Source organism: Schistocerca piceifrons, chromosome 2, assembly GCF_021461385.2.
Source record: "Schistocerca piceifrons isolate TAMUIC-IGC-003096 chromosome 2, iqSchPice1.1, whole genome shotgun sequence".
Lineage (NCBI taxonomy): Eukaryota > Metazoa > Arthropoda > Insecta > Orthoptera > Acrididae > Schistocerca > Schistocerca piceifrons.
Window position 1 is genome coordinate 239,595,674 of NC_060139.1, and position 144,179 is coordinate 239,739,852.

Sequence of the window (144,179 nt, forward strand, 5' to 3'; positions counted from 1 at the left end):
TAGTGTGGCATAAATTTCCTAAAGAATGATGCTAATCCTAGAAATGCCTTAAGCTGTTTCTTTGTTTGAGGAGTAGGACAATTCCTGATTGCGTCTATTTTACTTGTGTCTGGTCTTATTCATTCCTCAGAAATGATGTGGCCCAAAAATTTCACTTCCTGCCTGGCATATTTTGACTTTTTAAGATTTACAGTAACTCCATACTCTGAAAATTTTGTTAACACTTTGTTTAGTAAATCTAAATGTTTCTCCAAGTGGCTGTAGCAATGAGTAAATCATCTACATACACTCCTGGAAATTGAAATAAGAACACTGTGAATTCATTGTCCCAGGAAGGGGAAACTTTATTGACACATTCCTGGGGTCAGATACATCACATGATCACACTGACAGAACCACAGGCACATAGACACAGGCAACAGAGCATGCACAATGTCGGCACTAGGACAGTGTATATCCACCTTTCGCAGCAATGCAGGCTGCTATTCTCCCATGGAGACGATCGTAGAGATGCTGGATGTAGTCCTGTGGAACGGCTTGCATGCCATTTCCACCTGGCGCCTCAGTTGGACCAGCGTTCGTGCTGGACGTGCAGACCGCGTGAGACGACGCTTCATCCAGTCCCAAACATGCTCAATGGGGGACAGATCTGGAGATCTTGCTGGCCAGGGTAGTTGACTTACACCTTCTAGAGCACGTTGGGTGGCACAGGATACATGCGGACGTGCATTGTCCTGTTGGAACAGCAAGTTCCCTTGCCGGTCTAGGAATGGTAGAACGATGGGTTCGATGACGGTTTGGATGTACCGTGCACTATTAAGTGTCCCCTCGACGATCACCAGTGGTGTACGGCCAGTGTAGGAGATCGCTCCCCACACCATGATGCCGGGTGTTGGCCCTGTGTGCCTCGGTCGTATGCAGTCCTGATTGTGGCGCTCACCTGCAAGGCGCCAAACACGCATACGACCATCATTGGCACCAAGGCAGAAGCGACTCTCATCGCTGAAGACGACACGTCTCCATTCGTCCCTCCATTCACGCCTGTCGCGACACCACTGGAGGTGGGCTGCACGATGTTGGGGCGTGAGCGGAAGACGGCCTAACGGTGTGCAGGACCGTAGCCCTGCTTCATGGAGACGGTTGCGAATGGTCCTCGCCGATACCCCAGGAGCAACAGTGTCCCTAATTTGCTGGGAAGTGGCGGTGCGGTCCCCTACGGCACTGCGTAGGATCCTACGGTCTTGGCGTGCATCCGTGCGTCGCTGCGGTCTGGTCCCAGGTCGACGGGCACGTGCACCTTCCGCCGACCACTGGCGACAACATCGATGTACTGTGGAGACCTCACGCCCCACGTGTTGAGCAATTCGGCGGTACGTCCACCCGGCCTCCCGCATGCCCACTATACGCCCTCGCTCAAAGTCCGTCAACTGCACATACGGTTCACGTCCACGCTGTCGCGGCATGCTACCAGTGTTAAAGACTGCGATGGAGCTCCGTATGCCACGGCAAACTGGCTGACACTGACGGCGGCGGTGCACAAATGCTGCGCAGCTAGCGCCATTCGACGGCCAACATCGCGGTTCCTGGTGTGTCCGCTATGCCGTGCGTGTCTGACCGGTGTCAATGTGTTCTTTTTTCCATTTCCAGGAGTGTATACTGTTCCACGACTACGTAATTGAGGCCCAAGTACTTGATCCAAGGCTGTTATAAATACTCCTGCACTGACATTCAGGCCAAAAGGTACCACACAAAATTGATAGCTTCTCCTATCACATACAAATGCTGTGTATTTACGGCTATCTACATGCATTACTATTTGCCAGTACGACGCTTTCAGATCGATAGTTGATAGAAATTTTACACCATAAAGCATTAATAGTTGCTCGTCCAACTTACCTGGTTTTGTTCTTACCGGGATAATAATTTTATTGATGGCTCTATCATCCAAAACAAGTCTTACTGTACCGTCAGATTTGGTAACTGGCAATAGGGGACTGCAGTAAGGTGACTGAGATGGCTCCATAATTTTCCATTTCAGCATTCGTTCTATCTCTTTGTTTACTGCCTCCCTCTTGGCCCATGGTATAGCATAAGAAGAATGGCAAAAGGTTTCATGTGGTTTAACGTCCATTCTGTACACGTAATCCTTCACTACTCCTGGTCTTTTACTAAATACTTGTTTATGTGTACACAGTACATCACAAAGTTCACGTTGTTGCTCAGTTGTTAAGCTGTTGCACTCATGTACCTTCTCTATAATTTCTTGTGTGCTCACATGTTCTGTGTCCAGGATAGTGTTGCTGTTGATTTGTAAATAGAATTTTGGGTAGTGTTAGCTCGAGATAAACCAAATGACAATATCTACTATGCATTGCAGGTGTTCTTATCATGTCCACAGAAAATACCTTTCCCTCAAACTGAAATGTGCATTTACCTATGGCTATGTCCAGTGTAACTTGGTGTTGTCTGAAAATTTCCATTCCTAGGATACAGTTTACTATGAGCTTTTCAACTACTAAAAATGAGCATTTTATTTCTATGTTCGCCAGTATAACAGGTGCTAGTGTCTGTATTTTAACTCCCTTTGACTTATTCCCCATAGCACTTAATATTTTGCAATTCTGCACTGGAAAGGTAGGCAATACTGTTGTCTTGTTAATCTGTTCAAACAAGCTGGTTGACATTACATTCACGGATGCACCTGTGTCCATAACAATTTTCACAGGTACGCCTTCTAGTGTCCCTTCAACCAACGCTTGTACCTCATATTCTTGTCGATGTGTACAAATTGTTCCGTCAAAACACAAATCTTCCTCCATCTCCGTGTCCATGTCATATCTGATAAGGTTTATTGTTTTCGTGTTATTGCCCCCTACCCCACTGTCGACTACTGCTGCGGGGGTGAGCAGTGTCACGTGCTGTTCTCCGCGGTGTTGGCAACGCTGCCGTTAGCTAGTATGGGTGTACTGGCTGTGTTGTTCTCATTCAATTCAATAATATTTACACTTGGCGTTTGGGCTTGCCACGCATTGCCAGTTGCTGGATATGTGGCTCGCCTGCTTCTTCCAAAAGTGTTGTTGTTTCTGTTATTGTTCTGTGTGTTATTATTTTGACAATGTGGATTTGGCAGAAATCTGCCCTCGTTCCTATTTCTGCCGTTTTGATACCCAGGATTGTATCTGTTTTCCCTGCGGTTCCACGGTTCGTTTCCATATGTTTGACCATTCTGCCCCTGCGGGTAGTTAAGTTGTTGTGTTTGCCCGCCGGGTGTATTATTATTATTGTGATTGTAATTACCGTTACGGTTATTGCCGTTGCGGTTACTGTTATTGCTGTTGTTGCTATTCTGCCTTCGACCGTCTTCCTGAATCAGGTCAAAGGTGTCCAGTACTGATAGAAAATAGTCAACATTATCTGCCAGTACTGTGGCGAGTCTTTCTCTGATCGGAATTGGTAACTTCTCTTTAAGAATTTCCAAAACATCAACATAAGATATGGCTTTATCCCAATATCGAGTTTTATTTAGATATTTTTCGAAATATTTACATAATCCTCCCTGAATTCCCTGGGATCAAAATTTGCCTAGGAATGCATTTTCGAAATCTGAATAGGTGTGGCAGTATTCTGCAATTTCATTCGCCCATAGGGCAGCTTCTCCTTGTATGTACCCAATGACATATTGTATTTTCTGGTCCTCACTCCAATATTGTGGCAAAATGTTTTTGAATGATTTGAGGAAGACAACAGGGTGAACTTTTTTATTTTCCGCAGAAAATACCTGGAACTGCCTGTACTTCAGTAAGCTTTTGTCTATGAAAGTTGCATGTGGTGTTGATGAATGACTACACGAGCAATGCGGTGTATAATTGCTACTTGACGGCATGTTGTGTAAACAGCTAACAGCTGGTGAAGTTCTATCTTTCGCTTGTGGTGTGTACCGTTGCTGTACCTGATCTTGTACTCGTACAATACTCTTTTCATTACCAAATTCAATGCTTGGTGGTTTGCTTATAGCAGTGTCAGTAGTGACGGTTCAGGTGTTTCTGTTTGTGTGTTTGTCTCTACAGATGTTTCTTTGGTTTGTTCTAGGGCAGTCTTAACCTGTTTCGTTACTCTGTCAACTATTTCTGTCTCCTTTTCAGCTAGATGTCTTTCGAAACCTGTAAGCCATGTGCCGTATTCATGCACCACCTTTTGTGCCATTGTAGTGTCTTCTAGACTTTCCTTTACTAAGCTTAGATCTTCCTTGATCTGTTTTTGCTCTAATTCTAGTGATCCTATTCGATCTGACAGTTTTGTAACCTCTGTTGGAATGTTTCTGTAATTCTCCTGTATACTGTTTACTTCGGTTTTCATGTTTCCTATGTCAGTAATCAGTTTGTTCTGTGATGACTGTAATTGTTTTTGTTGTTGATGTAGTGTACCTAATTGGTTCTTAAATTCATTATGCTCCACAGTGAGGTGTTTGAACTGCACTGTGAGGCTCTGTACTTCGTCCTTTACCCCTCTTATCTGCTGCGTTATATCCCACTTTGATTCTTCTCCCTTCAGATTTAACGGTGTTAAGTCTCTATTCGTTTCATCAATTTTCTGTGTTAAGTCATACCTAGTTTTCTCGCTCGATTCGTCTATCTTTTGTGTGATCTGTGCGAGTCTGTCTCCTAGGAAAGTGAGCAAGGCCGCAAACGCTCCATTTCCTGCTACATCGCCTAACTGCTGTGCAGAATGTGTTGTGTCGGGTTGTGAACTTACAGGTTGTGTTTTCTGCAATTCACATGCACTCGAAATTTGTGTTTGTGTTTGATTTCTGTTCGGTACATAAGTTATTTTCTTTATTGTGTTGGGACTATCGTAAGTTTCTGGGCCAAGCCCGTTACGGCTACTACCAGAACTTAACGTGTCCGAATCTGTGTTAATCAGTTGCGTATCTTTGTCAACACTACACACTTCCATACTTTGTATGTCCAAATCAGTAACATTGACTGTCGCGTCTGTCATGTTGTTTACATGTAGGTCAGCTGTGTCCATAGCAACACGTTCGTTGACGTGGCCTGTGACGCCACCTGTAGTGCGCAACATGGCTTCCGAATCGTCACTCGACAATTGCGACATTATTGATGTTAAGATTTTTTACGAATACACAAATTTTGCACTACAAATGATGTTTTTCACTTTCAAATTTGTCAAAAATATGAATGTAGGTGTTACAAAACTTCACTGCACTCGCGTATTCCGCCAGGCGTGTTCTAACACTGGGTATGTAAGGTACTTCTTTCACCGTTTTTTCCGTCTCCTTTTTAATATATTACTAATTTTCCTTTTATATTATGTGCATTGCTCATCCAGAAATGTTGCACTCAATTTTGAAGTTGTTACATGTAACAGAAATTGACGTTATGTTAACAATGACAAAGACAGAATCAATAAATACCTTCTTTAAGTCTAAAATTTTTATAAAATTTTACACATTCTCATATTCGTGTCCTGTCAAAAGGTAGCCAATTCTGTAGTAAATTTGTTTTTTTGGTAGGTAGTTTATTTTTTAAAGTTTAGGGGGATAGGAACTCGTGAATGAAACTACGCCTAATTCTCGATTCGAAGTAAAATTGCCAAAAGAAAATTTATTTCTATGTGAACAAATTTCTATTAAAGTTTTCTAAGCCGCCAAAAGAAAGTGTTTTTAATGCAGTATTGAGAATGTAACTTTTCACGACCGTATAGGACAATATGGGTCAATTTACTAAAGAAATAACAACCTTAGATAATTTTTGAGATTTAACAGAGTGAATTTGCTTTTAGAATCCCTTTTTACCTACAGTAGGCTGTGTAGATCTTCGTTTTCTCTTGATAACTGCTGGTCAGGCTATTGTCTCCGTTGATTTTCTCCCTCCGATTCTTGAAGTAGGTAGGTATGGAAATGATTTTTTTCTAACTCTTGTTCTTGCTGTTTTTCATATTCATTTATTGCTTGTACTTATTTACGACCATACGAAATTGAGTTGCAATGAAATCTGACATTATCGAATCTTCAAACTGGTCAATATCATTTACAAGAATACATCACTCACTTGCACTGTTCCTATGAACTGCTCTACGTGTTATCACAGTAAGAGATCTTAATTGCAACAGCTGCCGCTCTCGACTGGCATACGTCTATCAACCTTCGACCATAGATACCAATATCTATGGTCGAAGCTATCAACGCTACCGCACCTCTTTGGTCAGAGATAGCAATGCCTTGTCTTCGCAGCTTCCGACCAAAGAGCGCGTTTACAAGAACATTTATTTATTTATTTTAATATTAATTTACAAAAATTATAATTTAAATAATTAATTGCATAATTTCATTTGAATAAAAAAAATAAACATTTTCCTTTTTCGTCATTTGCCTCAGTGGGATGGGGTCTGTTCCACTACAGCGGGTCGATAGTCGTTTGTTCGCTTGTTTTGAAAACTAGTGACCACTTGTTGGCGTTAGTCATTCAGTCAGGCAGTAGTAGCCGACCGCGACAGACACAGCAACAGATAAGTAAACCGCTTTTGTGATATTTACGAGTTCCTAACCAGGAGTGAATTTTATTATATCATCCGTGTGCTTTAATATTTTAGTTTCTTGAGTTTCTGCATGTAAATTTAAAATCTAATAGCCACAGTTCTCGTGTTTTAGTTTGCGTCAGAAAGTAAACCGATTTTGTGATATATTACAAGTTCCTTATCAGGGGCAAATTATTTGGTTTCACATGAGTGCTTCGGTAGTTAGGTTCTTGAATATCTGTGTATTACTAGACACAGTTCATGCGTTTTGTCAGGGTCTACATTAGAGTTGTGCAGCACGTGCCGATAGTCCGTTTATCTGCATAGTTTAGTTTTCTATGGTCTTTGGTATAGACATGGACTGTGATTGTTTTGTGCAGATGCGAGCCGAGTTGGTGATACTTCGCTCTCAGCTTCAAGTTGTGATGTCTTTGGTTACACAGCTTGAGGCTGCAGTGGATGGGCACCGCTGTTGTGGGCCAGCCGTGGCGATCCAACGGACGTCCAGCGCGTCAGAGTCCTCCGATCGGTCCTCACCGGTGGCCAACCCAGTTACTGCTCGCACTGAGGCTGACTCCTCACCTGTGATCGAGTGGGAGGTCGCGCCGCGGCGAAGCAGGCGGCGAAAGACTTCCCAGGCGGCGGTGCGTAAGGCCTCCCTCGTTTGTCTGACAATCATGTTCCAGGTGCTGTCTGTGGCTGACACTGTCGCTGAGCCGGATGCTGTCGCCTGTACTGTTTCAGAGGAAACCACTCAGCCTGCAAGGTCCGGGCAATCGCAGAGGGTGGGACTATTGGTAGTTGGGAGCTCCAAAAGGCACATTGTGGGGCCCCTTAGGGACTTGGCTGACAAGGAGGGTAAGAAAACCAATGTGCACTCTGTGTGCATACCGGGTGGAGTCATTTCAGGTGTGGAAAGGATCCTCCCGCATGCCATGAAGAGCACAGGGTGAAACCAACTGGACGTGGTTGCTCACGTCGGTACCAATGATGTGTGTCGCTTTGGATCAGAAGAGATCCTCTCTGGTTTCGAGCGACTAACAGAAGTGGTAAAGGCTGCCAGTCTTGCTTGCAAGATGAAAGCAGAGCTGACCATTTGCAGCATAGTCAACAGGACCAATTGCGGGCCTCTGGTACAGAGCCGAGTGGAGGGTCGGAATCACAGGCTCAGACGGTTCTGTGACCATGTAGACTGCAGATTCCTCGACTTGCGCCAAAGGGTGGTTGGGTTTCGGGTTCTGCTGAATAGGTCAGGTGTCCACTATACGCAAGATGCGGCTACATGGGTAGCAGGGGCTGTTTGGCGTGGACTGAGCGGTTTTTTAGTAGGTTAGAGCGTCTCGGGAAAACAGAAGATGGGCTTCAGTCACAAAGGGTACAGGCTGAACACAGGAAGAACATAGATACAGGAACCTTTGGTATAACAGTTGTAAATTGTCGTAGCTGTGTTGGTAAAGTACCAGAGCTCCAAGCACTAACAGAAAGCACTGATGCTCAAATCTTTATAGGCACTGAAAGCTGACTAAACCCGGATATAGGCTCAGCCGAAATTTTTGCGAAAAACCTAACGGTGTTACGAAAAGATAGGCTACACACGGTTGGCGGTGGTGTGTTTGTTGCTGTTAGAAGTAGTTTAACTTGTCGCGAAATTGAAGTAGATACTTCCTGTGAGTTAGTATGGGCAGAGGTCATTATTGGCAACCGGATTAAAATAATAATTGGATCCTTTTACCGACCTCCAAGTTCAGATGATACAGTTGCTGAAAGGTTCAAAGAAAACTTGAGTTTGATTTCAAACACATACCCGACTCATACGATAACGGTTGGTGGTGACTTTAATTTACTCTCGATATGTTGGCGAAAATTCATGTTTAATTCTGGAGATACGCATAAAATACTCATTCTCTGAAAATTATTTCGAGCAGTTAGTTCATGAGCCCACGCGAATAGTAAACGGTTGTGAAAACACACTTGAACTCTTAGCAACAAATAATCCTGAGTTAATAACCAGCGTCAAATCCAATATAGGGATTAGTGAACACAGGGTGGTCATAGAGAGATTGAATATTGTAATCCCCAAATCCCCGAAAAATAAGCGAAAAATATACCTATTCAAAAAAGCAGATAAAGATTCACTTGGCGCCTTCCTGAGAGACAATCTCCACTCATTCCAAATTAATAATATAAGTGTAGACCAGATGTGGCTTAAATTCAAAGAAATAGTATTGGCAGCAATTGAGAGGTTTATACCAAATAAACTAACAAACGACGGAGCTGATCCTCCTTGGTACACAAAACGGATTAGAAAACTGTTGCAGAAACAACGAAACAAAAATGGCAAATTTAAACAGACGCAAAATCCCCAAGCTTGGTGATCCTTTACAGAAGCTCGAAACTTCGCGCGGAGTTCAATGCGAGATGCCTATAACAGTTTCCACAACGATACTTTGTCTCGAAACCTGGCAGAAAATCCAAAGAGATTCTGGTCGTATGTGAAGTATGTTAGCGGCAAGAAACAATCAATGCTTTCTCTGCGCGATAACAATGGAGATACTATCGAAGACAGTGCTGCCAAAGTAGATTTACTAAACACAGCCTTCCGAAATGCCTTCACAAAAGAAGACGAAGTAAATATTCCAGAATTTGAATCGAGAACAGTTTCCAACATGAGTGACGTAGAAGTAAATATCCTCGAAGTAATGAAGCAACTCAAATCACTTAATAAAAGCAAGTCTTCTGGTCCAGACTGTATACCAATTAGGTTCCTTTCGGAGTATGCTGATGCATTAGCTCCATACTTTACAATCATATACAACCGTTCGCTCGACGAAAGATCAGTACCCAAAGACTGAAAGTTGCACAGGTCACACCAATATTCAAGAAAGGTAGTAGGAGTAATCCACTAAATTACAGGCCCATTTCGATAACGTCGATATGCAGCAGGATTTTAGAACATATATTGTGTTTGAACATTATGGATTACCTCGAAGGAAACGGTCTATCGACACACAGTCAACATGGGTTTAGAAAACATCGTTCCTGTGAAACCCAACTAGCTCTTTATTCACATGAAGTGCTGAGTGCTGTTGACAAGGGATTTCAGATCGATTCCGTAGTCCTGGATTTCTGGAAGGCTTTTGAAACTGTACCACACAAGCGGCTCGTTGTAAAATTGCGTGCTTATGGAATATCGTCTCAGTTATGCGACTGGATTTGCGATTTCCTGTCAGAGAGGTCACAGTTCGTAGTAATTGATGGAAAGTAATCGAGTAAAACAGAAGTGATTTCTGGCGCTCCCCAAGGTAGCGTTATAGGCCCTTTGCTGTTCCTTATCAATATAAACGATTTGGGAGACAATCTGAGCAGCCGTCTTCGATTGTCTGCAGATGATGCTGTCGTTTATCGACTAATAAAGTCATCAGAAGGTCAAAACAAACTAAAAAACGATTTAGAAAAAATATCTGAATGGTGCGAAAAGTGGCAGGTGACCCTAAATAACGAAAAGTGCGAGGTTATCCACATGAGTGCTAAAAGGAACTCGTTAACTTCGGTTACACGATAAATCAGTCTAATCTAAAAGCCGTAGATTCAACTAAATACCTAGGTATTACAATTACGAACAACTTAAATTGGAAAGAACACATAGAAAATGTTGTGGGGAAGGCTTACCAAAGGCTGGCAGGACACTTAGAAAATGGATCAGACCTACTAAGGAGACTGCCTACACTACGCTTGTCCATTCTCTTTTAGAATACTGCTGTGCGGTGTGGGATCCTTACCAAATAGGACTGATGGAGTACATCGAAAAAGTCCAAATAAGGGCAGCACGTTTTGTATTATCACGAAATATGGGAGAGAGAGTCACAGAAATGATACAGGATTTGGACTGGAAATCATTCAAAGAAAGGCGTTTTTCGTTGCGACGGAATCTTCTCACGAAATTCCAATCACCAACTTTCTCCTCCGAATGCGAAAATATTTTGTTGACACCGACCTACCCTGTACGGAAAGTTATAGGTGTTCATTCTTTCTGTGCACTATAGGAGATTGGAATAATAGAGAATTGTGGAGGTGATTCGATGAACCCTCTGCCAGGCACTTAAATGTGATTTGCAGAGTATCCATGTAGATATAGATATAGATGTAGTCTGCTTTTTATGTCAACCTTGCTTCATCTGTCATGGATTATTTTACTGCCTAGGTAGCAGTTTATCTTAACTTCATCTACTTTGTGATCTCCAGTCCTGATGTTCAGTTTCTCACTGTTCTCATTTCCGCTGATTCTCGTTTCTTTTGTCTTTCTTCAATTTACTTTCAATCTGTAGTCTGTACTCATTAGACTGTTCATTCCATTCAGCAGATTCTGTAAGTCTGGTTTACTTTCACTGAGAATAGCAATTCATCAGCGAATCTTATCATTGACATCCCTTAAACTTGGTAAATGTGGATGTGCTGTAATATGTCTCCCCAAAGCATCACATATATGCTCAATTGAATTTAAGTTGGGGAAAAAGTAGATCACTTCAGTCGCTGAATATCCTCTTGTTCCAAGTGCTTCTTCACATATGCTGTTTGATGTAATTGTGTGTCATCCATTAAAGTGAAGTCAGGGCCGAATGCTACTCTGTGAAGGCACATATGGGGAATTAGTAAATTTTCACAATTACGCTGACCAGTGAGTGTAGTGTGTTCAAAGACTTTAAGGTCTGTATTCCCCTTGCAGTATTTGTCTCTCCACACTGTAACACCTGGACCATCAAAACTGTTATGTTCTGCAGTGTTAGACTTGCCCTCATATGATAAGAGACGGGAAAGCCTAATACACCCAGAAACAGTGTCGAACATAATAGTTTTATTTTAAGAATTAACGTCCTTTGACTGTATATTAATGTACTTTTCTTCTGTACTATGTAGATTTCGGCTTTTACACCATTATTGGCTACAATTCAGAATGTTCTTAGACGATTAACACATCATATCTGGTATAGTCAGCACAAAGGAGCTCTCATTTATCTATGATGGGCTGACTTTACATGATACAATGATTTAATGGCCTAAGAAATTTTATAATTGTACTCGACAATGCGTAGCAGCTCAAATATAGATACTACACAAGATAATCAGAATAATACAGAATCAAATGCCGGTTTATTCTTAAAAAAAAACTACATGACTTGCTCAGCACCAACAAAAATTTTTAATTATTGTTCTGGTTGGCCAAGTCAAGTGTTATGGTGTGAGGAGTCAATGTTATATGAACATACTGACCATCATGTGCGTCTTTTCAGGAGTGCATTCAGCACTGATTTTATTTTTATAGATGACAATGGGCAAACACATCCAACTACACAGGCGGAAGAGCTCTTGGAACGACAGGATATTTGGCAAAAGAACTGCACTGCCCATTCCCTGACTTAAAACCCCTCGAACATGCACTAGGAAGAACTATTGCAGCATGTCCACATGCACCAAAGACCTTCCAGCTGTCGTCAACCATGCTGGTGCCGGTATGTTCTGTAGTACATACGTTCCTCGATCCTACTGTAATCATCAGTGGAGACTTTAATCAATTAACAATTAATTGGGAAAAGTACAGTTTCGTTATTATTGGGTGCGATAAGAGATCCTGCGAAACTTTACTGAATGCTGTCTCTGAAAACCACCTGGATCAGATATGTAACCAGTAGAACAGTTCATAATGGGAGGGAACGTCCATGGTACACAGTCAGTGTAAAGAAACTTCTAAAGAAATAGAAATTACTGCATAATAAGTGTGGAACAAAGCGCAGGGCTATAGATAGAGAGATGCTGAATGAAACGCATTTGGCAATCAAGGGGACAATGCATGGTGCCTTCAATGACTACGTTAGTGGAATACTGTCAAATGACATTTCACAAAATCCAAATAAATTCTGGTTGCATTTAAAGGCTGTTAGTGGCATCAAAGTTCGTGTCCAGTCCCTAGCTAATGACACAGGAAAATTGAGGGTAGCAAAGCAAAAGCTGAAAAGCTTAACTCCATTTTAAAATGTTCCTTTACAAAGGAAAACGCACGAGAATCGCACCAATTTAATCCTCATACCACTGAAAAGATGAATGAAATAAGTATTTGTGTGAGTGGTGTTGACTAACAGCTGAAATCGTTAAAATTGAACAAAGCTCCAGGGCCTGATGGAATCCCTGTCAGATTCTATGCTGAATTTCACAGCTGAGTTAGCCCCTCTTCGAACTATAATCTGTCGCTGATCTCTCGAACAAGAAACTGTGCACAGTTCTTTGAAAAAGGTGCAGGCCACATCCATCTACAGGAAGGGTAATGGAAGTGACCCACAAAATTACTGTCCAGTATCCTCGACATCAAAATCTTGTAGAATCTTAGAACACATTCTGAGCTCAAATGTAAAGAGGTATCTTGAACAGAATGACACATGCCAACCATCATGGTTTTCAAAACCATCGACCATGTGAAACCCAAGTCACAATCTTCTCACATGACATACTGAAAGCTTTTGATCAAGACAACCAGGTAGATGTAGTGTTTCTTGATTTCCAAAAAGCATTTACCTCAGTACCACATCTTCACTTATTATCAAAAGTACAATCATATGGGGTATCAAGTGAAATTTGTGACTGGATTGAGGACTTTTTGTCAGGGAGGACACAGCATGTTATCATGGATGGAGGGTCATCGTCATATCTGTGTGCCACAGGGAACTGTGTTGGGACCCTTGCTGTTCATGTTGTAAATTAATGACATTGCAGACAACATTAATGGTAAAATCAGACGTTTTGCAGGTAATGTGTTTATCAACAATGAAGTACTATTTGAAAGAAGCTGCATAAACATTCAGTCTGATCTTGATAAGATTTCGAAGTGGTACAGAGTTGACAACTTGCTCTTAATGTTCTATAATGTAAAACTGTGAATTTCACAAAACAAGAAGGTAGTATCCTAAACAATAATATCAATGAGTTCACTGTTGGAATCGGCCAACTCATAGAAATATCTGGTTGTAACCCTTTGTAGCGATATGAAATGGAGTGGTCACGTAGGTTCAGTCATGTGTAAAGCAGATGGTAGTCTTCAGTTTATTGTTAGAATACTGGGGAAGTGTAATCAGTCTACAAAGAGATTGCTTACAAATCACTTGTGCAACCCATCCTAGAATATTGTTCAAGTGTGTGGGACATACAACAGATATGACTAGTAGGTTATATTGAAAGTATACAGAGAAGGGCAGCACAAATGGTCACATATTTGTTTAATCAATGGGAGAGTGTTACAGAGATACTGAAGAAAGTGAATTGGCAGGCTTTTAAAGATAGACATAAAGTACCTTGAGAAAGTATGTTAACAAAGCTTCCAGAACTGGCTTTAAATAGGAATACACTACAACTTCCTATGTATCGCTCACATAGTGATCATGAGGATAGGATTAGAATAATTACTGCATCCACAGAGGCACGCAAACAATTATTCTTCCCCCATTTCATAAGTGAATGGAACAGAAGAAACAGTAATAACTGATACAATGGGACATACCCTCTGCAGTGCACCTCACAGTGGTTTGCAGAGTGTAGAAGTAGATGTAGATGGCACTTCATATCGCAAGAACTTCTATCAGTCTTGTGGCCAGCACGGAAACACATTGCAGAACTTACACTGCCGTCCGTGCTCACCACACGTCATGTTAAGAACCATACCACATCTTTTACCATGTCCAGGGGACCATCATAAATCGCAATAATTTAAGTGTAGTTATTGTTTTTGAAGAAAAGCGTCATTTCTGTTCGTCTCATGCCTATTTCTCTCAGTTATCTTCTGTACTATGTTTTAGCAATTATTTCTATGTATGGGCCAAGTTTCATTGAGCTATGCTACTTGACAGTGGCACATCAAGCTAAAGTTACTTTCGTCCTGAAGTTTAACACAACAGTGTAGATGCACTAAGTAATCAAATCTGACACAAACCCCTCTTGGTTTAATGCAGGTATTCAAAGAATGCTCCGAAAATAGAGAATACTACAGTCTTGCTATACAAAAGATTGCAGAAAAAGTGGTGGATAAAACTTAATGCTAACTTGTGTTTCCGTAAGAATTACTATATATTTAGCAAAGGATAATTTCCATAGTCATATTCTGGCAAAAGATCTATGAGAAGTCCAAGGAAGTTCTGGTCATAAGCAAGATAATGGACAGATCCAAACCATCGATTCAGGATCTTGTGGATTAGCATGGTTTTGAAACTCAAAGCAGCTGATGTAAAAGCAAAATTTGAAGTTTCACAATTGAATAAGGATACTACTTGTGCCTACCAACGTTTGGCGGGCCCACACAGTCACAAATTATATATATTCGAATAACACTCACAGTTATGTGTATCCAAAGCGAAAATTGCACCAGGCAGTAACCAAATTCCTATTAGATTCTACATTGAATAAGCTGCGAAATTTGCTTTTTTTCCTAGTTCATATTTATTGAGAATTTCTTGTACTGTGAACAGGTGCACTTAGATGACAAAATACTGCGTCACTCGTGTAAACGTACATATTAATAGAATTACAGACCAATATCTTCAAAGTCCATTTGTTGCAGGATGCTAGAGCGAATTATAAATTTTAAAATTACAAATTTTTTGAGGGGAAAGTAAATTTTCCCAGACAGTATTATTTGGGAATAAACCACTCGCTTCAAATGCAGCTTGCAAATGATAGATGCTGCTAAGTACAAATATTCCACTATCTCACAATTACCAATTGTATTGGACAATACGATCTTATAGAGTATATGCAACTGTTTCGGTAAATATTTGACTAATATAACCCAGTACGTTATCCTGGACAGCGAAAGTTCAGTAGAAAAAGGACACTACATCGTGTGCCCAAGACCTTTAACGTTCCAAATATAAATTGTTCATACAGGGTCAGCAACACTGTAAAATTGTTTTGTGACAATGTCCACGAGAAAGTGCAGAGGTATTTGAAAAAAAAGCTCTAATGACAGCTCTCTTTAAATGCCGATAAATGCAAGATAATAACCATAACAATGAGAAAGAACCTGATACTATACGAACGAAAAATAAATGGTGATCATATAATGGCCACAACAAAGACCCCGACATCAAACGAATAAAGAATAAACGGTGATCATCTCAAAACACGTCACACCGTATAAATATTTAAGGGTTTATACTAAAAGCTGCTGTGATACATAATAATTGAGTAAATTCTGTACTATGTAGGGAAGACGAATGGGGTTTGTTGCACAGTTCCTGTCAGGCATCTGTAAGGGAAATTGTTTATAAAGCGTGTAGATAGTCATCTTTCACTCATAACACAAAAGAAATAGTGTAGAGCTACCGTACAATGCATCTTCAGCCATGCACTATGCAATGGTTTGTGAGATACGGAGGTATACGTAAAAGAGAATATTTGCGTTTCACTGCCTCATTCAGACGCTCAATATATACAGGACTTGGTTTGAACATGCTGAAGCCAGAAGCTCTAACTTAGGAGCTGTCGAGTATTTTGTAAGACTTACTGACCATGTTATACAAGGATTCAATAGTTACGTAAATTCGGGTAAAAGCCTCTTACAAAAATAGATTATCTTCAAGAAATAATCATATGCTAAGAGCAGGAGGAAGGTTGTAACCATTGCCGAAATTTTTCATTGGTATTAATCACGCGTATCAAGTGAAGAGAACATCAAATATGGCAGAGCCATTGGGGCTGCAGCGCCATTATCTGCTCGACTACAAGAGAATAGAGGAAACTAACAATGTAACTGATTTTTCACAAACTCTGAGGATCAGGAAAGAGTATTATAAGAAATGTCGAAGCTCTGCAGATTTTAGCTTCACACTTTTATTCGGTACGTCGATACAGAAACTTCTAGTAAAAATCGAAACATTAAACATAGTAATCCTATTCACTCTACAACGCAGAGCATACAGCAAATGGAAACACTATATAACATGGAGCACACTCCTAGGCATAAGATTAGTTCTACGGAGCGCAGATCCACCCCGCATTGTTGCGAATGAGCCGATTGTACTTCTGTTGAAGCTTAGATGTCGTCGAATATAAGCTTGATTCCGTTCTATTAGATTTCTACTCATGAGTTCACCTGACCAGGTAAGAGCAGAATTTTGCTACTCACGCGGATTCAGAATCATAGAACAAGCGAATTTATGCCACGAACGGAACTTCTGTTGTGCACAGTCGCAATTTTTTTACGCCTTCCAAAGATTTTCTTCCTGTGTAGCAGCCGATCCAACAATTTATAGTTACACTACAGCATGATAAACAAGTACGTCTTCTAAACACGAAAACGAATTAGACACTGTGTGAGGGCAACTGCAGTTTTGACAAAAGTAAATGTTTTTATGTAGAGTGTTGCGTGTATTGTTGTGTAACAAACATCTCTTAAGCTTCATACAAAAACATTTGGTGTTCATTTCAGTCAGCTGTTTAACACTTACGCTGCAAGTACAGCTGTTGGAATATTAAACGGAATTATAATTCCATGATTACAGTGTTGCCAGTGATTGAACTCAAAATAAAACCGAAGCATCCAGTTTATTGATCACCAGCTGCATACTTATATAACTGTTACAGACGACACGGGGTATAGTGCCTTGTGAGTCCTGCATACGCCAGCAGTCCATACATTGTCGTAGGTAATGTCAACATGCTGTATTTGACTATAAAATAAGGTATTTCTCGGACAGACACTTAGCTGTAATTCGCCCCTTTTTACTTTTTAGCTGATTATTCATTTTGCAATTGTTTCAACAGCTATGGCAGGAGGAGTGAAACGGAATGTTACAGTTCATTGGTTTCGGCATGGCTTGCGCTTACATGACAACCCAGCCTTGCACGAAGCATTGAAAGAAAGTGAAGAATTTTATGCAGTATTCATCTTCGATGGAGAAAGCGCAGGTAATCATAGATTTTCATAAACAACTAAGTTGGACCAATGTCATGCTGTGTGACTAAAAGAACTCAGAATTATATTTGCACTGTCAAAGCGATAGTATCCCACCTTTTCCATCCACAGATTGAAAATGGGATTTAGAATTAGCTGATGTGAAAGTGACTTTATAGCTAATGTTGTCTTGGTATTTAGTTTAATTATTATTTGAAAGAAACTGCATAAACATTCAGTCTGATCTTGATAAGATTTCGAAGTGGTACAGAGTTGACAACTTGTTCGTAATGTTCAGTAATATAAAACTGTGAATTTCACAAAACAAGAAGGTAGTATCCTAAACAATAATATCAATGAGTTCACTGTTGGAATCGGCCATCTCATAGAAATATCTGGTTGTAACACTTTGTAGCGATATGAAATGGAGTGGTCACGTAGGTTCAGTCGTGTGTAAAGCAGATGGTAGACTTCAGTTTTTTGGTAGAATACTGGGGAAGTGGAATCAGTCTACAAAAGAGATCCTAGAATATTGTTCAAGTGTGTGGGACATACAACAGACGTGACTAATAGGGGATATTGAACGTATACAGAGAAGGACAGCACAAATCGTCACATGTTTATTTAATCAATGGGAGAGTGTCACAGAGATACTGAAGGAACTGAAATGGCAGACTCTTGAAGACCAATGTAAACTGTCCTGAGAAAGTCTATTTGCAAAGTTTCAAGAACCAGCTTTTAATGATTACTCTAGGGATATATTACAACCCCCTATATATCGCTCACACAGGGATAATGAAGATAAGATTAGAACAATTACTGCACGCACGTAGGCATTCAAACAATCATTCTTTCCACCCCCCATAGGTGAATGGAGCAGGGTGAAACCCTAATAACTGGTACAATGGGAGGAACCGTCTGCCATGCATCTCACCGTGGTTTGCACAGTATGGATGTAGATGTCAGCTATGGCTCGTGGTGCACCACACCCACTTTTGTGCCAGTTTTGGATAATGCTATTTTGTGATGCATGGTGTTCTTTAATCATGGCAGCATGCAAACCCATAGAAATTTAGCCATTTTGGCAGTGCTTCCACCCTTGGCCGGAAAGCCAACAATCATGCCCTTTAGGATGTCAGATAGATCGGCCCATTTCCGCATTATGACAACGACTGCATTGTTTTTCATTTCTCGCATCTGTGTTTTATATCTTAGAAGGACCACAGGGCTTTACGTGTCTGACTTCTAGCATGGATTTGATGATGTTTGGAATGGCAGATTGTATGATTTGAGAGTTTGTCCTCTAGTTATCTGACATTGTTTGGGTGGCCAACAGCTCGGTTTGAATGGCTGCCCCCATAGTCTCCTGCATCACTGCAGGGGCCACAGCAGTGGCAGGCTGTTCAGTTTGTGTGGCTGTCTCAACATGTGTTGGTGTGGTTGCAGCCTTCTTGTGATTGGTTGCAGCGTGTTCTGCAACTGTGAACATCTTGACGGGGTTTGCACTAGCTGCAGCAGCTTCCTAATTGGTGGTGCTCAGTGTGGTGCCTATTTCTTCACTGGTGAAATGGCAGCCAACACAACTTCTGCCAACAGTGGGTTGGCTAGCCACACAGACGTCTCGGTGATTGGCACTGCAGCACACAGTGTTAGGTCTCTAACTCCCACTCTCAGTGGGTGTTGGGTGCCTCCTCTCCAGCACCACATTGGTGTCCCCGTCTGACGGTCACTTGCTGCAGCTGTGTCTTTGATGTAGTTTCTTCTCAGGGGTACCTTGGTGCTTGCTGCAGCTGCACCAGCTTGCCACAAGGAGGCCAATGCAATTGGCACATGTGGGGCAGTGTCAGGATCCCTTGGGCAATGTCTGCTATTGTGTTCACTTGTGCTCAGCAGTAGCATTGCAGTTATTTGTCGAAGTCCTTGATCAGTTTCTAGGCCCAGGTGGGCCTCTTGTCAGCTGTACCCCACCAGAAGCCCAGCTCATCAAAGAGGTTGACTGCTTCTCATCACTCAATCTGCGAAGGTAGACCCCAGATGAGCACCTTCAGGTTGCATCAACAGTTGTTTCTGCTCTTATCGGTAGTTGGCTTCTTGACTGCATGCTCTCTGAAGCTCCTGGCCATATGCTGTCACTCCTTGCTGTTTCTGATGCAGACTTTGAGAACTTGGTTTTGGCTGACTACTCTGGTGCTGTTTCCTGCCTTGGCTAACTGCATCACATTGGTGCGCATTTCTTTCCGTGGAATGTTGCCAATGTAATGGGTGAACACCTGCGGCAGGCCTTCTTCTACCGGTGCGGGTGGGGGGGGGGAGGGGGGCGACAGCTGGTCGCCCCTCAACTCTGTTTTGGCGTTTTCTTCATCTTTGACTGGTGAGAGCGGCCAGTCTGTGGTGATAGACGATTGTGCTGCTGTTTCCAGCTTGCTTGTCTTGGTGTCTTCTTCAGTGGTTTCCTCCATATGAGAAGGCGAGGCTACACCTGTCTCCTCTGATGCCTGAGGCTACCAACGCACGTTTTGCCATTGGTGCCTTCTTCTCGTGTCACCAAACATTGATACTCGACAAGAGTCGTAGTGTGCTGTGCAGTAGCAGTGATGTGCACACTTTGATTGCTCGAGCCAGCCTCTGTTTCTGCATTATGACAATGCGTTTTCCGTGCCCCCCAACATGCATTATATACTCTCCACTACTAGTGCTGCCACCTGCGATCTTTGAGTGATTACTGCAAGTTGACATTAAAAATAGATGGTAATTATATTAATGTGACTGGACGTGTATGTTAGATTTCAACAAATTCTTCTCCTACAGAAATGCTTTTCTTACTGTTGCCAGTTTGCATTTTATATTCTCTCTACTTTGGCCATCATCAGTTAATTTACTTCCAAAATATCAAAACTAAGCTAATAATGCTTGTAATTTCTCATATCGTAATCTAGCTCCCCCAGTATCACCTAACTCAATTTTAATTAGCCTTGTTTTACTTTTGTTGATGTTGATCCAATGATCTCTTTTCAAGATGCTATCCTTTCCGTTTAACTGTTTTTCCAAATTCTTTGCCCATTTTAAGAAAATTACAGTGTTGCTGGCAAATCTTAAAGTTTGTACTTCTCCTCCATGAACTTTAATTCCCTTTCCAAATTTCTTCTTGGTTTCCTTTAAGGCTTCCTCAATGTGCAGATCAAAAACGTCAAGGGTAAGCTACAACCCTGTCTCATTCCCTTCTCAACTATGACTTCCCTTCCATGGCATTTGATACTGATGATACCAATCTGGTTTCTGTAAAAGCTGTAAATAACCCTTCAGTTCCTGTATTTTATCCTCACTGCCTTCAGAATTTCTTAGAGTGTAGTCCAGTCAACATTGTCAAGAGCCTTCTCTAAGTCTCAATAGCTGTAAACATAGGTTTGTCTTTCTTCACACTGCCTTCTAAAATATGTCACTTGGTCAGTATTGCCGCGCATGCTTCTACATTTCTCCTGAAGCTGGAATCCACCAGCTTTTCCATTCTTCTGTGAATAAATAGAGTCAGTATTTTGCAACCACTACATTAAACTGATGGTTTGGTAGCATTCACACCTGTCAGCTCCTGGCTTCTTTGGAACTGGAGTTATTGCACTATTCTTGAAAACTAAGGGTATTTAGCCCATCTCATATATTTTGCACGCCAGGTGAAATAATTTTATCATGACTGGCTTTCCCAAAGGTGTCAGTAATTGTGAGGGAACATTCCAGGGGCCTTGTTTCCACAGGTCTTTCAGTGCTCTTGTCAGCTTCTTCTCACAGTATCATGTCCCATCTTATCTTCACCTACTTTTTCTTCCCTTTTCATTATGTTGTCCTCAAGTTTTTCCCCATATATAGCCCTCTATATGCCTTCCACCTTTCAGCTTTTCCTTCTTCACGTAGTACTGGCTTGCTGTCTGAACTCTTGATATTCATCCAGCTGCTTCTCCTTTCTCCAGAGGTCTCTTTAATTTTGCGGTAGGTGACATTTATCTTTCCCCTGGTTATGCAGGCTTCTACAGCCTTTCATTTGTCCTCTAGCCATTCCTGCTTAGCAACCTTGTAGCTCCTTTCATCAGTTAAATTGAATACTTCCTGTATTATCCAGGGATTTCTAATAGGCCTTGCCTTTTTACATGTGTTGTCCATTGTTGCCTTCCAAATTTCATCTCTCAAAGCCACTCATTTGCCTTTTATTGTATTTCTTTCACCCATTTCAGTCCAGCGTTGCCTGATGCTCCCTCTGAAACTCTCAACAACCTCTGTTTCCTTCAATTCATCCAGATCCCATCTCCTTAATTGCCTACATTTTTACAATTTCTTCAGTTTCGGTCTGCTGTCTGTAAACAGTAGCGTGTGTCAAATATGACGCTGAAATATCTAGTTTACCATTATTAAATCAATGTGAAACCTTGCAATCTCCCCAGGTCTCTTCCAGTTTACAGTCTTCTTTCGTGATTATTGATCCAAGTGGTAGCGATAATAAAAATTATGTTCTGTGCAACATTTTACCAGTTTGCTTCCTCTGTAATTCCTTTCCCCCAGTTCATGTTCTATTATTTTTCTTTCTCTTCCTTTTCCTATGACTAATTTTCAGTCAACCATCATAATTAAATTTTCATCTCTCCAACTATCTGAACAATTTCCTTTATCTCGGCAGACGTTCTTCCAGTTTCTTTGTCATTTGCAGAGCTAGTTGGCGTATCAACTTGCACTACTGTGGTGGGTATGGGCTTCAGGACTGTCTTGGCTATGACAATGTGCTCACTATGTTTTCATACTAGCCCACCTGCATTTGTATTTTCTTATTCAAGATCAGTTGTTCTCTTGCTTTACTGCTATAATTGAAGTCATGAACGATGGCGGTCGAGTTTAGGCTTGCTTCGTGCACATGCATCACGCATACTCTGACAGCCAATGAGCGTTCAATAGTGTTCTGAGCGCTCTGCTGTGAATTCTGTAGCTAATGCGAGCATTAAATGTGATCTTAGTGAGTTGTTTAGTGAATTTCTGTTTCATTTGTTGCGAGTTGTCATTGCTGATGGTAGTGGTAAGTGATAAAATTCTGCATAACCTAGCAAGAGACGTAATTTGCAGGATATAAGCTTCCTTCAAGTGGAAAGCATGCACACGTGTGTACTGCAACTGTCATTTGGAATCGTCAACAGCGCCGTTCCCATCCATGCCTTGACATGGGTGAACTGCCATCGTTCGTGGATCGGACTGTAGTTGATTTTGTGGTGATAACCCTTCACTAATGAGACTTGAAGTCCTGTCCTTCCTGGCATATATTTCTCTGATTCCTACTACATCTAATTTCAACCTTTCCTTTTCCCTTTTTAAATTTTCTGATCTACCGGCCCAATTAAGAGATCTAACATTCTTCATGAGGAAAAGGTGAAGAACATGCAAATCAATTTCAATAGTAAAAAGTTTTATTAAAATCCCTTGACCTAGTTTTCGACATCCTTAAAACATCATCATTAGAATGATCAGTGATTGACACTGGTTACATAATGTTGGAGGGTGTACGATAAACAACATTATGTGACAACATTATATATCCAGTGTTAGTCATTGATCCTTCTGAAGAAGACATTTTTAAAGACTTCAAAAGCTAGGTAAGGGTATTTTAATAAACTTTTTTACTATTGCAACTGATTTGGCTGTTTTTCACGTTTTTGCATTCTGCAGTAGCCTCCATCCATGTTCAAGATTTTGAATGATAAAAGATTCCACATGACATCACGCATACTCTGACAGCCAGTGAGCGTTCAGTAGTGTTCTGAGCGCTCTGCTGTGGATTCCGTAGCTAATGTGAGCATTAAATGTTATTGTAACAAGTTGTTTAGTGAATTTCTATTTCATTTGTTGAGAGTTGTCATCGCTGATGGTAGTGGTAAGTGATAAAATTCTGCATAAGCAAGCGAGAGACGTAAATTGCAGGATATAAGCGTCCTTCAAGTGGAAACTATGACTTCCCTTTCATGGCATTTGACACTTATAATCTCAGTTTTGTTTTTCCTGAGGACGTATGATGCTCTCTTGAGTAATCCCTAGCAGGAGGTCCGAAAGAGGAACTCTTTTTACCTCTGGAATATTTTACCCAAGACGATGCCATCTTCGTTAAGGCATGCAGCATAGGAGCACAGGAGGGGTGAGGGGGGGGGATAACAGTTGTACTTTCCCCTTGCTGTGAGCTATTTGCAGTATTAGCATAGCAGTGCCATGTTATCTGATATTACAAGGCCAGATCAGGCAATCATCCAAACTGTGATGCTACATCTGCTTAAAAGGCTACTGCCCCTCTTTGGGAACCACAGGTTAGGCTGGTGTCTCCACAGGTATCCCTCCATTGTCATTGTTCTTTGGTGTGGTCATATGTATTGTTGAGGCACCCAAGCATCTCAACAAGGTCCATGGTTCATGGGGGGTTTGATAACTTAGATTTGAATATTCATTGGCCTTACCCTATCTAATCTGGGAACTTGCCCCAAGTACTCGACTTTTGGCTTGAGGATGGCACATCATAGATTGCAAAGCAAACGTATGTGTTGCAAAAGGAAGAAAACATGGGTAGATGGCCAATTTGATTGGTTCCAGTTAATGAGGTAATTCTTGAAATGTGAAATCTGCAGAAAAATGTTTCATGTGCTGATAGTGTTGAAAGAGAGTTTATGACATTGATCAAGCTTGAACTAATGTTATTCATTGTCAACCACTTGGTTAGTGTTTTTAGGTAGTGACTGCCTGCCCAACAGAACAACTACTTTTCTGAATGTTACATGATCTATTGAGGATAGATTGACAATTTTCGTGATGGTATCACCACAGATTCACATGTACCCTTTTGCAGGTGTTCAGTATTGAACATGCTCCATGAAAAATAGTGCCCATCAGTGGCAGCAGAAAAGGGGGTTCTTGCTCAAATAAGAGGGAGAATTCCTTGCATAGACCACTGAGTCTATTATAGTGTATGATCTCAGATATGACCCACACTAAATTGACTTTTGAAAACCTAAAGGTAATGTGATGACAACAATGGTCACAGTAACTTTCAAAACCTTCAGGATTTAATTTGATTTGACATATCTTAAAAATTGAGAGAATTTTATTCAGAAAAAGCTACTGTAAAGAATCAGAGGACAGATAACTAGAAGGAGCTTGCTCAAACTGTAATCATGGGTTGGAGCTGTGTCGCCAATTTGTATTGTATACTTTAGGGTGTAACTGGTGACTGCTTGTGTGATCAGTACAGTGGTGCTATTCAGGAATAAAATGGATCTCTACTGTCTGGTAGGTTGCTGGTGAACTCAGCGTTTTTGTTGCTGTGGTATCCAATTGAGAAGGGATCTTTTGATGTACTGTGGTAGTATCCATACACAACTGCCTATCTCTGGGTACCCCACTGGGTGCTTTGTGCGTATTGCATGCATCTACATCTATAACATGGGCTTTGTTGCCTTCCTGCTGCTGCTATGATGCTAACACAGTCACAGTCAGTACTAGAGGCATTACAGTATGGGCATGCTGTTCTTTTGTGTTGCCAGATGCTGTCATAGATTGAATGCAAATCACTGCATTGCTTTGGGTGTGAATTAGGATACTGTGTGCTGTTGGTTTGGATGATGTTGATTCAGTAGTAGCAAATAGAAAACTTCTTATTGGTTGACACAAACAAAGTTATTCAGGAGGAATGTCATATAATTTGTGAAGTGATTCTACATGTGAAAATAAACCAAAAAAGTCATATGAACATGTGTCGGGCTTTTGATCATTGTGGAACTGGAGCGAGTTGAAGACTACACACATCAATGAAAGAATAGGAAGACAAATGTGAAAATTACTTACTGAAATGCTGTGTAGGTGCTGAGGTGGACAGAATAATGGTGGAACAGATGACTGATCCAGCCCACAGGAGGTGTGGGGGTTCTCCAGCAGATGGCAGCACTGTATCGTTGCACCAAGGCAACAGCTGGAAGCGTATCCAGTGTACAATCTTAAATTGGATCAGTGAGCAGTTGTGAGGCCATGTGTGTGTTGTGCTTGAGTGTTATTTAATTGAGCAAGTCCATTGTGTTCATGGTTCATGCAGAATATGCAGACATGTTGTTTGTGTACAGGTATTGTAATTGTAGTGGCTGTGCAGCTGTGACTGAATGCCAGAGACATTTCCCTGGTCAATGAATCCCTGTGCCATGGTCTTTCCCAGGGTTTTTCGAACATTGCGTGAATCTGGTACACTACCCAATGGACACATAACATCAGAATGTGAGGTCGTCCACTCAATTGAAAAAAGGGAAGACATTATTGCAATGGTACAACAGTGTCTCACTACCAGTACACTCAGCTCTATATTCCACAAATGCAAGTGTGGCATGTATGACATTCTGAGGGCTTGTACCCATTCCATATGCAGCCCGTGCAATATCTGTGTCTAGGTGACTCAATAAGCAGAGAACAATTTTGTAAATGGTTGGCTGTACACAGAGACATCATGCAATACGCTTTATTTACAGATAAAGATACATTTACACTCAGTGGTATTATGAACATCTGCAGTTCTCATACATGGGTGATGCAAAATCTACATGACACTAGGGAAACAGGATTCCAAGTTAGGTTCTCAGTGAATGTCTGCTGTAGTATGATTGACGATCTGGTGATAGGTTATGTGTTCCTGCCAAATCGCATGACAGCCGCAGCGTACACACATTTCCTGATAGAAGACCTCCCAGCACTTTTAGAAGGCATGACATTTGAGTGACAATGGCAAATGTACCTGCAACATGATGGATCACCGATTCACTGTATCAGACAAGTATCCCAGTATTAGGGTAACACATTTTCTCAATGATGGATTGGCCATGGCGGACTCATTAACTGGCCTGCCAGATCACCTGACCTAACCCCATTAGATTTCTGTTTGTGAGGCTGGTTAAAGGTGGATGTGTACACTACAAAGTGGATACACATGAAGAATGTATCGCTTGCATCACTGACACTGTTGTGTGTATTAAAGCCCGCTGAGATGATGCTCAGTGCGCAACACAACACTCCCTCCAGCGCGTTGACAAGTGCACTGAGATGGGTGGAGGGCTTCTTGAACACATCTTGTAGGATGGATCAGTCATCTGTCTCACCATTAATTTGCCCACCACAGCGCCTACCCACCATTTCTGTAAGTAAAAGTCACAGTTGGCTTCATAATCATTCATGGATGGCTGTAGTCTTCATCCTCCTCTAGTTCTGTAATGATAAAAAACTGGACACATATTCATAGGACTTTTTCAGTTTATTTTTGCATGTAGAATCACCTCACAAATTATGTGACATTCCTCTTGAATCACCCAGTATAAGAAACTGATACTTTAGGTGTCATGCTTGAATTTTTTTTATTTCAGGTTTGTTTACAAATAAAATCAATGTTAGTATACTTGCTGAAATATGTACTTCTGTAAAGAATGTATTTATTTTTTCAGGTGCTTTCATCATTGCATAATTAGTTTGTGAGTCTGTATAAAGAAAGGTATCCCCGGCTGAAGCACACACTGTATTTTATGGCTCCTGCATTGCAAGCCAATGTTGGCAATTTGTAGTTACTCATATGGTAGCCAGTGAGAATTGCTAAATCTAATTATTTCCTTTGGCAGAAGATACAAATTGACTACATTTGTTTTTGATATGGAGAGCGGAAAGGAAACAAGATATGCTGAAAAACTGATCTGTAGCATAGTCCTAAGGCTAGGTTTGGTTGAAATGTGACAGTTTGATTTAGGGTTGATAAGGCCAATGAATATGGAGGGGGGGGGGATGTATTGACATTTTGACCTGTAGAGAAGTGTAAGATCTAGATTATGATAGAATGTGACAATTTGCTTGTGAATGGAAGAGAAAGAGGTGCTGTCAGACTGGCCTGTAGCATAGCTCAACACCAAGGTTGGGTTGCAATTCGGCAGTGTGGTTGTGAGTTTGTGATGTCAACTGATGTTAATGGGGGAAGGGGTCTAGATGTGCTCACAGACTCACCTGTAGCCCAAGACCTAAGTTAGTCTGGTATGTGACAGTTTGCTTGTGAGTTGGCAGAGTCAGTGAATCTCAACACAAAAATAGGATTGCTGTAATAGGTAGAAATGTAGTGTAGCCTGGGATATACATTAGTTATTACAATAACATAATTGTATGTCTTATATTTTGATGAAAATTATGACAGTGTGGTTAAATTCTTTAACCTGATAGAAAAAAAAAATCCCAGGTAGCTTTATTTATAAACCACAGGAAATTAAAAACACGCATTGTGATGGCAGCTGACAACCAATTCACATTTCGTTTTGCTCAGTCCCATTTATAAAAAAAAATAGTCATCAGAATGAAACTACAATTAATTAGATAGAAAAATACCTGCTGACTAAACAACAGCAGTGACATGTAGTGTAGCTACCTGTTCTACAGGCACCATTATTGACATATTGAGTGGCACAATCCATAAAAATGTGTTACCAAAAAACTGAGTGTTATTATTTAGGATGTAGTGAGCAAATAATGAGAATTATTGAGTTATTTGTTTCCCGTGAAGGCAAGAACAGCCCAAGTTTTCACTAACTTTAAGAAGTATTAAAATTTGCTGTATTATAAACTGTAATTGTAGTTCCTGAAGTCCAAAGAAACGGAGCTTTTTTTGTGTTTTGTGCATGCGAGTAGGCAGAGTCTTTGGAAAAGAGAACTTGCACTGTCCATACGGGCAGGTCATTTCTTACCTAAGACATGACATACTCACTGGTGAGGAACCACGCTTGCTTTAATGACATAGTAAATTAAATCAGGTAATATGATTCTTGTAACATTTTACAGTCACAATATCAGAAGTGACATCAACCAAGTTCTTAATTTGCTTCCACATGAAGAGATTCACAATAACACTGAATGCAGAATAAAATGGTACGAAGTGTCATAACTACAGAATACATCAATGTACAGTCTTGTAAGTGAGCATACAATAAGTAAGTAAAAATAGTGAGGCCGAGGGCCCGGCACACCAGGCTTATATTGGGTATTTGTGCATGCGGCACAGTACTTGCCTTGCTGTATGTACAGGTTGCGAGGCAACCTCTCTGTGCTGTTCATGGAGGCACTTGTAATGCTTGTTGTTTTATTGTGCACACTCGCACTGTAGGGTTAAGACAATGCTTCGCCCTTGGGGAAAAGTGTTTGTTGTGGAGATGTCCATATCTTCATCAATAGGTGATGACTGCTGGAGCAGTCAATAGGTAATGACTGCTGGAGCAGGAGTTGTGCTGGCACAGGAGAATATGGTTTGAAATGGTGTGGATGTGGGCAGGTGTTGCGCCCACTCCCCTGACAGAGGCCATAAGGGAGCACTTGTGATGCTAGTGCTGTATCCATGTCCACACACAGGAAGCACTTGGTGATAGAAGCAGCAGAGAAAACAGGAGCCAGAGGAGGTGTGAACTGCACCGCAGGAGCGGGAGGAGGCATGGACCGCACCGCAGGAGCCGGAGGAGATGTGGACCGCACCGCAGGAGCTGGAGGAGGCGTGGACCACACCGCAGGAGCCGGAGGAGGCATGACCCACACCGCAGGAACCCAGAGGTGGTGTGGACCGCACCGCAGGAGCCCGGAGGTGGTGTGGACCGCACCACAGGAGCCCGGAGGTGGTGTGGACCACACCGCAGGAGCCCGGAGGTGGTGTGGACCACACCGCAGGAGCCTGGAGGAGGTGTGGACCACACTGCGAGGGCCAGTGCAGATTGTGGAGGTGGCTGCGATTCGAAGAGCTCTCTGCTGCATTGTCAGTCACACGTGGACAGAGCTGGTCAAGGTGTTGTGACATCAAGCCCAGTGGTGGACGACTGCTGGTATCCCCTTAGGGCCCTTCGCAAATCCGCAGGCCCAGACGGCAGAGCACAGATGGAATCTCTGAGAGGCAGGTACTGGTGGGTGGCCAGGCATCAGCGAAACTAAACGAAGCAGTGTACAGAGCTGGCGGCTGTGAAATAGCTCCACAGTGCTACGGTGACTGACTAGAGTCCGCCTATATGAACTTAAGAAAATATTGAGGGCTTCGTTGGTAGAAGGTAAAGTAATATATTTTTGCATGTGGGTTTAGAATGTACGGACCCGTCACTCTGCCTCTCCATTGGACTGGGTCTGAAAGGGAGGAGCCGTAACATGTCAGATGCAACCATTTATACAAAAATTTTGAAAATCTTGTGACATAAACTGTGAGCCGAAGTCCGTCGCAAGCATATTCGGCTATCCTTCTAAGGAAAAAAATTTTTGAGGGGGGGGCTGTGACTGTAGCTGCCGTGGATGTTGACAGGCAGCGAACCACATATGGAAATTTTGAGAAAATGTCAACTACTACAAGAGATTGGAATTAAGGAACACACCTGCAAAATCAGCATGAATACACTCCCAGGGGCAGTGGGAGGCAGGCCAGTGCACTGTGGGCAGGCTTTCACAATGTGCATGTTCTCATTGTCAATACCTGGCCAAAACACGTGGTGGCAGGCCAGAAATTTTGTACGAGAGATGCCCCAATGGTCCAGATGGAGGAGGCGCATGCCATCCCACTGCAACGTGGACAGGATCACAACCCTGGACACCAACTCTTCAGTACCCAACAGTAACACATCATCAGAACGTGAGAGGCAGTGGCGGAGAGCATAATAATCCAATACTCAGCCCGGTGGTTTATCTGGCCGTACATGAACAAATTGAACAACCTGATGTAAGACAGGATCGGCTGTGACCAGTTGCAAAAATCCAAGAAATGGTAGTGGGAAAACCAGACACAATTGTTTTTGGCTTTGATGTCTAAATGCAGACACAACTGTTCATCCTGATTAAATGCTGGATTGGGGCCAGTCTGCAATCGAGAATGAGCATCTGCATTAGAGTGTTGTGCTGTGGGTCAGAAATGAATCGTGTAGTTATAGGATGACAAAAAAAAAGAGCCTAGTATTGCAGGCGATGGGCCGCTTTGCCTGATAAAGATGATGAAGGACTGAAAAGAGAAACCAGAGGTTTATGACCAGTAATCAAATGAAACTTAGAACCATAAAGGAAAACATGAAATTTTTTGAGCATTTATACAACAGCGAAGGCTTGTTTTTTTACCTGTGAGCAACACTGTTGTGCCTGATTCAGAGTCTTGGAAGCATATGCAATAGGACGATCGAAACTGTCCATATATTTGTGCATGAAAACAGCCCCAAGGCCATACTGGGAAGTGTTCATGGCCAAAACAAGATGTTGGACTGGTTAGAAGATAACCAAGCAAGGTGTCAAATGTAATTTTGTCCTTAATAGGTTAAAAGCACACTCACAGGTGGGCAGCCAGTGAAAAGGAACACCATTATGAAAGAGAACATGAAATGAGTGGGCCAGTGTGTATGCATCAGGAAGAAATTCATTGTAGTTCAGTATGATTCCAAGAAAGGCTTACAACCCTTTTACGTTGATAGGACGCAGCAAAGCTGTAATGGCACCAACGTGCTGGTGTAAAGGCTTGATGCCAGCATACGAGATTTCAAAACCAAGATAGATGATAGACAGCTGAAGAAATTGTGTGATTTGTCCAAATTACCTTTCTAACCGTTGGCTTGTAGTACCGTGAATAAGGCGCAAAGGTTCCACAAATGTTAATCTGTTGAGGAACCTGAGACCACAGTATCATCCAGGTAGTTAATGCACTCCAGCACCAAGGCAGTAAGTTGCTCCAAAAATCATTGGAAAAGGGCAAGGTGCTAGCCACACCGAATGGCAGGTGCTGGTATTGATATAACCTGAAGGGTTTGATTTTGAATCGTCATCCAGAGGCAGTTGTAAGTATGCTTCTGATGGGTCTATTTTGGGAAAATGTTGGTCCCTGGAAAGTTGTGCTAAGGTTACATTCTGATGTGGTAAGGGACAAGTATCAATAGTTGACTGTGAATTTACAGGCACTTTAAAATCAGCACAGAGCTGAAGGTTGCCATTAGTTTTGTGACAACTACGAAAGGTGTAGACCATTCACTAGAGGAGACGGGTGTGATAACATCCAAAGACGTGTGTCGATGTGGTACCAATTTGTCTTGCTCCTGTAAAGCTAATAGGACTGGATAGTATGAAAAAAAATGGGGTCGTGCCATTGGTTTTATTGTAATGTGAGCTTTGAAGTCAGTAGCACACCCTAAATCTTCCAAAAACATGAAGGAATATTCCAAGCAGAGTGTGTCCAGTTGTTGGTATGGAACCTGCCTGATACTACGTACACTTCATTGGAAATAGAGAGCCCAAAAATTTTGAAGGTGTCTAATTAAATAATTTTTCAGTATTGGCATCACCCAGCACTTGAAAAATCAAAGGGTAAACAACTGTTTTGTACATACGTAAGTAGAAAATTGCCCCAATGTGGGTATTTGTCATCATCTGGCAAGATAGAGTGGACAACACCATTAATCCAAGATCGACACAGGTTTGAGAATTTAACAAAGTGAATGCTGGACCTACGTCCACTTGCAGTTCTAACATCTTGTCCATCACATGTACTTCAATGTAGTATTTGTTTGTTGCTACTGTCACTTCAGAAACACTGTTCACATTCATGTTCATGTCTGGTGAAGGAGGTTGAGAGTTGCACATAGATGCAATATGTTGCAATATGTGTGTGTGGTTTTTTTTTTTTTAATATAATGGTTCACATTGCCCAATGCTTTGGGCACATAGCCCACTCATATTGATCAAATCAAAAAGGGCTCAACAGAAGAGGAGCGTGCGACCGCTGTTGAGATGCTAACTGCCGCTGCTGCTTATCACGACACTGCCCTGCGTGGCATGAAGGCTGTTGCATGGCTGCAACATCGTAATCTACCTGTGAGCTAACCAATGGCAGTTGAGGAGGAGAGGAAGCACAAATGGCTACTCAGCCTGAGCAGCTGTAACATGAGTACATTTGCAATGATAATTAAAGAGCAACTGACACAGTCTGTCAAAAGAGAGACAGGCAGGCTCCTGAAGAGGGGCTAGTGGGGACACAAGGTGATGAACATGAGGGGAAATTCATGGCAAAAATAAAGCCTTGCACAAATTTGGGTCAGTGACTCCAAAAGTTTGAAAATTTTGCTGATGGTGTTTTTCATGTGTGATCCCATCTTCTGTAGAATCATCATACAGAGGAAAGGGCTGTGGAACCTGGCATGTCAGTGAAGCTGCCAAATTGTTAGTGCCACGCAGAGAGCCTTGTCAGTTAGAGCTCACTTTATTCAACAAGAGTTTAAGAATTTGTTCCACTGATATGTTGGTTGTATCTCGAACCAAGAAATGAAACATATGGAGTAGAATACTGCACTCAACGCCAAGTTGTTTTAACGTTGTATAGACAAATTATAAGTAACACCAACCAAGTTTTATTCTGCTTCCACATGAAGAGGTTCACAAAACACTTAATTAAGTATAGAACAGTGCAAAGTCTCATAACTATAGAAGACATCAACGTACAGTCTCATTATTGAACATACAGTAAGTAAGTAAACAGGACCGAGGCTGAGGACTCGCACGGTCGGCTTACATTGGCCTGTTGTTCACACGACACAGCGCTTGCTGCACCACCTTTCCAGATGTGAGGCCACCTCCCACGGCCGGCAATGGAGGCACTCGTATTTGCAAGGGGTTTGATTGCGTGTGCTTACATTATAGGGTTACAACAGTGATAAACATAACTTAATGTTATTGTTTTAAGTACTTGAAAAAATGTAGTAAACTAGATAAATTACAGGCAGTCTGGCAGTGGCAGTTGATGTCAGCGGGTTCTTGAACTGGAGCTTGCACTGGCTGATCAGTTATTTTTAGTTTGGGAAGAACATAGATATTCACAAGTACAGTACTGGGAGGAGAAATGATTGACATTACCCTTCAAATGAATCTAGCTTTGGCACAGGAAGTTGTGAAATATGCAATTAAAACTACGAGTAGTTGACAATCTACGAATGGAAATAAAATGTCCGTCTGTGATAGAAGTGTTTTCAAATTTGCACTGAAGACATTTCTCCTTAACAACTTCTGCTCCACATAAGTATACTTAAGTAGCAATAATTAATCATTTACATAGAAGATAACTTGTAAATGGCCAACATGCAGACACACAATTTTTTATTTAAGGTGTGTCGTGTGTTTATTCAATTGACATGTTACATATAGTAACATTTGTCATGACTATGATCTGTTTAACACATAACTAACTAAATGACTAATTAAGTAACTAATGTCTCATTGGTAACTGCATTTGCAAAGTTTATTTATGATATGTGGCAAAGAATGAGATCGAGTTTATAAACTTTTTTTTTTGTGGCCATAGTATTGTGTATAGTGCTAGTGATGGTACACTAAAAGTTTATTCAGCATTTCATTATGCAAAAAGTAAACTCTATCTGTAGTTGAACATCCAACTGCTATGTTAAGGTGTGTGCAGATACTCTCAGTATCAATAAAGAGTAAAGGTCTGAAAGAATTGTAATTAATTAGGAATTCATTAGGGAAACTATTTAGGTCAAGGGAACAAATTTTCTTTCCTTTTGGTATTGCTTCACATTTGTTTTACACTGATGTTGCTAATCAATTCCTGTTAAATCTCACTTTCCCCGAGTCTCATCTTTTTTCAGACGAAGAAACCTATTATTGTGAAGGACAATAATTTACTAAACAGTAGTCTGTGCTTGTTGTTCAGATCCTGTTTGATAAGTAGATATTTTTTTTCTCTTTTGCAGTTGGATTGTTCATTTTTCTAAAATAATTGAATCTTAGAATAATTGTAAAAAAAAAAAAGAATTGTGTAGTACCACATGCTAACCATGGTGGCACTCATAGGATAAAGACTGATATACTTTGTGTGAACATTGAATTATTTTTGTGTGATAGTAATGTAAAAAGTATTTTCCAGGCACAAAAAATGTAGGTTTCAACAGAATGAGGTTTCTGATCGAATCCCTCAAAGATATTGACAGGCAGCTTAGAGCAGTTGGTGGACGATTGTATGTCTTTCACAACAACCCAGTCTCTGTGTTTAAAGGCTTGCATGAAGAGCTAGGTCTTTATAAACTTTGTTTTGAACAGGTATGTATGGCTCAGCAGCTTGATAACCTTTTCTTTTCCTTGCAGTTCTTCTGTTGTATAGTCTTTCATTCACTTTAGGCTGTAGTAATGGTAGCATTAAAAGTGTAATTGCTTAGGACTAGATATATTACTTCCTCTTGTGTGTTTTATTCTTCAAATTTTTACTGTCATGCATTAGATTCTGATATGGTTTTCGGGAATAATATTTGTCATTTTGGGCAGTTGATTCCTGTGTTTCTTGTGGGTAGTCAGTTATTATTCGATAATGCCTTTAAATGTTGAAAATGGATCTGAAGAACAACTGAAGTACCTCGTCCAAAACAGCGTGTTTCTCTAAAAACATTTTTGTTAACATGTAAAATTGACTGCAACCAACACACACTGTTAGTGATAAGAATTGGTGTCCTCTCGTCCAAAGCTACTGGATAAAAAGTAAGTACAAACCACGCACAGATTAGGCCTTAGGCCCGTTCTGACTGGTCGACTCCTACCTACAAGGCAGTGCAGGGAATGATCTATGGTTGTGGAAGATGTCACCAATCTCTCCAGCATTATTGCCAGCAGATGAATCCTAATGATGCCGCTGCTTCCTTATTCAAGCAGATCCTCATTCACAAGGACTGAGTGGACCCCAACTGGTGCTTTCTACCTCAGAAAATATCTGAGGTATTGCCAGGAATCAAAGCCGAGTTCTTCCACACTGAAGGCAGTGACGTTAACCATTCAGATATGGAAGCATTTCGTTACTGGGTAAACACTGTTTTAAGAAACAAAATGATCGTTGTAGATTTGCTTGTTCGATTTAATAAAAATCCAAAATGCAAGTTTATATGGGTCAAATTATGTGCTAAAAAGTCTGCATCCTCTTTGCTTAATAGTCTGTGAAACTCCTCTCCTGTGTGTCTTTGAATAAAATAGTATTTATTTATTTATTTACTCAGTTGTGTACCCATCCCCTCTGCAGAAGACACCACCTTCAAGTAGCATTGTCCATCTGGACAGGACAGAGAGGTTTGTGTGCTCATATGACAGTAAGAGCTATGCTGGTGGTAGCGTAACCTGCTGGGGAGATCTCCCAAGCCAGACAAGTCTTAGTTATGAACCAGATGAAGTGGGTTTCACAGCACCGTATCTTCCCATTCCCTAGCCTTAATCATTTCACATTTTTAAGGAAAGAGGAGATAACCCTCAACAGCTGTAGAGAAAATTATTTGTCTAGAGAAAAGTTACCCCTAAATCAGAAACCCCTCAACAGCTGTAGAGAAAATAATTTGGCTAGAGAAAAGTTACCCCTAAATCAGAAACCCTAGTCCTCCAGGTTGGGGTTGGCGATGGATTACCACACCATCATGAAAAACTTGGTAACAGACTACAAGAAAGCCTTGGAATTTCATAGTAAAAAATATATGAAAAGGGCGAGAACAAGGAATATAATTTTGAATGTGAACTATTTATAGTTTATAAAAACAGGTGTTTCAACCAGTCTAGTGAAGGAGATTGAAACATATAGGAAGGATTTAGTTGCTTTACAGGAAGTTCACTGGGGAGGGTACTGATACCCTTGATGTTGAAAAGTATGCAGTCTTTTGTGGGAGCTGTGAGGCAGGACACAAACTGGGTATGGGGTTTTGTGTGAGTGAGGCTTGTAGAGCTACTGAGTTATTAGGGTTTTTGTCAGTGACCCCTAAATAGCATTACTAACAATATGCATGAAGATATGTAAAATGTCATTTGTGAACTGCCAAGCACCCACAGAAGGAAGCACCTCCCAAGTGAAGGATGAATTCTGACCAGAGTTGGAGGTAGTCATGGATGCCATCCCCAGTAGCAACTGTAAGGTCTTATTGGGCAATATGAATGCTAAAGTGGGAAGAGAAGACATATTCCATTCAACTACTGGAAGACACAGATTACATGAGCTCAACAACAACAATGGCGTCATGTCCATAAGGTTTGCAACTTCAAAAGCGATGTTCATCAGCAGCACAAAGTTCCATTGGAAGGATATCCATAAAGGAACTTGGGTTTTGCCAGATGGTAAAACAGTTAATCAGATAGATCACATAGGAATTGACATGAAAGCAAAGATGTAGGTGATGGATGTAAAGACAGCAAGGGCTACAGTCCTAGCAAAATGCTGGCTACAAGTACAACCCACAGCCAGAGTTAGAAATAATCCTAAGAAAGTTGTACATGACTATGTGGATTTACTTGAAGATACTGCAAAGAAAGATGAATTTCAGCTCTGACCCAGCAACAGTCTTGAAATTCTTCAGGAAAAGGATTCAAAAAAGAACCCAGTAGAAGTGTAGGAAGAAGTCTAGGATGCAGTAAATGAGGTGGCAAACACAGTCATTCTTAAAGAGGCCAGTGATTTTGTTGGGGGACAAGTGCATTAAGACTTTAGCAAAGAGAAAAGAAGACAAGATGAGCTGGCTGCGAGACACAAATTTTGCATGAGGCAAAGTACAGTTTGAAGAAGTATGGAGAACGACCAAACACTGATGAGAGCAAAGTAATGTACAGCAAAGGAATGATGGATGAGGTTCAATATGATATCTTGGCAAAAGTGGATTAAAAGATGAACCAGAAAGTTCACTTATTCGGGAAGGGATATCGGAGCCATCAAAAGTTTGTCTAAGACAACATACTCACCAGTGATTTCAGCATTTCTGAGAGATAGAAACAGTACTTCAGGAAGCACCTCAACTATGATGAATTTGAAGATCTGTTAGAGTTCCAAGCCCATGGCGTGGTAGATTGAGGCGTTCATCCTGAGGCCTGCAGGCTGCATGTGGCTCAAAACAGGTAGCAGTGTGACCTAAGAAGTAAGTGTCTATCAAATGATCAGGAAAAAATCCATAAAGTTCTGTTTAGTTATGGTAAATTCAATATTTTTAATTTGAAACCCCCACCCACACGATGAAATGTTTTAACTGTATATACCTCCAGCTATTCTACCACCCCCCCCCCCCCCCCCAACCTCACCCCCAGCAGTTAGTGTTAAGTACATCAGGTAAGATAAAAGTTTGAACACCCCCCCCCCCACCCCCTCACCCCCACCCACTGATTTAGATTATCCTCTGCATGCTCTGGATAAAATAAAGAATCATATAATGAAGCTGGAAAACAACAAAAGTCCAGGAGAAGATGGAATCCTGTCAGATGTCATTGAAGTTGGAGAGGAGGGACTGCACAAGAAAATTTAACAACTAATCAAGAGGATCTGGATTGTGGAGAAGGTCCTATAAGATTGGGAGACAGTGGTCATGTGCCCTATGCATACACTAGAAAGGTAGAGGATACGCTCTTCTGAACATCTGCTATACCTTGTCCAACTGTATATTGGATAGAATGCAACTGTTTGCAGAAAAAATATTTGGTTAATATTACGGTGGTTACAGAAATGACCATTTGCTTGTGGACAACATCTGTGTACTGCGACAGCTCACCGAAAAGATATGGGAATGTGGCAAACATTTCATGTATTTTTCATAGATTTTAGGAAGGTATATGACTGCATTCATCGGGAGAGCCTCATTAACTTCCTATCTAAGTTGAAATAACCAAGAAACTTGTCACCCTAGTTTGAGTTTGTCTGAGTGATTCAAAAGGCAAAGTGAAACTTGTGAGCTAACATTCCATAGATGTTCGGGCAAACATGCGATTCCTCTTTGTCAAAATGTCTTGGCTCAAACTCATCTAGGGGTTGAACCACACGTGTCGCCGTACACGCCCTGAATTAGACACTTGTGACCCTTTGGTTAAAATGTCTGGCTGATGGCAAGTTTGCAAAATACAAAGTTAACATAACATTTAATAACAGTAGTGATAATATCGGGAACTAAATTAATGACCCATAAATGATGTAGGCCTCACAGTTCACATTTAGTTAGAGTAATGTTTATTCAGGAAGAAAACTAATAGTGAAAGTGGCTGTATTTAGAATTACTATTACACTTGAGCACATATCCATTTGACACAGTTCAATCATTCACAATCTCATCGTGAAACAAGTCCAATACTCCACCTTGATATTTACATGAAAAGTTAAGAGTTCACACCAGGTGCGCGGCTACTCACCGCTCAGAGAAGTCCTGCGATACCACACAAAGTGAAATTTTCTAAGTCGTTTTGCTTCCTAGCTGTCTAAAGACTGATTGTCGGCTTTCGTGTCTCAATCCGAACCATGACCTTTGGTGTCTCGGCCAGCACCGCTATCTGCCCGTTTCCAACAGTGTTTCCCGTGTGTCGAACATCTTCGCTCAACTGACTAGAGCAGTTCCCTTTCCTGAAGCTGTCCATATGATTGGCTGCAGCTTATTCTACATTACTTTACATTTTAACATATTTAAATAATCAAAGCTTGACCACTTTCATGTTCTAAATAAAGTAACAATAATATCCATTACATAATAAACGTTAATTTCTTTTACATAAAACCAATACAATTTCTTAACTTTGAATGTCACTGCCAGTAGCCTTGCACCAATGTGCTTTCTGATAAATTAATAAAGAGCAAAAGTAACTATTATGCACTAAACTTTTCAACAAATATTCTATTACCTAATGATTCAATATGGTGTCATGCTGTCATCGTTCAATGTGTTTTGTGTGGAGGAAATGATGATCTGATGCTTAACTGAAAATAATGATAATTTAAATTTACTGTATATCTTAAACAAATGAAGTTACAGAGTTGATATTTACAACGCTTGTAATTTTAATGATGTGCTTCTGTATGAAATGCGGATCGTTAAGATCGACCAAAGTGTTCATATTTTAGCATTCAGCTCTTTGTTACAAAACTTGTTAATTTCACTATAACAGTAAATCTTAAACTATTATAGAAATGATCAATATTCAAGTTTTATTGGGTTCACCATGAAATTTTAGGGAGGATGGCAGATTAAATTTACTGTGGCTTAATTCCCTGCATTACTACAGAATTAAATAGTTTTCATAAATGTTTCCCTTTATGGCCGATCTTCAGTCCGGCATATTTAACACTGCTACGTCTCCTTGGCCACAAAAGCCTTCTACTGGGTTTCCCTATGACGTAGGTTGTCATCTGTCTCACTCGCACACTGCAGCGCTTAGGCCTCAATAGACAATAGACGCCTGTGAGTTTCCCCATCTCGTGGTGAATCTGTGCTCTTTGTGGCATCTGGTCCTGGACGATAGGGTTCGTTTCACAATTCCTGAAGGCTGACTCTTTCGGCCATATACTTAAATGAGAGCAAAATGCTCGTTAGCTCACAAGCTTTGGATCAAAGGCATGGAGAGCTTTAACTTAAACACATGGTTGAGACAAGGACATGACGTGTCACTGATATTGTTCAACATGGTGCTCAAAAAGATAATGAGAGGGTAGCTAACTCTCTATAAGAATTTCAATGGGATTGAGATAGAGAGTCAGAAAATCACAGATCTCACATTTGACGATGATGTGGCCCTATTGTTCAGATCTAAGGAAAAATTGATGCAAATGAGTGACAGCATGGAGGCGTCATTGAGCAGGATTGGTGTCCTTGTGAATACATCAAATACTGAATATTTGATGATAGGCCCCACGCTCATTCAAGAAACTGCTCCATCCATTGGGTCATAATCAGATGCTTCGAAAGTGTTCATAATTTTAAATATTAGAAGGTAATCTTTACAAAGAATGCTTCACATTAGGCAGAAACCAAAGCAAGGTTCCAAGCTGCTAACCAGTCATACTTCAGTAGTCTGAGTCAGTTTTTGAAAACTTACAGTCAGTCGAGGAATTTCAAACTCCAGCTGTACAGAACACTGTTCCTACCTGTAGGGCTATATAGTTGTGAAACTTGGAGTGCCCGTAAAAAAGACTTAAATCATATTCTCATTTTCGAATGGAATTTCTTAACGATGATCTGTAGTCCAGCAAAAGGTGAGATCACTGAGGAATTGAGGATTTCTCATAATTGTGAGCTGGATGAGATCTACAACATACCAAATATTGTAGGCCTGATGAGAACCAATTGACTTACAATAGCAGGGCATGTTGCTCAGATGGTTAAACGTGGATGTTCTTTGAAATCAATGGATGTGACTTTCTGAGGAAGAAGACCAGTAGGCAAACCAATGAAAAGTTGGAGACATGGAATCCATGAGGACTTGCTGCAGATAGGCGTAGAGGGTGATTGACAGCAGAAAGTAGGAAATAGAATTCAGTGGAAGAGAAGCTTGTTCTCTGGGCCGATTGTGTAAAAGTAAAATGCAAAAGCATACTCCACCATCTTTGTTACAAATTTCATACAAAAGTGTCATTCGTCCTTATTATAGAGTTGTGTAGTTTTTGCTAAGCAAATAACTTGAGAGTGCAATATATGTTAGCTTGTCACTGCAATTGTGGTTGTGACAACAAGCAGATGGTGTTTGTGCAACATTGTTTTGCACTAAAAATTAGTGATGCGTGTATGCTGTGTTTGCCATCCTTGGTGACCAGACAATATTATCACAGAGCTTCTCCTTAGGTAGTATGAATCACAAGACACAGCTCATTTATATCTTTCAGATGTGGAAGCTATATATCATTATTGGAGAAGTATTAGAAAAACCATTCTTTATCAGCCATCATCTCATTTACCATTGATTGGCAATTAGTTAATAGTTTCTATGATTCATGGACTATGTTGACAGTATTTTGAGTGATAGTTTATTGTGACTTATTTAGTATCCCCGCCAGCAGATGCCCCGATGGAGGTAAATGAGCTGGCATAGATAGAACAGCAGAGTACTTCAGAAGTCTTCCAGGCACATGTTGTGTCATATGGGCAGACCCACTGATGAAAGTGTTTATTTGTGAGCAGCAGTAAACTGAGTAGGCCAGTGCTCCTGCAGAGTTAGATGGCCATGGACCTAGCCCAGCGCTCGTGCTGAGTTGTCATGTGCTAAATTGTTAGCTGTCAATGTCAGATGCATGCTGAGTTGTCGTACGCTTACCTAAGCAGTTATGGGCGCTCTGCTTCCCATGGTTTAGTTCACCTGACGAGTTCGGTATATTCACGAGGTTCTCTTGCTCGGTTTTTACCAAGTGACGGTCAGCCTTTGCAACACTGTACTGATTGTATCGAGTAGCAGCATTGCCAGACCTTGTGCAGGTACTAAAGTGGTATGAGGCACATTGTTACGCGCGTAATGCCCCTGTGTTTTCCTTTTTGTTTTCCTGTTTTCATAGTGTTCACTTTTGCCAACCACGGGTCCACTTTTTCTGCAGTGGTGGCAGGAACAGTTGTGCCTGTGGAAGGAGCAACAGCAGCTGGAGCAGCGGCGGCAACGGAAGCACATGCAGAATGCGGACTTGCTTTGCACCCTTACCTCGCCGGTGGGAGGCCACCTGCCTGCGGGGCAATTTCCTTCTCTGCCCTTATGACCCTTGACACCATTTGCCGGTTTCGATGAGTCTGTGAAAGCTTGGAGGATTACTTGTGCTGATTCTTCTGTCACTGTCAGATAAGGCATATTGTCAATCCATTTGATAGGGCCACTTTGTTGTTGTCCAGCAGTGTGGGTTTGTATGAAGCTGCCCAAAATTTGAAGCCCTCCACTGAGCCTGAGAAGCATTCCTTTGATGAGCTTTGTCAGTTGCTTACCCAATATTTTGGCCATCAGACACATGTGATAGTGGTACGGTTGCAGTTTAACCAGCACCAAACACGCCCTGGACAGTCATATGTGGCTTGGATCGCAGATTCACAAGGCCTATCACACAAGAATGATTTTAAGTGTCCCAAAAATGCAGACGTGCTGATAAGGGATGTGATTGTCAGGTTAGCTCCTGAGGTGCAAACTAGGACATTGATCTTGTCCAACCTGTCTTTGGCCTATGTTGCCCAAATCGGGGAATTGCATGAGCTTATGGTGGTGGCAAGGGATGTCCCTCCTGATAACTGGCAGGTGACTCAATCGGGTGTGCATGTTCAATGCAACTGCCCACATGTGGAGGCCATGTGTGGGGGGGTATGCTGGCAGGTAGGCCATTTGGCAACTGTCTGTGACAGTCGACGGGCCCTATAAATTAGTCATCAGGGTTCCCTGATGTTTTCACTAGAGTCTGGGGCTGCCTCTGATGCCTTGCACCTGTTGCCCCAGCATATTTCACTGATTTTGATTATGGATGGGCAGCCGGTTCGTCAGTCAGCCTTACTTATTTGGATGCATACAAGATCTTGAGGTGCCCCGAGCTACAATGGTCACTCCATCAACAGTGCTCTCTGTTGTAGGGCAATTCTCCATCTCTGTGCATTACAAGAATGTGGAATGGCCACTTACATCGTAGTGGTCAGTTCACTGTTAGCGCAAAATATCTTTGGGCCCAACGCCTTTTCTGTTTTCAGCTTTCAGATCATGGTTGAAGTGCATTTAGTGTCTCAGTCCATTCCTTTTCACAATTTTGACTCCTTACAGCCATCCTGTAGCCTTCTGTTTGAGAATACCATGGGCCGGGCAGAAAATTTCAAGGGACATGTTTCTTTTAAGCTGTTACGGGTTCCAAAATTTTGTTGCCCACACCCCGTTCCCTTCCCCTTGTGTAACAAGGTCAAGGGTTGGGTTGGGTTGTTTGGGGAAGGAGACCAGACAGCGAGGTCATCGGTCTCATCGGATTAGGGAAGGACGGGGAAGGAAATCGGCCGTGCCCTTTGAAAGAAACCATCCCGGCATTTGCCTGGAGAGATTTAGGGAAATCACGGAAAACCAAAATCAGGATGGCCGGACGCGGGATTGAACCGTCGTCCTCCCGAATGCGAGTTGAGTGTCTAACCACTGCGCCACCTCACTCGGTGTCAAGGCTGAGTTGCAGCATTGGCTTGATCATTGTGCCATTTCTCATGTTTCCTTGAGTCAGTGGGCCACTCCTTTGGTGGTAATTCAGAAGCCCAGCAGCAGCTTGCTACTTTTTGGTACCTTTAAACAGATGGTCAATGTGCAATGTGTGGGGGGGTATGCTGGCAGGTAGGCCATTTGGCAACTGTCTGTGACAGTCGACGGGCCCTATAAATTAGTCATCAGGGTTCCCTGATGTTTTCACTAGAGTCTGGGGCTGCCTCTGATGCCTTGCACCTGTTGCCCCAGCAACAGGAGTTTTTCGCAAAGTTGTCAGGGGGGCTGTTTTTTTCCCAAATTGACTTGCATGATGCTTATCTACTGTTGCCAATGGACACAGTTTCTCAGACCTTCTTGGTCCTCAAGACCCATTTTGGCCTCTACTAGTTTAATCGCTTACAATTTAGAATCTCGTCTCCACCATGAATTTACCAATGATATTTGGAGCAGTTGGTTCAGGACATTCCCTACTGGATCAGGTATCTTGTGACATCTGTGTCACAGGCCCTAGCCAGGAGAAGCATTTAAGGAACCTTCAGTCAGTTTTCCGATGCCTCCTGGAGAGTGGCCTCTGTCCCAAGCGGGAAAAGTGGAGGTTTTTTTTTTTTTCTTCTCGAGGTGCAGTCATGTGCTTAGTCATAGGTGGTCTCATCCCCATGGGTGACTGCATCAAGGCTTTCATCAATCTATCAGCTCCCAAGAACCTAAAGGAATTCCAGTCTTTTTTGGGTAATATTTCATAATTCTGCTCAGTTCATTCCCCAGGCTGTGCACCTCTGCAGCCTCTCAACCGTCTTTGCCTGGAGGGTGTTAAATTTGTCTGTTCTGCGGACTGCCATCAGGCTTTTCAGTCTCAGAAACAGTGTTTATGCCTTGTTCACTGCCTGGCTTCCTGTACACCAGGTAAGATTTTGACCTTGGCCTGTAACATGCCCCAGTCCATCCTGTCCATCGAACCCAAATGGTACCAAACAGCCCATCACTTACACTTCGAAGATGCTTTCTGCTGTCCAGTGGAACTACTGATTAGTGTTACAAACCAACAAAACTATTATTAGAAGAGGACAGAGAAGTACGCTATTGAGAACGGCGGGCACTTTCAGCACAACACATGTGGAAGCTCAGGGCTGCCTCCTACTGGCTTCAAAAAGGAAGAGGAGATAAGGTGCGGGAGATTACTGGGGAAGAGATTATGGACAGACTGGGACTTAAAAAATGGCGTAATGAATGTGGCAAAGGGAATGGGAATCCTCTGACAAGGGTCGTCGCATCTACTTCTTCTTTCCGGATATTGAGGAAAGGCTGAGATTGACACATGTAGATCCAAGCCGTGGGATGGTCCACTTTTTAATGGGCCATGGGCCATACCCAGTACATCTAACATGTGTTGGATTAGTTGGATTAGTGTCTGTGGTGATTTGGGGACCCCCGAACATGTTACACTTAAGTGTAATACCCTTACGCACATAAGGCAAGTACTAGATGATACAGATATAAAACAAAAAATACATAACCAAGAAACTTGGAATATACTCAATGACACAACAGATAAGGTCTCTACAGAAATGTATGATCTTTTTAGAAGACAGAATCCTAATGGTACGAGGCAGGAGCATCATGCAACACTAGGCCAAAATTACACTAAAGATACAAGTACTGACACTAACTCTGGAAGTGACACACAAAGTTAAATGGATCAAGAATGAGATTTAGTGTCAATATGGAGAACATACCTGAATTGAACTATTCAGCCTGGAAGTAATTATGAAGTCTTTTCGGTTATATGAAAATTCCGCACTAGCAACAACTGGAATTATACATATAAACAGAGGGCTGGAAATGTCTGTAGTCATCAGTACCTTTTACACCCTTTGCAGTCATACTACACTAGTAGCTGATGGCTGACGCCCCAAAAAGGAAGGGAGTGCACATACTTCAGCTAATGTGTGTAACAATTACAATTCAAAAGTACCTCCATTTAAAGGGCTTGTGCCCGCTGTTACAGGTGGTATATATAAATGTGCCACTCAGAGCCTTTAATGTTTTATATCTCCTTAATGTAGTTTTAACTAGATGGGGTTAGGACCCTATAGAAGACTAATTGTATAACTTTCAGTAAATCTGTGTAACTATTAGTAATTACTTGTAACTATTTGCAGTAACCAATTTCAAAACTCATATATTGTCATGTTCACATGCTTTAGTTTATCAATCATAAGTGAGTGTGACATGCAGTGGCTAATACCAGTATGAAGTAAATTATTAAAATCTTATTTTAAATGTTAAAACAATATTATATAAGACAAGGGTGTATGTAGACCAATCATAATACTGTAGTGCTTGTGCTGTGCTTAGCCTCCTTTTTGAAGCAGATGAAGTTGTCTGTTTGTGTTAGTAATTGTCTGTTTGCACTTAATTCAGCTTTTAAGCAACAAGGGCAAGCAACTGTAAGAAAACCAGAAGTTCATTGAACAATTAGTATGTTTGAAGCTTCTATAACAAGTAATAATAAGAGTATTCTGAAACGATTGTTAGCACACTTTTAAATCAGTTCTATTCGAATGAACATATCCGAGATCAGATTAATGCAAAGGCCCATAAAATATATATAACTGTATATTGGTAATGTTGTAGTTTGCCTTTTTTACAATATAAAATTCAGAGTAGTTCTCTCACATGTAGTTCTGTTGTAATTTCAAATCATTATGTAAAATTGTACTGCAACCTGTAGGATCACGCCTATGTGGCATGTGTTGCTTTGTTTAAAACCTTAATCCCATTATTTGGGCTCACAATTTCACAAAAGATATGCATCAAATAAGACAATATGTGTATAAATCCATGATAGTGTGTGCAAATATGGAAGTACCATCTCTTAAAACTCACAAAAGGCACAGATGTTGCCTGTTCTTACATCCTTTCTGGGTATTTTATGATTTCTTGTGTATTGTGTTGTGTACTGAGATAAGTATTTCTTTGTAATATGTAATTAATATGTGTTCTGTATCCTTGAAAGTAACATAAAATTAATATGTCAGCATTGTTTTTAGGAGGTACACAATGTATACAAGTATAATACTTCAGATACACGAAATCAGTCTAAGGAGTAGGACATGTGATAAATTATCTTGAAATAGAAAGTAGAACTTTGCTGTGGTATTCAACACAGAGCCTAGTAGTAAGAACAGATGTAATTATTGGAAAAGTGTAGTATATGTGTCCATCAGCAGATATCACCAATGTAAATCCTTTAGTAAATTTGTATGTCAGTAATATGCTAAAAACATAATATAAAATACAGCACAGCACATTTTCAGGGCACACACGTAGTACGATACGCTCACACCTTTCGAGCTATCATACGATTTTTGGGGAAAGGGAACCTGTTACTTTCTATACTCCTCTACGTAACTCTAGATCTCCAACTATCTCTTTTCCATAACCACTACAAATAGATTTTTACCTCGTTATGTCAATCCTCACTTTATATCTTAATTAATTTTGTCTTCCCTCTTCTCTGCAGAACTCCTATCCATCTGTCGTTATATATCTTCCTTCTCCTCCAGAATTTTTATATTTTATTTTTGTAAAATGATATTGATTTTAATTTACTATGTTCTTATTTTTTTCTTGTTTTTATACATTTGCTAAAAGTTTATTAACATTGTAATACTTTTGTAATGTAACACTAAACCATGTATGCAGTGTGTGATAGCGAAGATCTGATCTGCCTCCTTGTGGCTAGGTATGGAAACTGTGCAGTCACTCGCAAACAAAACATTTTGAGTGCCTGCAAAGGTGGAAAAAGAGCCTCTAGCTATTATTTATGGGGTTAAAAAGTTTCTCCTTTTCACGTTTGAGGTGAGGTTCCTCCTCATCTCTGACCACAAGCTATCAGTTTCCTTATTTGACCCTCATTCCGAGCTGCTGGATAGCTGCACACTGGTTGGAGCAGTGGGCCCTCTTTCTCAGTAACTGTTCTTATGACATTTGTTACCGCTCCACCACCAGCATGCCAATGCTGATGCACTTCGGTGGCTACCGGGAGGGGGAGGGGGGCATCGGATGACACCCTGCAGCAAACACTGCCGCATTTTCTATTTTTTTTCTATTGACTGTATGAAAGATCACGACTACCACAGCTGTTGACCCATTTTTCCAGAAAATTATTTTAGCAGTCCAGATGGGTTGGCCACAGCATGTTTCTTCAGTTGTGGATCCAGCGTGTCTTCTTCATGCTCAACTCAGTGTTGACCAGGGGGTCTTCGTGGTTGCCACAGAGGAGCAATGCTGTTGAGTGGTTGTTTGGTTGTTCCCTGGCAGTGTGTCCTCGCATACTCGAGTTGCTGTATGTGTCACAACGGGGTATGGCTCAGACGAGGCATTGGTGTGACATCTTATTTACTGACCAGTGATTGAGCTTGACGTTCAGCACCTGGTTTGTGCTTGTGGGGATTGTGCTCAGAACCAGGCCGCTCCATTGTGCCAGTTCTCTCCTTGGCTGGTCCCAGAGCGGCCTTGGGACAGTGTGCATGTCGATTTCACAGATTCAGTTTTGGGGTGCATATGTTTGTTGGTAGTTGATACATTGTTGAATTTCCCATATGCAGCCAAACTGTCTTCCTCGTAATGCCTACCCTTTTTTATTTGCTATTGAGTGATCCCATAGGACCCTTGTGTCCAGTAATGGTAGGCAGTTTGTGTCACGGGAGTTTGAAGACTTTTATATTTGCGATGGTATTCACTCAGTTTCTAACTCAGAGGTGGAGCGCTTTGTGCATACATTTGAGACCGAGAGGCAGAAGTGTGTGTCTGCCTCATCCCATGATGATGCATAGTCAAGTTTCTTGCTGTGTACTGGGCGACAGTGGTCAATGAGGGCATTTAGTTGGAATGTTTACACGGGTACCATCTGCAGGGTCTCTTGAATTGGCAGACCACCATGGCCTGCCATGTTTTTCTCCTTGGGCTGCCAATTGGGCCTATTCCTTCAGCTGGTTGGTTGGGTGGTTGCCTGGTGTCATGGTAGGCCACAAAGATCGGCTGTTGTTTGTAGTGGATATCAGTGGGGAGCAGCTGACTCATCATGCCAATCAGTTGCACTTTTCCCGGTTGGAACGTCACCACTACAGCATTCTAGTTGCCTGAGTGGCAGGATTGATTGCTACATAGTTTCTGGAGTCGCTTGCAGCATTGTGCCTCATCATTGCCATCCCCTTCGTAACCTCTACCTTCTACAGGTTGCCTGCATCCTCAGGTCCTAGTGCAGCTCATGCATCCATGTGCCATAGTGGAGCCTGTGCTTTTCGACTCACCCCTCTCCTGCTGTGCCTCCTCTCCGCCACTGCCACTGGTGGACACTTTGTTGCTGCAACTCCATGTCCTTCCACCTTTCTGGCGGAGCTAGTAGATACAGTTTACCTCCTGTGGTGGTCAGTCCATTGCCAGGTTCTCCTGTGCTCTTTCTGGTTCTGCGCTGGAGGTCGCGATCCGAGCCTGGTCTTTTTTGGCCCTATGTGGCCTTTTCGGGGGTGGGGGGATTTAGTATCCCTGCCAGTGGATGTCCTGATGGAGGCAGATGTGCTGGCGTGGGTAAAACAGCAGAGTAGTGCAGAACCTTGCCAGGGGAGGTGCAATCTTTGCACTGTATGGGCAGACCTGCTTGTGGAAGTGTTTACTTGTGAGTGGCAGTAAGCATAGCAGGCCAGTGCTTCTGAGGAATTAGACTGCTACAGACCTAGCCTAGGAGTTGTTCTCAGTCATTAGCCACCATTGCCAGCCATGTGCTGTGTTATTGTTGTGCACATATCTGCATAGTTCAATTCGTAAGGGAGTTTGTTGTATTCACGAGGTTCTGTTCTCCGGTTGTTATCGAGTCACTGTCGGCCCGTGAAGTAACAGTCCAAGTGTGTCATCTAGTGGTGTTTTTATGCCTTCTGCAAATACTAGAGCGTACAACATAAAACATTCTATCAGCGACGAACACCACCATCAAGGTCATTATGGATACAAGAATGAGTCAGATGTTGTGGAAAACCATAAAACCCTTTGCTCAGATTTGTATATATTTCTTCTGGGTAAAATGCACCAGATGTTCACAGCACTACAATTTACCATCATCATTAAAAGGATTCCTAAAATTGTTGTTAAAAGTAGTCTATGCTTTATGGTGTTATACAGCATTGTATCAAGGATGAAACATAAACTGGCATAATCTGAAAAAGGCAAGGCTCTCTCATTACTTTGTTGCTTCAGAAGTGGAGCTGACCCCCTTGCTTTTTCCAACAATCTGGTTTGCTCTCTTGTGAATTTATTTTTGTTCCCTTTGAGCAGTAAATGTTGACAATTCAGTGCCCACCAAGTGGCAAATCACATGACTCCCAACTCTAAAGATTTCTCTGCCTGTCACTTTTGACACTGTCACTATATCTGCTTCACTGACCTTTACCTTACCCATCTTGTATTAGACTTTGTGACGTTTGCCTGCTTTATTTCCTCATTGATGGTCCTCGGTGTCGATGTACTGCTTTACTATATGGGCTGAAAAAAGGGGGAATGGAAGTAAAACATTGACTACTTTAAATGATGTACCCGATAGGTGTACATTTGCATTTCACAGTTCTCTACTTTCACTTTTCACAACTCCCCCAATAATACGCAGTTATGTGCCCAGTGCATTGTTGTTTAACTTTCGATAAGCCTCATTAATAGTTTGCAGGCAAACATCCACATACTGCTAGAATAGTTTACTGTTGAACATCTACGAGCAATAAAATCCTAACAACACATTTCACAGTTCTTGAAGAATAAAAAGGTATGTATGGAACAGACACTGTCATTGTTTTAACACACAGCCTAATTGTGTTACACTTATTTCACAGTTACGTTGATGCATTGTTGTTGACCTAACCATTACAGGTTTCTCGTCTGAAATTTCGCCATGGACTGACTGTCTTGGTACCAAACTTTGGGCCCATATATATCCTCACAATAATAGGCACTGAAACTATACATTGCTCGACGTTTAATTTACACAAATTACAATTGAAACTTAAATCATTCGATTAACTGAAAACATCGAAAAATTGGTTCTTTTTAACAGTTTCTTCTACTATGGAGAGTTAGGCCAAATTATTTGTTTAAATGATGAAATTAACAGATATCATTATGCAAACAATACTTTTGACAAAACTGTTAGTTACTTTGAAATTAATTAGGCACAAAATTAGATCTGATGTTATATTCTTTAAAACTGAGGGCCAACCTTTCTCTTAAAATGAAAATGCAGATTACACTCATGTATGTTAATAGTAATTAGTCAAAGATGAAAAGAATGGATTTTTAAGGAGGCAGATGACAAAACAAGAGGGGAAGTAAAAATATCCCAGCTTGCTTCGTCACATCATCCCCTCATTAGATTGACCAGATAGATATTGCAAATAACTAACTGGGCAATTCAGCGACTACAAGTGACCCCAGACATTGGGTTTTACCATCTACCCACAAATTTATACTTATATGAACTGGCCATATGAAAATCCTTATACAAAATATTTACATACAGTGTATTGTAAAATTGCACAAAATATCCACAAGTTTTACTTTTTTTAAAAAAAAGTCAGGCATCTTCGTCATAAGTGATGTCCTTTTTTGGTAAGCAAAGATTACATTTTAAGATACATTTCCCTTTATACAAGTCCTGTCTTGCTTAACAAAATAAATCCTCATCGGTTGCAAAAAGTTAAATTACACTGCATATTGCAGTTCACTTTTTTTAGACAGAAAATTTCATGTGCTCCATGTTCAGTATTTTTCACAAGCACTTTCAGACTTTTAATGACCTTTTACACATTTTCTCACCAAGTTGTCCATGCCTTCAACAGGTCCAAGTGGCAGGTAGGAAGGAAATGCACTGCCATCGGTCCCTTGGAGGTGGTTCTCCTCTGCCACAGCACAGGAAAAAATTAGACAAAATACCCTACTTCAGTACACTCACTTTTACTTTTAAATGTAAGGAAAAACACTAATGGCAGATAATGGTAATTACTTCATAAATAGATACATTACAAAGTTCTCATAATCTCACAATAATTAGCACTGAAATTGACTGTAGTATGAAAGGTGTCAAGTAGAAAGAAAATTAAAATCAAATGCACATCACACTGCAAAACATTACTCTAAGTAATAACTGTCTGAAACTGGTTAGACTTGAAAGATTTGGGTGTCTTTCCCATTTGCAAAATAGCAAAAACTCAAGATGTGCAGTAGCATAGATATACTAATCATGATGTTATGAAAAAAGAATAGCATCACCATCATATAACTTAATTACTACTCAGATCAAAATTAAGGGAATGGAAGTTGTACCAAATCATTGTCCCACTTCTCAAATCAACTCTGAACACTACTCTCATTCAACCAGAAAATAAAATCATCACAAAATCACAAAATGTTACCGAATATTCACATCAATCTAGCAACACAGTTATCAGTTAATCAGCAGACTTACTGTTCTTCATTTCAGTATTACCACTTTAAGCTCATAATTCCTCAGAACACAAACAGAAGTTTTCAGATTACCTATAGATCTCATAATGCAGCATTGAATGACTCTTATCTCACTAAAATATTGTTCTTTCTGGTAGGCCCTCATTCCCAGCTGCAGTGTCATGAACTGCACAATATGCACAGTACCCAATGTTGCCTGGTTCAAAATTTGATCACCCAATACAGTTACACCACATTTATTTGTACACGGTTATCTTTTTCATTATTCCTGTCTGTCAGCTCCATTATTTTACTTATCTTTCTTACCTTATTAGCTAGTGGAGTGGATGCATTCTCAAAAACCATCTCTGCTGCAGAGACAGGCTCCCTAACCATTAAGATCCTAACATCATTCATTATTTTATTATTTCATTATCTAATAAATGAACACCTTCTCTGCTTATCCAATTGAAAATTGATTCTACTGCAGAAACATTCCACAGTAACAGATCCTTATGCTAAAGCAAACTTAACTCTCATTACTGATCAGACAAAATTATCACTTAGAAAAACTGTTATCTCACTGTGTTCAATCAAACTGCTTAAGCCTGAAGGATGATAACACATACCAATCTTACTTGTTCTTTCCACGCATATTACTCCAGGCAACTATGTTTGCAGTTGTAATTCCTTAATTTTAGAAAGGGCTGTACCATGACACACTTCTATAGGTAGACAGTTATCTCTATACAACGAATGCATTGAATACAAACACTCCTATTATACCACAATTAATATTAATAACTTAGTATTCAAGATGGTTTTTACTGCATATTGCCTCTGCTGCTGCACCAGTGAGCTGGTTACTTCAGATGCTAATTATCCTCCACATATGCTGACACCTTCCATTTTCAATTTACCTTATCTCTTTGTTAGACAGAAATTCTTTAACCATGGTACCAATTTACTTTCTTCCATCCTCTTATGATTCCATTACTTATAACTAACACAATATAATATACATATACACACAGATAACACTAGAGAAACCTTTTGCATATTATTTCAATACTAAAGTATCCTGCTGCACAAAATCACATGAAAGTAGGAGACAGAATAATTCTGATTCACTTATAAACTACAGCTAGGATAGGAGAAGAGTTTGACTACCTCAGGAAACATGAAAAATGAGACAGACAGTTGGGGTAAAGCATTAAGCCACATAGTGAATTCAACACAGAATGTTGAACCCCATACTTGCTAATTGCTCAAGGAATTAGTCCCGCACATTGCATCTATGTTGAGATTTTGGATCACCAACAAATTGCACTCCAACAGCCACCCTGGCAATTCCACAGTTAATAGTAGCTCTTGTTTCACACTCTTTGATAGCTTACCAGTAGCACCAATAATTTTTATTCCAGAAACATGCATCACTACTATACCCTCAGTGTTCTTAATAGATTCAAAAAATGCCTGTGAAATACCATTCAAATCACTACCACTGTTCAGTAAACACTTAACATGAATACCTTGTACACTTGCTGTTATTACAGGGTGTCACACTTCCTTTTTACTGACCATGTGATCTTCTTCATACAACAAATCCTCTTTAATCTTTTCCCTAGAAAAACTGTCATCCTGCTTACCAAAATAATTATTAGACACAGTCAAATGACATATAGCATGGTTCTCTTCCTCATTACCACTTTCAAACTCTAACTCTTCATTAGACCTAATATTATCCTCCTTTATTCTTTCTTTACTTAACACGTTGCCATCATTATTGATTATAAATTTAAATACCTCGTCCCTATCACTACTGGATTCATCATAGCTATCAACTGCTGTCAGAATCAGACCCACTTTCACTTTCTCTATGGTTTAGATTTTGTACCTCTTCCATCGTTTTCTCCATTTTACTCAGTTTTGAATCTAAATTTTCATTTACTTTTACTGGTTTTTCGTCTACCACTACTGCACACTTAGTTTCAAAATCATTTTTAATCTGATCTATTTGGTGCTCTCAAGTTTCACCCTATTTTCAGCACAGAATTTCCTGGCTGCTTTGACTACATCTTTACACTGTTTTTCGGAAGCTTCCAACATCCTACCTTAGTCATCACAAAGCTTCTTTCTCTCTTCTACACATTTACTACTCATCAATGTTAATTTCTCATTAGTGTTATGTGCTACTGTCTTTATCTCATCAATGTTAATTTCTCATTAGTGTTATGTGCTACTGTCTTTATCTTTTCATCACAATCTTTAGCTACCGTCTCAACCATGTTATTTAGCTCTGAAAGATTAGAGCTGACTGCCTGAATCTCCTTTTTAATTTCTTTCTTCAGTTTGTGCTTTAAGCTAACCATGTCAATTCTGATGCTATAGTTTTCTTTTCCACTCTATATACAGAGACTACTCATAATTTGCCTTAACATAGCTTTGAAATTTCCATCTGCCGCAAACTTTTGCTCTTGCTGACTTTCGCTACTAGGTTCCTCCTTCTTAACCGTAACGATCTCACCCACTTCGGTACTGTTTTCGTCCATATCGCTCACATCACCAAACAACGTATATGACACTTTTATCATTTCATCTACAATAGGACTTTTGTCCCCATCGTTCAAAGTTACATTCATATCTGATTTATAACCACCATGGTCTACAGACCAGTCTCCTGTTGTTCCATGTCTCCCATCACACTGTCTTGTTCGTTAAGGCCAATCATTATGTATCACTTAATATGAAATGGCTTTTGCTATGAATTACCTTGTTTTTAATCACTCGTCTGCTGCTGCTGCACTGGTCATCTCGATTTATCTTCTGCACGGCTGCTGCAAGTTGTAATTCTCTTGGTGAGGCGTCTTGTTTATCCCGGTCAGCTGTGTCCACCTGTGTGCTGATTGGCTGCTCCTGTACTCAATGGTTGCTTCCATAGAACCTGCTCTCTGATTGGCTGCTGTCATACTGCGGCCATGAAACCCAAGCACTGATTGGCTGTTGCACCTCCTCCATTTAAATCACTGTCACTCGCATGAGTTCACTGTCAAAGTTTGTGAGTCCCAATTTATTGTGCCCACATAAAGTAGTCCTCACCTGGGACACCACATGTGATGTTCGCCTACTTTATTTCGTCGTTGATGGTCCTCGGTGTCGATGTACTGTGTTGCTATATGGGCTGGAAAATGGAGGGTGGAAGTCAAACACTGACTACTTTAAATGATGTAGCCGACAGGTGCACATTTGCGTTTCACTGTTCTTTACTTTCACTGTTCACAACTCCCCCAATAATACACAGTTACGGCCCAGTGCGCTATTGTTTAACTTTCGATAAGCCTCATTAATAGTTTGCAGGCAAACATCCACATACTGCTAGAATAGTTTACTGTTGAACATCAATGAGCAATAAAAGCCTAACTACACATTTTACAGTTCTGGAAGAATAAAAAGGTACGTATGGAACAGACACTGTCATTGTTTTAACACACAGCCTAATGGTGTTACACTTATTTCACAGTTAAGTTGATGCATTGTTGTTGATCTAACCATTATGGGTTTCTCGTCTGAAATTCGGCCACAGACTGACTGTCTCGGGACCAAAACTTGGGCCCATATATATCATCACAATAATAGGCACTGAAGCTATACATTGTTCTATGTTTAATTTACAGAAATTACAAATGAAATTTAACTCATTTGATTTACTGAATACATCAAAAAATTAGTTCTTTTTTACAGTTTCTTCTACTATGGAGAGTTAGGCCAAATTATTTGTTTAAATGATGAAATTAACAGATATCTTTATGCAAACAATACTTTTGACAAAACTGTTAATTACTTTGGAATTAATTAAGGGCTGGCTTAACCAACATGTTTTCGAATAGACCCAAATAGATCCTTTGAGAATACTACTAGTTGTTCCTCCAAATGTTTACAATTATTACAGAATTTATGTTTGTTTATACGTCAACAATAGAATTTAAGTTACAAAACAATCACTGATTTCACCCTATAGTGAAAGTATTAACTAGGAATAATAAAAATAAATTAGAAAATCAATTACATACATAAAACTAAGCACAAAATTAGATCTGGTGTTATATTCTTTAAAACTGAGGGCCAACTTTTCTCTTATATGAAAATGCAGTTTATACTCACATATGTTAAGTATCATGTCCTCCTCGCTGTGTCCGGCGACAGTGACTCCGTCAGTCGTTTAGTCCGTATTGTGGTGGGCTCGGATGTGTATTGCAAAACCGAGCTTTGCTTGAAGATCCGGTCGCACGAAACGCAATACAGTTGCCCAGTGGAGTTATACATATAGATGTAATTAGGCTTGGGCTTAGATTTGCGGATCTTTCATTTATCCTCCAGGTTTGTGTGTTAGTAGTAATTAGTCAGAGATGGAAAAAAAATGAATTTTTAAGGAGGCAGATGGCAAAACAAGAGGGGAAGTAAAACTATCCCAGCTTGCTTCGTCACAACTTCATTACTGTCTCATGTTACTATTCTTCCCTTCATTCTCTTAAATAATGCCTCTCACTCCATTAATGTTATGAGTGGAGAAATGAGTCTTCATTTACTATGTGAGGTCAGTAGGCATCAGATATAATAGCCACCAAGTTTCTCATATAGTCTTACGCTATAATAATAATAATAGAAAATAGAGGGAAACAAAACCAAACATTCAACACAAACCAAAAGAGATTTTACCAGACAATAGATAACACACACATTAAAATAGACAACCCACCAAACATAACAGACATGGAACACTTCTGGAGCAACATATGGTCAAACCCGGTAAAACATAACAGACATGCACGGTGGATACAAGCAGAAACAGACACATATAAGATGATACCACAAATGCCTGAAGTGATAATTTTGCAACATTAAGTCACCCGAGCAATTAATTCTACGCACAATTGGAAAGCCCCTGGAAAAGATAAAATAGCAAATTTCTGGCTAAAGAAGTTCACCTCAGCGCATTCACATCTAACTAAATTTTTTAATAGTTACATTGCAGACCCATACACATTCCCTGATACACTTACACGTGGAATAACTTATCTGAAACCTAAAGACCAAGCAGACACAGCAAACCCAGCAAAATATCGCCCCATAACATGCCTACCAACAATATACAAAATATTAAATTCAGTCATTACACAGAAATTAATGACACATACAACAAAGAACAAAATTATAAATGAAGAACAAAATGGCTGTTGCAAAGGAGCATGAGGATGTAAAGAGCAACTGATAATAGATGCAGAGGTGACATACCAAGCTAAAACTAAACAAAGGTCGCTACACTATGCATACATTGATTACCAAAAAGCTTCTGATAGTGTACCCCACTCATGGTTACTACAAATATTGGAAATATACAAAGTAGATCCTAAATTGATACAGTTACTAAACATAGCAATGAAAAATTGGAAAACCACACTTAATATCCAAACAAATTCAAATAATATCACATCGCAGCCAATACAGATTAAGTGTGGAATATGCCAAGGAGACTCATTAAGTCCTTTCTGGTTCTGCCTTGCTCTGAACCCACTATCCAACATGCTAAAAAATACAAATTATGGATACAATATTACTGGAACATACCAACACAAAATCACACATTTGCTATACATGGATGATCTAAAACTACTGGCAGCAACAAATCAACAACTCAACCAATTACTAAAGATAACAAAAGTATTCAACAATGATATAAATATGGCTTTTGGAACAGACAAATGTAAAAAAAATAGCATAGTCAAGGGAAAACACACTAAACAAGAAGATTACATATTGTATAACCACAGCGCCTGCATAGAAGCGATGGAAAAAACAGATGCTTATAAATATCTAGGATACAGAAAAAAATAGGAATAGGTAATACAAATATTAAAGAAGAACTAAAAGAAAAATATAGACAAAGACTAACAAAAATACTGAAAACAGAATTGACAGCAAGAAACAAGACAAAAGCTATAAATACTTGTGCTGTACCAATATTGACCTACTCATTTGGTGTAGTGAAATGGAGAAAAACAGACCTAGAAGCACTCAATAACTTACACGATCACAATGCCACAAATATAGAATACATCACATACATTCAGCAACAGAAAGATTCACATTAAGCAGAAAGGAAGGAGGAAGGGGATTTATCGACATAAAAAACCTACATTATGGACAGGTAGACAATTTAAGAAAATTCTTTCTAGAACGAGCAGAAACTAGCAAAATACACAAAGCAATCACTCATATAAATACATCGGCTACACCATTGCAATTTCATAACCACTTCTACAACCCTTTAGATCAAATAACATCAACAGATACGAAGAAAATAAATTGGAAAAAGAAAACACTACATGGCAAGCACCTGTATCATCTAACACAGCCACACATCGATCAAGACGCATCCAACACATGGCTAAGAAAAGGCAATATATACAGTGAAACGGAAGGATTCATGATTGCAATACAAGATCAAACAATAAACACCAGATATTACAGCAAGCATATTATTAAAGATCCGAATACCACAACAGATAAATGCAGACTTTGCAAACAACAAATAGAAACAATAGATCACATCACAAGTGGATGTACAATACTAGCAAATACAGAAGACACCAGAAGACATGACAATGTAGCAAAAATAATACATCAACAACTTGCCATACAACGTAAACTAATAAAACAGCACGTTCCCACATACAAGTATGCACCACAAAATGTACTGGAAATTGATGAATACAAATTATACTGGAACAGAACCATTATAACAGATAAGACACCACCACATAACAAACCTGACATCATACTCACCAATAAAAAGAAGAAATTAACACAACTAATGGAAATATCCATACCCAATACAACAAATATACATAAGAAAACAGGAGAAAAAATTGAAAAATACGTCCAACTGGCTGAGGAAGTCAAGGACATGTGGCATCAGGATAAAGTTGACATTATACCAATTATACTATCAACTACAGGAGTCATACCACACAATATCCATCAGTACATCAACGCAATACAGCTGCATCCAAACATATATATACAACTACAGAAATTTGTAATTATTGATACATGTTCAATTACCCGAAAGTTCCTAAATGCAATGTAACATATACCGTACAGTTAAAAGGAAGTCACGCTTGATCAAGGTCTGCGTCACTTTCCATTTTTAACCAGACATAACGTCTGAGAAAGGAGAGAAATAATAATACTTATTATTATTATTATTGTTGTTGTTGTTATTGTTATTGTTATTGATGGCACTTGGCTACTTTCCTTATTAAGTGCCATTGAAGTTGGAAATTCAGTGTAACCAGAGTTTCCCATTAGCACTGACACTATTCAAAATTTGTGTGGAGGAAGCACTTAAAGACTTGAAGAGCAAATTTGGAGACATGGGAATCCCTGTGGGGGATGCAATCTGGTACACACCTCGCTTCACTGATGACCAGGTCATTGTAGCAGAAGACCAGGATGATTCTGAGTACATGCTTCGGAAGTTAAAAAATGAGTGTGAGAGATGGGGCCTCACAATTAGTCTGGAAAAACTGATTATCTGAAGGTTGGCGACAATACCGTAGAGGACCTGTAGGTTGGAGTCAGTCAGGTAAGGGGATAGACACTGAGGTTCTGAGCCATATTTTACAGTGAGCTGACAAAAGCCATGGGATACCTCCTAATATTATGTCGGACCTTCTTTTGCCCGGTGTAGTACATCAGTTCGACATAGCATGAACTCAGCAAACTGTTGGAAGTCCCATGGAAAAATATTGATCCATGCTGCCTCTATAACCATCCATAATTGTGAAAGTGTTGCCAGTGCATGGGTTTGTGCACATACTGACTTCTCGATTATGTCCCATAAATGTTTGATGGGATTCATGTTGGGCAATCTGGGTGGCCAAATAATTTGCTTGAATTGCACAGAATGTTTCTCAAACCAATCACAACAGTTTTTGTGCTGGTGACATGACAGATTCCCATCCACAGAAATCCATTGTTGTTTGGGAACATGAAGTCCATAAATGGATTCAAATGACCTCCAAGTAGCTGAACATAAGTTCCCATCTCCGCAGTTCCGAGGGACTTGTGTTGAGTGGGAGAAGCCAAATGGCACATAACGGTGTAGCAGGTTCCTAGGTCCCTAGAATTATGCTGGAGGGCATGCTCTGCTACTGGGTATTGGACATCTCCTAGGCGGACAGTTCGTCTGTGCCCGCATGAATGGGGAACTTGCACTCCAACACATCCTTTCATCGCGCCATCCCCCTAGACTGAACCTACGTTAACCAACCTCACTCCCATTTACTCTTCAGTCTTCTCCTCTTTCCCTTTCCTCTTTTGCCATTCACGCATCTTTTCATCCTACATAGTTGCGTTTATCTTTATACTATATACCTCTTTACTTTGTAAGCATCCTCTTTGGTTTGAAGCTGGCACAGTACTTACAGTAGAATATCTTTGGCTTCCCTCTGACACCCATTCCTCCATCTTTGCTACCTTCCCTGTTTACCTTTCCCCTGTTGCTTTATAACCTGGGTTGTGAGCAACTGAATCCACTTTCCCTTCTTCCCCTTTTTTCCCCCACTCTCCTCCCTGACAAAGGAACAAAGTTCTGAAAGCTATGATACATAAATTTTCTGTTCTGTTTTGTGTATCTATTGGCTGTACTGAGCTGAGATAAGTACTTGCCAGCCCCTCTATCACTTTGTTAGTTTTTGTATAGTTTATTGAACATATATGTCTTTCTGCTTGTTTTAGTTTTACTTTGTCCTTTGTTAACCATTGTTGCCACAACTGCGTCATGGTCACTGACACCAGTTTCGATATGGACATCCTCAAAGAGGTCAGGTCTATTTGTTGCCATTAGATTCAATATATTTCAATCATGAGTGGGATTCCTAACTATTCGTTCTAGGTAATTTTCAGAAAAGGCATGTAGTAAAGTTTCACAGGATGTCTTTATCATGCCTACCACTGAGAAAATTGTAATTTTCCCAATTAATTGTTGGATGATTAAAGTCTCCACTGATGATTACAGTATGATTGGGGAACGTATGTACAAGTGACCTGTTTTCTCTGAAGTTTTTGGTTGCATCAAGAGATGAGCCTGGTGGGCGATAGAAGGATCCAGTTATCACTTTATGCCCACCCCTGATACTGAGTCTTGCTCAAACAGTCTCACATGCAGCTTCAATTTATATCTCTGTGGATTTGAGTTTTTTGTCTACTGTGATAAATACACTCCTCCATTTCCCATTTTCCTATCCTTTCGGTATACACTTAAATTTTCCCCAAAAATGTCACTGCTAATAATTACAAGTTTCAACCAGCTCTCTGAGCTTCACTGCTTTTCATTAGTGCTACAAAATCTGGCACTTTGTTGTGAATGCTTCGGCTGTTTACTATAAGGATTTTAGCACACTCACCCGTGGGAGGCATTTCTTTCGATCTTACACTGATACTTCTGAGTTTCCTACAGCTATTGTTATCTGGATTGGATGGAGAGTCACCTAATCTAACGGATAAGTTCATCATATGTTCCACATTGATTCTATAGTTACTTCTCATAGTGTTGCATGTCAGTTAGCACTGACAACTCTACCCAAAAGCCGCTGCCCTCAGTCGTTAAGTGAAGGCCATCGGCCACTGCATTGCCTGTGGTGAGAGATAATACCTGAAATTTGGTATTCTCATCACACCCTTGACACTGTGTCTATGAATATTGGATTTCCTAACAATTTCTGAAACTGAATGTCCCATGCATCTAACTCCAACTATCATTCCTCTTTCAGAGTGTGTTAATTCCCATCATGTGGCCATAATCACATTGGAAACCTTTCACAAGAACCATTTGAGTATAAATAACTGCTCTGCCAATGCATTGCCCTTTTATGCTTTGTGTATGCGATATTATTGCCATCTATATATGAGGTCTGTTCAGAAAATTCTAGAACTTTATGCACAAAATATTTCTGTGCTCGTCTTTCACTTATTGTGAGTGGTTTCCTTCAAAGTACTCTTTTTGATACACTGCTCCCAACGCTATTTCCAGTTCCGGAAGCAGTTTTGGTATGCCCCTTGTCGGCTCGCATGAAGCGCTATCTGCAAATTTTCTTTTATCTCATTTGTTGTTGCAAATCTTCATCCTTTCAGTGGGATTTTCAACTTTGAAATAAAAAGATCTGCGGGAGCCAGGTCTGGAGAGTACAGAGGATGAGGTAGCAAAGTGATTTCATTTTTTGTGCAATAGTCATGCACCAACAGAGATGAATGTGCAAGTACATTATCGTGATGCAAGAGCCATGAATTGTCCGCTACATTTCAAGCTGTTTCCTTCTCACATTTTCTCGCAGGTATTGCAACATGTTCTGATTGACAGTTTGTCACTGTGGCATGAATTTTGTTGACTCCTGACACTGAATGTCATCAGTAGATGTCGAAGGCCGTCCTTAATGAGGGTCAGCTTTAACTTCCATCTGGCCATTTTTAAACCATGTGAACCATTCGTAACACAAAGTATGGCTTAAATACCCATCACCGTAGGCTTCATGCATCATTTGGTGTGTCTCTGTAGAGCTTTGTTGAGTTTCATGCAAAATTTAATGCAGACGTCGCTCCTCTAACTCTGCCATTTCGAAATTTGCAAACTGCACGACACAACATTCTACTCAATGCAACACTGAACAATAACTAACAGACATACAACAATGAAACTTCGGGCAGTTACACATTAAATACAGGTGTGTGCAGAGATGCCAACTGCATTTGCACCAACACACCATCGTCACAAAATTACGAATGTTCCAGAATTTTTTGAACAGACCTCGTATGTACATATTGCTGTTCCACGTCTTTTGTCAACTCAGTGTAAGTCTTTTAAACCTCGAGTGGGCGCACTGATTTTGATTACAGGAGTGGGTGTACTGCATATTTTATACACATGTAAAGCATTGCTGTCTCATTATGTCACCAAGGTAAACATTTATGAGCAGAATCACAGTGTAATTTTAGTTTAATTAAACAATGATAAAAATGTACAGTGTACGAGTTAAGTCATTCTTTAATTAAACAATAATAAAATAAACTTTCATTGTACCACTGTGTTGCTGCATACAAGTGTTACTGTGCATTAATGATCCCCTCGGAATACTAAAGAGAGCAGTTGCATCAGATCAGCGCCAAACACTTATTTGGTTACTAATTATCTCTTAAGCAACTGCCTCATTAAGGGGTTGTGCTGCTTGCTTGGAATCTGGGTCGTTTTCATGCATGGATTGTACATTTTTTTCTCACCTGGCTCACTGTTTATTTTTATTGATGCCGCTTTCTTGGATGTATAATAAAACGGCTTATCTCTATGTTAGTAGAGGTGGGATCGCAACTGTAAAACAACAGTGGAATTGTGCAAAACAGTATTATTTGTTGTTGGCCCACTTCATACATAGGCGCACCAACTCAAGGGTTAAATATCTGGGAGGGGGAAGGGATTATGATATCGTGACATGGAAAAAGTGAAGATGACATAAATAATGAAATACGGCAGGGCAGGATGGCTGTATGACAACTGAACTTTTTCCTATGGCATAACAAAATTTAAAAAAGTACCAAACGGTGGTATAATGCTCAGTTTTTGAAAACATTGCTGTGTACAGAGCAGAAATGTGGAAACAAGTTGCTTGCACTAGAGATGGACTTGTGGAGACAAAGCTGTGGCATCTCCCAGCTGTACCATGTTTCAAATACCAACATAGGAGAGGCTATGGGTGTTGATAAATCAGTAATAGAGACCGTAGAGATGAAAATCTGAAATTACATGGATATCTAAAAGGATGAAAAGAAGAAAATGTGAACAGTTTGTGAGGGGCCGCAATTGAGAGGTCTGGGATGTGATGGATGCCAGAGGACTGCAAGAAGGAGACTGGCATGATCAGAGGAAGTGAAATACAGGAAGTGAGGGGCAGTGCTGGCCTTAAAATACTTGCAAGAGGATTATTATTATTATTAACTGCCTTTCTTCTCACTCCATATTTTCATACTGTATTTTCCTTCATCCTACTTTTGGTTCATTGTCAATTTTTTTCTCATTCTTGTCTTGTTATCAGACAATTCTACCATCCTCATCCTTTGTTTTCCACTGTTATTTATCGCATGTCCTCCTGTATATTGTATTTATTGGGTCTCTTTTCCTCATGCCGATTTTGACTCATTTCATGCATCGACAACATGTTTTCTTTTGATACACCCATCTCTAGTGACCTTTTTGTCCATTAGACATTACACCTTAATCTTCCTTACTTCTTCTATACACATCTGGCTGTGATGATTCAGTCCTTGTAATACTGTCATTTTATTATGCTTTGCAAATAAGCTGCTTGAGATTCATATATTCCATAATTTTACCTGAACTTTTTCCACTTCTTCATCCCTAATGTGCATCTTTTGACCTAAAGTTACGAACAGCGTATTACTGAATCTTGTTTGTATCTCTTTTACCCACAGATCTCTTTTTTCACACTTTTTGACAAGTTTCACTGGAAGACAATTCATATCTGTAATGTTAGACTATACCTTAATACTCCTGTTACTTTGTTGAATATATTTAGAAATTACTGAAGGGGAATATTGTTGGGAAAGTGAAGTGTAGGATCGTGTGGTACTCTGATATTTAAGATACTTTACTGAAATGGTTTGTAGCTTTTGTCCTTTAACTCGAGATATTCATGGGTAATTTTTCATCAGCCCAATAGCTGTTTCCTGTTCCAAATTTTTGTTTTCTTTAGTTCATTTAACAAGGGCATCACATACATATTGCACACAAACCATTTTAAATAGCTAACACAATATCTTAAGTATTATATGTAATTCATTGTAAATAATGCTGACAGAAGTGTCATCTTTTGTAGGACTGTGAACCAATTTGGCGTCCCCGAGATAACGCTGTTAAGAAGTTTTGTGAAGAGCATGGAATAATTTGTGTTGAAAAAGTCTCTCACACACTTTGGGATCCTAATGTTGTTATTAAAACAAATGGAGGTACGCCCCCATTAACATACCAGATGTTCTTGGTAAGTATAAGATATAATGCATTTTAAATTATATGAATATAAGCAAATAATTTTTTCAGTGGCACTGTAAATATTGATCATTATTTAATTTACACTCTTGGATTACCCCAAGACCTCTTCATGCAACATGAATTTGAAATGTTGTTTCCACCAGGGAAAAGTTCAGATGTTCAAATGAGTTTGTATTCTGTCCATCTCTACTAAATGTTGTATAGAAATTATATAATAGCCTTTAGCACAGTTGTTTTGCAGTGCAACTGAGCATAACATTGAGACAATTGAGATGGTTCAGTGGTTAGAGCATTGTACTCTAACATTGGAGGAGAGGGCTTCATCTGCCTCTCCTGCTGTCTAAAATTATGCAGTTTCCCAAAACCACCAAAGTTAAATGCCATGATGGTTGCTTTGAAAAGAGCACAACTGATTTACTCCCACATCCTTGTTTGATCCCAGCTTCTATTCTGTGTCTAATGGCATAGTTGTTAGAGAGATATTGAACCGTAATCGTAATTCCTAACTGTTGTGGACTGGCAAGACAGCCAATCCACAGTGACGGGTAACCGAAAGGCACGCGCTTAAACTCACGCAGGCTGGCGTGAGGTATGCTTCATTCGATACATAGCAAAGGATAAATGGCGCCTTGCTAGGTCGTAGCAATTGACTTAGCTGAAGGCTATGCTAACTATCGTCTCGGCAAATGAGAGCGTAATTCTCAGTGAACCTTTCCTAGCAACGTCGGCTGTACAACTGGGGCGAGTGCTAGTAAGTCTCTCTAGACCTGCCGTGTGGCGGTGCTCGGCCTGCAATCACTGATAGTGGCGACACGCGGGTCCGACGTATATTACCGGACCGCGGCCGATTTAAAAGCTACCACCTAGCAAGTGTGGTGTCTGGCGGTGACACCACACTAACAACAATTGTGTTCCATTTGTTTCTGCTAATGAGCTGAAGGCAGCAATTACAATTTCACATGTAGTCTCTTCTGTCACTCTCAGAGTTATACTTTGTGATAAGGCAGTCATAATTTGTGAGTTTATTTTAAATACTTAGTTTTGAAATACTTAGTTATGAGGCTTTTGTGACCAAAAAATACAGCTACATCTAGTTGCTTTATCACCATCAAGTAATTATGTTGAATTAATTTTTTAGTCTAATTGTCTTGACCATAACTTACGAGCAGAGAAAATGGACATCATTCCATTAGAAATACTGATAGCCGTGGGAGAGCCAGCCCTAACAAAACTCTTCCCATCTGGTGAGCAAAATGCATCAGACAGGCAAAATACCCTCAGACTACAAGAAGAATATAATAATTCCAATCCTAAAGAAAGCAAGTGTTGACACATGTTAAAATTACTGAGCTATCAGTTTAATAAGTCACGGCTGCAAAATACTAACACAAATTTTTTACAGATGAATGGAAAAACCGTTAGAAACCGACCGCAGGGAAGATCAGTTTGGATTCCGTAGAAATGTTGGAACACGTGAGGCAATACTGACCATGTGACTTGTCTTAGACGGTAGGTTAAGGAAAGGCAAACCTATGTTTCTAGCATTTGTAGGCTTAGAGAAAGCTTTTGACAATGTTGACTGTAACACTCTCATTCAAATTCTGAAGGTGGCAGGGGTAAAAAAACAGGGAGCGAAAGGTTATTTACAATTTGTGCAGAAACTAGACGGCAGTTATAAGAGTCGAGGGGCACGAAAGGGAAGCAGAGGTTGAGAAGGGAGTGAGACAGGGTTGTAGTCTATCCCTGATGTTATTCAATCTGTGTATTGATCAAGCAGTAAAGGAAACAAAAGAAAAATTCGGAGTAGGAATTAAAATCCATGGAGAAGAAATAAAAACTTTGAGGTTTGCTGACGACATTGTAATTCTGTCAGAGACAGCAAAGGACATGGAAGAGCAGATGAACAGAATGGATAGTGTCTTGAAAGAAGGATATAAGGTGACCATCAACAAAAGCAAAACATGGGCAATGGAATGTAGTCGAATTAAATCAGGTGATGCTGAGGGAATTAGATTAGGAAATGACCACTTAAAGTAGTAGATGAGTTTTGCTATTTGGGGAGAAAAATAACTGATGGTGGTTGAAGTAGAGAGGGTATAAAATGTAGACTGGCAATGGCAAAGAAAATGTTTCTGAAGAAGGGAAATTTGTTAACTTCAAGTATAGATTTAAGTGTCAGGAAGTCTGTTCTGAAAGTATTTGTATGGAGTGCAGCCATGTATGGATGTGAAACACGGACGTTAATAGATTAGACAAGAAGAGAATAGAAGCTTCTGAAATGTGGTGCTAAAGAAAAATGCTGGAGATTAGATGAATAGATTATGTAACTAATGAGGAGGTACTGAATAGAATTGGAGAGAAGAGGAATTTGTGGCACAACTTGACTAGAAGAAGGGATCGGTTGGTAGGACATGTTCTGAGGCACCAAGGGATCATCAATTTAGTATTGGAAGGTAAAAATCATAGAGGGAGACCAAACCATGAATACACTAAAACAGATTCAGAAGGATGTAGGTTGCAGTATATACTCAGAGATGAAGACGCTTGCACAGAATAGAGTAGCATGGATAGCTGCATCAAACTAGTCTCTGGACTGAAGACCACAACAACAACATGTATTTCTCCACTGGGCACTACATTTTTTCAGAATTCTGTTGACTGTTTTTTAGCGTATTAATACATAGAAAGTATCACATCAAAAGTCATTCAAAGTGCCAAAGAGCTTGGAATTATGCTGGCTAAGTTATTTTATGAAAATTTGGTATTAGAAAAGAGGGTTTGAGACACAGAAGAACCATTGAGCAGCTGATAAGTACAAAAGTAAACAAGAACCAATGACAGACACCTCACTCATCAGCAGATGACTTATGGGTGGCATATGGAAAATCATACTATCGTGTCCTTTTTCGTTTGTCATCTTAGTATTAGCACCTGCAGAGGAAGAGATAGAAGAACATTTACAGTTTTTTCTTCGTTTTTAAATATGCAAGTATCCCACAAAGCAACTCTTGGAAAAATCATTGATAACTATGTGTACCTGTCAATAAAAGTGAAGTGACTGAGCTTTGTTTTCTGCAGAGGATATTTGATTACTGTGTGAATTGGACCAATCATGTAGTAATTGGCCAACAGCTGTTTATTCCTTAGATTGTACCACATTAGCTGAACAAACTGTAACCTAAAACTCATTTAATACTTTGTGATAAGGCAGTCATAATTTGTGAGTTTATTTGAAATACTTAGTTATGAGGCTTTTGTGACCAAAAAATACAGCTACATTTAGTTGCTTTATCACCATCAAGTAATTATGTTGAATTAATTTTTTAGTCTAATTGTCTTGACCATTGTGTGGCCCAGAAAACAAAAACAAATAGTTGTATAATAAATTGAGTTAAGATTATTCTGCAAATGAAATAACATCTTGTAGATCATCAACTTTTGATATTTTGTCTCATCAGTAATTGTAGGTTCAATAGGGTTGTTAGTTGGTTATTGATTAGATAATGTATGATCAGATTCCCGATATGATGCAGTTCTCTTGTACACTGTAATGTTGTTGTTGTTGTTGGTATGGTCTTCAATCCAAAGACTGGTTTGACACAGCTCTCTATGCTGCTCTATCCTATGTGAGCCTCTTCATCCCCTAGTAACTACTGCAACCTAAATCCCTCTGAATCTGCTTAATGTATTCATCTCTTGGTCTCCCTCTATGATTTTTACCCCTCATGCTTCCTTCCAGCCCTCCAGTACTAAATTAGTGATCCCTTGAGTGCCTCAGAATGTGTCCTACCAACCAATCCCTTTTTTTAGTCAAGTTGTACTATAAATTTCTCTTCTGCCCAATTCTATTCAGTATATCCTGATTAGTTACATGATATACCCATCTAATTGTCAGCATTCATCTGTAGCACCACTTTTCAAAAGCTTCTATTCTCTTCTTGTCTAAACTGTTTATTGTCCATGTTTCACTTCCATCTTCCATACAAGGCTACACTCCTTACAAATACTTTCAGAAAGGATTCCTGACACGTAAAGCTGTACTCGATGTTAACAAATTTCTCTTCTTCAGGAACACCTTCCTTGCCATTGCCAGTCTACATTTTACATCCTCCCTACTTCGACCATCATCAGTTATTTGTAATGTAACAGACAAATATTCGTCAAATGAACAATATGATGCATGTTTTATACACATCATAATAGACTTGTATATTTCATTTTTTGTAACTAATATTTCAATTCGTATGTTGCTTAAACTGAATTACAATAGTGCTATGCAGTTATACTCATGTTTCTATCTTTTTCCTTTATTTACATTCATTATTCTATAGTTGAAATAACTGACGAGGTGAATCAATAATAGGGAGATGTAAGACATTGAGTGAATTTCATCCATAAAGGATGCAGCTAATCTCTGACTGTTGCTTTATAGGGTGAAGAATAATAACCACTACCAGTCACAATAGAAGGTGATTTTATTTAACAGAAACCAGTTTCGCATTTGTGCCCATCTTCAGGTGGTGTACATTCATGTCCATGTTTCCACACTCGGTGTTGGAGTTCACTGTTTATAGCCATCATCACATTATTTGCTTTTTATTCAAACAGTGGATTCCATCATTGAGTGTAGAACCAGGCAAATGACTGTAAACCACCTGAAGGTGAGCGCAAGCCTGAAACTGGTCATGTTAAATAAAATCACCTGTTGTGACTGGTAACGATTATTATTGTACAACCTGTAAGACATGGATCTGTTAACATTACATAATTCATGGGATTGTAATAAAAAGACAGTGATTCTGAAAAATGTGAAGATTGCTGGAAGAATGTTACTATTAATTGTTATTCTATCTCTTGTGGGCAAGTGTTAAAACCCAAAGTGAACAGGAAAAAATATTGAAATGTGTTGTATGTGAGAACTTAAATTATTTCAACAAAATTGGATGAAAAAACTTATCACTTTAATCATATTTTTAAAATATTAAGAAAATTTTAATGTGCATCTTGAAGAAAAATAATTTGAATTATAAAATTGTAATTATATCTTAAGTCATAGCAAAGAAGTGAACAATTTGTGTATCCTTAAAAGGCTATAAAGACAATCACAGCTGCGACTGCGATAAGGCATTGAGTCATTCAGTATGAGTGCTGTTCAGTTCAGTTTGATTTGTGTGAATAAATGAAGGTCTCTAAAAACGAAAATGAGTTGTTTGTTAAGCAAAATCCTCACAGCCAGATAAGGCTATCAAAAAATCCAATGAATCAGCTCCTAATAATTTAATTGGATAGATAAAAAAATCTACTCATCAAGCGGTGACAAAACACACACATAAAATCACCTCAGGACCTCTGCGGTGAACATAAGTAACATATAAAAATGACCAACAATCTTTGACATCTCTGATTCCACCAGATAAGTAACGAAGTATTCATGTAACATTTACCTGCTCTAAACACAATATATCATTGTGGAAGAAGCGTGATTTTATGATGTAGATAATGCAAATAATTAATATTTTTAGACTGAAAATTTGGTGCTTAAATTCTCATCTATATTGTGAGTAGTAGCATTACAACATACTGTTTGGTATAAATAACAAGGAATCGGTCTTCCACAGAATAAATGTAACTGATAATAAATTTCACTGATATTTTTGTAATTTACTGCTTTATGCAAGGAGGCAATTATGTACAAGAGGTAGAAAAACCATTTTCCTCATGTATCACCATAAAGGTATTAGATAATGAGCAATAGCATTTTTTGCAAGTGTTTCACTGTACTCTAAGCTTCAGCTTGCCACTACAGACCTTTGTTAAACTGAATCTGGTTTCATTGAATCAAACTGTAATATGTCTAAGCCGATAATTAAGTGTTTTGATTTCATGTTTACAGCATACAGTTGGTGTTATTGGCCCACCTCCACGACCCGTGGACGATATAGACTGGACAGGTGTTACATTTGGAAAGCTCTCTGATTATCTTTCTACAGAATTGAAGGTATGTTTCATTTAGTATGCCCTGAAACATGTATTAAGAAATGACATACTAATACTTGTAGTTAGCATAAATATTCAGCTATTTTCCTTTGGTTGTTTGATGCCTTTTGCATCTATAAGTGAATGCTTTACAAAGATACACTTAGTTTGTTTGAGATGCACTACTGTTTCGCAGTATTAGGTTGTGCAGCATATTCAGAATTATCAGTTAATTATCCAGGCTTTTTCTGTTTAATGGGTAACATGCTGTTTGATGAGAGGTTTTAAATGTGTGTCCCAGTTGGTGCCAATAGAGACTGTCAAAGCAGGTGTACTGCTAACAGCTGATGAGCACAGTCTCCATTGTTGTCACTACAGATGAGAAACTACATATTTCTTTTGCAAGATATTTCCCTGTTGTCGAGATTCATTTTTAGACTGCAGGGGAGTGTAAACCGTGTTTTGGTAGGGATGATGGTGTCTTTGCTGTAATCTTTCCTTTCTCAAGATCCTCAGCAACATTATCTTAATGAGAAAGTTGTAAACTAAACGCCATTATTGTTACTACACTGTTGCATTCATTTTAAATGAGTACCGAATTCCACATGTGCCCTGCTAATAGATCTTGCTATGATTGGCTCAAATCCTATGTCATTCAGTTTCTTAACTATTTACTTAACTATTGTGTGCCTTTTAGATTCACTGTGGCATTTTTCAGCTATACGGATGACAGAAATGGGGGAAAGAAATACAGTAGAAGAAAAATGGGTAGCTCTGAGGGATGAAGTAGTGAAGGCAGAAGAGGATAAAGTAGGTAAAAAGACGAGGGCCACTAGAAATCCTTGGGTAACAGAAGAAATACTGAATTTAATTGATGAAAGGAGAAAATATAAAAATGCAGTAAATGAAGCAGGCAAAAAGGAATACAAACGTCTCAAAAATGAGATCGACAGGAAGTGCAAAATGGCTAAGCAGGGATGGCTAGAGGACAAATGTAAGGATGTAGAGGCATATCTGACTAGGGGTAAGAAAGACACTGTCTACAGGAAAATTAGAGACCTTTGGAGAAAAGAGAACCACTTGTATGAATTTCAAGAACTCAGATGGAAACCCAGTTCTAAGCAAAGAAGGGAAAGCAGAAAAGTGGAAGGAGTATATAGAGGGTCTATACAAGGGCGATGTACTTGAGGACAATATTATGGAAACAGAAGAGGATGTAGATGAAGATGAAATGAGAGATACGATACTGTGTGAAGAGTTTGACAGAGCACTGAAAGACTTGAGTCGAAACATTCCATTAGAACTACTGACAGCCCTGGGAGAGCCAGTCCTGACAAAACTCTACCATCTAGTGAGCAGGATGTATAAGACAGGTGAAATACCTTCAGACTTCAAGAAGAATATAATAATTCCAATTCCAAAGAAAGCAGGTGTTGACAGATGTGGAAATTACCGAACTATCAGTTTAATAAGTCGCAGTTGCAAAATACTAACGCGAATTCTTTACAGGCGAATGGAAAAACTGGTAGAAGCCGACCTCGGAGAAGATCAGTTTGGATTCTGTAGAAATATTGGAACACGTGAGGCAATACTGACCTTATGACTTAATCTTAGAAGAAAGATTAAGGAAAGGCAAACCTACGTTTCTAGCATTTGTAGACTTGGAGAAAGCTTTTGACAATGTTGACTTGAATACTCTCTTTCAAATTCTGAAGGTGGCAGAGGTAAAATACAGGGAGCGAAAGGCTATTTACAATTTGTACAGAAACCAGATGGCAGTTATAAGAGTTGAGGGGCATGAAAGGGAAGCAGTGGTTGGGAAGGGTGTGAGACAGGGTTGTAGCCTCTCCCCGATGTTATTGAATCTGTATATTGCGCAAGCAGTAAAGGAAACAAAAGAAAAATTCGGAGTAGGTATTAAAATCCATGGAGAAGAAATAAAAACTTTGAGGTTCGCCAATGACATTGTGATTCTCAGTTGAACGGAATGGACAGTGTCTTCAAAGCAGAGTATAAGATGAACATCAACAAAAGCAAAACGAGGATAGTGGAATGTAGTCGAATTAGGTTGGGTGATGCTGAGGGAATTAGATTAGGAAATGAGACACTTAAAGGAGTAAAGTAGTTTTGCTATTTAGGGAGCAAAATAACTGATGATGGTTGAAGTAGAGAGGATATAAAATGTAGACTGGCAATGGCAAGGAAAGCGGTTCTGAAGAAGAGAAATTTGTTAACATCGAGTATAGATTTAAGTGTCAGGAAGTCGTTTCTGAAAGTGTTTTTATGGAGTGTAGCCATGGATGGAAGTGAAACATGGAAAATAAATAGCTTGGACAAGAAGAGAATAGAAGCTTTTGAAATGTGGTGCTACAGAAGAATGCTGAAGATTAGATAGATCACATAACTGATGAGGGGGTATTGAATAGAATTAGGGAGAAGAGGAGTTTGTGGCACAACTTGACTAGAAGAAGGAACCAGTTGGTAGGACATGTTTTGAGGCATCAAGGGATTACAAATTTAGCATTGGAAGGCAGCGTGGAGGGTAAAAATCGTAGAGGGAGACCAAGAGAAGAATACACTAAGCAGATTCAGAAGGATGTAGGTTGAAGTAAGTACTGGGAGATGAAAAAGCTTGCACAGGATAGAGTAGCATGGAGAGCTACATCAAACCAGTCTCAGGACTGAGGACCACAACAACAACAACAGGGATGACACAGTAATGCATTTCCACATGTGGAAAAATTGTTCAGTACCATTTATTATTTATTTATTTGTCTGTAGACCATTTAGTACAGTAGCACATCGGGCATGTCAGAAACATTACAGAAGTAATATATGTATTAAAACATTAAGGCAAAATAGGATAGGATAAGGTGAGGACAGGGCAGGAAATTGACCATGGGCTAATCAAAGGACCCATCCCAGCATTCACCTTAGTGAGAAGGGGAAACCATGCTCCTCCCGAATGTGGGTCCAGTACTTTTAGACTGGAGCAGCCACGAGGACTCGGTGCATGATTGAAAGGGAAATCACAAAATACATTGTCTATGTTGTGAGTACAACATGCACAATAAGTAAATAACTGAAAAAGAAATTTTGAAAATAAAATCACTACTGAAAAAGTGAAAGCACATGAACAAGTTACATAACTGTAGAAAAGTACAAACACACAATAATACAAGAGCACATTATATAGCACTGCTAAAAGTGTGTAAAGCATGAGCACATGAAAACCTGCAAGCACTGTAACAATCACAATTAAGCTAGCTAGTACCAAATCCTTTCTTAGCAGAGATGTATCATGCTGTGTCTGAAACGGAGGAAACAGAAAACCAACAGCAGACATATTCTTTGCAAATACAAGCACTGCACCGATGGTACATCAGTTAACAGAATCAAAAGAACCCAAAAACGAATGAGGGCCTAACATATTCATTGACATTGTAGAAACACTTCTTAACAAGAAACGATTTTAACTCCTATCCAAAAGCAGTTATCTTCTCCAACCTCTTTACGTATGTTAGCAGCACATTATAAAGAATGGCACCAAAGTGGCTCGTGTGTCTTTAAGTGTAGGTTGTTCTAACTTGTTGTATATGGAGAGACCCACATGTGCGAGTATTGTGATTGCGGTAACCAGAGTCGGTTAGCAGGTCACCAAGTCTACCCCTTGTTATCAACATAAATTTCTATAAGTAAAATGAGGGTGCAGTAAGCAAACAATTTTTTTTTAAATAGGGGCTTGCAGTGCGCTCTTGCAGAGCTATGTGACAACATTAGGATACCTCTTTTCTGTAATGTATAAATTTATTTTAGTGGACTATTAATTTTACCTCAGAAAACTATTCCATAATCTACAAGGGGCTGGAAGTAACCAAAATATGTCATTCTAGCACCATCTGAGGAGCAAACTTTAGAAATAATTCTCAGAGCAAAACGTGCGGAACTGAGTTTCTGGGAGAGGTTAGTTACATAGTCTTTCCAGTTTAAGTCTTCGACGAGATTCATTCCTAACAGTTCTGCACATCATACCGTTTCTAACTCATTTCTACCCAGTACCAGATGGAGATATTGGTTTTGACCCATATTCCTGAATTGCATATAGTTTGTTTTCTTCACATTTAGGTAGTTTCAGTTAAAGCAAAATATATTTAAAATGCTGGTAATTGCAGTATGTTCAAGCAAGGTGGTATAATGATGAGACATAGGACTCACATTTGGGAGTACGGTGCTTAAAATTGCTGTCCAGCCATCCAGATTTTGGCTTTCCACAGTTTTCCTAAATCACTTGGTGCAAATGCTAGCAGAGTTCCTTTGAAAATGACAGTCACTTTCATCCCTCATCCTTCACAGATCGGAACCTGTACTCTGACTCCAACAATAAAATCTGTACAATATTATGAAAAGGATAGTTGCTACTCACCATATAGTGGAGATGCTGAGTTTCAGATAGGCACAACAAAAAAACTGTCAAACTGGCACACACACTCGTGCAAATGCAACTCATGTACACATGAACACTTGTACTGTTTATATCTTTAATAGTGATATAAGTGTCTTTTAACTGTACCTATCTGCAACTTATGTGTCTTCTTAACAGTAAATAGAAAACTGTCTTTTCCTACAGTGTTGATATTCCTACCGGGGTTTCCATTATTTGATTTTGCCGAATGACTTTCTTCCATCCTACAACCCTGTGATGTTTTCGTTTATTACTCTTCTCTGTAGCATTACACTTCTCAGTGTTTGTTCTTTCCCTTCTTTTTGTGTTTATTCACCACCTACCAAACCACATCTACTTCCGAGCCACACTGCATCAATGATCATCCGCGCACAACATAGACTTCGTGTCCACGCAGATTGTTGATGCAGCAACTGATGCCCCAGATTGTTCCCTCCAATAGTTACATTTATTCCTATTGATCCCATATATTTATTCCTATTGATTTCATCCTGACATACTGTAGTGTTTTGTTGTCCACACATTCTCATGCCACATGAACTTTTGGTCCATGACCTAAACCATCCTACCTCCCTCTCTCTTCACTTATCTCCACACATGCACACTCCCATGCCTTATCATTCCTTTACGCCCACATTTCTGTACATTTTTAATGTTTTGTGCATAATTTCATGTGGCTTCACATATTTTTGCGTATTTTCAAATATTTGTGCATTTTTTTACATACCTGTATGTATTTAGCATATCTTTGCATGTTTCTGCGTATCTCTATGTATTTTTTCTGCAATTTTTTTTTTGCTCCTCTTAGAAATGTCAACACCTATTTTTCACATTTCTGCATCATTGCCATTTCCTTTACACCATTCCTCCCACTGTGGACCTTTGCTCTAACTTTCTGCACCTTTTCAGAAAAATATCCCTTTCTGAGGCTAAAACGCAATCCCACATACTGTTTCTTAAATGCTCCCTAAACCATGGAATTCCCCCAAATGACCTACCCATAAAGATTCCTTTCTCTGGATCCCACCCCTCCTTTCACAATGACCCACACCTTTTCAGATTCAACCAATCCCTGGCCCTCACAAACCTGGTACTGCAAAAACACATCTCCATGGCACAGGTATCCCAAAACCACCTCTGCACCCTCTGCAAGATACTAATACTCTGCAATCCCTACTTTATATATACCTCAGGGCACCACTATCCAATTTCTATCATACTCACAGAGTTCCTCCTCGTCCATCCCTCATAGCAGCTAAACCCTGCTCAACTGACCTTTTCAACTTGCCACATCTCCCAAAACTCCCTACCAGCTCTCCACCAAATTCGGCACCAAAACATTCCTTGTAATGCTTTGTTAACCTTTTCACCAAAACTCGCAATGCCACAGAAGTTTCACTCCTATCCAAAGGCCTACCTTGAGCCCTACACCCAACTCTAACCATGCTGGACTTGTCAAAGACCTACTCTCCTTCTACCAATGCATGCAATGGAAGCACTTCCTTGCGGCCAGTCCTCCAACCAAAACCACCCTAATTCCAACAGTGAACCTTGCCTCTTCCAGTTCATACTACCATCCAACCATGAACCTCCTACTTAACCACCTTCCAGGAATTACTTATCTCCAACTTAGCCTCACCATCCTTCCCCGGTCCCTTCCTCAGAACACCAACATTTCAGTAGAAGAAAGAACAGCCATACACAGCCACAAAACAAATCCTGACCTATTCATCATACCTGCAGACAAAGATTTCACCACTCTTGTTAGGAATTGTAGGAATTGCAGTGATTACCTGGAAGAAGGCATCTGCCAATTATCTGACACCTCCGCCTGTAAGTATTGCCAGAGTGATCCCATCCTAGAAGTTCAATACAACCTGCAATCCCTGCTTAAAGCTTTAGGCCCTCCCACAAAATCCCCCATGAATCCATTTCCCTCCTCACCCCTATGACAGCGTGCACACCCACCTTCTACATGCTTCCCAAAATCCAACAATCCTGGACTCCCCATTGTGGCTGGTTATTGTGCCCCCACTGAAAGAATTACCCATACTCTAGCCTCCCACGTCAAAGACACCAACCCCTTCCTTCACCAACTCTCCACCATCCCCACCCTTTTACCTCCTGGATCCGTACTCGTCACTGTTGGCGCCACCTCCCTATACACCAACATCCCTCATGGTCAGAGTGTTACCACTATTGAACACTACCTTCCCCAATGTCCTTCAGACTCTAAACCCACTACCTCATTCCTCAGACACCTTACTAACTTGATTCTAACCCACAACTACTTCTCCTTTCAAAGGGAAGATATATAAACAAATCTGCGGCTCAACCATGTGCACGCACAGGACTCCCTCCTAGGCCAACCTTTTTATGGGCCATCTAGAGGGGCCCTCCATAGCCTCCCAAAATATCAAACTCCTAGTCTTTTTTCAGGTTCATTGATGATATCTTCATGATCTGGAATCAAGGCAAAGACACCCTACCTTTGTTCCTCCACAACCTCAACACCTTCTCTCCCATCTGCTTCACGTGGTCCTCTTCAACCCAGCTTGCCACCTTCCTAGATGTTGACCTCCTCCTCTCTGATGGCTCCATCCATGTCTCTGTCCACATTAAACCCACCAACCACCAACAGTACCCACATTTTGACAGCTGCCATCCCTTTCACACCAAAAAATCCCTCCCATACTGCCTGCCCATCTGGGGACGGTGTATCCACAGTGACAAAAACTCCCTTCCTCAGTATGCTGAGGGTCTCACCAAGGCCTTCACAGACAGGCACTATCCCCCGGACTTAGTCCACAAACAGATCTCCCACGCCATTTCCCCTCACACCTCCAATCCTCCCACCACCCCCAAGAACCAGCCACAAAGGAGTGTCCCCTTCGTCACCCAGTACCATCCTGGACTGGAACAACTGAATCTCATCCTTCCCCAGGGCTTTTATTACCTATCATCACGCCCTGAAATGAGGGACATTGTACCTGAGATACTTTGCACCCCTCCTAAGTTCCATTGCCCACCCGACCTCCACAACATCCAATCCATCCCTATGCCACTCCCAGTCCCAACCCACAAGGATCATATCCCTGCAGAAAACCCAGGTGCAAAACCTGCCCAATCCACCACTCAATACTTTCCATTCCAATCCTGTCACACGTTTATCCTACCCCATTAGGGCTGCCTGCAAAAGAAACCATGCCATATACCAGCACTGCTGCAATAATTGCACAGCTTTTTACATTGGTATGACTACCAACCAGCTGCCCACCAGGATGACGGCCTCCGCCAAACTGTTGCCAAGAGTAAAGTAGACCACCGTTTGGCACAGCCTGCCGCTGAAGAAAACACACTTGATTTCAGTGGCTCCTTCACTACCTGAGCCATCTAGATGCTTCCCTCCACCATCAGCTTTCCTGAACTGCACAGATGAGAGGTATCCGTATCATACATTCTCTGCTCCCATAATTATTCCAGCCTCAACCTATGGTAACATACTGTCCCCACCCAACAGTTTCCACCTCCTCTGTCCTATCATCTCCTCCCCATTCTCATCTCTCACCCCATTTATTTGCTGCCCTCTGCCAACACATCTGCTCGTCTTTCCCTTCTCCTCTCCTTCTTTGCTTCTTTTTTCCGCACCTTCCTGCCCCACAACCTTCTGGTGCTGCACCTGTTGGCATTCTAGTCCCTGCACACTCCACCCGATACTGATCCTCTCTCTCACCACCCGTACACTGCTATCCCTTCCCCTTCCCCGCCTCGCCTGGATTGCTGGTTGCATCCCAAGTGATAATTGCATTCCAGTCCGAGATGCTGGAGTTGGCAGCCATGTTTGCTTGAGGTGTGCTTCTGTGTGTGTGAATGGTGTGTGTGTCTCTTTTACTGATGAAGACTCGGCCGAAAACTTTATGTTAAGTGTCTTTTAATTGCGCCTCTCTGCAACTTGATGTGTCTTCATTATGGTAAGTAGCAATCTGGCTTTTCCTACATTGGTAACAGTGGTATTGTTATTTATTAGTGTGTGTGTTATACATTTCGTGCTATCTAATTCAGAGCATAATATGCATAGTTTTTGATTTCTTTTTAAAAAGGTTGTTATGGATGAAAGACTGGCCAGTACTGATCTTCAGGAGGTGCAAACGGAAAAATCTAATACAGAAAACTTCACTCTTGTCTTTTAGAATGCATTCTTCTTCAAGATGGAAAGTGTTATTGAATGGGGAAGGTGGAGGGCGGGGGGCGGGGGGGGGGGGGGGGGGTGCAGGACGCTCAGCCTGTAGGTTGAAAATGAACAACCTATTATAAGGAGTAAGGGACTCTAACTTCTGCCTTTTTTCTCTCTCTCTCTCTCTCAGTTGAATCAAGATTCCAGGCTTCTCTTTTGAATATGATGTGTAGGTGTCCTCATTACCATTATGAACATACTGAACAAAAGAGAAAACAAGAAAATGGAAGTGAATTTATTGAAAATTGTGCTGGGGTGCAGTGTTTTTGGTGGCCTTGATGGTGTTTCTGAAGCAAATCTGAATGAAAGAAATGTTGATTGCAGGTTGTCGACAGTGTTCTAACACCTGAGAAATTTGGTGTGTTTCCTGAAATGGGCAGTGGGGAACAAATGATCCGTTGGATTGGTGGAGAGACACGAGCTCTGGAACACTTGAAAGAACGCCTGTATGTAGAGGAGGCAGCATTCCGAGATGGTTACTATCTTCCGAATCAGTCAAAACCTGACCTCCTGGGGCCACCAACCAGTCAAAGTGCAGCACTTCGCTTTGGATGCCTCTCTGTTCGCAAGTAAGTGCATGATTTTAAGTACTGGGGGATTCAAAAAGAAAGAACAGATTTCAACTGTTTATTGCAGACAAACTGAGAAAGATAGAAACACATTGGTCATGTCAGTGGATAAGAAAGGTTCAAAGTTTTATATTCACACAGACACTGGAGCATGTACTCAACATAAAGACCAAGCATTGCTCAAGAAACATCAAAACAGTAGTCCATTTCATTCCACACACTAATCAACAGGTCCCTTTTTATGGAAGCAACAGTTCAGTTTCTTAGAACTTGAAGAGTAGCTGTCATAGATGGGCCAGAGACTGTCTTTTTATGAACCCTCGCAGGAAAAAAGTGCAAGGTGTGAAGTCTAGTGACCTTGAAGGCCAAAACCAATAAACAAGATCATGACTTCATGCAAGTACCAATGCACAAAGTGTAGTACTTCATGCAAATTCCAGTGCACAAAGTGTAGTCACCATGCATCGTCAGACAAACAACAGTGCAGCTGTGTCAAAGCTTTGAACCTTCCTCTATCCAGTGCCATGCACAACATGTTTCTATCATTTATAGTTAGTCTGTAATAAACTATTGAAATCTGTTCTTTCTGAAATCTGTTTGCCTTGTATGTTGAGGCTCACTGAATTTTTCATTTTCTGTCTGTAAATAACTGTGATGGGAGAATCATGACCATGTGCTCTCAAGGTTTTAATTTGTTTAATTTCTTTCCTCTTTGATTGGCAGACCTATAAACAAGATAAGAATCAGTGCGTAGGAACTAGCACTGTCAACAACAGTCAGCCACTAGTCTGGTTCACACTTAATTGAAGTTTCCCACAACATCATCCTCTTATAAAACATTCTTCGTCTACTCGCGGCATCAAATCTGGGTAACATCTCGAGCAGTTTGACAATTATGATGTTCACCGACCAATCTCAAACTGTCTGTAGGCTATAAATTGTCACCAGAACAACACCCATAGCTGTCTCTTGTCTCTGACAAGGACAATCAAGAATTTCATCAAAAGCTCGAGAATTTATGCAGATTGGAAATGGCAAGTAAATTGAGTGTTTCGTACAAATATAGTTCTTGCTCATTTATCAAAGTCTGCTTTCAGCTAACTGACACCTGGCCCTTCTCTCTGTGGCAATCAACAGTAATAAAAGTAAAATTTACTTGCTACATTTTCTCCTAGTTTATAGTTATGTGTGCATGTGACAGAGAGATTGTAATCCTGCACCCATTCCACAAGAGCACCACTGGATGTGTCCTACATTCACATTGTAAGACCACCCATAAACTGATATATTTTGCCATCAAAATCATATCTACATTTTGTGAATGTTGCTACAGATGCCAGGCAACCACTCGTCTTATATGATGTAGTAGTATTCGTATTAGAGCTCCTTAAAACATGCACTATAATTAGGCCAATACTGCATACAGTTATATTGGCTGTCTGTAGTGTATTTTTTCACTGTACTCATCAAACTGGTGTTCTGAATGCTACAAATTAGTTGTTGTGCAACACAGAGAAACTGACTGCTGGAATTCTGGGAGTGTACATTCAGGGAAGAAATGGGTAACTTATTATTTCCTCCAATGTACATCCCACAAAATGACCAAAATAGGAAAAATCAAATAAACTATAACTCACAGGTCATACAGAACTTACTTAAGAGTTGCCCTTTCCATACGCTCTACTCCAATGAAACAGAAAAATGATAATGACACCAAAAACACCCTCCACCTTTACATAGTATATATGTAGATGTTTTGTTAAATAGATGGTTCTTTCTGACCCTATGTAACTGGAGCAACTTAAGTTACTAATTTCAATTCTGGACTGAGAAAATACAAACTTCCAACATATAGAGGAAGAAGGGAAGCTTTGAGTATTGCTTGGGCACTGCAGCTCAGGTTTTGAACTTCAGTGAAAAGCACAAGCATTGAGTTGTCAATAAGAACACACAAAAGAAAGAAAACTTTCTAGCTTTCAGAGCTGTCCTTTGTGGAACTAGAGTAAAACACACACACACACACACACACACACACACACACACACACACACACACATGGTGACTAACAGTGCTAATGCTGCAATGCTGTTTTTCAGCAGGTGAAATTGTTGTGGTGGGTGTAGTGTCTGTTGGGATGGATAGAGGGAGAAGGAGGTGGAAGTCATGGATAGAGACTGGAGGTGGTTGGCAAGCGGCTCAGAGGAAGGCTGTCAGTTTGCCAACTAAGGATGCAGGAAGGAGGGGAGGCAGGTATATGGCTGGCACAATTGTAGCAGCCGGTCGAAAGCGTCATGAGGGGTTGACAGGGTGGAGGAAGGAGAAACTGGTGGGTGGAGGTGGCAGGGACATCGGTTACCTGAGACTAGGACGATTACGGGAACAGAGTATGTGTTGTGAGGATAATTCCCATCTGCATAGTTCAGAGAAGCTGGTGGTGGAGGAAAGGATCCAGATGGGTCAGACTGCAAAGCAGCAATTGAAATTGAGCCTGCTGTGCTCAGCTGCATGTTGTGTCACCAGGTGGTTAACTTTGCTCTTGACCACAGTTTGGTGGTGACAATTCATCCTGGTATATGGCTGGTTGGGAGTGTCATACCAACATAAAAGGCTGTGCAGTATGTGCAGCAGATTTGGCTTGTGACATTAATGCTTTCACAGGTGCCCAGAATCTAATGAGGTAGGATAAGTCTGTGGGGAGTGTGGTTAAGTGTGTGTGTGTGGGGGGGGGGGGGGGCAAGGTTCACAGATGGATAGTGATATGAACTGGGAGGTTCATTGTTGGGATTAGGTTGGCTTTGGTTTGAGGGACTGTTGGCAAAGAAGTGTTTCCACTGTAGGGATCAGGAAAAGAAGAGTAGGTCTTTGACAACTCCAACATGGTTAAATTTGGGGGGGGGGGGGGGGGGGCGGTGACTGAAGGTTCAGCTTCTGTAAAGGACTGTAACTTGTATGGGGTGGAAGTTTTTGGTGGAGAGGTTGACAACAGTGTTTTGGGTCTGCTTGGGTTCTTGGTTTTGTGAGGTGTTGTGAGGGAGTTTTGGAGAGTGTGGTAAACTGAAGAGTTCTATTAGGCAGTGTCCGGGTGTAGTGAGGGGTTGACGAAGGGGTTCAATTTTAGTGGGATTAGTGATGACGGTTAATATCTTACTCCAACCTTGGGGCCAAGGTTGGAGTAAGATTTTAACCATCACTACCCCTTTACCCCCTGGACCCCCACACATCACTGTGGGTGCCAACCCCTATATCACAACATCCTTCATGTCCATGGCCTTGCCGTTATTGAAAACTGCCTCCCCAACTTACTTCAGAGTCCAGATCCACCATTTCATTGCTTGTACACCATACCAACCATATCCTGTTCCACAACTGTTTTTCCTTTGCAGGCAAGGTTTACAAAAACCTTAACAGACAGGTAATACCCCCCCCCCCCCTCTCCCTCCCCCCCCCCCCCCAAACCTAGTCCACAGACAGATTTCCTGTGCCATATCCTCGCATACCCCCAATCCTCCCACCAACCCCGAGAATCAACTACAAAGGTGCACCCCTAGACTGGAACAATTGAAACATATCCTTTGCCGTGGCTTTGATTTCTCTCATTCTGCCCAGAAATGAGAGACACCCAACCAAGATCCTTCCCGTTCCTTCTAAAGTGATGTTCCATCAACCACCCATCCTACAAAACATCTTAGATCATATCACTGTGGCAGACCAAGGTGCAAGACCCACCCAATCCACCCATCCAGCACCTCCTACTCCAGTCCTGCCATAGGTTTATTCTGTCCCATCAGAGGCTGGGCCACCTTTGAAAGCAGCTATGTCATATACAAATTCTGCTGCAAACACTGCACAGCCTTTTATGTCAGTGTGACTACCAACCAGCTGTCGACCAGGACTACCAACCAGCTGTCGATTAGGATGAATGGCCACTGCCAAACTGTTGCCAAGAATGAAGTGGACCACCTCATGGCAATGGTTGCTTCACAGCCTGAGCCATCTGGACCTTATCATGCACCGCGAACTTCTCGGAACTCCACAGGTGGAAGTTATTCTCTGTTCCTGTAGCCATCCTGACCTCAAACTCAGGTAACCCACTATCCCCCCACCCTCCACCCAACAGTTTCCACTTCCTCTGTCCTGTCAACCTCGCACAATTCATGGCTACACGTCATATTCAGTGTGTGTCACTGCTACAGTCATGCCGGCCCACATATCTGCCAACCCTCCCTCTTTGCGTTCCTAGCCAGCAATCTGTCTCCATTTGAGCTACAGCCACCCACCCCCAGTCCCTCTCTCTGCCTCCCCACCTCCCTCCTCTTTTACCCACCCCACCTGACAGAATCCCTACAACAAGAAGTCCACCTGCCTAAAAATTACATTGGCACTGTTAATTTAGCCAAAACTATGTAGGGGTGTGTGTGTGTGTGTGTGTGTGTGTGTGTGTGTGTGTGTGTGTGTGTGTTTACTCTAGCTCATCAAAGGATAACTCCGAAAGATACGACGTTTTCCTCCTTTTATGTATACCTATTGACAACTAAGTGCTTCTGCTTTTTTGTGAGTAGTGTCTTTTTGTATTAATGACAGTTTGAAATGATGGATGAAATGCTGCATCAGTTAACTCGACACTTTTCAACATTTATTGACTTGTGTTTCATTACAGTGTTCAGTTTCTATACAGTAATTTGTACAGTATGTTTGTGACAGATTAGCATGCATATTCCATTATGAAATATTTGACAGTGGCAATATATTGTCACGTAGAAGAACGTGTAATTAGATGAATGACGAACACTAACGTCACTTAGCAAAGGTTTATTCAGCACTTGCACATACAAGAGTGTGAAGGGAACTGCCTCCGGCTAGAACACATACAGTATGTATACAGTTACAGAACATTCCAGTACAATGATTCTTGACATTTGTGGATACTTCTAGAATGTACTCGAACCGAATATAGAAAGTAAAATTTTACAGTCCAGGTGGGTTTAGAACGCACAACCCTCCATGCAACAGTCTAGTATCATAACCACTACACCACAGTGACTTTGCTACTGAGCTTTTTCTGTGACATTGCTCCCTCCTTAAGAGAACAGCATCCTGGTGGTATGTCCTCCTAGTCTGGGAACGAGTTATTGGTCCTGCATACTCCGACTCCCAATGACTGATGCTTGCACTGGTGGTGATCTACTTAGAACTTCCTTTGCCACTACACTCTTTGTCACCTTTCTGCTTGTTGCCTGACATTGGAGCTTCGAATTTACCCTGGGTTGCAGGATCCTTATAGGGCTTCATTCGAAGGACGTGGACTGTATATCTGATCTTTCGTCGTCTTGTGTTGGGGTCAAAATTTTCAACTGTATAAGTACCATCAGACAACTGTCTTACAACCTTATAAGGTCCAAAGTAGCACCTGAGGAGCTTCTCAGAGAGACCAACCTTCTGAACAGGAGTGAAGACCCACACGAGGTCACCAGGCTGGTGGACAACAGGGCAGTGGCTCACGTCATACCTTTGGCGATAGTTTTCTTGAGCCTGCAGCGTGTGGAGTCGAGCTAACTGCCGAGCTTCCTCAGGTAAATCCTGTGGTGTCTTGTTTGGTGGTGTTGTAGGCCAACGTCACGAAAGGTAGCACCTCATCCCAGTTGCTCTGCTCAACATTGACGAGCATTGATAGCATGTCAGCCGAGGTCTTATTAAGGCATTCAGTAAGCCCGTTAGTTTGCGGATGGTAGGCTGTCGTCATGTGATGACTAATGTTGCACCGATGGTTTATCTCTGTCACAAGATTCGATTGAAAAACTTTCCCTCAATCTGTAATTAATGACCTTGGGGCACCATGTTTTCATACAATGTCTTCCACAATGAATTTGTCTACCTCGGATGCTTCGGCTGTTTTTAAGGCTTTTGTAATGGCTTAGTGTGTCAGATAATCAGTGCAAACAGTAATCCATCTATTGCCACTAGCAGATGTTGGAAATCGTCTGAGGAGGTCAATCCCAACACGCTGGAAAGGCGTTTTGGCTGGTGGAATTGGTATGAGTCGGCCAGGTGGTTTCTGAGGGACTGCCTTTCTCCTCTGGTATCCTCGACAGTGCGACACATAATGACAGACACTCCTAAATAGACCTGGCCAGAAAAATCTCTTGTGGATCCTATCATATGTCTTAATAAATCCTAAATGTAGAACATCTAAGCGTATGTGTTTAGGAATCACTAGTAGCCACCTCTTTCCAAACGGATAAAAGTTTTTCTTGCAAAGTAATCCATTAACTACCTTAAATTGTCCTTTCACATCCTCTGACCGATTTAAGGCAAACATAATTTGAGAATGGTAATAATCCGAGGAAGCTTCTCACATCTATAATACTTTAAGGAATAGGAAATTCTGTTATAGATCTCACCTTTTCTGGGTCTGAGCGCACACGTTCATTTCACTCAAGGTGACCAAGTATTTTGATTTCTTTTGCTCCGAAGAGACACTTCCTTGGATTAAGTTTCAGTCTGTCTTGTTGGGGACACTTAAGAACAGCCCTCAGTCTTTTTACGTGTTCATCAAATGTCTGTGAGAACAATATAATGTTATCTAAATAACAAAGACACATCGTCCACTTCAGGTGACTTAGAAGATTATCCATAATCCAGTCAAAAGTTGCTGGTGCATTACACAAACAAAATGGCATTACCTTAAACTCATACAGGCCCGCGGGGTGATGAATGCAGTTTTCTCACGATCAGCCTCATCTACTTCGATTTGCCAGTATTCCGAGTACATGTCAGTGGTTGAGAAAAACTTAGCCACCTTCAGATCATATAGTGTATTGTCAGTTCATGGAAGAGGGTAAACGTCCTTTTTAGTTATCTTATTAAGCTTCCTATAATCAACACAAAAGCACTAACTGCCATCCTTCTTCCTTACGAGAACCACTGGTGATTACCATGGGCTCTGCAAAGGCTGAATGAAATCATGCTTCATCATTTTCTCTACCTCGTTGCGAATTATTTGATGTTCATTGCTGACACACGGTATGCTCTCTGGCTTATCGGTTGATGGTCTCCAGTGCCAACCCGGTGCTTCATCGTTGATTTGTCTAATTTGCTCTTCACCTGTGGATTGAAGCATTCAGAGAACGCTTGAAGAATGACAAGTAGCTTCTTATGTTGTTTCTTGGTGAGATCTGGTGATAGTCGACCTAGAAGATCTTGTCTCGTAGTGGTAGTGCTAATTTCGCCCACAGACTCGGCATGGGAGGTTTCTAGGACGGTCAGCTATTCTGCAATTAACAGCTCAACGTTTGCTACGCACATGCATCTTGGAAGGATCTGCGGTTCTCGGCGACAGTTAACTATTCATGATTCACTGAATCTGTTCTTAAACGAGACGACAGTGGCTGGAATGACCAAATTATTCTTCAGTGGTGTGCTTCTCTTAAATTCCACTACAAGATCCATGGGTTGATGCATGGCATGACACAACAGTTACCTTTCTAGTGCTGACTGCAGAAATGATCACTTCATTCAGCACACATCGTCTCCACACACTTGGATGCTCATCTTCCTGTCCACAGTATCTCATCTTGTCTAGCATAATCTTGGAGTGACCACAATCTGTAATTGCCTGAGAAGCTTTCAAAAAGTCCAACCTGAGAATGACATCATGACAACAGTCTTGTAAGACAAGGAATTCTAAGGGCTGTGCATGGCCACTTATACCCACACGAGTGATACATCTTCCTGTAGGTCTTACAATTTTTGTAGTGATCTATGGGGAGGATTTTTCTATTCGGCGGCCTCACTTCCAAGGAAGGTCGCACCCTTTAGTTTTCCAGATTGCGGCGGCTAGGTGATCAGCTGGAGCTTCTAAAAGGCGATGGAGGCCTTGATTGGTGTGTTTGGGAGCGTCCTCTCCATCGGCTAGCTTACGGCGATGGTGACCTACGTTGTCCTGCACCCACATCTTCTTGTTCATCTTCGTCGTTCCGGAGTTGGCGTCGTTCTAAGCTTAATCTGCTGTCTTCTGGCGCAGTTGTCCCAAACAGGTTCCTCATGCGGCATTGTAGAAATGTAAATCCATCTGGGTCTCGACTTTTTCACCATTTTAAAGGGAAATTAAGGACAAGAGATTGGGTTCAATGTCTGTTCCACTTCCTCCCTCATCACCTCTTGAAGCATCTCAGTTTTTTTTTTTGCTTGTCGTGCAATGCAAGTGCCTTCTGAGCTTCCTCTCACACTATCTGATGAAGAACACTTGTGAAATCAGTTTCTTCCTCCATCACAGACATTGATACAACGTTTGGAAGCTGTTCAAACTTTTTGCGTGTAATTATTTTTTGATGCATTGTCTCAATATACTGGCACCATTTTATGAAGTCGTCTGCTGTTGAAACCTCCTTCAGGAGTAGGGCTTGCACTTCTGTCGTCGTGTGTCGCCGAAATACTTGCGCAGTTCTGCCTGGAATACTTCCCAGCTTGTGAACTTCTCCTCATTGCTTGGCAGTGCCCTCCAAGTAGAAAAATACATTAGCCACACACACAGTGTCATCCAATTTGTTAAATTTGGATATACGCTCATATACCTTCAGCCACTTGTTCGGATCTTGGCCTTCATCACCAGAGAACCCGGAAGGATGTCTCATGTGGTGGCATACAGTTGCTGCCATTGTAAAGTCCTCATCTTCTTCTGTCTCCGATAGATTGCGATCTATTGAATATGTCTCGAACCCTGGGTTCTCGCCACGTAAACGTCGGCTCTGTTGCAGCCCGATGGGAGCCACTGTGTCGTCGATAATGTGCGCTATCACAAATTCCATACCCAGCGTCTCCACCAGAATAATGTCACGTAGAAGAAGGTGTAATTAGATGAATGATGAACACTAACGTCACTTAACGAAGATTTATTCAGCACTTGCACATACAAGAGTGCGGAGCGAACTGTCTGCGGCAGACCATTCCAATACAATGATTCTTGACATTTGTGGATGCTTCTAGAATGTACTCGAACCGATTATAGAAAGTAAAATTTTACAATCCAGTTGGGTTTAGAACTCACAACCATCCATGCAACAGTCTAGTATCATAACCACTACACCACGGTGACTGTGCTACTGAACTGCTTCTGTGACAATATGCCGTACACTTGCTCTACGTATTTGGTGTAAAAACAGCATGAAGTTAGGTTCGTTTACATATACACTACACATAAAAGTTGTTCAAAGAGATGTTGATGAAATGAATGCGAAAGAGGGACTGACTTTCTCGATGTCCACAAAAATAATTAGGCATGGATATTTTCCTGCTGATGAGTAAGAGAGGATTAGCTGAAGCATAATTCAGTATGCACATTTATAGACATGCATGAAGCATGGACCTTGCCGTTGGTGGGGAGGCTTGCGGGCCTCAGCGATACAGATGGCCGTACTGTAGGTGCAACCACAACGGAGGGGTATCTGTTGAGAGGCCAGACAAACGTGTGGTTCCTGAAGAGGGGCAGCAGCCTTTTCAGTAGTTGCAGGGGCAACAGTCTGGATGATTGACTGATCTGGCCTTGTAACAATAACCAAAACGGCCTTGCTGTGCTGGTACTGCGAACGGCTGAAAGCAAGGGGAAACTACAGCCGTAAATTTTCCCGAGGACATGCAGCTTTACTGTATGATTAAATGATGATGGCGTCCTCTTGGGTAAAATATTCCGGAGGTAAAATAGTCCCCCATTCGGATCTCCGGGCGGGGAGTACTCAAGAGGGCTTCGTTATCAGGAGAAAGAAAACTGGCGTTCTACGGATCGGAGCGTGGAATGTCAGATCCCTTAATTGGGCAGGTAGGTTAGAAAATTTAAAAAGGGAAATGGATAGGTTAAAGTTAGATATAGTGGGAATTAGTGAAGTTCGGTGGCAGGAGGTACAAGACTTTTGGTCAGGTGATTACAGGGTTATAAATACAAAATCAAATAGGGGTAATGCAGGAGTAGATTTAATAATGAATAAAAAAATAGGACTGTGGGTTAGCTACTACAAACAGCATAGTGAACACATTATTGTGGCCAAGATAGATACGAAGCCCACGCCTACTACAGTAGTACAAGTTTATATGCCAACTAGCTCTGCAGATGATGAAGAAATTCATGAAATGTATGACAAGATAAAAGAAATTATTCAGGTAGTGAAGGGAGACGAAAATTTAATAGTCATGGGTGACTGGAATTCGTCAGTAGGGAAAGGGAGAGAAGGAAACATAGTAGGTGAATATGGATTGGGGGGAAGAAATGAAAGAGGAAGCCGTCTTGTAGAATTTTGCACAGAGCATAACTTAATCATAGCTAACACTTGGTTCAAGAATCATAAAAGAAGGTTGTATACCTGGAAGAATCCTGGAGATACTAAAAGGTATCAGATAGATTATATAATGGTAAGACAGAGATTTAGGAACCAGGTTTTAAATTGTAAGACATTTCCAGGGGCAGATGTGGACTCTGACCACAATCTATTGGTTATGAACTGCAGATTGAAACTGAAGGAACTGCAAAAAGGTGGGAATTTAAGGAGATGGGACCTGGATAAACTGAAAAAACCAGAGGTTGTAGAGAGTTTCAGGAAGAGCATAAGGGAACAATTGACAGGGATGGGGGAAAGAAATACAGTAGAAGAAGAATGGGTAGCTCTAAGGGATGAAGTAGTGAAGGCAGCAGAGGATCAAGTAGGTAAAAAGACGAGGGCTAGTAGAAATCCTTGGGTAACATAAGAAATATTGAATTTAATTGATGAAAGGAGAAAATATAAAAAAGCAGTAAATGAAGCAGGCAAAAAGGAATACAAACGTCTCAAAAATGAGATCGACAGGAAGTGCAAAATGGCTAAGCAGGGATGGCTAGAGGACAAATGTAAGGATGTAGAGGCTTGTCTCACCAGGGGTAAGATAGATACTGCCTACAGGAAAATTAAAGAGACCTTTGGAGAGAAGAGAACGACTTGTATGAATATCAAGAGCTCAGATGGCAACCCAGTTCTAAGCAAAGAAGGGAAGGCAGAAAGGTGGAAGGAGTATATAGAGGGTTTATACAAGGGCGATGTACTTGAGGACAATATTATGGAAATGGAAGAGGACGTAGATGAAGATGAAATGGGAGATAAGATACTGCGTGAAGAGTTTGACAGAGCACTGAAAGACCTGAGTCGAAACAAGGCCCCGGGAGTAGACAACATTCCATTAGAACTACTGATGGGCTTGGGAGAACCAGTCATGACAAAACTCTACCATGTGGTGAGCAAGATGTATGAGACGGGTGAAATACCCACAGACTTCAAGAAGAATATAATAATTCCAATCCCAAAGAAAGCAGGTGTTGACAGATGTGAAAATTACAGAACTATCAGTTTAATAAGTCACAGCTGCAAAATACTAACGCGAATTCTTTACAGACGAATGGAAAAACTGGTAGAAGCCGACCTCGGGGAAGATCAGTTTGGATTCCGTAGAAATGTTGGAACACGTGAGGCAATACTAACCTTACGACTTATCTTAGAAGAAAGATTAAGAAAAGGCTAACCTACGTTTCTAGCATTTGTAGACTTAGAGAATGCTTTTGACAACATTAACTGGAATACTCTCTTTCAAATTCTGAAGGTGGCAGGGGTAAAATACAGGGAGCGAAAGGCTATTTACAATTTGTACAGAAACCAGATGGCAGTTATAAGAGTTGAGGGGCATGAAAGGGAAGCAGTGGTTGGGAAAGGAGTGAGACAGGGTTGTAGCCTCTCCCCGATGTTATTCAATCTGTATATTGAGCAAGCAGTAAAGGAAACAAAAGAAAAATTCGGAATAGGTATTAAAATTCATGGAGAAGAAGTAAAAACTTTGAGGTTCGCCGATGACATTGTAATTCTGTCAGAGACAGCAAAGGACTTGGAAGAGCAGTTGAACGGAATGGACAGTGTCTTGAAAGGAGGATATAAGATGAACATCAACAAAAGCAAAACTAGGATAATGGAATATAGTCAAATTAAATCGGGTGATGCTGAGGGGATTAGATTAGGAAATGAGACACTTAAAGTAGTAAAGGAGTTTTGCTATTTAGGGAGTAAAATAACTGATGATGGTCGAAGTAGAGAGGATATAAAATGTAGACTGGCAATGGCAAGGAAATCGTTTCTGAAGAAGAGAAATTTGTTAACATCGAGTATAGATTTAAGTGTCAGGAAGTCGTTTCTGAAAGTATTTGTATGGAGTGTAGCCATGTACGGAACTGAAACATGGACGATAACCAGTTTGGACAAGAAGAGAATAGAAGCTTTCGAAATGTGGTGCTACAGAAGAATGCTGAAGATAAGGTGGGTAGATCACGTAACTAATGAGGAGGTATTGAATAGGATTGGGGAGAAGAGAAGTTTGTGGCACAACTTGACTAGAAGAAGGGATCGGTTGGTAGGACATGTTTTGAGGCATCAAGGGATTACAAATTTAGCATTGGAGGGCAGCGTGGAGGGTAAAAATCGTAGAAGGAGACCAAGAGATGAATACACTAAGCAGATTCAGAAGGATGTAGGTTGCAGTAGGTACTGGGAGATGAAGAAGCTTGCACAGGATAGAGTAGCATGGAGAGCTGCATCAAACCAGTCTCAGGACTGAAGACCACAACAACAACAACAACAACAACATATGAATATTAATTCAAATTTGTTATTACAATTTCATTTACTTTAGGAAAGCTTGCAAAATTAAATGACATGGAATTTACCGAATTAAATGGACTATTTTGTGAATATGGTGTGTACTCATGTGGGGATTCATGGTTCCTGTAAAGAATGGCTAAAATATGGAGTTTTCTAGATCAGATAATTAGCAAATTAACATGTATTCCTAATGTTAATGAGAATTTTTGCAATCAGAATAATTAGGGCTACATAACAAGATACCTGAATTTTGGAAATAATTACCATTTAAAAATGGAACATTCTTAAAGATGCAAACTTTCTTTGAAAAACTTTTGAAATATAATAAATTGTAGGTTATCTGTGGGTGAATTGTCTGCCTTGTGAATTATCCATAGTCTTTCTTCCACTCCCCCCACCCCCACCCCCCCACCCCCCTGCTCGAACACTGCAAGCAGTGGATTGTAATTGTTGAGGAAGATAGTCATTAGTTTCTGTTAGTGCTGAAAATGTGTTGTGTTAATGATTGGAAATCGTATACAAACTTGAAGAAGCCAGTATTGTTAGATGAAATCTCACATTGATTTACAGTGTGGTGAAACAATGATCCATGATTTTCGAAAAACCAAAGATAAAATAATCCAATTTGCTAGCAGTTCTAACTCATTTGTTGAAGTGGAAGGCTATGGAAATGTCTACATATGCAGAACTGGATAAAGCCATATTGGAATGGTTTCAACAGAAAAGGCAGAGGGCATAAAAGTATCTGACCCAATATGTACCACACAAGCTCAGTTTTTCCTCAAAACCTTGGAGATAGAAGGATAATTTAATGCATCCTTGTGGCTAGTTAACAAAGTCTAAAATATTGCTGTCTAAAAAGAAAAATTAAGTGGGCATAATAAGGCTGCTTCTGAATTTTGTAATGATTCCTAGGAGTTTTTGCATGAGAAAATTTAGAACTGGAGTAAATATACAATGCAGACAAGACCGAGTTCTTTTGAAACTGTCTACCAACAAAGACTTAAGCTTTTGAGATGGAGCATAGTGTCTCTGGTTATTAATCGAGCCAGGAATGGATAACTGTATTGTGTCGTGATAATGGTATGGAATCATTTGAAGTTAAACTTGGTATAATAGGCAATGCTGAAAAATCGTGCTTTTTCAAAAGAAAATAAATGCACCGTTTACCTGTCCATATCTTCACCAGAAAGGGGCCTGGATGGACCACACAATATTTCAAATGTGGTTCTGTAATTGCTTTGTGCAACAGTTGTGAGAACATTTATTGTTGAAGGGTCCATCTGCAAGGCTGTATTGTTACTGGACAATGCACCATTGCATCCAAATGAAAATGTTCTGAAATTGGCTGATGGGATGATCTTTTTAAAATATTTACCCCAAATGTGACAGCCTTAATCCAACCAGTGGATCACAGTCATTGCTGCCATGAAGAAAAATTATGGAGGAAGTCTACTACAAAAAGTTATTGATGAGGGCAGCAATCTTTAAACGTTTTGGAAACAATTAACTGTGATAGACACAATGTCGGAAGTGTTGAAGGTGAAACAATCAACTATAGCCATGTCATGGGAAAACATTAACCCTAAAATTGATGTCATCAGTAACTCTTATTACGAAGAAGACTGTTCATTAGCAACATTAGCAGTTGTTTTGAAGAGTACTTCAGGGTGTGAAACTGTTGACAGAGAAAATATTTCGTATTGGTTTGACTTTGACCACACACAGCTAGGTCATTAGATGTTGAGTGACACTTCTGTCATTTAGCGAATACAAGGGGAATCCAAGGAGGCAAATGACAGTGACAAAGATGACAACATTCCTCTAATTTCAGAAACGGTAATCAGCCGTGCATAATCAGTTCAGTGGACCAGAGGATTACTAGACTAAAAGAAAAGCTACCTCACCGAGGCAGAAATCAGTTCAAGATTATTTGTTTTAAGAGTAGTGTAATGTTATGTGAAATTAAATTGTTCTGTATGGCTTGTAAGTTCCGTATTTTCACACGTACTATGATGATTAAAGTAGAATTTATCATAAACATTAGTTAGACATTGTAATTAATTTTTGTTTTTGAACTATCCTAATACATTACTGTGTATTTAAATTGTGGATTACCCTCAGTTTTCCAGTCCCCAATTACTGAAGATAATCAAGAGTTTACTACATGATGTTTTTGGAAAAAGTAAGATGTTTGTGAAGTATAAGACTTAAAGTCAGAACAGGTGTTTTTACCAATCCTCAAATTACAGATATTTACCCACAAAAATTATTTCTGTGTAAACCAAATAGGCTATAAGCATCAATAATTGTGGAATTACCTTATGAACAATAAGACTTTAAGATTCCCATGTTAAGCAAGAAAATGGATAATTAATTTGTAAAAGTTGTACATGGGTTATTCCCACAACTACGTCAAATAAATAAAAGAAAAATAATGATAATATTTTACTGTCTGGAATTTTATAAGAACGAGTGGATGATTCCAGTTTGCTCTGTTACAAGAAAGCACTACTACTGCATTTTCAGCATTGCAGTCATAGTTGTGATCTCATACCATTGGTTGTAATCCACCTGTGGTTTTCTGTTGTTGCCTTAATTTTAATTGTGTGTTTGTGCCTAAGGTGAGCTGAGTACTTTATTTTTCATTTTTATTTTACTGGAACTCGTATAATAAATTTGCAAATAAATATAAATAGTAAATGTCTGACAGGTTAAAACTGTGTGCTCGACCAAGACTGTTTATCGGAACCTCGAGTTTGACGAGCAGTGCTCTTAGTGATTGAGTTATGCAGGCAAGACTCATGACTCACCCTCATAACTTCATTTCTGTCACTATATTTCACAGAAGCTCTCCTGCATATTTTGCTGGACTAGCACTCTTGAAAGAAAGGGTATAGCTTACTGTGGAGAAATGCATTGACTGATGATAGTAGCTATGCCAATTCTCTGCCATGTCCTTCCTTTCAGGAGTGCTAGTCCAGGAAGATATGCAAGGGATCCTCTGTGTAATTTGGAAAGTAAGAGAGAAGTACTGGCAGAAGTGAACCTATGAGGGCAGTGTGTAAATTATGCCCGGGAAGTTGAGCTGGTAATAGGTAAAATAAGGGAAAGGCAACCACTTTCTTACAGATGCAGAAGTTTGATGATAACTGGATCCTCAGCATTTGTGAAATTTTTGAATGAAATCGTTCCACTTTTGGTTTTTATTTATTGAAATTGCTTTTAATAGCCAAAAGCAGAATGATTTCATTTAAAAATACGTATAGATGATTGGTGCATGGCACACAGATACACATAACAGAACCAATTAACATTATCTTTCAAGCTCTTGCTCTTTTTCTAATAAGAGTACACAGTTACACACAACGACACAGATGCCGAAGTGTACACACTCGTAGTAGCAGTGACACCAGTCACTTAATATCAGTTATTGAAAGTAGTTGCCTGGGAGTGTTAGGGAAGGATGCATGAAGCAAGGAGAGGGTAGCTGGGTAGTGTGAGGCAGGTCTTTTGCAAGATGACTCAGCAGCTGCATAGTAAGATGAAAAGAGTTCTGAGGGTAGCATATATGAGGGTTAGACAGGAGATGAGGGTGGAAGGGAGAAAAGGAGAGAAAGATGACAGTGAAGAGGGAAACAGGAAGGAGAGAAAGTAAGGGAGAGAGGAGGAAAAAAATACGGGAGAGGGTTGGGAAAAACTGGGGGAGAGAGAGAGAGAGAGAGAGAGAGAGAGAGAGAGAGAGAGAGCGCATGCGGAAAGGGGGGGGGGGGGAGAAGGAAGAGTGTTGGGGGAAAGCAGTACACGATCTTGAAGGGGAAGGAGTGGTGTGGACAGAGAAGGGAAAAGGAAAGGTGGTTGGAAAACAAGTTAGTGGAGATTTAGGCCAGGGGGATTGCAGCAGTGCAGGGTACGCTGGAGAGATAATTTCCCATCTGTGTAGTTCAGAGAAACTTGTACTGTTCAGTGAAGCAGCTGTTGAAGTCATTAATGTTGTGGAGTGCAGCATGTTCAGCAACTGGATGGTCAACTTTGTGGTTTGCCACAGGTTATCAGTGGCCATTCATGTGAGTGGCCACTTGGTTTCTTGTCATGCCCCCATAGAATGCTGTACAGTAATTGCAGTGTAGCTGATATATAACATGGCTGTTTTCACATGTGGCCCTATCTTTTATTGCATAGGAGATGTCTATGACTGGACTGCGGTAGGAGGTTGTGGGTGGATGTATGGAATAGGTCTTGCATGTGATTCGACCACAAGGGAAATGACTCGTGAGGTGCAGGATTAACAGCAAGAGTGTAGCAGGGATTAACAAGGATATTCTGTGGGATGGGTGGGAGTGGAACATTACTTTGGGTGATGTGTGTAGGATATTGGGTGAGACTCCCTCATCTCATCTCAGGGCACAACGAGAGATAGTCAGAGCCTTGATGAAGGTTGTCATTAAGCTTTTCAAGATCAGGGTGACACTGAGTGATTAGACGAGTGATGGTCATTGGGTGGGTGGTTAACAGGATTATTGGTGTCAGAGGAGTAGATGGCATTGGATGTCTGTTTACTGATGAGCTGGATAGGATATTGTGTGTCAGTAAAGGCTCTGGTAAGGTTATTGGTATATTTCAGTGACTCCTGCTTTCCATTGCAGATGTGGTGTCCATGGGTAGTGAGACTGTATGGAAGAGACACTTTGACGTAGAACAGGTGACAGCTCTCTAAGTTGTGGTATAGTTGGTGGCTGGTGTGCTTGATATGAGTGGATATATTTATGGAGACATCTGAGAAGAGAACATCAACATCTAGGTAGATGACGTGTGGAGTTGAGGAGGGCCAGGTGAAATGAGTTTGGGAACAGGCATTAAGGTTACAGGGGAAGGAGCAAAGGTGCCTGCCCATGAGTCCAGATCATGAAAATGTTATCAGTGAATCTGAACCAGACAAAGGGCTCTAAGTGTTGAATAGAAAGGAAAGATTCCTCCAGATGGCCCATAAACAAGCTGACATAAGAATGTGTCATGTGATTATCCATGGCAGTGCTCTGGAATTTTTTATATTTATTTGGCCTTCAAAAGTGAAAGAATTGTGGGTCAGTAAGTGGTTGGCCAGAAGGATTAGGAAGAGGCGGTCAGTTTGTTATTAGGAAGACATTGGGAAAGGCGGTGTTCCATGACTGCATGGTCATGAGCACAGGGGATGTTTTTCTGTATAGGGCCTTTGCACCCACAGTGACCAACCAGGAGTCTGGCGGTAATGAGACAGGAACTGTGGAAAGGTGGTGAAGGAAGTGAGCAGTGTATTGAATGTAGGATTGGAGGTTACGGATAATGGTTGGGAGTTGTCAGCTAACAAATGCAGAAGTTTGTTGAGTGGCAGCATTATACTCAGCCACAATAGGACGACCAGTGGGGACACCTGTGGGGTTGGGTTTGTGGAGTTTGGGGAGTACGTAAAAGGTAGGAGTGTAGGATGTTGCTGCTGTGAGAAGGGAGATGCTGTCAGGTTTTGAGATGGATCTGAGGCCTTCAGTAACTACTGAAGGTCTTGTTGGACTTCTGGGATAGGATCAAACGATTGTTTGCAGAGGTGTCAGAAAGTTGGCAGAGATCCTCAATCACATAGTCATTACAATTCAGGATCTTTGTTTGTGGGAAGGATAATAAGGTCTAGATTGGTTTTCAAATCAGGAATATTGGCTGGAAAGGAAGGATTTCTCCAGACAGCCCATAAATGCATTGCCATTGGAAGGTGTCATATGAGTATCCATGGTAGTACAACAAATTTGTTTATATACTTTATTATCCTTCCTGCAGACAAAGACACCACCACAGTGGTCTCCCCCCTTTTTACCTCCCATCTCCCATACTCTACCCTCCCTCTCCACCACCACCTCCCCCCCCCCCCCCCCAAAAAAAATCCCTTATACACTCTGCCCTCTGACCACCTTTTGTCTTGCTGTGCGGCTGCTGAGTTATCTGGCAAAAGACCTACCTCACGCTACTCAGGTTCCCCCTCCTTGCCTTGTGCATCCTTCCCTATACCCTCCCCACCTCCATCTACTCAGCAACTACTTCTAATAATTGATATTCAGTAACCAGTCTCACTGCTACTGTTAGTGTGTATGTTTGAGTGTTTAGTTGTGTGTGTGTGTGTGTGTGTGTGTGTGTGTGTGTGTGAGTGTGTGTGTGTTCGTGTACTTCTCGTACTCTTCGAAAAATAGCAGGAGCTCGAATCTGGTGTTCACTGTTACTGTTACACGTTTCTGTGTGCCACGCACCAATCATCTATAGGTAAGTGGTTGTTTTTCTCCTATTTTACATATTTTTGCATCCACAAATTTCCATTATTGTTATGAGTTGGTAGTAGTATTGCCCACGAAAGTCAAGGTTCCGAGATAGAGTCCCAACCTAGCACACAGTTTTAATCTGTCAGGAAGTTTCAAAACAGTGCTCACACTATTTTAGAGTTAAAAATTCATTCTGGTCTCATATATTGTTTTCCCAGGTTTTATTGGAGCATTCATGACTTGTTCCACTCTGTTTACAATGGCAATCTTCCTTTGAACCAAAAGATCACTGGCCAGTTAATATGGAGAGAGTATTTTTACACAATGTCAGTCAATAATGAGTTTTATGGTGAAATGGCAAACAATCCAATATGCCTGAACATTCCATGGAAAGATGGATCTGAGAAGGGACATCTAGAGAGATGGCAAGAAGGGAAAACTGGATATCCTTTCATTGATGCTGCTATGCGACAGCTAAAGCTGGTAATATCTTCTACATATCTTACAACTTTTTTATCAGTTCGATGAATCTGAATGGGATCTTACCCATTTTTAAAATCTAAACTGCTTTTAAGCTGACCTCATCATGTCTGCTTGTGTCACAGCAGCATATAAAGTCAGACAAAGAGCTACTTTCCGAATGAAACACCAGATGTATTTTATATATCTATCTTTTTCTTTTTCTATATCATCTCCTTCTACCCTGTGATGAAACAACAAGAAAAGTAATATGAAGTGTGATTAGATTGCTAGTGAGTCTCATTATGAATGCTATGTTGGCACGATTAGTTTAGTGAATACTGTTGTGCTTAGCACATAACTGATTCATGTAACTTGCAGCTTAAAAATATATTTTGTTGCATTAAAACTAAATATATTTTGATTGCATATTACCTATTGCAATAATTGGATAATAAAAATTTAGGAGGTACTTGGGTCATGTCCATAGCGTATATAAAGTGTTCTTAATTCAGCTGTTTGATGATGTAACTGTTATTTTTGTGGTTTCAAATTTTGATGCCTCTTATTCATTTAAAATCTGACAATTAGAGCTAAGTTGTTAATGAAAAATAAATCTATGCAAATTTACTAACAACCATCAGAGAATATCTCAGTGATGTCTATCACGATATTGCAGCATGGGGAAAGATCAAATGTGTGTGTGTGTGTGTGTGTGTGTGTGTGTGTGTGTGTGTGTGAGTGTGTGTGTGTGTGTGTGTGTGTGTGTGTGAGAGAGAGAGAGAGAGAGAGATAGAGAGAGAGAGGAAATTAGTAGCTAAAATATGCCCCTCTGTTCTCACAGGAAGGTTGGATTCACCATGTGGCTCGTAATGCTGTGGCCTGTTTTCTTACACGTGGAGATCTGTGGATCAGTTGGGAGGCAGGCTTGCAACACTTTTTGAAGTACTTGTTGGATGCTGACTGGTCAGTGTGTGCAGGCAACTGGATGTGGGTGTCCAGTTCTGCTTTTGAACAACTTCTTGATTGTTCACATTGTGTTTGCCCAGTTAACTATGGCAGGCGGCTCGATCCTTGGGGGGAGTATATAAAGTGAGTTAACATAATGTCTCATATTTTACTGTTTCGTTTGTTTTCATACTGATGTCACTGCTAAAGCTGTTGTACTTACAGCCAAAAATTGAAATAACCTTCACAGAGTCAGTGTGGAATGTGATGCAGTGACAATTCTACCTTTAAGTACTGCAAGGAAAAGGTGACTCTTTTGCTCCTAATAACACTTAATCTGCAGTCCTCTACTATCTGAGTTCATGTTGATATTTTTATGGTTCTGTACCTCAGTTGGTGTAACGGAACCCTTATAGGATCATTCTGTTGCCTGCCTGTGTCTGTCTGTCTGCCTGACTTAAGACTCCTTTTTCTCAGGAAAGGGTAGAGGTATCACCTTGACATTTATGTCACATAGTACTGTCTACAGTCCCTTGATGGTGTGAAAAATGTAAGCTTCTAAGTTAATGAAATCAAAAGATATGGCCACATATGTCACATATTTTGATAAAAACTCAATAAAATCTATACATGAACTATCTATATGTTAGCTTGGTAGTCTAGTACTAAAGACATGCATGCAACTTGAGAAGTTGTGGGATTGAATCTCTGACCTTCACACCTCAACGATGGAGGAGTCACACGAAACGTGATTTGGATTACATGTTAAACTTTGGGTGCTTTTTTCCTGGATGGGTAATTGGGCTAGTCATCGAAATGATGACCAAAAGAAAGACTTGTACCAGGCAACTGAGCCACACAAAATTATTTTATCTATACACGTAATTAAGTTTGTATGGAAGCCTCAGAACATGAGTGCAACTTTTTTGTTGTGGTGATCTTTGATGTCATTCAGTGTACTGGACGTTTGTGTGGGTTCATGTGCCCATACTGATATATTGTCCATGGTGCACGTAATCATCCCTTTATTACAAACTTTTTATTGCATATTTGTGTAACTGTAGCACTTAACAGATCTGACGTATCATAGTTTTCCTGGACCTTTCTAGTTCTATGTGTGTGAAGCTATTAAGTGAAATCTGCTATGCAGTTTTTCACTAAATTATATAACTCCATTAAACTTGCAGTTAAATACAAATTATAAAACATATAAAAACTTAATTATTATGTATTTTTTAATTTTAAGCGAATAACTCCCTCTGCAGTAGTAAGTGAAGTACAAAAAAAAGCACATGCTGTCAGACACCTAAAAATGAGATTAACAGAAAGTGCAAAGCTGAAATGGCTAGTGGAAAAATACAAAGCTATAGAAGCATGCATGACTGTGGGAAAGATAGGTGACATGCACAGACAAATTAAAGAAACCGTTGGAGAAAAAGAGAGGTAGACGAGATGAGTGATAATGCAACAAGATTTTGACAGCGGACTGAAGGACCATAATTCAAAACAGGGCACCTTTTGTAGACATCAGCCCTATGGAATTGGGTGAACCAGCCATTATACGATAAAACTCTTACACCTGGTATGCAAGATGTATGAGACAGGCAAAATACCTTCGTATAATAATAAAAAAAGTTTTAATCCCGATTCTAAAGAAGGCAAGGGCTGACTGGTGTGGATATTACCAAACATCAGTTTGATAAGTCATAGAAGCAAAGTATTGACACAAATTATTTGCAGAATAATGAAAAAACTGATAGAAGCTGACTTCAGGAATTCTCAGTTGGGCTTCCAGAGAAATTTAGGAACACATGTGGCAATACCATTCTTCCATTATAATACAGTTCTGTTTTATCCATGGCTTCTTTTGTTTTACCTGTATCTCCTTTTGTTACCTTCCTTCCAGACAGTCTGGGTTTCACACTGAATGACTTGAAGAATATTTTGAAGTGTGTTTTACTTGCCACAGCAATTAGTTTAATGTCTATACTGTTTACAATGCAACAGTTTGTACATTGTTGTGGAAGGGCTATGGCAAAATGAAATGTAGTCCACTGGGATATATGTAAGTAAATGCAACTATTTCACCTTAAATCTAAATAAATGCAGCCATATTATCACGTTTTTGCCATTGACACTACTTAAGTCACAGTAAATATTCAAATATTCTTGTGCAGTTCTGGAGCTGATGTCATGCTGCTGTTGAAAGCATTTATGTAACTGGAAACGTTACCCGTCTGAAGATGGGTATGAATACCAAAAACCGCTTACGGTTCTAAAATAAAAGCATTTTAAAAGGTTTGTAGCTGATTGCATTATTCACCAACAGGCGTGGAGTTCACAGGATCCATTATGGATAAAATATCATTGATCATTAAGGTGTTTTAAAGCAGTAGCATCCTGAGCAGTAGCAATTGTCCGGATAAAATGAGTGCCAGTTTCATCGTTCAGCTGTTTTATAGTGCTTACAATTTCATCACTGATGCTGGTGACCTCTTTTTTATTGTTTATTGGGAGTACATCTGCATTTGATATAGTGATACTGCAGGTATCACACTTCCAATCCACAATAAAATTATATGTACATCACTGTGGTTAGCAGGAGTATAGATGTAGATATAGATCTACGTGCACTCATAGAAAGTCAAATTTTGTTTAACCAATTGAAACTCCAGGTAGGAATATCAACAATGTAGGAAAAGATAGGTTGATATTTACCCTAAAGATAACATACTAAGTTCCAGAGAGGTACAATTAAAAGGCACTTACACATCAGCTTTCAGCCATAGCCTTCATCAGACAAATAGAAACACACTCCATTCGTATAATGAAACCCACCATTCATTCAGTGAGACCCATTATTTCAGTGAACTGTGTGTGTTTCTCTTTTCCGACGCAGGCTGTGGTTGAAAGCTTAAGTGTGTCATTTAATTTTGCTTATCTGCAACTTAACATTTTATCTTTATGCTAAGTAGTAATCTATCTTTTCCTACATTGTTGTAAATTTTGTTTTATATTCTAAGCACATATCTCCACTGCTCACTGTTTTCACACATTTTCCACATAAGTTTCCATTGTAAATTACAATATTTCTAACCCAAGTATTTGGGGACAGCGCACTGTAAGGCTTGTCTCCATCTTCTGTGTTTCACAGTTTTGATTTACGTAGATCTTGGGATGTGTATCTCATCCTAAATCAAGCCAGTAATGTTATCTTTATTGTCTTTGTGTTGAGTAAAAGTGCTAAATCATCTTTGATACCTTCATCATGTGCAAATCCATGTTTTTTATTTTGAACTCATATTAACAGATATCTGCAGTTAACTTACATAATGCCTTTAATAGCATGCTTCTTGCAATGCCACAAATCTGAGGGTGATGTTTGTGGTAGATTGTCGTAATATGATGAACTCTCTGCACACGTAATGTCTTTGTCACAGTTTTTAGTTACCACTGTTTCTTTCAGTTATTTTTAATGTAACACGCTAAACATAATGGTTTCATTATGAGCGGAAAGTGTTACATGTTGAGCAGTTTTCTTAAGTCTTCTTGTATTTTAACACACTTGCAAACTACTTGTGGTGCCATTAAGATAATTTCCATATGCTATATAGTCACTAGGCAACTATGATCGTAACTACCAGTTAGTAAATACTCCTGGAACACATTCAGTATGTCTTAATTTGATGTTGTAGTACATAGAATATCATGCTGATTTTGTGATTTATAATTTATTTTTATTGTTGTTAATTGTATGTAGCACAAACATAATTTTTCTCCAATGAATTATATAAAATGGTGCACATTTTCTACTTCATCACTGCTAGCTACTTTGTATTAATATATTCTGTTAGTAAGCATTGATACTTTAGAACATTTATATTTTTCCTGATAGGCGTTACGTACCTGAACTACAAAACTATCCGGTAGAATATTTATATGAGCCGTGGAAAGCACCACTTGAGGTGCAAGAACGAGCTGGCTGTGTTATTGGAAAGGACTACCCAGAGAGGATTGTGGATCATCAAGATGTTTCCAGAAGGAATAAACAAGTTAGTACCATGCATGATTGTTGCTATATCCCACAATTTCTTGCTTTTGAGGTACTGAATGTGTAGTACTGTTATAATTTCAAATTGTAAGTTATCTGCAAGAAAGTAATTTTTTTCCCGTGTGTGACAGTCTAGGTGAATGCATTGGTCCTCTTCTGAACAAAATGTACAAAATTTACACTTTCCCATTCCCATTACAGTGGTACTGAGTCTGTAGACTTATCACCTGCATTCTTTTAGTTTCAGGCAGATACTAATTCTCTGCTTGGTTAATAATATAACCAAGTTAAGTCCACTGTTTAGCATTCATTTCTTTTTTGTGTCATGTATGGAGTACGTCCATGCTGCAGAAGTTTCTTTCTATCATCACTTGAAGGAATACAGCAGCCAGCCACTTTTTGTGCAGCTTTATTTTTGCCAATACATGTTTCAAACAGAAATAAAGCTATGCAAAATGTCTCTTGTTGTTGTATTTCTACAAGTAATTCAATCCACAGCCACAGATCTCACTCACTGTTAACGTGGATGAATTATTCTTTCTCTCTTTTTCTTATTTTCCCATGTAGTCATTGAAAAGTGAAAACAATTGGCTTCTGGTCATTTTTGGTATCAACAGGATAAAACTTCAGACATTGATAACATATCACTGTATTAATATGCAAACATATTAAAACAAAGAATATTTTCTTGGATTTGGCTTGAAGAAACTATTATGTCACTGCCTTTCTTTTCATTTCTCCTTATTTAGGAATGAAAGGCGTGAAAAGGCAAAGATTCATCCACGTTATCTAAGTTTTGTCTGTCACTGTCCAGCATCATCAGTGACCCACATTTAGGTGTGTTGTAAATAAAAAGTACTTCTTGCTTGAGTAGTGTTACTGGCATACGTACTTCTATTAGAGTGTAATGCAGTAGTTATGTTGCACTAAACTGTGTCAGTCCTGTCATCTTGTAGAATCGGGTGTACTCCTGGTGTTCCGTATCTTCTCAACACTATATTTTGATGTCGCCTATCATCATCCTCATAAGGTGTTTCCTGAGACTGGTTAATAAGCTGACCGGGTCCCATGTTTATGCCTGGACAGTGTCAGGGGTTCACTGTACCCTTCCGCTCACACACTATGGCCGTTTCTGGTGGTGGTATCCATCCCAAGTTTCCTTCTTACATTCGGGTCCATTGCAGCTGTTTGTCTTAGTGGCGGCTGTCCCAAGGCATTCGACATTAGGTCCACACCTGCCACACTCGTTCCTATAGCTATTGTAATGCTGTAGAGGTTTCTTATGCTGTTCAAGACTGCTGCGGCTATCTCTCATGGTTGAGTCATTCTCCTGCACTACTGAGTTCGATGGGCGCCTGCAAGGTGCACTTGAGCTGCTGTACGAGCTGCATGTTATGTCTGTGCATGATGCAGCAATCTCTCATGGCGATAGTGATTCTCTGGAGTTGTGTCCTGTGTCTGCTCACAGTTTGTGTGGTGCCTGTGGTTTCAGGGGGTTGATGTTGTTTCCTGTCTTGTCTGTGACGGCTGTGGCTGTCTCTTGAGGAGGTTGTTGCTGCCTACAAGTGAAGGGAACTTTCCTCCATTGTTTCTGTAGTAGTTCAAAAGCCGGATTCCACAACATACTGAGCTGGTATCTTGCTTTCCTGTTGATCAGGTTCTCTGCTATCTTGATTTCAATAGATTCATAAATGACACTATCAGGTCGGGTGTACTCCTGGTGTTCCGTATCTTCTCAACACTATATTTTGATGTCGCCTATCATCATCCTCATAAGGTGTTTCCTGAGACTGTCAGTTCAACCAGGGGCTCCAACTCATAGTCTCAGATTTGACTGAAATTCAGTACACTAATTCTACCATGTGTCGAACACTGGTGTACCAAGTATTAGTTTCCCCTGCCGATTAGTTCCAGAATTATGCCTTGTGAAAGAAGGCAGCGTGACCCAGAAATTGCAACCCGCATCTGGCAATCTATCTTCAGACCCAACTTCAGGTCTTAATAACTTTGGAACTATTCCACACAATCCAGTGAAATTTTTACAACCCATTAACATCCATTTAGAGAACACACTCCATGAATCAAAACACCAACAACATATTTCTGAGGGAAAATAAAAAATTCCAAAATGAGATTTAAAAAATGTAATACATTAAAAGGTACATATTGTAGGTACCCTCTATGCCAAATATAATTCACTTACAAAGGGTATATTTTTTTTTGTGGTAAGCTTAATGTGGCCTAAACACACACAGAACTCATAATGCTCATATCAGTCACAAAAACTGAGTTACATGCACATGAAAATACAAAAATTTGAAAAATTACCTGAAAAACATGGATTTTCGAAGTGTGGTAGCGCAAAAGGGACAAGTGATATCCAAGCCAAATTTCACACACTGCATAAGTAGACCTTAATGATAATATCTCAAAATTTCAGCATGTTATTGCAAGACATTTGTGTGCAACGGAAGTTGACAGATGTATTTGGTGATGTGGCCATTGTTTCACAACACAATTTTGCAAAAAACATATCATAAACTATTCTGCCTCTTCTTATCCTCTCCCACAACTGTTTGATTACTAAGCAACAACATATAGACAGATTAACAGAGCCTATAATTAATGTTTACTGCACCTTAATTGCTAAAAACCAGTCGATTGTGCTTCAAACAGAAGTTCTCCCCCACTTTAGCTGCCGTACTCTGTACATTGAGTGGCAAATTGTACTGTCTTCCTGACACTGTGGTAGGAGCTGGAACTGTCATAAGAATATGTTCAAAAGGAATCCAACACCTGTCTGCCAAACGTGGCCAATGAAATGATCTTGCTGGTCCTGCTGGTGCCATGAAGTTCACAAATACATCACCTTCTGCTTCACAGCACTCTGCAACACATCCTAAGTACCATTTGTCATCATAAACAGCAGTAATATATTAACCTGGTTGTATGTTGCTGCTTTTGCTTCTGAATCCTGAGTCTGACACACTGTGAAGACATATGTTGGGCATGAACCTATAGTTATAACCGGACAGTCTGCTCATCTGCACATTGTCAGAGTCCGTTGGAGAGAAGTGATGGTGGCTCCTTGTGCCTGCAACAGTTTTAACATGTTCTAGTCTGCTTTTTAGCAACTCTTCGAGTGATTTCACCTCATCTTTCAAACATAGAATGATTGTATGCCAGAGATATTTTTCTGTACCCAGGTAAATAATTGAAGAGGTGTTAGAATGTGACCTTCTGTAGGGTGCTGCAGACTAGCTCGTGATGACATGTGCTTAATGGTAGCACCAATACCATGACATACATTTTTACCATGACTTGTGAAAAAAATTCATTCTGTGTGAATCTGAAAATCATGGTAATGCTTGCATAAATTTTTGAGATTTTTACAATTTTTGTACTGACTAGCTGCCCCATCACTGAAGTATTTCGCAAACTGTATGTGAGGCAGCTTGTTTTTCACATATGCCATGACAGTGCGAATGTGGACATGAACTGCAATGACATCGTGAATTAAACAGTCACTAAAAATGCACAGGTTCATGACAGACACATCACCTGATTCACCTCTATAGTAAATCGCAAATGGCTGGAGAGTTGCTTGACTGTTGGCCCAATGATATCCTTGGATGGCATCGTGAACTATAAATACATAATTTTCAGAAAAGTCTAGTATTACTATAATTTCATCTTGTTTCAAATTTTCCTTACAATACTGGAGATAAGCCGATTGTGCTGTTGCTGTGAAGCTGTGTGTCGTCAGTTTGTCCATTTTTTTGACAACACATTTCAACAAAATATTCCACTTTACTTTGCTTTGTTTCAAGACTTGTGCGATCCAGGTGTGTCTATTGTTTATTAGAAACAAGTTCATCATCATCCATAATGAGTTCACCATACAGTTTTTTATTCATGTGTTCTGCAAGATTTGCCTTACCAGGACACTTTTCACACCTGTGTATCATGCACTGGTAGGAACTTATGTCACACACTAGCAACTTCATTGCACCTATTGTAATCCAGTTCAGAATCCTTTATAGCAACAAACATCAGCTTAGCATTTTGATGGGTCTCACATACACAAACATTGTGTGTGCCCCTTGCACTTACAGGCACAACCCATTTTGGCCGAAGACTGAAAAAAGATCAGAAACCTACTTTGGTATTGGGATACTTTTCCTTGAATTCTACATATAGTTCTGATATGTTGCATAGCAAGAGTCTTTTTTTGCATCTGGACACGTACATTTCCCATTTTCACCATTACATAGTCTTTTTTCCAGGCATTATTTGGCTGTAGTCATTATTTTCATAAAACTCCAACACTAGCACCTTTATTTCTGAACTCAATTGCTTACCCTAGCCTGGTGAAGTTGTGCAAGCACTCCTTGGGTTGCTTTTATTTTCCTAGCTTGCTTTACCATATATGTAGAAACAATTGAATTCCTTTGCAGTGTAGTCAATAGACCAGCTGGAAGGTGCAAGGAAAGAATAGCTACTTTTTTCTGGCGTGTGGATATGGCACATTTTTCTCTCAAATCTTGCACAATTTTGTCCAAATCAGAGCATTTCTGGCATAATTTCTGTTCCTTTGGGGCAGATAGTTCTTCCTCTTCCACCATTAGTTTGTCAGCAATTTTGTGTTTTAATTCCATTTGAGCTCCTTGTAGTTTTCTTCTACCATGGCTGGGCCTGTCTCTTTTCCCAAACTGACACTCTTCGTAACTGTCATGTAAATTATCAGAATATTCTTCATTTTTTAGCAGTGTAACACACCTGGAACATAACTTTTGTCCTGGTTTCATGTTAAGTCCCATGCACTGATTCACTTTCAATACTGTTTTTATATCAAATTCTCTGAAGCTACACTTCACTGTCTTCTTATGAATCCGAAACGGATCAAAACAACTTCTTTGTAGGAAAGAATACTTATCCAGAAACACTTTCATATGATAATAACAAACACTAAAGTTTCCTGGAACTGTACTTCTTGTGCCCACAGGGTGTATCCCAGATCTCCATAGCAACAAATCTTGGTCCGATTCATTCAGATCATACAGTGCAAAGGGAGTACCACATTTTGTTCCATATGTCGTTTTATGACATTCAGATGCTTGTGCTCTACCAATACTGCAACTTGTTTGAACAAAAGCATCACTAGTACACTCTTCTGCCTCCATATTGACTTTCCACAACAGTACTGACCAGTCTGAACTAGAACCTTAAAAACATGAGTAACCTGTAATTGTTGCTTGTTTCCTTTGTTGTTCCTGCCTAACAATGATTCATTCTGTCCCTGAAAACTATCATTGTTTAACTTTCTGTTGCCTGATGGTTCCCAACAATTGCTGCAGCTTTATCTGAAATAAGCTGTCTGCATCATCACTATTACTTACTAAATCGTGTTAAAAGAAACATAACCAAATACATCTCTGTCAACTTTTATTGTACACAAATGCCTTGCAATAAAAAAATTGAAATTTTGCAACATATTATATTATGGTCTACTTGTGCAGTATTTGAAATTTGGCTTGGATATCACTTGTCCATTTTGTGCTACCACACTTCGAAAATCCATGTTTTTCAGGTAATTTTTCAAATTTTTGTATTTTCGTGTGCATGTAACTCAGTTTGTGTGACTGATATGGCAAGATGAGTTCTGTGTATGTTTAGGCCACATTAAGCTTACCGCAAAAAAATTAATACCCTTTTTGAGTGAATTATATTTCGCATAGAGGGCACCTACAATATGTACCTTTTAACATATTACATTTTTTAAATCGCATTTTGGAATTTTTTATTTTCCCTCAGAAATATGTTGTTGGTGTTTTGATTCATGGAGTGTGTTCTCTAAATGGATGTTAGTGGGTTGTAAGAATTTCACTGGATTGTGTGGAATAGTTCCAAAGTTATTAAGACCTGAAGTTGGGTCTGAAGATAGATTGCCAGATGCGGGTTGCAATTTCCGGGTCACTCCACCTTCTTTTACAAGCCATAATTCTGGAACTAATTGGCAGGGGAACTTAAAATTTTGTACATGAGTGTTCCACACTTGGTAGCATTGGTGTGCTAAATTTCATCCAAATCTGAGACTATCAGCTGGAACATTTTCTCAAATTGGTTGAATTGACATGGAATGATCCTATCCCAAAATCTGAGAGTTTGAGCCAGGATCCTGGTTTTCTCATAATTCATGGTGGATCCAAATTTCAGGCAATGTTCTTCTATTGCTGATTTAGTGGCCTATCATAGCCTGGTATGTCTTTCATGTTTCTTAGATCTTATGTCAACTGTTCTTGTGGTTTGACCGATGGAAGACATATCCCATTCAGATGGTATATGATAGATACAAGTTTTCTAATCCCACATCACTCTTGACCAATCAGAGGATCGCCCTGATCTTGTTTGGCTGACGGAACACACTTTTATGTAATGTTTCTTCAGGATTTTGCTGATCTTAGCAGATATAGGCCCTGCTTACAGCAAAAAAGCTACCTTCCTAGTCCCTTCGTCTTATTCCTTTCCAGTTGTATCAGGTCATCTGATGAGATACAGCACTTGTTGGACCTCCCTGATTAATCATTGTCTGTGAGCTCTGCTGTGATGTTCTAACTCTGCTGTCAAGCTGTCTAGGTTGGACAGTGTTTTGGCTTGGTGTACAAATGTTTCAGCTCTCTATTTTTCTGTGCTGGTAATGACAGCTGTTGGCCTCTAGATATAAGTCAGTATGTGTCGGTTTCCTATACATACTGTAGCCTAACGTGTTGTCTGCCTACCACTTCACCGGACATCCAGGAGCAGGAGTTGACCATCATTTGCTAATACCATGGTGAACTTAAAGTTGGGATGTCTTGAGTTCATATGGTCCAGGAACTCATCCATACTTCTCCAGCCATGTGGCCAGATGATGAACGTATGATCAACATATCTGAAGAAACACATCAGCTAGTAGGGAGGAGTAGTAAGTGCCTCAAAGGGGCTATCCATTGACACTCCTCCAGTTTGCTCAAGAATTGGCCTCCACATTGGAGGTAGTTGATGTTGAAATATGCTTGAAAAGATCTAGCAGATCTCCGTCAAACCTCTCACTGATTAAATCGAGTGTGTCCTGAACTGATACCCTGGTGGAAAGAGACTCAGCATCATAGCTGACTATGATGTCTGTGTTCAAGATGTGTATATTTTTGAGATGTTCCACAAAGTCCGAGGAGTTGCGGGTGTAATGGATGCACTTTCACTCATATAGTGCTAACATCATCTGAAGATGGGTGGCTGTAGGGTATGTGGCTGCATTGATATTGCTTATAATCAGACAAAGCCATAAACCATCTTTGTGGACCTTGGGTAGTCCATATAGTGTGGGTGCCATATAGACTGGGTGTTACTGGTGTCTTAGCTTTCAAGTGCTTGACGACTTTCTCAGACAGTCTTGTTTCTTTAAGCAGAGCCTGGGTTTTCCTGTTCATTCTGTTTATGGGGTCATTTTCTAATGGACTGTATGCAGGTCCCTGCAAAAGTTGACACATCTAGTCAAGATCTGTCTTCAGCAGTATGACAGAGTTCCCCTTGTCCAAGGGTAAAACCACTGAGCTTTCATCTTCTTGCAACTCTTGAGGACCATCCTCTCACCTCTAGAGATGTTCGTTTTGGGCATCCTGTCTCTGGTTAGTGCCCTGCATGTCTCTGTCCGAATATATTTTGTAACAATTAATGTTAGTGTGCTAAACACTTGATCCATAGAGCTGTTGAAGCTGGAAACTGATAGGTCTCTAGGAGTGTCTGCAAAGTTGAAACTCTTTCCAAGTACTTTCAAGGTGACATTTTGTAATATGCGACCACTTAGATTTGCCACCTTGCAGGTATTGTATTTGTTACACTTATTTATGCATTCAAATTTCGCCAATTGTCAATCTGTGGTGTTGTATTTGATGCATGCTGCCAGTGACTGTGACATACAGTCCATCCTGCCCAAGTGGTAAGTTGTTTTCCAAGTCCAGATGTAGCTGTAGTAGCTCCCTGGAGGTGACATAGACTCTATGCCGCATATCATGGATCCATTCCCTTGCCAGAACCATACTGGCACAATGCTTAATCCTGTTAGCTACCTTAGATGTGATATGATGTTTAATTTTGGCAATACGAGCCTGATGTCTCTTTCTCTGCATCTGAATAGAAAGTGGAGCGAGCTCATCATCCTCTTTGCACTGTTGTAGCGTGCCCTGTAGCTTCATCTTCATGCACATTTCCTCCCCATAGGGTCTTGAGTTATATTTTCCTAGACTTTCCTGGCAATTCATTGTCATCTTGTAGAATCAGGTGTACTGCCAGTGTTCAGAGTCATTCGAACATGATAGTTAGACGTTATAACTCAGTGCATTCGTCAGGTGTCCTGAGCCTAGTTCACACACTGACCGGGTCCTATATCTATGCAAGGACTGTGTCTGGTGCTCACTGTGCCTTCTGTGCCCGCTATGGCCATTTGTGGCAGTGATATCCATTTCAAGGCATTCTGTCTTATGTCCATGCCTGTTGTGGCAGCCATCCAGTTGTGTTCCATATTAGGTCCACGCTCACCAGGCACATTCCTAGCACGATCATAATGCAGTAGACATTTATTATGCTGTTTGTGACCATTGCGGCTTTCTCGCTTGACTGCGTCATTCTCCTGCCCTGTGCCTGCGAGGTGCATTTTTTGCAGCATTGGGCTGCTGTAGGAGCTGCATATTATGTCCATGCATGCTGCAGCAACTTCTCAAGGTGGTGGCAACTGTGTCGATTTATCCTATGTCTGCTCGGAGGTTGTGTGGTGCCTGAGGTGTCAGGTGGTTGATGTTGTTCCCAAACTTGTCTGTGATTTCTGTGGCTGTCTCCTGATGAGGTAGTCACTGCCTGGTGGTTCCTAAGAGGTTTGATCTCATTAATTATGCCCCTGGTCATCTGAGGTCCATTACCGGTGAAGGGAACTTTCTTCCGTTGTTTTTATAGTAGTATTCCACACTGTACTGAGATGGTATGCTTCCCAGTTGTTCAGGTTCTGTGCCATCTTGATTTAAATAGATTTATTAATCTGGGGGTTTGAGCCAGGATCCTGACTTTTTTCATAATTCATGGTGTGTTCAAGTTCCAGACAATGTTTTGCTATTGCTGATTTAGTGGCCTATCGTAGCTTGGTATGGCTTTGGTGTTCCTTAGATCTTCTGTCAACTGTTCTTATGGAACCTAGTCACCTTGGCAACCAGTCTCATGAAATGCCTGGTGAAGACACTGAGTTACGACATCGAAATATGTTGAAAACATATGGAACGCTGGTGGATAACAGTGAATCACTTGGAAGGTCTAAGAAATTGTGTGTCTCAATCATACTTCCTTTTTGAGAAAATTATTGATGGCTCTTCACTTGTGCATATTCTTGATGCAGGTAGTAGTTTTGCGCATCTTAAACTCAGCTGTAGCTAACATGGCATCATGTTTTTATTATTTTTATTCTGAGGCACTGAACGGCTGTGAAACAGCACTTTCTTTTAATTGTTACAAGTTGTCTGAAAGTAGTATTTCCATGATATACACATTGATTCTGATATATGCATTTTCCTATCATTGCATATACTATATGTTTTTGTTTGTTTTGTGGATACATATAACTATGATGTCATAAAATAAGCTGCTTTTGGATAGTAGAATTTTTATCAGTCTTTCTCTCTGAAATACAGTGGACAGTTAACTCGTGTGCAGTGTTTCATCTATTATTCTGCCAGTGTGAAGTTGGATCCCTAGTAGACTTAGGTTTTCCATTTTTCCTGTGTTGTTCCGGGAACAGACTACAAGTTCCTTGTGCAGAGCTGTAAATGATTCCCAATCGTTTCATAAGTATGCACTATGCAAGTGGTCCATTTTGCAGTTTTAACTTCAGTGTGAGATTAGGTTTGGCCCAGACAACAGCAGGAGAGCACAACAGTTAGCCCACATCTCACTAACAATTCTTGAAAAATGTCAAAAAAACCAGTTATATCTAAATTCACTCTTCATTCAAAATTGTTTATGGAGCTCTGTTTAGTGGGTAAAATTATCTAGGTCGTTCAGTAAGCTTAAGGCACATACTCTGGGGATCCGTGCAACACTTCCATGCTTTCAACTACGAGACCTAACTTAATTGAAAGCATGGGAATGTTGCACGGAGCCCTAAAGGGACATGCCTAGAATGTACTGGAGAACCTAGAAATTTTTACCCACAGAAACAGAGCTCTGCAAACAGTTTTGAACAGAGAGTTAATTTAGCCATAACAGGTTTTTTTGATATTTTTTGAGGATTGCTAGTGTGACATGTGCAGACCTCCTGATGCCTGCATGCCAAGTTATCTACCTCGGGGAGCAGGCTACTGGTTCTTCTGCAAGATGGAGCTGCTATAAGCATCAAGGTGGAAAAATAAAGAAAAGAAAGTAAAATTTGAAGACAACATCCAACACACTGGGTTCACCTGCTGGGTGGAACTTACATCTATGTGTAATTTTTTGACCCAGTTTGTTAGTTGACACTCAGATTATGCATGGGTTTTTAATACTGAAACTGAAGGCTGTTTTGCAAGTTCTACTCCTTTTGATGAATGAGCTTTAGTAGCTGGATTATAAAAAATACCTATTGCTCTTTTTGTTCGTTTAATATTGACTGCAGATATCTGTGATGGCAGTAACTGAAATGGCATAGTAAATAAAGAAATTTATTAAGTGACATAGATGGTTTTATTCATAAAAAGTGTCCTGTAGTACACAAAAATTTAATGTACACAATGTAATCGTACAGGATCAATACACAATGTAATCATACAGGATCAAATAAAATTCAGTTCAGTTTTGACAGTCTTCATTATTGTGTTTTTGCAGAGACTTCGTGTCCATTAATATTTACTGTTCTCTCTTTAAATTTTAGTACATGCAGCAAGTTCGAGACATGCTCATGAAAGCTCCTCCACATTGTTGCCCATCTAATGAGGAGGAGACCAGGCAGTTCATGTGGTTGCCAGAAAGCTGCATGGAACATGTAATGCATGTTTAGTAAACTTTTACTGTAAGGAAAAGTTAATCAAAAATCTCCTTAGCATCTTAAAGTACCATTGTTCCTCGACAGAATTTCCTTTGTATGTGTATGTAGAAATAGCTTTAGAACCAAGTGGTCATTGCTGTAAGTTAAATTAAGTAAAGATGCACATTGTCTGTTCTGTCCAGTATGAACACATCCTTTTGTCATTGACAGTTGAATGCAGAGTTGTTACTGTTTATTCAAAGTTTTTTTGTAATGATTCCACAGTTTTGTCAATATATAATCAGTGGTATTAAATAATTTATAAGATTCGCAAACACAAGAAGGCGTAAAAAAAGTAGAAATACTGGTCAGTGAGAGATAACTGGGCTGAATCATACTGTGTACTTATTTTCTTGTTTTGACTTGAACTGTTACACCAAAGTTGCTTGAAAGCTATGATCTAGGGGATGTCCTTGGAAAGTAGCCTTTTGTCTGGAGGACGATTTAATATATTATTACTAAATGATGTTTTTGGTCTGTAAGCCAGCTTCATATTTAGTGGACAGCTGTATATATCTTCATTATTAACTAACACTAAGGGTCATTTAATAATTGAAGAATATTTCATCATATAAATGTATTAACACTGCAAAAACAGGCTAAGCACAACTTTATGTACTTTTATGTGCCACTCCATATAAACACCCTGAACATTCACACTTTTGCCAACACCATCTAAGCAATACCTTCAGATAATACGCACTTGCTTGGTCATTCAAAGTACAAACATTGGTAGACATGGATCTGTTCTTAGAAATTCACACACAAATCTGTACGTGCTGAACAATGATTATGTGCATTATTCATGAAGTCATTTATTATTTTACTGCTGCAGTTCACCTTTTCCTTGTCAGTCCAAAATGACAGTTGATAATACCATTTCTGCTTATCGTTCACATGTGTTCACCCATTTTTAATCATCAAGCACTAATTTCTGACATAAAACACTTTTGTAACACCATCACCATAGACAGTAACAAGTCTGCAGTATTGTGAAATACAATATCAAGTCTGCTATACGTGCTAGTGCATCTATCATTTTCCAGCTGCATAAAAGGCAATCACAAGTAACATTTCACAGTGGATGGCGCACTTAGCACTTAGCATAAAAGGCAATCACAAGTAACATTTCACAGTGGATGGCGCACTTAGCTTTACTGAGATTTTTGCCAAGCTTGTCCCATTTACTATAGGAACAGACCCATTGAATGAATAGCACAACACATGGTTTTACACTTAACTTAGCATGAAAAACAAAGGAATAGTAAAAACTTAACTGGAGCTCAAGGTCTGTTATGAAATACTCCTTACTTTTTGTATTACTTTCATATACTTACAAGAAATACAAACAATATCTCTTGTTTCTCCTCATACAGGATTTTGTGTGTCTTACTGTTTCCTCTCTTACTTGTATCATTCTTGCACATATTTCTCTCTCAGTTGCCTTTTTTTTGTAGTTCCTTTAAAAGAAAATCAGAGCTAAAAACTCAAAATTTGATATTTACCGCAGGATTCATGTAATCTCTCATGGTTTTTTCCTTGTGGATGACATTTATTAAATATTATCCCATATATATATATATATATGTAAGGCAAGGTCTGACAGAATGTAAATAATTTAGGAGTGAAGGTGACTAGTCTTGGGTTAGCTGAAGTATATTGAGTCATTGATGAAGATGCGGAAAAGAGAACAAAAACTTTGCCAGTTATTGGAGGAAACCCTTTGACGAGTTGGAGTTCATGCACACACGTGCATCCAAACCCCCCCCCCCCCACACACACACACACCTGTAGGCATGTGTGTGTGTGTGTGTGTGTGTGTGTGTGTGTGTGTGTGTGTGTGTGTGTGATTTTGCACTCAAGCTCATACTCCTAAATTATTTACATTGTTATCCCATTTATGTAAACAATAATGGGTCATAAAGTAGTGCAGTACGTCAAAGCCTATAAATATGTATACTGATATTAATCATCATGACATTTAGAATATCAGTTCATAAAAAAGGTAGAAGTCATAAATGCTAAATAGTAAATGTTACATACATAGTTACATGGATTTGTAGAAAAATGTTTCAATTACTAATGTAGTACATTATTGGATACCATCTATTAGATAGGGGTAAAAACTCAAATATTCTACATGTCTATCAGGTGTGTTTCCATGTATTTTGTTAATAATAGAATCACTGCTCCTTGTATGCTTAGATGTCATTATGTTCTTAGTTGATGTGCTTAACTTAGTCACAATGAAAGTAGTAGTTATAAAAATGTCTAAGAAAGAGACATAGAGCAATTAAATAGTTCACTGGATTTCTATGGAGTACTGTCAATTAAAATAAACTGTTTTCATGATGTTATGCTGCTTAATTATATGGAAATTGTTGGTAACAAAGATTGAGTATGTTATGTGGTGGTTAATATGCTGCATACACATCACTGTTGTTAAAAGCTAAAGAAACAACTTAATGCAGTTCTCCATATCTTCACATAATGTTCACATGAGCTGATGGTATAAGTAGTCTTCATGCATATAGGAAAGACTAAAAATATTTAGCAGATGAAAAAGAAGAGTGTTTGAATTGAGATTATGTAAACACCAAAATATATTGTAGGATTCTCTACAGTTAGTTTGTCTTTTGCAGTGTAGATTGTGAGGCAGAGATCTCTTGATGTCTTCTTTCACAGAAAAACACAGTATGCTGTTTTTGTTAGTTCATTTCAAGACAAATTGCAAAATCAGTGTTTGATTTTTAATTGCTGTAGAACAGTAGGTCAACATCCAGTTTAAAAATGAACTGTGAATAATGTGAATGAAGCTGAAGTGGTCTGTTACAGACGAGAAGGGAAAAAATGATGAATTTGCAAAACAGAAAAATGTGTAAAGTGTTCTTACTGTGCCATTACCTCTTGTTCTGTTAAGAGTCCCTCTTTACTGGTCACAACTTCAGCTCCTTACTGACTAGTGACCTGTCTTTTTTTTGTGCATAATTTCACAGTCTAAAGAAACACTCTTGGTATATCCTAAAAAAAGCCATAACATGAGACCAAATCACTTCTGTATGAATAAAAAATGTATCTGAGAATTTTTAGTGAAATTACATTGTTCATTTTACAACTATCTGTTGAAGGCTCTTGGCATTTCCAGTGATCTCAAATGACAGAGAAGCAGACTGGACTGACAATGCAACCACTAAGTTGTCCTTGAAAATGAGGATTTAGAGGGCACATGTGAAAATTGTGATTGGAAACAATGATAACTTTTTTAAAAGTTAGAAAGGAGCTGTAACAAACAAAAATTTGCAAAAAATATCACATAAATGAATACAGTTTTCTGTTTGGTACTTGATGACACATTATTATTTGTATCTTCCCTGTTCCCACATATACTTCCAGAGAAGTGGCTTAATATGCTGAGATTAATCAAGCACTTTCTGTTGTTGCTGTCAGCTGTGTTACATTTGATTACTTGTTAATTTTGGCTGTTTTATCTTTGTTTAGTGTGGGTCATATTTTATTTTATTTATGTGTAACTATCATAAATTAAAGCATTAATAATATCTCCCAGCCAGTACTCTTTTTCTCCACAGTAATGGCAGTTGAGTACTCCACCATCAATAAAATAATTGAGAAATACAGCAGTGAACTGTTTTTGTTCTGTTGACTCTTGCATTGATGATGAAGTCATTTTGCTTCTTTTCTTTCCAAATGGTATTGGAACGTCCTGGGCAGAATATAAATTATGGAAGGAGTAAAGGCAACTATTCACCATATAGCTGAGATATTCAGCAGTCTTCAGGCACAGTAATGAAAACATTACTGAGTTTTTGAATAGTGTTCATATTCAGAGCTAACTTATATAAACATGCACATGCATGGCTACATTGTCCTGACAATTGGATATCTGTTTAATAGTATTTAATCACCAAATAATTGTGTGTCATCCCCTGATCTATCCACCTTTCTCCTGCTCATTATTTCCCTCATCTTTCCATGCACGACAGTCCTAAATTGTACATGAAATATTCTCATTCTACGGAACTATCCTACAGCCCACTGTATAATTTCTGTTTATGTTGCCATTGCTCACCCCTTCAAACCTTTTACAGCCTTTTCATGTATTTATTTTTCTATTCCCCATGTTTATTTCATTGCTTTTCCTTTTAGCATGTTCTTTCCAGTTTAATCTGGAGTGTTCCTCTATTGTGTTCACACCCATATCATTTCTTTTACTCTCTCCTTTTAGATACATTCCATTTTTAATGAATTTCTACTCCATCTGTCAGTGTGAACTCAGAAAAGCATCCCTATCCGTAATCAAGTCCTAACCCCACAGCCTGTTCCTGATATGCTGTCAAATTCCTCCACAAGATACTCTTGCTGTGCAATCCCAGTGACTTAAGTGCTCTCTCTCTCTCTCTCTCTCTCTCTCTCTCTCTCTCTCTCTCTCTCTCTCTCTCTGTGTGTGTGTGTGTGTGTGTGTGTGTGTGTGTGTGTGTGTGTGTGTGTGTGTGTGTGTGAGAGAGAGAGAGAGAGGGGGGGGGGGGGGGGTTGCACGTGCATGACCGACAAAATGAGGGGATGCAGTGGTTAGCACAATGGAGTCACATTCAAGAAGATGATAGTTCAAATCTGCATCTGAACACCCTAGTTTAGGTTTTCCAAGATTTCTTTAAGTTATTCCAGGCAAATGCTGGGATGATTCCTTTGAAAGGGCACAGCCACTTTACTTCCCCTTCCTTGAAACAATCCCAGGTTGTGCTCCTCCCTAATGACCTTGATGTCGAGAGGATGTGAAACCCTAATCTTCCTTTTGTGTATGTGTTTGTGTGTGTGTACGGGGGAGGGGGGGGGGGCAATTTAGTCAAGTCTGAAAAAGGATATTATTTGAATGCTCAACAATGTTTTCAACCTGTTTATGTATTTTTTAACGGCTCAACACCTCAGCTGTATGCTTTGTAATTGTGCTGAATCTTTTTCTTCACTAAGTTATGTATTTCTTAGGAGGAATCTTGTAAAATGAACACCAAGTCAAGATACTTTAGGCCAGGATACAATTGGTATCAAAAATAAGCTTTTCATCCATTTTCAAGCAACAGAAGTGTTAGTTTTGACCTCTTGAAAAATTATAGCTTTTTTAATTACCAATCCTTTCATTTAAACTGCTTACTTGTATGAGAGCTCCCTCCTAACTGCTCCTAGGTGTTTGTTCCCTCTTGCAAAATTCTGACAATAACTTAACAATATTCTCTGTGTGTAAGAAAAAGCAGAAATTAACACTTAAATTATTATTATTGAAATTATTGTGGCTATCGTGGTCTAACAGGTAGAGTACTAGACTCTGGCCCTGAAGATCCTCAGTTCAGTCCTGGGTAAGGGCGTGGATTTTTCCTCATTCCTGACCCTCTGGATGGTCCCAGATCCACTCAGTTACTATCAAATGAGTGCCAGGGATCCTTCTCAGTGGTAAAATGCTCCAATGATGCTGCATTTGTCACCTGACCCCTCTTAGTGCCGCAGCAAATAAAGGCTATACTGTACCTGCAGTCTGTCCAGTAGCACAGTTCTGGGCTTGCGCCACAGACTTTACCTTTATTATTGTTATTAGACCCTATCAGATCATGCATAGCTGTAGGATTCAATTGTCTGACTTTCCTGTCTGCTCCTTTCTTTCTTTCTTTCTTTTTTTCCCCCATGCATTCTCTTTTTTTTCTTCAGTCCATTTTATTACGACATTCTTTGCAGCTTTGTTCTCCAAATGCACTTCCTAAATGCCACTTTTTTATGTATAAGAATTTCTACTTAAAATCTTGAGGAATTTATCTGTGCTCTTTCTACATCTTTTCTGATTCGACTCCAGGCTGTAGTTTTCAGTCATCCCTTGTTTGTTCTGGTTTTGGGGACAATATAAGGAAAAGTTAGCTTGCTACTTACTGTAAATATGACATGTTAAGTTTCTGACAATAACAACAAAAAGACACTTACACTTTAGCTTTTGGCCAAGATTTCCTCAGAAAAGGAAACAAACACATTCATTCACGCAAGCAGGCACACTTCACGCACATGTGACTGCCATCTCTGGCAGCTCAGACCACAGTGCCATTGTTCCTGTTTGCAACTTAACGTGTCGTCTTTATGGCAAATAGCAATCTATCTTTATCTTGTACTGTTGACATTCCAAACTGGACTTTCTATTGTTTGATTATGATTTTGTGGGTAAGTCTTGTTACTAGGCGTCTGTAAACGTATACATAAAATTTTAATCTTCCTTTTCGAATGTCTGCCACAAGACTGGACAAATTTTTTGTTTTGTGGGATTTTACCTGTAGCCGTCTTCCATTAAGTGGGGGCCAAGAATATTTTTCATGATTTTGCAGTGTTATTATTATTTTCAAAGATTTCATCTATGACAGTGGCCATCCCACAGTAAAGAGGACCTGTTTTGTACAGATTACCTGTACTATATACGAAAGAAATGTTCCTCAAGAAAGCGAAGGAAACAGATTTATTTTTTAAAATTTGACAGATCAAAAAGAAATAAAAAGACATAACAGTGCATCTTTATTTTTGATCAAGCATTTGAGTATGAAAAATAAGCTGTATTTTTAATATAATTCTCATGTTACATTTGACTAAAACAGTAGACTGAAAATGCATTTAATTTTGTAGCAGGCTTCAGGGTGATAAATTTGTTTATATGTGAGGACCAACAGTTGGAGGTCAGACATTTTGTCAGGATAGTGAAGATTTATTTTTGTATGTACTGTTAATTAATTATCACCATTACAGAATGGCTTCTTACATCAGGCTTGGCTACAAAGTGAGTAGCAGTATGAACTAATTCTTCAGTTGAAATTGTGAAGATAAATATAACATATTGTACAATGTTGCATACTTAATTGTTAAAGCTGTAAGAGTAAGTATTTTTCAAAGCATTCAGCAAGTATTTTTACTAGCTCAGTGATGTGCTTTCTTTTAATCGTTGTTTGAAGTCATTTCAGTTTGTATAATTCCTATAGTGTGGAAATATTTTATGCATTAAAATTACCATTAATAAATGTAACTTAATATTATTTGATCTGTGTATGAACACATAGATGATCAAAATGTGCTGCGGCCAAAAATTGGGATAAATGGGACATGTTTAATAGGAACAAAAGAGGCTACTGATTCTGAACCTTCTGTACTTGCTTGATTTGTACTCTTTAACTGTGGGCTTTCTTGCTCTAGGGTTCTGTACCACCTTCTATGCCTTTGGAATGTTTCATATTTTCATGTTTTTCGTGTCCTCTGTCACATCCAGTAAATGGTCTAGATGTTGCTTTAGATGGTCTAGATGTTGCTTGACACTTATTGAGGAGGTATGGTTAGCTAGCTGCAAAGCGGTGCTAGATAATTGGATTTTTTTTTTTTTTTTTTTTTTTTTTAATCTAATAAACTCCCGAGGAAAGTACAAACAACAATAAATGTCACTGAACTGCTTTAATGTTTGTCTGGTTGAACACTATGAAACTACAGGATCTAATTGCAGATCAGAGACAAAATCTGTTCTGAGGAGGTAGGGATAGGTAAATATTGAGTAGCACAGCAAGAGCAGGATTCAAGTCCAGGGTTGAGGCTTGATCAACACTGAGTCCCTCTAAACCGACTCTTTCGCATGCAGGTACTACTCTGCAAATGATGAATACCTACCTTCTATATGTGGTCACAATGTCATCTGCCACACATGGTGTCGAAATTCAAGGTGCTGCCCAGTAACGGTGACCCTTTCTTATCCACATTCCATAGAAAACAGTGACTCATTTTGTCAAAAACCCTCATGGCAGTATGAAATTGGTCTATGCTGAGAGGAACTATTGGCTGTCTTGCTTTTCCATGTTGTTGAATATTGGGCACATCATCTGTGGAGTGCTTTGCTGTGATGTATGAAGGTAATTTTATTATTAATTTTCCTCTTAACTGCATTTGCTGTACTTGATTTGCAGTAGATTTCAAAACCTACTATTGCTTCATATTAAGGCATTTAATGCTGTGGTACAGCAACAGGATATACTTCCAGGTGTATACCATTTTGATAACTGCACCAAAATGCCTGGAGATGAAGCAGGAAAAAGCTTCAAAATTGACTGCAAATAAAGTATACAACAAACACAGTCAAGTGGAAAATTAATGTGATATAATCATTGAGCACTCTGTTACGCCGAGATGTAGAGGGCAAACAGTCCTGATATGTGCCTGCTGCATTAAAAATTTATTATTTGTATGTCACCTGAAGGCTTCCAGGTAAACTGTGTGTGGTCTCCTCACCACACTCTGCTGTGCTTCTATGACTTTCTCTCAGCTCTTCAGCCCCATAAATTACAGTGTCGGGCTAATTGCATTCTCAGGTTATGCAGTTCTTGCATATGAGGCATCCCCTTTTTCCTGACAAAGAAACTGTTCATTCCAAAATCTCAAGCTTTAATATTTGTAACTCTTTGTATGCCTTATCAGTCATGCCCATTTTGTCCCAGTTTCAGCAGATGTTAGACAGATCATTTTCTTTTTCTGCATTAATGATTTCTATTCAAATTAATCACAGATAAAATATATATTATATCAGATTTAATTATGATAATGGTCGAGTTACAGGCTGTGATAATATTTCTTGTTTGATGCCATCAGATGGGCTGTGTATAGGGTATCAAATGTAGTATTAGTGTTAATTGTTTGTTAGAGGATTTTTAACAAATTTAATGATGTTCCTGTGACACACATAGAAACATATTTGTCGTGTAAAACATGCTTGACAACAGTTTGTGTGACTTGAGTTTATTCATGTATCTCATTAGAGAAGACAATGTGACTGGCAGTTCTGTGCTCTAAGGAAAGTACAAGTCTTTAATTTTTTAATAAAGTAAAAAAATTGTGTTGATCAATGTTTTTTGTATTACCTGTTTTTATGACTTTATTATTTGTAGATTTAAAATTGTTCTATTTTTAACATGTAGAAAAATGACACAAAAAATGTTTACACATCATGCAGAGTTGCAGTGGTCATTAGAAAATGACCCATGGGTGCTCGTACAATATAATTTTGATTCTCTTGTGTGATTTTGTTGCATTCCAATCCCTTTTTTCATCTTTATTGTAATAATTCCTATAATTTTGCTTAAACTCAGAGCAGAAAAGTGTCATTTATATTTTAGCACTGCAAAGCTTTAATTGAGACTGAAAATACATAGTTTAGAGTTTCATCATGTAACTCCAATATGTTAAGTATTATCATGACTTCGTGATTGTAATGAGTATATCACATGAGAATTGTATGAAATGTAACATTCAAGTTGTATTTGCCTCATCTTCTCAGTAAAAGTGTAATATTTTTCTGGAGAAACAATTTAGTTAGTGAATGTAAATAAATGTGAAAGGCTTTGCTCACCAACCAAATAAATTTACTATTAGTGTCAACACATGCAATATAACTCCCATTCCACTGAGAAATATTATGACCACAGCATGTAACAATATCAGACTTTAAAGAAATCTCAATTCCCACACTCCATGTTAAGACGTGCCATTAGGTCAACATAACAAACAGAGTGCCCTTCAGAAAACTTTTCAGACTGTATTTATACAAGATTGATGTATTGATGTGTAGGCACTGATATATTTTCCCTAACTCGCTTTAATTCATATCAGTTTGTTGGCCTCATTCAATACTATATTTTGGTGGGCTCAGGAGGGAGAATCTCAGAACTGAAGGCTTAATTCCCTCACACTTTTGTGCCATAACAAATAGAAATGATCAGAGCTTTCTTGCAAAAATTCTTGTGACCCTTAGTTACAGTGCATATGTTTTCTTTGATGTTATTCATGCCATTTTGGCTATAATTCTTCTATTACTTGTCTGATTATGGATGAGATGTTTGAATCCAAATTAATTTTCAGCCATATGATACAAAAGCTTTTCCTTATGAGAAGTTCATGTGATGTCACATAACTGCTTCGTGGCAGTATTCCTCCCAATGCAGTCCACTTGTGTGTTAATTGGTTTCACCATCACCATAATTAGTTTGGTTACCACGGGAAAACTTCTTTTCCAACTTCAGACATGATGCAGAGCTCTACTCAGCAATCAGCTTGTTGACCTTTATATTTTCATCCTTTTCAGACTTATTTTGAAGACAAATAAAACATTTATATTTCATTGTCTGCCCAGTCAACTGTTTAATTTCTGAGAGAGAACTAGACAGCAGCAATAGTTTGTCTTCAGCTTTATCAAAAGACAGTAGCACTTTACAGTAAGGTTACACCCATAATGAACTCCTTGTACAGGCCTTGAAGGCCCAAGACAGGTTAAAAGGCTACACCCACATAGAGAAGAAAGTGTGGAATGTGCAGACACTTTCAAACTTTTGGGTAAATGCATTGCCTCAGTTTTTAGGGCAAACTATTTATTCCCAACATTTGGCCTCATTGCTGAGACTACTTCTTGGAGCAGTGTTTGCTGTGAAGCTCTCCAAGAATCTCATCCTGAAACTGATGTGTGCAGTTTACCAGAATCTCATTGTACATATGATTATTTGTAAGTGCATGAAAACTGTGATTGAAAAAGTATAAAATGCATTACATATTTTTACGCAATATTGTGCGTTTGGCCACAATTTTCACATATTTTCATGTATGGTGAGCGTAGCCATAATTTATATTTTCTGATAAATGTGTTGTTACTTTGACTAATAATATTAGAAATATTAGGTGTTGATATTTTTGTGAAGTTTTGGTTTTGCAGTTTATGGACTAAGAACAGTGATGAAAATTGTTTGACATCATGCAAACTGTAAGTCTGCTAAACTATTTTAAATAGGAAACATTTTCCAAATGTTCTGTAAAATATTGTTTATTTGATCACCTGATGAAATTCCAGAACATCAGGAATGTGTTTCCTATGTAATTTTTCTGTCATGTTCCGACAGAAAATTCATTTAACCTCATAATGCCGAGTGTCACGATTTCATATCATACCAGTGCTGTGCTAATAACTGGAAAGTTAACTGTTTTTGAATGTCAATGCCAGTAGATGCTGATTCTTCATGAAGCTATCAATGCTTCTGACAAGTGCTGCAGTCTCCTGAGTGTTTCTGGTACCTCTAAAGCACCACAATGTTTGATTTTTATTTTTCATCTAGAAAGTTATTCAGGCATTAAAAGGTTAATGTGAAGAATATTTTCTGATTGTCTTCAGAAACCACATATATTTGAAAAATTCTGTTCTAAGTGTAACATTGTTACTTGATCTGATCTATAACAAGAATTTCAAAATAAAATTCCATTTACTGTTTAATAAATGTAAGCACTTAAACATTTTCTTATCACCAGTGTTGTTCCCTTTGTGTTTACCTTTTCATAAGGGAGTCAGTTTTCGTAAGTCATACCTGATACTTCAATTAAAGATTTCATTTTAACCATGTTGCGTTAAATACAGATGGAATATCAAATTTCAAAGTATTTATGACTCACATTGTCACTCAGAAAGACAACAGCAAGCACTCATTTTAGTTGCCAAATTAATGTAAATCAAAACAAAGGTGTTGTGACTTCATTTAATGCGGTAACTTCACTGCACCTTTGATCTTAACCTTATAACACCCGTGGTATTACTTTTGTGTATTGGTTTTGAAGTACAGTATAGAAGCTGCAAGAGGATAACTTCCCAGCCAAACCAAATAAATTAATTGACCATGAAATGGCCTTGAGGCCTTCCACAACTCCTCTAAATATCTAATTTTTAATATATCTAAAAAGAAAGATGATGAAACTTACCAAACAAAAGCGCTGGCAGGTCGATAGACACACAAACAAACACAAACATACACACAAAATTCTAGCTTTCGCAACCAATGGTTGCCTCGTCAGGAAAGAGGGAAGGAGAAGGAAAGACAAAAGGATATGGGTTTTAAGGGAGAGGGTAAGGAGTCATTCCAATCCCAGGAGCGGAAAGACTTACCTTAGGGGGAAAAAAGGACAGGTATACACTCGCACACACACACATATCCATCCACACATACACAGACACAAGCAGACATTTTGTCTGCTTGTGTCTGTGTATGTGTGGATGGATATGTGTGTGTGTGCGAGTGTATACCTGTCCTTTTTTCCCCCTAAGGTAAGTCTTTCCGCTCCCGGGATTGGAATGACTCCTTACCCTCTCCCTTAAAACCCATATCCTTTTGTCTTTCCTTCTCCTTCCCTCTTTCCTGACGAGGCAACCATTGGTTGCGAAAGCTAGAATTTTGTGTGTATGTTTGTGTTTGTTTGTGTGTCTATCGACCTGCCAGCGCTTTTGTTTGGTAAGTTTCATCATCTTTCTTTTTAGATATATTTTTCCCACGTGGAATATTTCCCTCTATTATATTCATATCTAATTTTTAATGTCATTATAACACAAGGTAATGGTTAGTTGTATGTTGTTGTTGATGTTGAGAAATGTAATGACTGGGGGGGAAAAAGTTATCACTGTAGTATGATTGAAGCAAATCTTTGCAAATTGTAACTGTAAAACCAAGGCAATAATATGTTTTTATTAACAACTTTCAAAGTGTAGCCACTTCTCAAGGGAAAAATGCTAACATCACAAAAAAAGAATGTTACGCTTTTGCACAGTAAAAGTTTCTTGCTAAAAGGTATGTTGCCTCAAAATAAAACCTTTGTAAGACAGTGCTGGATGAATTTATTAAATCTGTGATTTATTTTTCTTAGGAATGTCAAATAACATGTGGTGCGAAAGTAGATACATTTCAAAGCAATTTCAGAACAGGTGACCGTTCACTGCATAAACTTTGGGTTTAGCAGTAGGTATACACACAAACAACTTATATGTAGTAATGAAGTCACATTGTGTGAGCTGCAATAGCAACATAAAACCTGAGTTTAGTTGTTGTTGTTGTTGTTGTTGTTGTTGTGGTCTTCAGTCCTGAGACTGGTTTGATGCAGCTCTCCATGCTACTCTATCCTGTGCAAGCTTCTTCATCTCCCAGTACCTACTGCAACCTACATACTTCTGAATCTGCTTAGTGTATTGATCTCTTGGTCTCCCTCTACGATTTTTACCCTCCACGCTGCCCTCGAATGCTAAATTTGTGATCCCTTGATGCCTCAAAACATGTCCTACCAACCGATCCCTTCTTCTAGTCAAGTTGTGCCACAAACTTCTCTTCTCCCCAATCCTATTCAATACCTCCTCATTAGTTACGTGATCTACCCACCTTATCTTCAGCATTCTTCTGTAGCACCACATTTTGAAAGCTTCTATTCTCTTCTTGTCCAAACTGGTTATCGTCCATGTTTCACTTCCATACATGGCTACACTCCATACAAATACTTTCAGAAACGAGTTCCTGACACTTAAATCTATACTCGATGTTAACAAATTTCTCTTCTTCAGAAACGATTTCCTTGCCATTGCCAGTCTACATTTTATATCCTCTCTACTTCGACCATCCTCAGTTATTTTGCTCCCTAAATAGCAAAACTCCTTTACTACTTTAAGTGTCTCATTTCCTAATCTAATCCCCTCAGCATCACCCGATTTAATTTGACTACATTCCATTATCCTCGTTTTGCTTTTGTTGATGTTCATCTTAAATCCTCCTTTCAAGACACTGTCCATTCCGTTCAACTGCTCTTCCAAGTCCTTTGCTGTCTCTGACAGAATTACAATGTCATCGGCAAACCTCAAAGTTTTTACTTCTTCTCCATGAATTTTAATACCTACTCCGAATTTTTCTTTTGTTTCCTTTACTGCTTGCTCAATATACAGATTGAATAACATCGGGGAGAGGCTACAACCCTGTCTCACTCCCTTCCCAACCACTGCTTCCCTTTCATGCCCCTCGACTCTTATAACTGCCATCTGGTTTCTGTACAAATTGTAAATAGCCTTTCGCTCCCTGTATTTTACCCCTGCCACCTTCAGAATTTGAAAGAGAGTATTCCAGTTAACTGTTTAGTTTACTGGACAAAAATTTAAATCCTGAATTTCAGTTCTTTGATTTTCAGTCAGCATTTAGAAATTGCAGTATCCATCACACTGGAAGTTTCATTCACAGCTGTTAATAAAAGATGGAATTTAATGAGTGCTTGTTATGTATTGGAAATGTTTGTGGAACTGGGCTTCAAGCCATATATCCACAGTATTCAAAGCAATAGCTGCTCCATGTACATTCTTAGTATGCCTTGTGAACTCCTCATACTTTCAATTGGCTTGAGGTCCATCCATTAGAGGCAAATGCCTGGATTTGAGTGCCAGTTCAGAGTAGAATCATAATCATTTGGGAATTGTTATATCAGAATGTGTTCCAAGAAGAGTGAATTTTCAATTCTAGAATATTAACTCATGGGCCATCCACACACGGAAGTATACAGAAGGAACAGAACTGGCAGGATGATGAAAATTGCTGACTGGTTACTGACGTATTGGCAACACAGTACCACACGCAGCATTGCTCTGAAGGGATGAGAACAGCAGCTGATGCTTGTGAGCTTGAAGGATATGCAGTATTGATTGTTATTATGTTCAAGCATCTTTTCATTACACACAGTGTATTGAGCACTGATTCGAGTTCAGAGGAAGATGTGGTGCTGTATCGTTATTAGAAATCTGGACAATGTGAAAAGAAATGTTAATACAGGTAGAGCATAGAAAGAATCGTATGCCATTGTTCCTGCAATATAGTGACAAGTGCAGGCGATAATGGTGATGGTGGATAGTGATCGTGCACCCTTCTCTCCAAAGTGAACTACAAAGGCTCAATAATATTGGGATCTGGTGACTGTAGTGATCAGGGGACAATTCATTATCATGCACACAAAAACCAGTCCCGGATTATGGGTGCTGTGTGAACTAGGGCTCTGTTGTCTTGCAACACAGCATCACATTTGGAGAACAAACATTTTACCAAGGGATAGATCTCATCATCCAAAATGATAACATAATTCTTGGCAGTTATGTGACCTTGATGAGTAACCAAGAGGCCAATGGAATACCATGAAAGGCTGCTCAAACCATTCCCAAACTGCCACTATGTTTATTCATGGGATGTAAATTCAGGTAGAATTTGGAAACAGTGTGAAACAAGACTCCAATCTACACATGATTTTCTTCCATTGCTCTGTGTTCCAGGTTCTAGGGCTTTGGCACCTCGTTTTCCTACTATGGGCATTTGCATCTCTCATTAGTGGTTTTGGAATTCCAGCTTGCCCTGCAGTTCCCAGCTCATGGAGCTCCCTTCATGCTGCTTTGGTGCTGACAGGGTTCACAAGTGTGAGATTCAGTTCCACAGTGACTTCTGCAGCTGCTGTCCTCTTATTTTTCATCAGAATCCTCTTCAGTGACCATCTATCGTGATTGCTCAACACAGTGGAAAATCCAGGATGGAATGTAACAATATTATGGAAAAGAAAGCTGCTACTCACCATATAGCAGAGATGCTGAGTCACGGGTAGGCATAACAAAAAGACTGTCAAAAATAAGCTGTTGGCCAATGAGGCCTTTGTTGAAAATAGACAACATGCAAGTGCGCGCACGCACACGCACGCACGCACACACACACACACACACACACACACACACACACACACACACACACACACACACACACACACATGACTGCAGTCTCTGGTAGCAGAAGCTAGCTGGGTGTGGCGTCAGCTGCCAGAGACTGCAGTCGTATGTGTGAGGTGTGTGTGTATGTGTGTGTGTGTGTGTGTGTGTGTGTGTGTGTAGGTGTAGGTGTAGGTGTCGTCTATTTTTGACAAAGGCCTCATTGGCAAAAAGCTTATTTGTGACAGTCTTTTTATTGTGCCTATCTGCGACTTAGCATCTCCACTATGTGGTGTGTAGCAACTTTCTGTTTTATAATATTGGATCACTCAACACACATTTTCATCTGCATTGAGACTTACTGGACAATGTTTTACCTCTTCCTTGTGCACGGTATAAATCTTTGATATGGTGTCTCTTGAAACACCAAAAACGTTTGGCTCACTTGGTTACGGAAGCACCCACCATGCTAACACCAACAATTTGCCCAGATTTGAAATCACTTAACTCCAACATAATGCACTCACATTACACAGAACACTGTTTCGAGCATTACTGATACCTGCAATGCATTTAGGACATTACACAGTTGCCATTTGTGCTCAGAATACAACAGTGCAGCCTGCAGTCTTGAATAGCATCTGCGTATATGTTCAAGCCTGCATTTCTTATGGTGTTTCCACAGTTTTATTCACTCTGTGTGTAGAATGGTTGTAGAATTGTTGTTGCTGAGTCTTCCTCTAATATTGGTTCTTGAAATTTATCCAACAGATGGAGACATTATTTTCTTATAGTGTGGGTCGACATCATCTATAAATTTTTCAAAGGATTCTGTCTTGCTTTCAGGCATTGAATTTTATTTTGAGATTGCAATTTTTGCATTAAGTCATTTTGAAACACAAGATTTTGACATGTAGGCAGAGAGAATATTTTACATTATTTCTCTGCCTGTATGTCAAAATCTTGTACTTGAAAATGACTTAATGCCAAAATTGCATTCGCAAAATAAATTGTAACAGCTGAAAGAGAGACGAAATCCTGTTTTTGAATAAAGAGACTCTGAGTGAAGGGATATCTCTTGGGTTGGGAGGAATGAGCTTGCCCATGCATCTGAAATGGAGCAGATACAAAACAATGTATCAGTAGTTGCGCTGTTTGGAATGGTTGATTTGATGAGAGTAAGTGTTAGTACCAGTCTGAACTAAAAAAGGTATTTTGATTACATTAGCTATTAAAATTGTTATATCTATTAGCAGAGGCGAGGAAGTATTTACTTACAGGGTAACTATTCATAATTTTGCAGAGATAGTGACAAGGGCTGATTGAGAGGAGATCATATCCTTGTTGGCACTAGAATCTCAGTGGCGCAGTAAGCTAAGTTAATAGTTTAAGTAATGTTGCAAAACGAAATATGTGATTCACGTAGGAAGTGACTTCTTAGTGGTGAACAAGTACCTGATTTTTATGGTGACAATACTTCTAGACTTACGTTTGATAAGACAATGATGAGAAAATTTATGCCGCACCACTACAATATTGTTCATTAGTGTGATGCTGTACACTCTGTTGAATGGTACCAAGCTGTGTAAACTAGATAAAAAATCATTAGTGTCATATTTCAATGAGGAACTTGGAACTTTCAGCACAGAGCAGGAGCATGTAAAGGAACTATGGCTCAAGTTTAAAAGAACAGTTGACCATGCACTGGACAGATATGTAACCAGTAGAACAATTCATAATGAGAGGGAACCTTCATGGTATGCAGTCACTGTAAAGAAACAGATCACTGCATCGTAAGTGTAAAACAAAGTGTAGGGCTATAGATAGAGAGATGCTGAATGGAAATGCGTTTTACAATCAAGAGAACAATGCGTGATGCCTTCAGTGACTACTGTAGCAGAATACTGTCATGTGATCTTTTTCAAAGAAATTCTGGTTGTTAGTGGAGATAGTGTCCAGTCCCTAGCGAATGGGACAGGAACTGAAACTGAGGGTTGCAAAGCAAAGGCTTTAATCCTCACACTACTGAGAAGATGAATGAAATAAATTAGTGTCGGTGGTGCTAAGAAACAGCTGAAATTGTTAAAACTGAACAAAGCTCCAGGGCTCGATGGAATCAGTGTCAGATTCTATACTGAATTTGCAGCTGAGTTAGCCCCTCTTTAAACTACACTGAAGAGTCAAAGAAACTGGTACACCGTAATATCGTGTAGGGCCCCCACAAGCATGCAGAAGTGCCGCAACACAACACGGCATGGACTCGACAAATGACTGAAGTAGTGTTGGAGAGAACTGACACCATGAATCCAGCAGGGCTGTCCATAAATCCATAAGAATATGAGGGGGTGGAGATCTCTTCTGAACAGCACGTTGCAAGGCACCCCAGATATGCTAATAATGTTCATGTCTGGGGAGTCTGGTGGCCAGCGAGTCTTCCTGGAGCCACTCTGTGGCAATTCTGGATGTGTGGGGTGTCCCATTGTCCTGTTGGAATTGCCCAAGTCGTCGGAATGCACAATGGACATAAATGGATGCAGGTGATCAGACAGGATGCTTACATACGTGTCACCTAACAAGAGTTGTATCTAGACTTATCAGGGGTTCCATATCACTCCCAACTGCACACGCCCCACACCATAACAGAGCCTCAAACATCTTGAACAGTCCCCTGCTGCCATCCAGGGCCCATGGATTCATGAGGTTTTTTCCATCCGATCAATACAATTTGAAACGAGACTTGTCTGACCAGGCAACATGTTTCCAGTCATCAACAATTCAGTGTCGGTGTTGGCAGGTCCAGGCGAGGTGTAAAGCTTTGTGTTATGCAGTCACTAAGGGTATATGAGTAGGCTTTCAGCTCTGAAAGTCCATATAGATCAGGGCTTCACAACATACGTGCTCGCGGAGCAAGCTGTGAGCAGCAAGGCGCGAGCACAGAGCAGCGCGAGCACGCTACCCCCACTACCGGACCAGAGAGGAGAGTGGGGAGAGTCACATGGGGCACACAACAGCTGCCGGCAGTCAATGTAAATCTGCGGCCACCTGCAGGGATATCACTCACGAATTATTACTGCGACAAATGAAACAAATAAAGGAGAATGTACACAGTGCCACATAATTTTACTAGCTTGGTGTATACCTCTACATTCGTATTAATTTGTGAACTGTTACACAATAAAAGGTGTCACTGAAGTGTGGGATTCTCGGTTATCTTGTACTTTTTGTCCTTTACAATTGTGTTTATGTTCGGAGTAATTGTTCTTGTGCATTGTAGGCGCAGCGTGCAGTTTAAATTTCGATCAGACAATGCATTTCTCAGGCGCGTCTTGTTACATTTCATTGCAGAGAACAGTTGTTCACAAACATACGTGGAACTGAACACTGATATTGTAGCTGCCAGTTTGTGCAAATGAGGAAATCTATCCTGAGGGAAGTGTCTGTAGAATTCCAAAATGTTTTTCCTGTTCTGAAATTTGTCTCTGTATTCTCTGTCACACTGCAGGTCAATAATTTCTAGTTGCAGCTCAGGACGAATCTTTTCAATATTTGCTGAATATGGGGAGGCGAACAGATCAAAATCTCTGTCTAGTGCTGTCAAATCGTGCAAGTGTTGATCAAATTCTTCCTTAAAGGGAACTAAACTATGTGAATGACGTTCACAGTCTTTGTGAACATCTTTCATGGATGACAATTTAGGAAAATGAGCTAGATTTCCTGTTTGCAGCTGACTCACACAAAGTGTCAATTTCATTTTAAAAGCTTGTATTCGATCTATGAAATGAGTAATTAGCAGATCTTTACCTTGTAGTGAAATGTTCAAAGCATTCAGATGGCTAGTTAAATCTGCTAAGAACGCGAGATCACATTTCCACGAAGGCCCTTTCAATTCAGGAACACACATTTTATTTATTTCCATGAACACATTTATCTCATCTAACAGGCAAAAAAATCGATTTAATAATTCGCCACGACTAAGCCAGCGGACCTCGCTGTAATAAGGCAGGCTACCATACTGGCTTTCTACACCCTCAAGAAGCTTTTTAATTGCCTGTGTTGTAGTCCATGCTTCCTTATATAATTGGTTGTACGAACAACAACAACCATCACATTTTTTAGAGTGATACTCTTTGCACATAAGTTTTCCTGGTGGATTACACAGTGAACGCCCCTTATTTCATTCAACACGGTCAGTTTTTGCATTTTCTCCTTCAACAGCGCAACGAAACCTGATTTTTTCCCTGCATTCGGCATGGTCAGTTTTTACATTTTCTCCTTCAACAGCGCAACGAAACCTGATATTTTCTCTGTCATCGCTGGAAGGGTCTCCATTTGGACGGCTGGTCGAATCATGGAATATCCAGATTTGTGGGGAATTGTGGATGTGACAGCGCCCCAGTGTTGGACTGTAGGGGAACGTGAGAGCAAGCACACTGATCGACAACGTTCCAGTTGACGACATCTGATCACCAGAAAGGAAGATCACTGTGGTATACACCAAGCACGTTAGAGCCCCTTCACATCTGCATCTGCCCTCCAGGAACAAGTAATGACCTTGCTGCTGACAGTGCGTTAAACCCTAATCTTCCTTCCCTGTTTCCTTCATTTACTGGTACTAGAAATAGTAACAACCATTAAAAAGCCTTGGCTGTGTTTCCAGAGCAAACCATAATGTAATATAAAGTGACGCAAAAAAGTGAACCACCCAGAAGGGGAGGAGGAAACAGAATGAAACTTCATGGATTGAGAGATTCAAGTGCTTTCTTCTCGAAGTCCTCCGTAAAAAGGTTGGCCACCACACAGGGCAAAGGCTCCCCATGGCGACGACGTCTGTTTGTTCAAAGAGTCCATTGTTAAATAAGAAGTAGGATGAGCAGAGAGCACGTTAAGACAAGGCTGTGAGCTCAGCACTAAATAAGTTACCAATATGATGTAACGAATCCATTAAAGGCAATTGAGTCTGTGGTTTTGAAGCCCACAGTTTTCTGGCGTTTTGTAGATACTTTCCTTGTATGGCCTCACAGCTGACAAGATCTGGAGAAATTCCTTTGTCAAGTAAAATTACATGAGAACATCAAGTTTACAGTGGTGATGAGGAAAACTGGACTTTATCCTTTCTAGACGTGCTAGTACACCGTAAGAATGATGTATGATTGTGACATTCTGTCTACAGAAAACCCACACACATAGATCTGTCTCTTCAAGTGTCTAGCTGCCATCACCCTGCACAGACCGTCTGTGTTCTTAGTACCCTAACACATCTGGCGCACGTAATATCGGTCGGTAAGAAACTCCATGCTGAATTATAACACTTTGAGAAGACTTTTGAAGAGAATGGCTACATTTCATGACAAATAAGGAAGGCCATGAACAGCTGTAATAACTAGATGCAAAGTACCGAGAGTAGTAGACCAAAGAGAGAGCTGGCCCATTTTATTAGTGTGGGTTGCCTATATCAGTGGCAGGTATGCACTCGGGCAAACCTATTGTTCTTCTTTGATTGACAGTACTTAAGCTATTGTTCTCCTTTGATTGACAGGTTTTTAACCTATTCTTCTGCTGAAAGGATCCTTTCTTTTGTTTGACAGGTACTTAATCTGTTGTTCAGCTAAAAGGATTCTTCCTTTTGATTGACTGGTACTTAATCTATTGTTCTGCTAAAAGGATCCTTCCTATTGATTGAGAGGCACTTAATCTATTGTTCCCCCCCCCCCCCCCCCCTCCCCATCCCCCCCACCTCCCACCCACACTCCTCAGGAAGCCTCCACACTTACTGCTACAGGTACACTTTCAGGTGTGAGTTACTGGAATAGCCTCTCTCACTCTTATCAGTTTGATTGACTACTTCATTAAATCAATTAATAAATTAACCTCTCCCCAACTGGTAAATCCCCTTCCCTCCCATCCTCCCTCCCAGAAACTGGAAAGAAAAAGACTCGGTTGATGGGTCATTTGGAGGGAATTCAGTTCCAGTCAATGTATAGAATATTATTTAATTATTTATGGCAGTGTGTGGAATATACTTATTTATTTAGTTAAAGAATTTGTCCAGAAATCAATTGCTGTGTGTGGAATATTGTTTAAACAGTTTAGACAATCTGTGGAATATTGTACATTTAAAAAATTTAGGGTTTTCAAGGCAGTGTATGGAATATATGGAAATTGGTGGCTCTTTAGTGGAGAGGAAGGATCTCATATTCAAGGGTATATTGTTTATTTATAAAAAATTCAGTTTGTGAGGGTTGGATTTCTCTTGCTCATCATTCTCTGCTGTTTGGAAACATATAGGTCTTGTAAGAAGTAATTGCATGTGGAAACATGTTGCATAACCTAATGTTCGACACTGTGCTCTGGGTGTCGTAACCCAATGTTTGGCCGTTTGTCGGCACTTAACCTATTGTTCTGTTAAGTGGTTTTCCATGTCACCCCCATTTCTTTAAACTATTGTACCGCCATTGAGACCAAATTAAGTGATTACTTATGTCCTCCCACCATTTTCTGGCACACTTCTCGAATTTCACAAGCTTTTGAACGCCATTTCTGGCGCATTATTCTTTGTCACCCACCCCTTTAAACTATTGTATTTCATTTTACATAAAAATTATGCAAATTAACCTAGTGTTCTGCACTTAACCTGCTGTTGTGCTCCATGTCACCCACTCACGCACACCCTCCCCTTGACCTCCTGCTAACTATTGTACAGCTAACACCAAATTGATGTAAAAAATTTATACAAATTTATTAAATCGATATTCTTCACATGTAGGGGATAGTTTTTTTTTTAATTCGCTGCATCCTATTGGTCGGTTAAATCTTTGGAATATAGTTTACAAAAAAAAAATCGCTAATAAAAAACGCATCCCGCCACCCACCGCCTGCCGCCGCCGCCGCCGCCCCTGACTGCACATGCACCCCCAAGAGTCGGGGTAAAACCACGGCCCTCACAAAGTGACGACGTGGCTGTCAGCTGTCAAGCCATCCACAGGTGTCCATTTGGATCCCGAAAGTATGAAGTGGTGGCATCCCTTTCATACTTGACACCAGAGAATTTCCTGTTGAAATACGTGTTCACTTAGGCACTGTTGCTGGCGCGATTACACACAGTTGTGGTGTGAGTCCAGCGCCGAGAGATGTTTACATAGCTGATAAAAGGTTCTCAGTGTTATACCGACGTCACATATCTATGTAAATAACAGCCAAGTCCCCCCTCTGGATGTGCTATAGAAATATGTTGCAATGCTTCCCAGAATAACACAGCCTGTATTGTTCCTAGCGGAACATGCAACGTGCGTCTCGCGGGCCCCGAGGAATCGCTTCATGACGTCATCAGTAAGGCTGAAAGCGTGACAGCGCTGCCTGGTGACTAGACCTGTAAACAACTCTGTTGACGTAAGTGACGTCACACGTTGGCCACAGCGTTTATACAGATTTGCCATCAGCTATTGTTTTGGAACGTCATATCAATCCAGATTGTTTGAATGAAGCTTCCATTAACAGAATTAAATGTAGAAAGAAGGTTTGAATGCGAATAATCTGGATTATGGTGACATAATAATCCGCAGCGTAGTCAAAGTTACACATTAGAGTCTTAACGTGATTGATTGAAGCCAACTGATAACAAATTATTGGTCGAAAGGCAGAGTGATTTATAGCATAACACATATTACGCATTGAGGACAATGTGTATAAATGTTTTTAACGCATTAACTGCAGCTTTGAGCTTACCAATGTAGGCTAACTACCACTGAGACGTTTGCAGCACGAATTTGTCTTTGAACCCATACCAGCAGTAGCAAATGCGGAAAAACAAATCAAATATGGTAAAGGATACGTAGTGGAACGCCCATTGCATTTTTCCAGTTTGTGTACGATATCTGTAAGTAATATGCATCAAAACACGTCGGATGATCGTTCATTTTCTAATATGTTTTTTGGGGATGACCCAGTAGTTTTATTTTTTTATTATGATAAATGCATTAAATGTGGGAAAGTGCATTTAAATACGCCGCAAACAAATATTAGGCAAAGCCACACGTCTGTCGTTATCATAACCGTTATTTCTCATTCGCTGTGTTCCACAACTGTCGAAAAAATTATCGCTTTTCAACCTAATGTAGACCTCAGACTATGCTACAAATAGTTATTACTCCAGCCAAGGTTTCTAGGGAAAGGGGGGGAAGGGGGCGAAATCCAGTATAGTGCTCTAGCCCAGATATGTGCTCTTGCCCAGTGTGTGTTACCGATATGCTTAAATTTTGATCGCTGTTTTTCTGTAAACAAACAGCTATATGCCAATCACATCTCCCTGTATGTAGTTTCTCAAAAATCCAGTTTATGTGATCTTAAGATAAAAAGAGCTCAATGAGGGAATATTAATAGATCTAAGCAGTAAGCCTACTGACATCTCCAAATTGTAATACTGCTATAGATGCAAGTCACTGATTGTCAGAGTGTATCAGTGGGACAAAACATTTGAAGTAAATCACAAAGCTTAGGTTAGTTCAACTATTACTTCTTAATGTAGTAGGCAGTCACAATTTTCTTCCGTATTTTGATGTACATAATACTACACAAGCAACCAAATGGTACCTGGTGGAGGGTACCTTGTACCACTACAAATCATTTTCTTTCGTGTTCCACTCGCAGAGAGAGGGAAGAAAGGCTATCTACCATCCGAGCCTAGATTTCTCATGCCTTCTAAATTTTCTCAATAGTGTTGTACAAAAAGAACATTATTTTCCCCCCAGGGATTCTCACATGTGTTTGCCAAGCATCTTCATTATACTCGCACATATTTTGAAACTACTAGTAACCTATATAGCATCCAGACTCTGAGTTGCTTCATTGTGTTGCTTAAATCTGACCTGGATCTCAAACATTGGAGCAGTACTCATGAATGTGTCACATAATTGTTCTATACGGATGGTGTAAGTGATCTTCCCCTCATTTCCAGTCACAAACTATATTCATCTTCCCAGAGGAAGGAAGTAACAATCCTGAAAGCTAGAAAGGTTGTGTTTTTTTTAATTCAAGTGCTGTTTTTCTCTCATACTTTTTATAAGTCATTTCATAATTTTACAATGAGTACTGTCAGCTGTACATGTAATGGTTACATTAAAATCCTGTTAATTTGAACATTAACTAGCAATTGCATTCATGAGTCGAAACATTGTTTAATTATAATTATGGAAGGAGAAGCTAATGAAATATTTTTTTTTTACTTTGTATTTTTTTATTACCTTAGGATTTTCAGTTTTCTGCCTGATGTCTAGCAGCAACCTGTTAAAGACTTTCGATCAGAATGTGATATTCCATTCTGAATCGTAGGCAGGGATGTATAGTCTACATGGACATTGTTTTTACTTCCAGTATTTTGCAAGTTCATTTCACTGAACAGAGTAAAATTACCCCTATTATGAACAACAAATACTATTAGGGAGTAAATATGTTGACATGTAAGTGAAAGACTCCGAAGGGCCCTGAAAAGACTCGCTGTGCTATCAATTTTACACAATAATTTTACTCACATGGATAAAAAGTTTTGTTAACTTGCCACATCAGATTTGAATAAAATCGCAAGCTTTTCATAGCAGCCTCCATCACCGTCACCAGTAATGGTACTGGTGTGGTGTACTGTAGCAGCACATTAAAAGTGAAACTTCCTGGCAGATTAAAACTGTGTGCTCGACCGAGACTCGAACTCGGGACCTTTGCCTTTCGCGAGCAAGTGCTCTACCATCTGAGCTACCGAAGCACGACTCACGCTCGGTACTCACAGCTTTACTTCTGCCAGTATCTCGTCTCCTACCTTCCAAAATTTACAGAAGCTTTCCTGTGAACCTAGCAGAACTAGCACTCCTGAAAGAAAGGATATAGCGGAGACATGGCTTAGCCACAGCCTGGGGGATGTTTCTCATTCTGGAAACATTAAAAGTGTTTCAGTTGAATTGATTCTGCATTATTTCTCTTCCTCATGTCCTTGACATTAATGCTACCAAGTTGTGTTCTTGTACAGTAATTAGTTTCCATGTTATAACGTGTTAAATATAGAAAGTTTAACTGTAACCAAGCAGTAGTTTTCTTTGATGACAATATCAGTTCCAGTGCACAACTGAATTTCAAAATCTGTCTTGTGGGGTGAAAATCCATTACTGCTGCTATCTTCTGCTGACAATGAGATGACTTTCATAGAAATACTGAATTATTTCATTTGTAATACAGTTTCATAGTTTTTGTAGTTACTCATGACCTTTACACTTGCATGCAATGGATGTAGCATCAGCATACAGAACTATCCTTGAATTTGGGGAGCATTATTTTGTCATTTACATAAATTGACAAAAGAAAGTATCCCAGTACTAAGTCCTGGGTACCCTGTATTACATATCAGTAATGTTAGATCAGTGTGTGCCACTCGCCATTCTTAAGAGTGAAAACTGATTTGTGTTAGATAAGGTTTTATTAAACTGTGAACAATTATCAGCACTATTACCCAGCCATTTTCCCAGAGTATTTACTATCTCTCTCTACAAGCAATTGATAGAGATTAGCTTTCCCATCTATAGCTTATCGCAGAAAGTTCAGTAACACCTTCAACACATAAGGAATTGAGCACCAACTATTGGCACTTTTTACAACATCACCATAAGGTTTGATATCCCTACTGAAAGACGAGCAGAAATTTTTTGTTAATTGGTGCATAATAAGGTTCTTTTTTGGTATACCAGTGCTCAGTAATAACTGAAACATCTGGTTTATTAAAACATGCTATTATGTCCAAATCATTGTGCTTACTTCCTAGGCTCGTAAAGTTTTGGAGGATGATCTTTGTTTGCAGGTTGCATTGTCACCACATGTTTTTTCTTTTTTCTTTGTAACCATAAATATCATCATTAAGTAAATCAGATGTACTTGTCAAACTGGGAAGAGGACACAAAAAGGTCACACATGTACAAAATAATAATAAAAGGAAAGATTCCAAACGAGTTTCTTACAGCAAAATGTAAAACTTAATTGTTTTTGGATATATTACTTACTTATATCCTTCATTCAAAAACTTAAGAAGGCTGTTAGTTTAGTGTCTTCAAGGCATAATGCTGTTTCATTGAGCATCGCAACAATCAAGCCTAAGATAGTAGTGTACTATGATACTACCTATGAAGAAATTGATGCACTGGATGTGAAGTGCACTGTTTAGTCTACCCAGCAGGTGTTCCAGAAGATGGCCCTGCACTATTCTATAGCATCATGAATATTTGTGTGGTATATACATTAGTGATATATTCATCACTGACAGAAAATTTAGTAATCACCTTTTTGCTTGAAGTTTCTGAAATGGCAGTTGATGAGATCATATCTGAAGAGACAGCTATCAACCCACACTTTCAGCATGAAGTAGGACTACAATTACCAGAATTCTGAAATGTGGATCTAGTAAACCTAGAGTTGCTCTAGGAAAATAAGTAAGATGTGACATGTGTCCCAGATCAAAGATGAGAAAATGAAAGGTTGCTGTATTAGTTATAGCACACAAATATGCAGTGACTAAGAAGTGTGAAATGACTGTGTTCAAAGCTATGTAGACTTCTTTAATTCCTGGTTTAAGTCATTCGCATTATTTCATTGCTGTGTTAACTGCTGCCATCAATTAATACCAGAATGTCAACAACTACTTTGTTACTTTAAAATCTTCAACATGTTCACTGTGGCTGACACAAAGGTCAATAAGAGCTACTAGCCACGAGGTTTTAAGTGTCAGCTGCAGTGAATGTGCAAAACAAGAAAATTTTTGCAATTTAATTTAAAGTCCTATTCAGCTTCCTTTTTCAGGCGTGTTTATTTTTAGATATTAAAACTGATGAGAGTTTCATTACAAGACCCCTAATTTTGAAATCTGGATGACATCATCCCAGCACTGCAACAAAATATGCACCATACACAACAGGTTCAATGCAATCTCTCCTCTCCACAAATTTGCACCTCAGATGTGTTATATGTCATATATATGTTATACATCATATAATACTACAGTTAATTTTCCATATATCTGAGCAAAATGAGTTATTGTGTGTCCATGTTTATCTCATCTAGGCATTGCATCTTTCCCTTAACTTCAGTGTGCTTTACAATAAAATTTGTATGAAAAGTTTTCTGTGTAAATTACCTATTCTACACCTACAGCTAATGCTTGTGTAACCCAGTGTGCCATTCAGGTGGGTTTACTGGTGTGTTAATATAATTGTCAGGTTTGGTTTGAAAGGGTTTCTTGAAATATATTCCCACATAAATTTTTAAGTATCTATTCTTGGTTGCAAAATATCTTACACACTGTCAGTGCCATTTCATTTCAATGCAAAGATTTTAAATCATGCTGGGGAATATACCAATAACACAGTTCCAGCATACCTCAGAAATTTAATTTTAGTTGCTTCAACCAATGACAATTACGGACTTGCCAAGTCTTGCACTGCCCTGTTTTGTGTATTAACCCGTTGGCTGGCATGAAGGTGCCGGTGGTCACAGCAGATTGCTCTGCTGGGGCCAGCGCTGATATCATGGTAACAACCAGGTATCAGCAATTTTACACTTTAATCTTACCGAGGAAAAATATTTACTTATATTTGATATCCCTTACCATTTCAAGACGATTTTTCGGTTTGTGGTATTTTTATTTAAATGACTACAAAGTTATTCATGAATTCAGTTTTAGATACATATTTAACATATTATATTTAACTGTGTAAAGGATAATTCCTGAAACAGTAATTAGCATTCTAGCTGTATCTTTTTAGCCAAGGCTGTACAGATGCATATACTTCACACTAGTTCCTAAACGACTGCTTAACACATT

The 144,179-nt window shown here is 39.8% G+C and overlaps 1 protein-coding gene across 1 annotated transcript; it reads left to right on the top strand.

Annotated features, from left to right (window-relative positions):
• Positions 1–16,802: 16,802 nt before the first annotated feature.
• Positions 16,803–117,586, top strand: LOC124776792 (cryptochrome-1). Its single transcript, XM_047251930.1, has 11 exons — positions 16,803–16,910; positions 17,000–17,216; positions 17,335–17,478; positions 34,407–34,579; positions 64,861–65,022; positions 70,927–71,031; positions 80,030–80,274; positions 99,433–99,697; positions 100,518–100,765; positions 104,517–104,673; positions 115,600–117,586. Exons 3-11 carry the CDS (start codon positions 17,337–17,339, stop codon positions 115,723–115,725), a joined length of 1,623 nt encoding a protein of 540 aa, XP_047107886.1. The 5' UTR covers positions 16,803–16,910; positions 17,000–17,216; positions 17,335–17,336; the 3' UTR covers positions 115,726–117,586.
• Positions 117,587–144,179: the final 26,593 nt, after the last annotated feature.

What these genes read in the sequence shown, in the direction of transcription:
- LOC124776792 (XM_047251930.1), top strand. Translation starts at nt 17,337, where the DNA reads ATGGCAGGAGGAGTGAAACGGAATGTTACAGTTCATTGGTTTCGGCAT. An exon ending in ATAAACTTTGTTTTGAACAG is followed by an intron (nt 34,580 to 64,860) that starts GTATGTATGGCT and finishes CATCTTTTGTAG; the next exon opens with GACTGTGAACCAATTTGGCG. An exon ending in GGATGCCTCTCTGTTCGCAA is followed by an intron (nt 80,275 to 99,432) that starts GTAAGTGCATGA and finishes TTGTTTTCCCAG; the next exon opens with GTTTTATTGGAGCATTCATG.